Below are 141,930 nucleotides of genomic sequence, written 5' to 3' on the forward strand. Positions count from 1 at the left end.
TTGAGGAACTCTAAAAATGTAAAATTAAATCAAGTGTCATTTTAATGATCAAGTGGCAAAACATATTTATAATGAGTTCAAATAAAGTATAAAGAAAAGAAATTAGTTTAAAATCAGAAAGCAGAGTAAAACAAATTTTCAATCAAAATAAAAGCAAATAATAACAGAAGAATAAAAAAAAAATTAAAAATTTGAGTAAAAAATAGTGAAGTATATTATGCAGTGTTGTGTTTTCTTAGAAACACATATGCCTCACACATGTCTCTTTGTTGAAGAGAGACAGGACATACAAGAAAAGCTTGTAATACTTTAGGCCCAATTTAAAAATGTCACTTTGAGCTATTGTTTTTTAGAGGGAATAAAAATACAACCACAGAGTTGCAGAGTTGCCCAAAAACTACCCATTGTTTGACGTGGCAAGATGTTTTTGAGAATTTTTGTTGATTTCTTAGAGAATGATTCATGGATCTTAATGAAATTATATGAGAAAATAAGATTAATTTAGACATTCTTGAACAGTAGAATATCAATTTCGTTTTTCGTTTTTACTGGTCAAAAGGTTTACCTCTTTTCAATATGTCACATCCTGTCAAATCCCCAACTGACAGCAACAAATTCATCTGTGATTGGAAAAGAGCGTGAGAGAGAGAGAGAGAGAGAGAGAGAGAGAGAGAGAGAGAGAGAGAGAGAGAGAGAGAGAGAGAGAGAGAGAGAGAGAGAGAGAGAGAGAGAGAGAGAGAGAGAGAGAGAGAGAGAGAGAGAGAGAGAGAGAGAGAGAGAGAGAGAGAGAGAGAGAGAGAGAGAGAGAGAGAGAGAGAAACCAGCCGTATGTGTCTCTGTTGTCCAGGCAAAGGGCCTAACTCAGATTATGCAATCAGTTGTGCTGCATGTGCCAGCTGGTAGAGGTAGTCTGAAACAGAGAGGATGTTTTTTTAATCCCCAGTGAAACATCAAACGTTCTTTCTTTCAGTTCATCACATTTAAGCGTTCTGCTTTCAGACTTTGTGCCATTTTATTACTATGATGAATGATTATTACTGTTTAGCACGTGCAAATGTGTAAATGACAGGATTCATTACCTCTGCCAAGGAGGTTATATTTTCACCCAGTCCCTTTGTTTGTTTGTTTGTTAGTTTGTAAATTAGCAGGATTACACAAAAAATACTCGACAGATCCACGTAGCTTGGTGGGGGGATGCTGTATGGGTCAGGGAGGAATCCGCTACATTTTGGTGCAGATGCAAATTCCAGGGTGTATGCAGCAATTTTTGCTTTCACTTTCTTTAACATTGGCATTTTTGATTGATTTCTCAGGAAATAAATCATGGATCTTGATGAAAGCAATATATTTAGGAAATTGATATCTATGAGTGTGGGAAAATTGGTGCAGCTTGAATAACATTTACTGGGATTGTTGAAGAGTAAAAAGTGCTCTACTGAGTGTCGTTGTAGTTTACGTTTTATTCTCGTCTTTATTTTGTGATCACCTCTGCCAAGGAGGTAAAAATGTTTTAGAAATATGTTTATCTGCGCTTATTAGCAGGATTTCGCCCAAACCTGCTCAACTGATTTGTTAGAAATGTTGTGAAACGTATGACTTCAGTGTTAGACAGGTTGTCAGACAGTGAGAAAACATCACTGCTGCACCAGGCAGTTTTCATTTGTCCTGCAAACATGTTGTGACTGAACACAAGACGTGAACCTCTGCTGCAAACACTGTGGATCATATGGCTTAATCTGACAGTTCACCTGTCCACCTCTCTTTGTTTTGTTTCCCCTCCAACAGCCAAGGTTTTTGTGGTGCCACGATGAAGAACGTCTCGGGAGCAGCCCTGCTGTTGTTGCTGTTGTTCTTCACGCCGCAAGCACAGGGAACAAGTAAGTGTCTCAGTAGCTTCCTGAGTAAGGAGGTGTGTGGTTGTTGGTACAGGAATCAGAGCTGCCCAATCCAAAGATGATGAGTCGTTGTCTGATATTTTGGTGGTTTATTAAACATCTTGCACATTTCATATCACGCCTTGTTTAGAGTGTAACCTAATATTTAATTTAATTTAATTTCCTCCTCTTAAAGATTCCTTAGGCATCAGCCCTCCGGAGAAGCCTGCTCTGACCAGATGTCGTTCTCCTGAAAAAGAGACCTTCACCTGCTGGTGGGAGCCAGGATCTGACGGGGGGCTGCCCACCACCTACGCCCTGTACTATCGCAAAGAGAAGTGAGTTTCATGCAGAAGCACATTCACTGCAGAATAAGTGACACGGATGGATTGTCTGCAGTCACCTGTATGTTCATCAGGGAGGTTCATGGATGAGCAGCTGGTTCGGTTCTTATTTTAATATACATTTCAGAGGAAGATCAGAGCGGAGAACCAGTATGGCCGACACTGGTTATCTTCACATTATTTAGCTGTGTCTTAATTCAGGGGCTACATCCTTCAGAGGGCGCGGTCTACCCGGCCCACGAAGACCGCCTCCTTTATTTATGCCATGTATAGTGCAAAGGCTGATCCGTCGGTCTGGTCTACAGAGGATTTCCGGGATCAGTGTCACCAGCTTGTCCCGCTCTTGCTGCTGTTATAGCAACAGAGTCACCTTTGAAGGAGGAGCCACAGAGTTATGTGGCACCGGTTCTTCCCTTGGCTTTGAATTTGAGAACCGTGTGGGGCTCATATGGCGTTGACACAGAAGCAGAGAAGATTTCCCATTCCATCACTGTTAAGATCAAGTGTTATGTATGAAATGTCAGGATAGAGAAATCTTTGGCTTTTGATATCCAGCAGCCATAAAGAGAAGGTGCAGAAGTTTGAATCATAATTCAATTACACTGGAGCCTGCGTGAATGACAGCTAATCTGTGACCTCGCTATGGAGTGGGTATTTAAATAAACTATTATTTAGATGGATAATATTTTGTGAGTAATTCTTTTCAATTAATTCAGCCAATAATAACAGACTCTACTCTCCTGTAGAGACCACTGCTCTGAAAAGACTAACAAAGATCTTAGAGATTTTAAATCTGTCGCTTTAATGTCTAACTAAATAAATTCTGGAAAACCGATCCTAAAGAAGATCATTACTGTCCATGAAACATCCACAGTCAGAATCTCCCATTGTTTCCTTAGCTGTGGGTTTGTCTAAAATCAAATGATGAAATTGTCTTCCAAAGAGACATCATGCTGCTGCTAAAATAACAAATCATCCCTTTAAAAATGTGTCCATGAACCTCTCCCACTGTAAGCCATACAATAAATTTACTTAACATTAAAGTGCTGTTCAACAGGATAGATTACAAGAGTTAAAGTATGTGTGGGAGCTGTTATTATTCCTCCATTTTCTTTGAAATAAAGCCATTCCCAATATTTCTAGTAATGATTTTTATAATAATAATTATTTATTTGACCCCAGCCATCAGCCTAGGGAGGTTATAGCCTGTTTGCATCTCAGCAAGGGGCTTAACCTTTTGGTAAATGTATACTGCTGCTGAACAGCTCCTCCGACCAATCAGCAACAGTCGCTGCTTCTATGTCAACTGCAGGCTCCCTTCTGTTCTAGAGGCATTCATTAAAGCGCCTACTGGGATTTGAACCCAAGTGCCTGAAGCAGTGGTCAAGTGCTCATACCCCACGTCAGCAGAGATGTTTTCAGTGACTTCTCGGAAGTACATGCTCATCTGTAGCAGCAAAGCAGAAGAAGCGGAAGTGCTGTAAAGACAGTTGTGTAGAAGGCAAGAAAAAATACAATGTTAGACAAGACACAATCATAAAAGGACAGATTTTTACTAAATATACATTTTAATCTTAATATTCAAGTACAGTAGTAGCTTGGTAGCTGTCAACTCAGAACGTTTTCTTCCATTTTCGTCCTATATTGTCCTACACTCACAGACACACACACACACACACACACACACACACACACACACACACACACACTTACACACACACACACACACACACACACACACACACACACACACACACACACACACACCTACATACAAGTTTCAGGATTTGTAGCATGAGGAATACATGCTGTTCTCTGGAAATGCAGCAATGCATGTGATTACATTACATGCCATTCCCCTGCGTCTCTTGCAGCTCTGATACAGTGTACGAGTGTCCCGACTACCACACGGCCGGGGAGAACTCCTGCTTCTTCAACAAGAACGACACGTCCATCTGGGTCAACTACAACATCACTGTGGTGGCCACCAACGCGCACGGCAGTACCTTCTCCGACCCCGTGGACATAGATGTGGTCTACATCGGTGAGGGAACGTGTGCCGCTTGTTTTTCGTGTTTGTTGTCTGCGCTTTGGAGACAAAATTTCCACTTGAGGATTAAAAGCATGTTTTCTATGCCAAAGATTAAAAATGAGAAGCTTCTTTGTGAAACTGCCGTCAAATGGTTGGCTATAATGAAATGAAGTGTAAGATAAACGGGTGATTTAAAGGATAAGTATAACATGCATTGCTTTATTTTCTCCACGCCAAACCCTATCAACACGTGATATGGCCACAGCTGACTGGCGCCTTCCTTCATTACAATCAACATGGACACTGCTGTTTATTTTAAGTCAAACCCACATATGCAATCCTGCTGCCAAAAATACTCAGTAGAGCTCCAAATAGGTATTAATCCATGGCTGAAAATAGACCCCCCACAAATTACATTTTCAAAATCTACAGTGCCCATCTGTTTTGGGAAATTACTTTTCCTTTTTCGATTTCAATGTCTTTGTGTCCCATTTTCAAATTAGGTAGAAATAGGAAATGGGAATGAGAGCTCAAGACACACAGACTAAGTAAAGGTTTTAAGAATAAGAATAATCCCATTGTTTCTCTTTTATTTAGTGACTGATTAAATATAAATACTGGGTAGACCTACCGTACTTCATATTATGCAACAATATGTAAATATTGTATGAGGAATGGAATTAGTCCCATTCTGTCATGTTGTAAGGTACAAATACATGTTGTTTGGTTCATGAAATGTCAAAAAACAAACAAATATAAAGTCATATATCTAAAAGACACAGAGTTAAAGCTGCTTATCTGCAACTTCCCTTTGTTGCTCATGGTTGCTCTGTCCTGATAAGATTATCAGTCCTAAGCAAAATGCGTTAACGCTTGTCCTCACAATTTGTCAACTATGTGTCTCCAAGAAGATAAACAAGGTCAGATATTAACATTAATCTCGACCATGTCGTCCCACAAGTGTTTTTGAAAGTCTCCCCTGCAGTGACACAGTTAAGTCACTGGAGGTGTGCCTTGGTTTACTTTTACACAGAGAAAGAGACAAAGATACAAACTTGAGTCAAAGTGGTTTAACAATAAAAGATGGACGACATGACTGCTCCCCAAAAGCGAAGGTGTCTTGATCGCCATCTGGTGGCCGGTTGCAATGTATGTCATAAAGCCCATCTCCTACATGATGGTGGAGGGGACATGGACCAAACTAAAAAGTCAAAGTACATTTGAAATACATTTTTCTCCAATAGTGCTTCTGACATTTTAGGTAGATTTTATCGAGTGAGCTTTATTGAGTGTGTGGTTTTTTCCAATGAGTTTGGCTTTAATTAGTAATTTACACGTGATTGATTCCCTGACATTTTGTCTTCATTTCTGTTCAGTAGAAGGAAGTCGTTATTTCCATGGGTTTCACCTGTGGCCTTACAACGTCACTATTTTGTTTTTTGTCGAACATTATCCCTGAAAAGTCTCGTTCAAACTTTCTCTCTCCCTTTTCAGTCATGCCTAATCCTCCAGAGAAGGTAGCGGTGACTGTGTTGGAGGACAAGGGCTGGCCCTTCCTCCGGGTGTCATGGGAACCGCCACACAAGGCCGACACCCGCTCCGGCTGGATCACTCTGATCTACGAGCTCCGCATCAGGTTGGATGGAGAAGATGAGTGGGAGGTACGCAGCTTGATACTCGCCCAAATGTTTAAAATAAGGATATCTTTGGACAAGCCACCTGTTAGTGGGCACTGTACTGCAGTTAACTATGGCTTCTGACCTCTGACCTGTGTATTGACAGGGTGGAAAAATGTGCCCGTTTTTGATTAAATTCTTCATAAAATCTTATTGGGGTACCATACATTGACAATGAGAGCTTGAAGGACTGACTGGAGGTGTCATCTGTGTCGTATTGTATTTCCAGATGCACCTTGCAGGACAACAGAAGATGTTTAATATTTTCAGTCTGCGGTCAGGTGGTACGTACCACGTCCAGGTGCGCTGTAAGCCCGATCATGGTTTTTGGAGTGAATGGAGTTCCACCTTCGACGTCAAAGTTCCCGACTGTAAGACATCACATGCACTCGAACATTTACCAGTAAACTATAATGTATGTATTGAAGAATAAGTTGAACATTACAGAAAATGGGCCATGTCACTTGATGAGATCGTCGATATATTTGTTTAATCCATGTAAACCACAAAAATTTAAACATAGGATGTTTTGTTTTCACAGTGGTTGTTTTCATGTGTCAAACTGTGTCATGGTTAGAAGTAGTATTTCCTGGAGTTCACTCCTTTACTATAATGTGCCTTTTTCACATGAAAAAACTGCATTGCACTCATCTACTCTTGAACCAGTGGAGCGTACTCCACACTTCTTCCTGGCTGCACTGTTGTTGGGCAGGTTTGTCGTCCCAAGGCCCCTGAAATCCTCCAGAGAGAGCGGCAATGTGGTCAAAACAGCTGCAACTATTGGTTGTGCAGTGCGCTGGCAACAAAACATTTTTCACCAGGCATGCTCATCTCCTGTTTCCAGTCTTAACTAAGCTAATCATCAGGGGTGTGACAATGGCCTCTGGGGGCCCCGGGAAAAATAAATCAACCCATTCGAAGAAACATATTATACCAAACCATACACATCGCTAATGGTAATGTCGTATAGTTTGGGTACAAACCTCCTACAGCATCCGACACACACATTTAGATGCTCTAAGAATTAATTCCTTTAGAATTAAGAAGCTTGTCAGGGTCCTCACAAAATGATCGTTGACGTCCAAGACAATTGTCTGCTTTCCCAAGATTGTTGCAACGCCCCTGCTTCCCTTATCCGAAATCCAGCCTAATGTTAACAGACATGTTTGAGAATGGTATCAATATCCATAATACTATTCCTTCATCAAGCCATGAAAGGGACAAAAGATGCTCCTTCGGATTAAACTCCTTTAACATCCTATGATAGTAATCACCACTATGAGATTTCACAAGGTTGTATGTTATGCTGTAGCACTCATGTTATTATGTTACTTTACAGATTTCTATCGGGAGAAGTCAACGTGGATCCTCATCACGGTCTTTTCTGCCTTCATCTTCCTCATCCTCGCGTGGTTGTTACACATGAACAGCCACAGGTAATAAAAGGGATCATGAATGCCTGATGCAATATGTTTGGTGGAAGGTTGTTTACTGCAATATTAATGTATGTGTTATATGCTACAGACGACCACTACAGCTGTGGTTGAGGCTCTTTATTTTTAAGTTCACCACTACAATATTGGAATATTTGAAGTTTTTTAACAATACCATAACGTAAAGATGAAAGGTGCTCCTTTGTTATGAGCATATTACTTTTTAACCACATTATTCATATATTAATTTGTATTTACTTTATATGATGAATAACAATAATTTATTTGTAGTGATAAGCACAAAAAAAGTATTAACTTTTGTAAAAAATGTACCCATGGAGTAATAATGATATTTCTTCTGCTGCCCACAAGCCCTCACAATAATCGTGTTTATTTTTATTTTGTTTTGTTTTGTGAGAAGTCTGAAGCATTGCATTCTGCCACCTGTCCCTGGTCCTAAAATCAAAGGATTTGATAAACAACTTCTAAAGGTAAAGCATGAACACACTGATCAAAGTTTTCATGCGTGCTACAATAATGTGACCCTGATGACGATGTTTGACTAAGAAAAATGACTTCAGTGTAATCCTGCTTTGTGTGTAGAGTGGCAAGTCTGAGGGGATCTTCAGTGCGCTGGTGGTGTCCGATTTCCCCCCGACCACGTTGTCCAACTGTGAGGACTTTCTGGTGGAGTACTTAGAGGTGTACATCCCAGAGGAGCGGGAGCTGATGCTGGAGGAAAGCAAGGATCTGCACGATAACTGCCTCAAATCCGGGGGCTCCACGTACGACAACGACTCCGGCCGGGGAAGCTGTGACAGCCACACTCTGCTGATGGATAAGTGCGGAAGGTTAAAAGAGGAAGAGAGGCGAACAGATCAGGAGAAAAGTCCGATGGAGGCTCAGAGGCACCAGAAAAAATGGAACGACGGTGCGTTGACCTATTCTCCTGATGATATCGTTCGCCCCGACATGTCCAGTGGACGGGTGAAGACATGGCCGTCTGTGTTTTCGCCTCTACCTCAGTACAGCTCACTGACCCAAATGAGCTTGCTTGAGAGGGCGAAACAGCACTGCCTCTCCGACAGCCTGATCCTCCCAAGCTCCTCGTCCTCCTACCTCACCCAGCCTGGCCACGGCAACAATAAGGAGGCTCTAGGACCAAGCTACTGGGAAAAGAAACATCACTCACTCCATCCCCAGACGCAGGCCCTCTGGCAACTCCAGGCCCACAGCGAGGTCAACATCTCTAAAGTCGGCCGCAAACAAGTGCCCGTTGGTCTGCAGCCACTCGCTCTGCAGCCGCTCGCTCTCCGGCCCACCGAGTATGTCGAAGTCCAGAGGGTCAACAAGGAGTCCATGGTGCTCTTGCAGCCCGTCATGTCGGACTGTGGCGCCGGCTGCCCCCAGCCGGGCCAGGAGGAGGACTACAGCAAGGTGAAGGGGGTGAACGGTGACAACGTGCTGCTTCTCCAGAGAGAGGTGGCGGGACACGAGGCGGAGAGGTGCCCCTGTGAGGACCAGGAGATGAATGGAGCGACGGAGAGCTGCCTCCCGTCATCCATCGTTTCCCAGAAGCCTGCAGCCTGCTTTCACACTAGCACGCCAGTCCGGGATGACACTAGCCTGGCAGTGAGTGGCTATGTTGACACTGCCACCATATTTACTACTTACTAGGTGCTCAGGTCTGGAACGTTGTGAGACCTGTTTTAAGGTGGAACACAGACAAAAAGAGCAAAAACATTAACAGTTACACCGACAATATTCTTTCATTTATCATAAATCTAATTTAAGAGACAGTTGATACATGCTAAAGAACTAAAATAATTTGATTGAATGATGATGTGAATAATAATCATAATTCAACTTTAAAGTTATAAAGTAAATATTTATGATTGATTGTATAAGATGTCTGGTACTACCTGCTGTCATTATGATTAAGTTATTTGTGTAAAATCAAGAGTACAGGGACTCAAACATCAATTGCGTTTTATTTTTGTTCTTTGTCCTTTTCCCTGTGCAAATTTCTCTACGTCAAACTCAAAGCTGTTGGCTGGATACCACACAGAGACTGTATATAGAGAGAAATATTTCAAGAAGAAAACTGAGAAAGTGGTATTTTTTTTGAAAATAGTGTGATTGTGTGATTGCTCGGCATTGTGCAACACAAACCTTAAGTGACTTTGTCTCTGTTGTTTAACAGTGATAAAATGCTGTGTATGGCCATTTTTTCATTTTTGCACAAATATGTTTTTATGTATCGCTTTATAAACAGTCAATCACCTAATCACTAAATGCAATCTGAAACTTAACTCAATGGTTTTTGGAGATCCTGTCGTAAAAATCATGGTTGTAATAAATGTACAAATGTGATTTTTTTGGGGTTGTTTCTATATGGTTCTATAGTACTATATTGATATGTACATGCTTGTTATCGTTACCTGGTTGTAATAATAATAATGAGGCAAAAAGGTAATTGACAATACCCTCTGACACAGACAGCCACTGTTATTCAAGGCTAATAAACCAAAAACGGCAACTTTTTGACGTACAAAAACCATGAATGACCACAGAAAGTAAATTTAGTCACTAATGCCTAATGAAGTGAATCATTGTGAATGCATAGCGTGAATCAGTTGTGTATTATTTGTTTCTGTTTTGATAAATAAATGACAAGAGCTGAGAATTGGTCAGAAATGTTGCTTTAACCTTTAAATTGTCTGCCAACCAGTGTTAATTTCGTTGACGATAACGATAACGAAAAATATTCGTTAACGCCCCTTTTCCCATGACTAAGACGAGACGAAGACGTAACGAAATGGATCTTTGAAAATAAAAACTATGACGAGATCTATTTTAATTTTCGTTAACGAGACGAGACGAAACGAAAATGTTGGCGGTTGACTAAGTCACAACAATTTTTAAAAACATAATCGTATCAGGCCTCATGAAGTACCCGGAGCGGCGAGTGTGTGTGTCTGTGTGTGTGCGTGTGCGTGTGCGTGTGCGTGTGCGTGTGCGTGTGTGTGTGTGTGTGTGTGTGTGTGCTCCCAGATGCGCTCCGGTCCCGCGGCTCCGCCCCCTGCCGCAGAGCACTCGCTCAGAGAGCTGAGATCAGAGCTCGTTCACATGAAACAGGCCTGTCACTGACTCCCCGGCTGCTTCTTAACTATGGAAACAGTGAAAACACAGAGTTTCTCTGGTCTCAGCTGCTCTGAGATCAGCGCCGCAGCCTCTCGATCAGAGCAGAAGCTGCAGTTGGTTTATACCGAGCTGCAGTTTCCTCTTCCGGTCTGATTTGCTTTCACTTTTTGTTTTCACATTTCGCCAACTAAAATATATAGGCTGCAGCTATATGTTTTTACTTATTTAAAAATAGGGTACTTCTTATTTCATACATTTCCCACAAATATGGGGATGACTCAAATAACCCTACATAGTTCTGCGTTTAATTTATTTCAAAGTAGGCCTACACTTGCCTGTGTATTTTCTTCTCCTCTTCATAAGCATTTGGTGTTTCCCTTTGTTGTAACAGGTAAAAATAAATAAAATGTCAACAGTTTTCTTTATTGTTGTTCTATAATTTCATTAATGCAATAATCTACATATTAGTATAGTATAACTTTATATAAAATTTTATCAGCTTTGTTATCAAATATGTTTTGCGGCTCCAGACAAATTTTATTTGGGGGAAGAGGGGGCAAAATGGCTCTTTTGATAGTAAAGGTTGCCGACCCCTGCTATAGACCTATAGGAGGGACATCTAATGGACAACCTATGTACTGCAAGCTAGACTAGTATGCAGTTGTAGACACAACACAGGGGGTCCCTGGATCTGAGAAGGGAAGATAAGGAGTTTAATGTGGCTATTAAATGTGACTAAAACTAGACTAAAATGTAATTTGTTTTCGTCGACTAAAACTAGACTAAAATGTAATTCGTTTTCGTCGACTAAAATTAGACTAAAACTAAGAAGGATAAAAATGACTAAAACTAGACTAAAACTAATATGCATTTTCGTCAAAAGACTAAGACTAAGACTAAATCAAAAATAGCTGCCAAAATTAACACTGCTGCCAACGTAAACTTGTTTTTCAAAGGAGACATTGTTGCACTAATGGTGGATTAGCTATTTGGGGGTAGCATTATGATACTACATAAATACTCAAATACAGTTTGAAGTCCTGCATTCATAATTGAACTAAATCAGAAGTAGTATTTTCTTTCAGCAACAAAAGGGAAACTGTGTAGGTCATTAATAGTGTGTCCATATTTTAATATTGCAGATGGATGATGCGGAAACTACTTCATAAATACTTTCCTTTGATTTTCTATCGATTTTCTGATTTATATAATGATTATTTCTTTAACTATTATTATTGATTCTTTGGTTTGTAAACCTTAATAAAAAAAAGGGATAAATACTCCAATATTCAAATTCTTCAGAGGGACAGAAGTGAGCTCAGGGACACCATGAGATCCTTCCTCGACTCACAAGAACACACATTTACTTCTTGTATGCTTGACGATTCCACTCTCCGCCAACCTGAGACCTCCCTGCTTGCATTCTATCTGTTTTGTCAAGTCAGCTAAATGTTTGCCAAGCTATCCCCACTTATAATCATCTGTACGGGGGTGCGCACGCATCCCCTGACATGTGACGGGGGCTGGACCCGGGTTCATTGGCTGCTGGACTTTTCTCACAGAAGCTGAAGTTACAACCTGCAGAGACTTTGAGACACTGGTGACAGCGAGAGACCACTTCGGCTGTGAGTGTGTGTCAGATTGTGTCAGTCAGTGTGTGTGTGTCAGTGTGTGAGTGTGTGTTTCCTCTGCACCCGAACAACAACATGTATAAAGTTGGCTCCTGTCTTCGGGGACGCGCTCTAACGGGAGCGTCCCGCTGGCGACCACCCGGCTCGTCCACAGAATTCCACCTGCCAACTGGTGAGTTACCATGGAGACCAACCATATTCTACTGGTGTGTGGCGCTGCCTCAGAGAACCCAGATCACTGATGGGGCTTTATTCCCTTTAGAAATAAATCAGCTGGGGTTTAAAGTAAAATATCAACTTAACATTACACCCAAGTGGCTACAGTTATATAATTAATATAGACTATAGTCCCGAAATAAATCCCACCCTCATGAAGTTATAATTATATAATCGAGGGCTCTAAGATGATTATTAAATATTGATGAATCTGTTTCGATTAGTTTTTACTCCTGAAAGACGTGTATTATCTCAACCTCACGATATAAACTTTCCATTACAATGGTTTCACAGGTGCATTATTTCAGAAAACCTCCCCCAGTCACCTCCCCACAGACATCCCAGAGATGCCCCCATGCAGTTTCAAACCAGAGGAATACAAGGTAAAAGCAACATCCTCCTAACATCACCACGGTGTCTCTACCTCTTTGACAAACTCAGCATATAAAGGAAAACAAAAGATAAACCCCCTGCCTAAACCGTGACTCCTTTTCTCCTGTTTGTATTTTGTCTCTGTTCAGGGTATGTCCAAAGAGCGGATGATGGAGATCCGCAGAAAGAACTGCAACCCCATGATCATGAAGGTGACCTCCTATAAGAAGCCAGTGTTTGTCCACCAGGGACACATGCAGTGGCTGTGGGACGTGGACGGGAAGCGGTATTTGGATTTGTTTGCCGGCGTGGCAACAGTCAGCGTGGGCCACTGCCACCCGTAAGTTATTTTGTTCTTTACTGGGTCACAAACTGATAGTAGATCCATTCATCCATCCATTATCTAGACCGCATTTCCCCTTGAGCCCAGTCTGCATTCAGGATGAATTTGGAGAAGACCCACACAGACATGGGGAGAACATGCAATCTCCTCACAGAAATAAATAAGAGCGGTATTGATGTTATATGTGTCTTAATTTTGATGTCTGTATGTACAGGAGAGTAACAGCAGCTGCAGTACAACAGATGAAGAGACTGTGGCATACAACCAACATCTACGTCTACCCTCCTCTGCACGAGTACTGTGAGAAACTAGCCTCCCACCTCCCAGATCCTCTCAAGGTACCTGTGTGGATTCCTTATTTTGTTCACTTTACGTGTGGATCCAGATGTAGTGTAAAATACAAATTGTATTCCCTTTGTGTTTCCCTGTCTAGGTGGTATATCTGACCAACAGTGGCTCGGAAGCCAATGACCTGGCTATGATGATGGCTCGACTCCACACAGGCAACTTTGATATCATCACTTTCAGGTACAGGTCGTGTGTATCTTGATTGTAATAGTAATAGCTTGACACTACATACAATTTAAATAACATGACTTTTATATAAGGTTTATGATTCAAATGTATGTGCAGTGTTTTCATTGTATAATGGTTTTACATTAGTTTGTTCTTCCAAGTGATTCAAGTAGACTAGGGTTGTTTGTGGCGCAGAAGCAGCACACACTTGTTTAAACACACAGAGTAAACATTAGATTACAAGGTTGATGATTCCAGCTTCTAATCAGGAATATAAAAATATATATATATATATACGGTATAAATATTCTCACATTCATTCAATATTTTTGAATTGTTTTTCTTCTTCCAGAGGATCTTATCACGGTGGCAGCCCACAGACCATTGGTCTTACTTCCAACTCAGCATATAAATATCCCATTGCCGGCGCTTCAGGCTGCACAAATGTATGTATACAACAATGTCTTACCATGAAATAATAATAAATTTGCACTAAACTTTCCCTGTATTTTTACAATGATCCCATAGATTCATCTGAAATATATTATTTTATGATGATATCTTTGTGCTGTTTTAATGATGAGTGACTGCTGCTACTGTCAGGTTGACCCAGCTGATCAGGTTTCTTCCCTTTGAACAGACCATGTGTCCCGATGTGTTCAGAGGTCCCTGGGGAGGAAGCCACTGCAGGGACTCTCCGGTGCAGACCATCAGAGACTGTGGCTGTGCTCAAGGTACACAAACACGTGCACACATGGCTCAACACATTCGCACTGTTCTTATAAAAAGGGGGGGAAAAGTTCATGATACATTACAGTCATGTTTGCGTTAGTCCTTCAAATCATTTACGACACTTTCATATAATGTATTCATGCATGAATGTAAAAACATGTCTAGAGGTTGTGTGTATTTTTATTGAATTTGAATTTAAATGCAGCACAACATCCATAACAAAACAGAATCTTTGGTTTGACTGAATACATGACTGTTTTTTTTCCTGAAAATGAGACAAAAGAAACTCTAGAAGTTCCTGTGTAAAGTTCACTGTCTCCTTCTGTCGATCATTTACCTCTGTTACCTTTCACCTTTTGCTATTTTCAGGAATTGTAGTTATAGTTCAGCAAGCGAGTTTAACTGGAAAAGATTAGAATATAAAACAACTGTATACACAATACAAACTGCAAAATCAGCTGCAAAATATCCATATCAGTCAATAACAGCCATGTTGCTCTGCTTTATATAGTATAGTATAAAACAGCAGCAGGGTTGGTTAGGACAAAATTCAAGTTCCTCTCCTGTCATTGTCGAAACATCTAAAAACTCATCTGCCACTCGAAATTTCCTATACCATGAACAAATGAGACTTAAATGGCTTAGGTGTAACTCCACACCCATGCTCATTTACAAATATATGTAAATACGCACATTCTATCTCCACCAGTCCATCATCTGCTCGCCTACAGCTCTGACAAAACACACAACCCTGTTTATTTTGTGAGGGATTCAGGCATACATGTTTCAAACACACTCCGAAGAGAAAATGCTATTTGTATCACTCTCCACTGCATTTGAAACAACAGTAAGAGTTAGGCTTCTGCTTTACAATGTCAATGAGTATGGAGGTTTTTTTATCAGCTTTCTTCAAGAGCGCGGTTTATCAGTCTGAGCACATGACTTGTTGAATTTATGTTCAGATTGTGTATTACTTTTCATCAAAACCCTGCTCTTGCACTCAAATAGCCCGTTTGCTCTTAAATTTGCTCTGCTTCTGACGTTTTAATAGAGATGCAGTGGTTGAACACAGGTTTTTTACCATAAAGGGCTAGGACCAAGCAACAACGCTACCTCGCTTGAAAAATAGTTGAACCATTGCTTAGCTCATAGATTTTATACAAAGGTAAAGATTATTTTGGGGGATTTTCCCATTTGTCTATGCATGCTAATGTGTGTGCTCAATGATATAAAGGTCTTGTTTTTGTTCATCCCACAGGTCATTGCATGGCAAATGAACAGTACATCGGACAGCTCAAAGAGACGTTTGCCACCAGTGTCCCAAGTCGAATTGCTGCTTTCTTTGCGGAGCCAATCCAGGTACCATGTTCTGCTGTGGAGCAGAAATACAGTGTCGGAATTATAAATACTGCTCATAGCTATGTCTGTTTCACATCTGTTGCTTTGACACATTGAATATTACCATTTTTTAATGCATGTCATATACTGTTAGTAAATAAATACAAAATTGCACTAACTGAGTATATTTAATCAGTAAAGTCCGAACAGAGTCTTCTGTGAAGTGTATTTGTTGTTTAATATGGGATGTGAATGTGTTTGGTATTTACAGGGAGTTGGAGGAGCTGTGCAGTACCCTAAAAACTTCCTGAAGGAGGCGTATACACTCGTGAGAGAGAGAGGAGGGGTCTGCATCGCTGATGAGGTAAAATACAGCTATTTTATTGATTTATTGATTTTTTCTGTTTACAATTTAAAAACTCAATGGATTTATTCAAAATATACTGTACATTTGACTTGCTTAACACAGTCTTTCCCAAAGTGTGGGCAAAGTTTGGGGGGGGGGGCCTGAAACGCCTTATGTATATTTGTTTATGCCTCAAATGTGTTAATCTTCTCCCGGATATCCTTGTCATGTCGTGCTCTGTCATACAAACAGTAAGAATATATTTTTAACAATACCCCATTTGTACTTAATGTTTTTTTACACTGGTTGATTTGCAAATTGTTACGCTTAAATGTGGATGTTATTGGATTTGCATTGCATATGCCTGCGTTCATATACAATTATTTTTGCAAAAAAATTAATAATATGTATGATTCTATACCCTTTGTGTGGATCATATAGTTGTGTTTAAAGGTGTAGGTGGGCTGCACAAATTTTTCAGTTTTCAAATTGGGCCTTTTTAAGTTTGGGGTTGGCTGGTTTAAGAGATCCACATTTAGAATTTTTTTTTACATTGATAAGTAAATATTTGGGCTTGGATTATATTATCATTATATAACTTACCACTAAGTTAATATAAAAATAAAGTCGCAAAGAATTCCCTATTTCCTATCTATTGGACACAAATCAATATTTTCATTAATTTGACAACTTTTTTTTCTGGTGACCTGGCAGAGTTAAGTCCCACATGAATTTTTATTGAGGGTCTGTTTAGATTACAACAAGAAGTATCTGCTCCATTAAGTTCACCAGGGTTAGTTCTCCAGGGTTAGTTCACCAGGGTTAGTTCACCAGGGTTAGTTCACCAGGGTTAGTTCACCAGGGTTAGGGTTTTCACTCTAAATCTGCTGATGCTGCTGGAAATTAGGCTAAAAACAGCAACAAGACGAAATTGGTATATTATTCCAAGAGGAAGGGCCTAAAAGGCTAACCCCATATTGCAAGGCTTTTGAATACAAGGTGCTAATGGGCTGCTGTGGAAAGTTTGTGGTGTTGTGCTGTACACAAACTTTATAATTTCCTTTGCGTCTTCAGGTGCAGACTGGATTTGGACGAACAGGAACCCACTTCTGGGGTTTCCAAGGTCATGACGTCATTCCCGATATGGTCACGATGGCGAAAGGCATCGGTAATGGATTCCCAATGGGAGCTGTTGTTACAACACCCGGTGAGATAATCCTGTGAAACATAAAAACCCTGCTTACAACTGTATTGTGCATAGTGTGTTGACAAGATTCAATATGAGACGGTTTCTGTTTGGCTTCCCAAGTAAGGATGAATAATGTAGCTTTATTGTGTGAGCTGACGGTCAGGCCCGAATCAACAGACTCCAAACATCAGCTATTACTTCACTGCCCAACAGATTAATTAACAATAAATAAAGAATCATTGAAGAAAAACTATTTGATCTATCTGACGTTAGGCACATCAGATATTATGCTACAGTTAAAAATATATTATCATTGCATCTACGCTTCTTGTCAAATACTGCAACACTGCGACACAATAACAACCCCCACCACTTGTGAGCATTGTGCACTGCTCTCTTTCAAGGCTCGCCAATACAGGACAAAGCTAGCCTGGGACCAGCAATTACCCAATCACAAGATTCAGTGAGCCAGCTGGAGTGAACAGCTTCATGTCGTCACCTTACTAACCGATTAAGTTAGAGGCCCAGTCTGATGTCGAAGCATGGGGACATAGCAAGGGGATGACTCCAGGGATAAGCCCATTAAGCTCCAGCTGATGGCTGAGGCTGGGGTGTATGTGCAGTGGGTCTGCCAGCATGGAACTGCACAATGTATATAAGTGAGTGACTGTAAAGATCCGCATTGAATTGAAATCCCTGTCCAGTGAGCGTTGTGTTTGACTGTATCGAAATGGAAGAGAGAGGTTTCTCCCACCTGTACTTGAGAGACCTCAGCAGATGGAATGGAGGAGCCAGGGGTCGGAGCACAGACCTTCTAGTAAACCTCGGCCCTACAAAGGGTCCACCATGACCTGAGCAGGCCCCACCCTGCCCTCCCAATCCATTTGTTTTCAGTGACTGTTGAAGGCTACTAGGTATGTGGGACGAGCTGTGCGTGGTGACTGACATCAGCCTGCATGTGCTCGGGTGTGCTGTCCAGGCCTGTAAGACGTAAAGTGAAAACGTCTGCAAATAAGACAGCGACAGTTTCATTGGTCAACGACATATCTGGCATTCTATTGGTTCATTTCACAACCAGCATGAGCAGAAGCAGCCCCAGTGGGAAGGATTCAACTGCAGCACAGGACATTTGTGCAAAAATGCATGAGAGGAGGGGCTATGTGAGAGCGAGATCATCCTTTTGAGGCAAAGCTTTGTAAAATCTGAATGTGAAAGGAAGAAGAAGTGCTCTCATAATGAAATAGGAATGAATCTCAATATGACTGACACACTGATGATGCACAGCAGTTGCATATGAGCACATATGGCATCAGCATCAAAGTGCACAGGCTATAGAGAGGCTTTGTGACATTAATCCCATGAACGCAACGACCTGTGATGGTTGTATTTGGATTAATAATGAAGAAAACACCACACTGCCGACAGAATCAACTTTTTTCGCCCTCATCTGTTTTGCTTGTTTCTGGTTGCGAATGCTGATTATAGGTTGTTCCTTTTTTTATTTGTTAAGGTAGCAAAGTGATGTCCACTAGATTTGAGATGCAAAGTGAGAGCTGGTGGCTGAAAAATAAGAACATAGGAAATTAAGTGAATGTCCAAATAAGACAGGAACCAAGAGTCTTCGGAAAGGAACTTAATTGAGGAAGAGACACAAAGAAGGATGCATCAAATATGATCAAACAAAACATTAGGCTCAAAAGGAAATGAAAAGTCCATAAAGAAAAAACAAATGAGTATCTCCAGAGTTTTTAATCTGAAAGCAGCGGTGGATGAAGGTATGAGCCTGTCTGTTCATGTGTTTTCCAGAAATCGCCGCCTCATTTGCTAAGGGCGTTCACTTCAACACGTTTGGAGGGAATCCCATGGCCTGTGCAGTCGCTTCATCAGTTCTTGACGTAAGAATTCCTCTTGTCTTTCTTCATGAGTTCCTAATCACATAAGCACAAAGAATTATACCATGTTTATCTCTTTTACTTAACAGACAATCAAAGAGGACGGCACGCAGCAGATCAGCCTCAAAGTGGGCAACTATCTGATGACGGAACTGGCAAAGCTCAGGGACAAGTACGAGATTATCGGGGATGTCCGTGGGAAAGGCCTGCAGATCGGTGTGGAAATGGTCAAAGACAAGGTATTGAGATTGTTACAGCAGTGACACACTCACTCCCGCTCACATGTTTGTGTAATGTGTGCTGGGCCTCCTGGGGGTCATGGTTCAGCAGTGCCCCAGTTAACCATTAGCCGGACCAGCATCAGGAATTGTGAAAGAGCTATTCCAGTTGCAGTGACTGCACTACAGGTTTTCTAACGTGTTTCTTTTTTATTCTGTTAATTGTGTTAAAAGGAGTCTTTAAGTGGTGGAATCATTACAGAAACATCAGATAAAATAAAGTTGAGAAAGGTATAGAGGAGCGATACTGTGGATGGCCTCAAAGGTGAGGAGCAGAATAGTAAAAACAATGCTGTATTTGACCGGGAGTCAATGAAGCTGCTGGAGGAAACGAGTGATGCGGTTAATGGAGAGGGTTCTGGAAATGATGCAAGCGGCAGAGTTCTGGACTGATTGAAGTTTATGAAACCTCTGTGAGGGAGACCAAAAAGAAGGGAATTACAAGTGTCTCATATGTGTTTTTAATGACCTATATGAAACACAAGAAACTTTCAAACATCAAACGTCATGTTTTTTCTTGTCGTCCTCAGGCCAGCAGAGACCCTCTGCCTCCTGATGAAATGAACAAGATCTTCGAGGACGTCAAGGACATGGGGATCCTGATAGGGAAAGGAGGAGTATATGGACAGGTACCAGCCATCACCTTCTGTCTTACAGAGTCTGCATGTGGTCAACAACACACCCATATCAGAAAGCTAGTTAAAAACGTCTCATGTTTTTGTTGATAGCACAAAAATGCTGTCGGCTCTTATCACCAAAAGCTCTGTCGCATGTTAGAAACATCATAAACACCAGCAGCTTAGTGAGAAATATCTGTAGGAGAATAACACATTTTTCAAAACCTCTCTATTTCAACTTGAATTACAGCTTGTTCTTAAAAATGCATGTGTTCAAAATCAATGAACAAAGAAAAACACTATATTCAAGAATAATCAATTAATTACTGATTTATTTATTTATTAATTACTTCACCCTTTATCGTTCTGCCTGATGTGATGCTCTGCTGTCAGTGTGAGAAAGAACAAGGCCCCTCACCTGGTCAAACACGGTCCTGCTCATCAGTATCTCTGCTATTTATTAATCTCTTTCTTTATGCTTCACCTTTTCAGACCTTTCGTGTCAAACCCCCCATGTGCATCACGATGGAAGATGCCGATTTCTTCCTGGCAGTTTTTGAAAAGTCCGTCCACGACTACATGGAGAGAAGATGAACGCCATGCTGACCCTCTGTAGAATTGAACTTCTCTTGAACCTTCTGGAACAATGACCAGTAATTATAATTCATATTATAAAAGCTCAATACATGACACAATAACTAATTAATTAAATGAGAAAATATATCTACAGCGCATCTTCTTCAGAAGTTATTTTGTGCTTTTCTGATCCACTTAGGTGTAACAATATATTATAATTTGTGAACGCTTTTCTGTTGAATGTAATAACAATGAATATGTAGGTATTTTGTAAATGTAATGTCTATTTCTGGTATATAGAGTAAGCTAAGAACAGCTTTAATTATTTTGTTTAATCCAGGTGATCCCATATATATATAATATTCCTTATCCTGCAATAAAATTTATTTTTTCATCCTATTGCAAGAAAATAAGTTTGTTTTCTGGAGGTAACTATAGGTAAATATCTTATTTTACACACTGGCCAACTGTGGAAGGTTTACTCCGCCTCTCGCCCAATCTCAGCTGTTGTTGGCTCCTTAAGGAACATCATCCCAGCAGAAACCTCTTCATTATCATTATAGATAGGAATTATTTGTTTGCATCAGATTTTTCTGACGCACTATGACACAACTCCACAACATAACTAAACAATTTGAAGTTTGAAAACGTGTACAACCATCCAACTGTTAGTTCTTATTGTGAATGCTCAGTTTCTGGTTTGGAGGGAGCAGGTTTAACTCGGCTGCAGCAGCAGGAGTGGAGCCATGAGACAAAATAAAACGCTCCTGCAGCCCGTCCTTGATTTGGTCAATGCTGACTTTGATTCATAGCCATCAATCTACAAGTGTAGCTGGTGACGCTTATGACATCTGCTGGGTATGTCATCATCTGATTTATCCAGCAGGCCTTCCTCTATCATTAAAAACAATACGACATTTTGGGAGATTGAGGATTTTAACACTAATCTGCAAACCAACAACTATAAATATGAAGGGAATACAACAGAATATGAGGGTACAGGTGTATGTTATGTACAGGAACAGCTAATAACAGTTTATTGTTGGTCAAAAACATTTATGGAAATCAGTCCAGGATTGTTGTATAAATACCAATATGCATCATCACATTTATTTTCATAATGGAGTTCTTGACAGAAAAAGATGTTTTTTCAAACAGTAAGGTATCTGGGTATCAGTGTTTGTGTTGGGACGTCCTGTGTGGGTTTATCTGTACAGTGATTCATAAGTTACTGTGAGAGGTCGTGGTTCATTCAAACCTGGAAGACTCAATCCCTCACACATATACACAGTCCTCTCACCCAACAGGATTGAGTATTTAAAAATAAAAACTATTCTCTCCCAGTCCACTTTTTGTTTCATCTACCTCCTGAGAGACGTTTCATCGTGTTTCCAGCGTCCGTGCTGGTTAAAACTCTTTCAGTTTCATCTGCCCGGATTCAGTCACGTTATCTGTTCTTCTTCTTGTCCTTTTTGATCTTGCTCGCGGTGCTGTGTGAGCCGTTTGCAGAGAGAGCGATGGCGTGCCCGCTAGTCTTTATGTGGTCAAACAACTTGTTTCTCGTGGGGAACTCGTAGTTGCAGATCCCACAGCGAAGGTTCACTTCCTTCTGGAGGTGGAAATAGGGATAAATTATTTAGTAGTGTGGATACAGATCCACGTACTGATCATTATATGCCAGTACGGGGAGGTGATTGAATTGATAAGAAGAAAAACACAGACTGGGACACAGACTGTAAAACCCTTTGTGTTTTATTGTACTTACCTCAGGAAACTCTTCTCCTCCTGTGTTTGTCTTGACATTCTTCGTTTTGTCTTTTCCTCCTGCCTTCTTTCCTTTCGTCTTCCCAGAGCTGCAGATGCAACATTTAAACGCAAATATTAACACATTATGTAGCTGTAAAAAAATGTGTGTTTTCCTGGATGATTTAATCCAGGGATCAACTGTATAAAACGACCCCTTATTCCTGTGACAGGATCCGTCTCCCTGTCTTGTACCATGTGCTCGTGAAATGATTCAGGTTCTTGTTTTTCCAAAGAGCTTCGTTCCTAAGATTTTATTTCCGTGTTGATATAGAGATCAAATATAAATGAATGGGAATCAAAAGCTGTTACTTGTCGTGACCAATCCACAGGTGACTATCCCGAGTGTGTCAGAAAACAAAACGGACGATGTTGCAAAACCTGGACTGACCTCTTGACTTCTGTGGGGGGGGGATCGTCCGGCTCCTCAGGCTCCGTCGGGTCTGCTGACGTGTCGGGGACGTCTTCCTCGCACGTGGTCGGCGTTGGTTTCTCCTTCTCCTCCACTTCCTCCACTTCCTCCGGAGCGCTCTGCTGTGGAGGGGAGCTTGACTAGAGAAAAGAAAAAGCTCTTAGAAGAAAGGTTGACTCCACAGTCATAATGAGAACAAAAATGTACATTTTTTAATAAATAAACAAATAAGTAAATAAATAAAAGACTCACGTGTACGACTTCCTTCTGCTTCTTTTTCCTTTTTTGTTTTTTGGACAACCTGTTGCAGGTGAAAAGACAAATGTCAACAAAGATAACAATGAAAAATAAGAATTAACAACAAGCGTTTTTCTTCTACTTTCACATCGAACATTAGCAACATACTTTTGCCTTGGCTTTTCTTCCTCCTCCTCCTCTTCTTCTTCTTCCACCTCTTCCGGATCATTATCTTCATTTCCTCCTTCTCTCTCGGTTCCGTTCAAACCAAGTAAATCCTCTTCCTGCTTCAGCTGTTGCTTTAGCAACGCCACCATCTCCCGGTGCTTTTTGGATTTTTCATGGTTTTTCATTCTGGAGATGGACAAGAACAATAAAGTGAATACTTGCAGAGTCATTAAAAAGTAGAACAGACATTAATTCATTAAAAAACTAAAGCTAAAAACTAAATCTTCAACAGCTTCTGAGAAAGTTTAGAGGATTTTTTTCTTTCCATGTGGCTTTGTTAATGTCTGCATGTGGGTCTAGGTTTTTATACATATGTCTATTTTTTATTTTCAGCATCATGCTGCCAGGGACTGCAGATGAAAACTAGCGTGTGGCTAAAACGTCCGGCAACATTGACGGCCTCTGAATGTTTCTAATGCTCATCTATCATCCATCTCTCATAAGCTGCTTGTTGCACCCATTTTGCATTTAACTTTGCAGGAATCCTTCGCAATGACAGACTTCAGTTCTCTCTTTTAAGTTGTCAGTAGGACTTAGGTCAGAACTGATAACTGGCCAGTTTGAATAAGTCCATATTTCCATTTGGCCTTTAATTTGTCACAAAGTAACTAATGCACTGCATTTCCAATAAGCCGATGCACTTTAAGTCCTACATAGTTTAGTGTGCTTCTTATGGCCCCGACTGAAACCACCACTGCAGATACCTCAGCCTGAAGCTCTTTATATTTCCCGAGTGGTCTTTGTTATTTCTATCATATTGAGTTAATACTTACACTTTGACTGTGACATTTATTAACAAACTGTTGAAACAGGGATTTAAAGTTGTTTCATTCACTCAAAAAGGAACCGTCTTGTCTTTACCATTTTAAATTAAAAAAAATATAAAAAAGGTTTTGCATGGTGAGTTCAGAGGACAGGAGGTGGGTGGGTGGATGGATACTCACGCTTGATCTGATTTGAATAATTTGTCACAGGCCGGGCAGTACAGGTCGTCATAATAATCCATCGGCAGTTCGTCTCCATCAGGCTGGTCTGCATCTGTCAATCATATATATATGCATTGGTTAAAATATAAATTTCAAATCTGTGAAAATGTCTCTGAACACCAGCAGCTTGTCTGACAGTTTATGCCAAATATCACCTGCTTCCCTGAAACATAGACGTAATAGGCAAGGATCTACTGGCTCTTCCTAAACCACAGGTCAACACCAAAGGGTTGGCCACACTCCCAGCTTTTCATGTCCATTGAGAGTATCATATGCAGTGTAAATAATGTGTATTATAATTTGTATTAATAATAATAGTATTGTTACTGTGCTTTCTGTTCTTTTCTGTTTAGTTGAACAGTCAACCGTTTACAGTGTTTTAGCCGTAGAGCTGGTTTTATATTAGACACAAGAGAGTCTCCCACGTCCTGTGGGAGGCTTCTATTCGTAGTTCTGCCTCAGCTTTCTCCAGTTGAAATCATCCCACGGATCCCACATGACTACTAGAATATGCTTTCATTTAATTCCCTGCAGCAGCGTGTTTACTTTCTTTCATTTACTTTGCGATATGAGTGATGGTGTTTAAGTCCCCTTTGTTTCATTAGTGAATTACATTTTTTCCCCGCTCAGTTTTTCTTTGTGACATTTCCATCACTGTATGAAGAACTTGGGTTGCAGAGAGCCGAAGGTTTTGCCGTGCGGACGACAGCCAAGTTCTCTTCCCTCTACTGTCATCAGAAAAGCGTAGGAGAAAAGCACCAGCAGCTGATACACCCCCCTAGTAAAATTTGGTGAAAATCTGTCGGTGCCTTATTTTTTTATACACACACAAAACCTTGCTCTGTATGCTCAGCCAGCATGCAGGGGAATAGAGCTTGAATCTCACACTCACTGACCTCCTCCCTCTTCGCTGTCCTCTTCTTCACTCTCCGACACATCGCCAAACTCCTTTCCGTACTGAGCCTCCATCTGCTGCAGCTCCTTCTCCAGTTCAGACATGGCCGCCCACTTCTGCTCCTTGTACTCCTCCGCCAGCCTTCGGAGCAAACAACAAAGTGTTGTGAGCATGAACAAGAAGTAGAGGAAAATGAATGTCACACTCACTTAACTGTCCAAGCACTACTCACTTGGCGTGGTTGAGCTTCTGCTTCCGCCTCAGCTCCTCCACCTTCTTGATCTTCTCTGCGTTCTGCTCCTCCACCAGCTTCCTGTGGGCCAGCACGCGGCGGTCACGTTTGCGCACGAAAGACACCAGCTGTCGCACCAGCTCGTTGCGCTCCTTTCGAGCCTTGTCCCTGGTCTTCTTGTTGTCCTTCTCCATGGCCCGTTTCTCCCAGCGGTTGGATGCCTGTCTCGTGTCGTACTCCTCCTTCCAAGCAAAGTTTTTACGAGTGCAGAAACTCTGCCAGAAGCCGTAAAACACGTGCGTTACCTGTGATATGGAAACAGAACACGGAACAGTTGAATAAATTAGTAGTTAAGTTTTTGTATAAAATTCAATTTAAAAAAAAGGAAGAACCTTTAAGGAAAGTATTATAGGTGCGGGGTTAACTTACGGTATCATAGTCACTGTTCGAGTCTCCAAAGGGAGGAAACTCCTCGTCTTCTTCATCTTCTACCTTGACGTGCTCCATCTCCTCCTTAACAATAGACTCAAAAAGATTCCTGTAAACTGTGAAAAACCCCTACGGAGAGAGAAAGTAGACAAAAAAATGACAGAAAACTAGATAAGTACTCAGATGCAGGCAAGATTTCTGCCCCCATATTCCTGAAGGATGAAGAGTGTGCTGTTGTTAAGGTGGTGCCCTCTAGTGGTTTTCTATACATTTAGACAAAAAAGAGAGTTCTGCCTGGGTTTCATCAAATACCTCCTGTGTGTAAATAGAAAATAGAAAGATAGACTGGCTCGGTGTTATGACGTGCCACAAAGAGGCCTGGATATTTTATAAAGTTAAGTAGAATTGTTTGTGCTGATGTGAATAAGAGCTTTAATCAACCTTTTGATAGTGTCATCTCTCCTTTCTCTTATTGTTTACAAGTATTAGAAGAGGACACACAGTCTGACCTCTCATTAAGATGTGTGGTGCCACAATCCCTGGGTTACTCTGACTTTTGAAATAAGACGATGTCCAATCAAGTTGTGTCGTACTTTTTTTAGAGGTTGAGATTACATTCCAAGGTTCATATGCTTCAAACGCTTCGGTAGACAGTGAGCAGCTGGTCGAATATTTCTCTATTCTCTAGCCCACTGTGCGACCTGATCCTCACACATGCGCACACACTCACCTTGTCATCATCTCCAAAGCCAGAATAACAGGTGACTGTGAAGTACTGCAGCAGGTCAATGCTGTCGTCTTCATAGTCTCCACTCACACCTCCTTTCAGCAGAGCCTCCCTGTGATTATCATACCTGCAGGGACAAAAAAATAACCACAATGCTACCGTCTGCACATAACCCAGTCAGATCTACTGCATCAAGAAGAAAGTTAAGAGATTCTTTTCACATTCAGTGATGGAATACATTCGTACATACCAAGCTCGCTCCTGTGGATCACTCAGGACATCATAAGCCGCCTGAATCAGCTTGAACTTCTCTGCTGCGTCCTCAGAATTGTCCAAGTTTTTATCTGCAAAATTCCGAGGGAGACCAGAGTTGAAAGCATCATAATGTTAATTTGACGCAAGAATTAAAATGAGAAAGTGTAAGAGAGACACCAGCACAGGTCAGTTTCAAACATACTAAAGAGCAAGAAAGGATGAATTGTTGCAGGCAAGCAACCATATACAACTATTATTATTTTTATTATAGATCATTCTACTGATTATTTTCCGGATTAATCATTCTTCCACAAATTAAATTTCGACCAGGTCGACATCTTCTCAAATAATGAGGTACAGTGTAAATTTGATCCTGCATAAGTACAGGTTATCATCATATTCAAGAAAGACGCTACAATCTCACATTTATGAAGCTGAAACATGAAAATGAAGCTTAAAAATAGCTCCACATTCAATTCTGAGGTCAATAGCTGATTATCATCAACTTGTCAGCTTCACTTTAAGAGGCTGTGTGTGTAAACTACATTTTTCTGACAGGTACTGTCTCCTCTCTATGAGGAATGTGAAATAAGCAGCTGTATTAATATTCACAAGCACATTATGAGACTTTAAACTGACCCCCACATGTTACAATCACAATACAACATCTCTCCATCCATAGCAGAGTCTACGATCGGCTATGTGTCTTTGCCGATAATGTAAACGTCACAGATGCTGACATGTTGTCTCTAGCACTCACCTGGATGCCACTTCAGCGCCAGCTTACGATACGCCTTCTTTAAATCGTCGTCTCCCGCGTCTCGCTTCACGCTCAACACCTCGTAGTGACACTTCATCTTTCGATAAACTGTGAAAACTAAAACCTGGAAATAAAACCCTCGGTGCTCACGTTGTCCCCGACGAGGCTAGCCTTAGCATGTAGCTAGCTACGGCGTGCTAGCAGCCAGACAGCTTCTCTAGTCTGTCCCGGAAGTGACCCAGAGTTCTCAGGTGAACGTGACACTAGTGTAATATTCGCCTCTTACATATTTAAATCTCTGCGGTGTGAATATAAAAACACAACAGCTTCTACACGCTGTTGTTTCTCAGCGGCTTTTAGGGAACACAAGACCTGACAAACACGAGATCTCAGTGGTGCCGGTAAATCTCGCGAGACTACATCTTCTTCTATTTCGAATTGCGGCTGATTTGGGGGTGTAGTCGTGTTATACTGCCCTCTACCGTTCAAATGATAGAATGACCGTATCCGTTCAACTAGATTAGATTAAATTCAACTTTATATTTATTGCACGGTACAAGTACTTATACCACGAAATGCAGATTAGCATCTAACCAGGAGTGCAAAAAAAGGCAGTAAAAGTGCAGAGTATTGTGCATATTTAAAGTGAAAAATGTAAATAAATAAGATATGTAGAGTAAGAAATATATATGGAATAGTACAGCATTAAGAGGTATTGTATGATATAAGAACGATGAATACACTCTGAGCAAGATATATATATTATATATATATAAATATGAATAAACTATAGGTGGGATAATACAGTAGTAAAAAAAAGTAACAGTCTAGTGCAAATGATCTATTCCACAGTGAAAATGTTGGACTTTACTTTGAAATATCCCCAAATCTATACAGTAAAAATGTTTGATATTCAGTATGAAGGTTGTCAGAGAGGTCCTGAACACAGCATATCAGTATCTCTCTGAACTTAATGAGCAAAGTGTTTTTAAAGTACTTTGAAGTATCCTGAAATGATCACTTCCAAGTATTTTTTAACTTTACTACATATATTTGACAGCCTTACTTAAAAGTTACTTTTATATTTTTGGATTTTAGATACTGGATCATTTTACATGCTTTAGAAACCTATTGTTAGAGAATAACCCAGTAGTTTCCAGCCTTGGCTTCTGACGCCTTACAAGAATCACAGTGTGGAACACATTTAATTTAATATAATTCTGAAAATTCATGCAAAACCTTCTAGTTTATATTCGGTGATCAAATAAATGACATATTGTTCCCATCAACTAGCACAAGGAGCAAGTGTCACTCATCACTCATTAATCAAATCAAACCCCTGGCCTCCTGAACTTTTACTTTGAAGGTGAGCTTTCTCTCTGTCCCCTTCTGGATGTCCTCGTTCAAGTTTAGCTTCTCAGGTTGACTTCCACTTCATGCACAGACCAGGTGAGGTCTCACTACTGCACGAATCTACAACACCAAATCCCTGGTTTGTATCTGTTCCTTCCTCAGTCTTCCAATCTGCTGTTGCCCCACTGTTCACATCTTTGATTGGTTTCTGCACGTGTTCCAGCCAGGTTTAATAAAGGTTTTCACCTTCGACTGCAGTTAATGCAGCAGAGCAGGCATATTAATGTGCTTGATCCCCCGGAGCAGAACTTTATAACCATGCACACGCACACCTCTCGTTTCACCATGTAGGTGTCTTCCTCATCCATTACTAATCCTCCAGCGCCCTCTAGTGGTTAACCAGAGGCTTGCATCCATGGCTGTAGCTACCATTGGGGACACTTAACATATAATACAATTTCTGACTCGGTTAGCTTTAAAAAAATAATGAATTACTTAGCTATGGAATGATTAATAACCTGAATAATATTTGCATTACATTATTATTAAAATAAAGAAACCAGTTAGGTCAAAGAAACCAGCTGGGTCACATTAAAGATAATAATTACTAACATATAAACCTAGTAATAGATTACTATAACTACTCTTAAAAGGTCTATAATTACATTTTTTTTGTTCTTTAGAATGGGTCTGTATAAATATTTACACTTACATGGGTTTGTTACCTGCAGTACTACCTCCGCGCCACTAGAGGCCCCCTCGCCCTCTCCGTCCACACGTGTGTTGTGTGAGTTCCTCTGTGGCTGCACGAGCTCTGCGTCTCAAAACTCAACATGTTCAAGAGAAAACGTGGAGGAGCCGGGCAGGCGAATCAAAAAGCCAAGAAGGTTAAAATAGTCGAAGGCGGCAACGAAGACTCGAATGTAATCAACGAAATCACAATTCCTGCTCCGGTGTCGTCGGTAAGTTACAAGCCACCGAAGTTAGCTAGCGCATTAGCTCTTGTCAACACTTCTACGCGTGCCTGTTGTATTTAATGTGCTTAATATCACTCTACAATTATTCGTTTAAGCACGTAACTTTCGCTAACACCCTGTTAATAATATGGAAACATAACTTAAATGTACACGTGTGCAGTGAGAGGGTCGTTAATACACATGTTGATGAGTTGTGTAGCGAGTAATTCACTAACTGAGACCAACGTGATTTTGTTCTGCCTGACCAGAAGAAGTGACCCGTTCAAAGTACAACATGCTTTCATTAATAAAATGATTTTATTTTTGAATTTGTGGTATTTCCTGTCGTTGAACAGGGGAGATGGACCAACAAGGAGCGAGTCCTCATTTTCTCCTCAAGGGGCATCAACTACAGAACAAGACACATGATGCAGGATTTAAGGACCCTGATGCCTCATGCAAAAGCAGGTTAGTGTCACTCATGGAAAGTAAAATCTCCCCCAAATACACGTTCTGACACTTGCTGGGGTGTCACCATGTTGAGCAGAGATGTGGGTTTTGTTGTATTAAATGTTTTTTCCTCTGTTAGATACGAAAATGGACCGAAAGGACAAGTTGTTTGTGGTGAATGAGGTGAGTCTGTTGTTTACTCTTTGGCAAAACTCTCGTGTCACACAGACATTATAGCAGAGTTAAAGATTGTCTTTGTTTTTGCAGGTGTGTGAAATAAAAAACTGCAACAAATGCCTCTTCTTCGAGGCCAAGAAGAAGCAGGACCTGTACATGTGGTGAGTGTTTGATCTTTGAACCCGTTTGATCGCTCAGACCACATCTGTAGAGCCAGACAGGATGACATGTATTTGTACATAAGAGTGGGGAAGTGAGATCTGATCAAGGAGACTCATCGTGAACACGCATCTCTCAGAACAGACTGAAAAGAGCCTTGGACACATTAATTAAGCATTAACCTCAAGTTTTGTAGAACAAATTCAACTATGTTCTTGTCTCTGCAGGATTGCAAACAGCCCTCATGGACCTTCTGCAAAGTTTCTGGTTCAGAATAGTGAGTTACTTCTTTCTTACAGACCTGATATCCAGGACACAACATCTGTCTTCATGTGCCACAGGAATTTAAACTCAAATAATTTCATTATCTCCTCCACAGTTCATACACTGGCTGAACTCAAAATGACAGGAAACTGCCTTAAAGGATCCAGGCCGCTGCTGTCGTTCGATCCGGTGAGTACCAAATTCAAGAGGGAGACACTGACCGTAAACCTGTTAATTAGATATATTTCAATCGGAAATGTATAATGAGAAGCTGTGTAACAAAGACATACAAAGTAGGTTAAAAATGAGACCAGATTGTTTCACTGACAACAAGAGCTGTAATCCATTTTCCTTTAATTACAGATAGTTATGAATGGTGTCGTATTTCCCGCCTCTCTTGACAGACCATTGTCTAGTATATGTATTTTCATATAGTGATTCAGTGACTGAAAGAACCTGTGAAAGCATGAACAAGATCTGACCTTTTGTCTACATTTTCACCCACAGACGTTCGACAAGGAGCCTCAGTATGCTTTACTGAAGGAGCTCTTCATACAGGTCTGTTTACATGATGCTGGTCAGAAGTATTAATCAAATTACATTTGATGTTCTAACAAGCATTAGTTTGTTTGGAAGCTGAATAGGTTTTACATCTAACTTTGTCATGCAAGGACATACTCATTGTGTTTTTCTGTTGCAGACATTTTCCACTCCCCGCTACCATCCCAAGAGTCAGCCTTTTGTCGACCACGTCTTCACGTTCACCATCGCAGACAAGAGGATATGGTTTAGAAACTACCAGGTAATGTGTGCAAAAAACCCTAATTATCAGTAGATTAGTTAATGAGAATGTCTCTTCCAGTGTTCAAATATTTGCATTTTTCTGTTCTTTGGTAATTTCTCCGTTCACTCCTTCATGTGCAGATCATCGAGGAGGATGCCTCTCTGGTGGAGATCGGGCCTCGCTTGGTTCTCAACCTCATTAAGGTCTTTCAGGGGAGCTTCGGAGGGCCTACACTCTTTGAAAACCCAGATTTCCAGTCTCCTAACATGGTAAAGCCCCGTTTATGCCAGTTGAAACCCTACATTTTATTTTGTAAATATGCATTTTGTTGGGCAAAACTTAGAAGTCTAAAATGACATTGACATGATACAAATTGTTAGCTTTCATGCCCAGGTTGAATCTCCAAAAGTAAACTGGGCCCAGTTGCTGCAGACTTTTAATTATACCGTTTGTCATTATGCTTCCTGCTTGGGTTTATCGTTTTCTTCTCACAACTACAGCACCGGCGAGAGATCCGACTCGCAGCGGCGGCCAGAGTCCGTGAAAAGCAGATGGTGAAGGAGATGCAGAAAATGAAGAGGACTGAAGCGAAGCAGGATCTGAACACTGACGTCACAGACGAGGTCTTCTTTACGCCGGCCGAGGACAAGCCCGTTCGCATCGAAACCGAAGCGCCTGAGGGAAAAGTGTCCACTAAAAACAAACGCAAAGCTTTGAAAAGGGCGAAGAAGCGGATGGCAGAGGGCGATGGACGGACTAGACGATGAGTGGCTGACTTCCTGCTGCAATGACTCAGTCTCAAGAAAGAGAATGTGGTGATTCAAAAGTGCAGTCATGTGCATATCAAATATTATGAGACTTCATCAATGAAGAATCACCTATTTGACAGTCCTGGAAAAGATCTTAATAATGCATGTGTTCAGCGTTTGTTACCATATTGTGATTTCGTACAATACATATTTTGCTCGCTTATCAATCACAAGAAGATTTTGCAGACATAGCTGGTTACAAAATCTCAGCTTTTGCCATACTGCCAACATTTCCACAACAATGATTAAAAGTACATTATCCATCATTGTAAAAAAAAATATGTTTATTGAGTTTATCTACAGTTGTTTTCTGTGTACTAGAAATAAAACGTTTTCAAACTTAGTCTCAGTATCATCTGATGTCTACTCCAGACAATGTCATGAAAAATGTCAGCTTCAACATTATGGGCACTCAAAGGGCAAAGTAACTCATGGCCTCAGTTGGACAACAAGCCATGTAGACTTAGGAAGTTAGTGTTCACATATTGAGAGGCTTCTGACTTGAAATAGCTTGGTCTCCATAGTAACAACATCCCATACATTAACTGCATTCAATTATGAACTTCCATGTAGTGAAGTCACTACAGACAGTTGCACAACAAGAGCAGGTAGGTAACATCACCCCACACGTCCAGTAACAATGTCCAACTCAACTGTGAGGGTTTGGAAAATGATGAACCAGCAGATTTTGTTAAAACAATTTTATCCATCTTGTCGCCTGGCATTTATTTCCCCTGTGTGCAACCAGCGGCTGTAGAGTTAGTCCTCTTGTTCTTGCCCTCAGAGAAGGCAATTGGCCTATACTGATGTTTAAGTGCTTATTTAAGGCAGGGTTTAATGGACGCACTGTAATCACTCCACCTCCTCATCAGGACAGCAATAATATTCTACAAAGCAGATCTGTCCATCATCGTTCCGGACGAGGTACTGCAGAGAGAGGAAGCCCCTGCTGTCTGTCCTCACGGAGACTTTACAGGACAAAGCCAGAGCTTTGGTTGACGGCTTCATCAGGGACATCTTGTACCTGCAGCAGTTAATGGGAGGGGACAGTACAGAAGGTAGAGCTTTAATTAAAAAAGTGTTCAGTGTTTGGTAATAAAGTGTTTCCAGTTCTCCTAGTCCACCTTTAGGTCGTACCAGTGTAATTCATTCCTCTGAAGTTTTATTAATGCACTGTGATGTTCATTACTCTGTGCTCACCTGTTGGTTTGAGTCTTTGTGCAACGAAACAGCTCCATCATGTCTGAGTCCTTGGGGAAATCATAATGGGCGTTTCCAGAGTTTCCAAAAGTAGACAACCTGAAAGAGATTAAGAAATTGATGAGTCAGTATATAAAATGAAACAAAAAAGGCTTTATGCAAACTTGACAAAATGATTAATGTGTATAAAATATTTTTGGCACATTAACAATATAGCTATAAGCCAAATGTAGAAAGTATACTATGCATCATAGAGTGATGACCCATTAAGCAATAGTTTAAATAGTAATTGCAGTATTAGGGGGAGCCTTGCACATTATATGGATTCATCAAACTAACCATAGCTTTATAACTGACGTGGACAAATATATTTTTTCTTTGTTTGATCATCTTTGACAACACACCTAAAGAATGGCTGGCTCGGGGACATGGTGATCTGTAGCACCTCGCTGCTCATATCCAGTTCAGAGAATGGTTCTTTCAGACTCTCCGACTGCAGGATCACCTAAGAAAAACACCAAGACACTCAAATTAAATATATGTAAGCAACATCTATTTTCACATCAGATCCCGTCTAATCTATTCTTGATTAATCTTTGAATTTAAGTCAATAATTTCCAACTGCAGGATGTAAAGGATTGGTTAGTATTAGCTTATTACTTGTTTTACTCAATCTGACAATTTTATGTCAGGCAGGGATCTTTGGTGTTCAAGTTTCATTGCATGAAATAGTCAAAGTTCACCTTGTTTATGACATTGGAGCTGCAGAACTCAAAGTCAATTGGCTCTTCTGGTTCTTGTGTGTTGATCTTGCAAACAGTCACCACGCCACCCTCCTCCAGGAACAAGGTCAGAGGGTAACCGTAGCCTCTGTAGCACATTCGTAAGGCTGTTGATACTCCTGGTGTCCGATGAGGGAGATCATGAAGATAGTGAGTCAGATATGATAGGGGTAATAATATAATTGTACTATTTATATAAATCAGTTTTCCTTTAACTTTACCTGGTAAAGTGCTTCCTCCAAAGATACTGAGGCAGTCCAGCAGAACAGTGAGATTGACCTGAAAACCCACCACATCTTCTTTTATGGTGTACTCTTGGAAGATCTCAGCCTGCAATTAAAAAAAGTGTTTACGATTTATAATGTCACCATTAAAAGGACATACAACACAGTGTTACACTCTAGACAAACCAGGACTGGCTCCACGCACTCAATGGACATTTTGAAGGTGTATTATAAATGTAAACACACCTGGATGAACGCATTGGCTTGCAGACACTTGGAGTCCTCCACAGTGACCTTCAGTCCGTTGGGTGTAGCGTTGAAGATGGCATGGTCCTTGAAGGTGATGGCTTTCAGTATGTTGGAGAGATTGCGGGCGTTATCCAAACTCGCCACCAAAACGTATTGTTCATCGTCAGCTTGAGACTGGGTGGACAGAGGCATTGTGCCGCTGAAATGAAGACACAGGGCGGGAAGAGTAAAAACTGATAAAGCATCTTCATTAAATGTTGAAATTTAGTTAACACTCATCTCTCCTATTACAACTTAGATAAGATGATATTCAAGTATGATGCTGAATTGAATTGACTGAAGTTTGTTTACACAACGAGACCACATCAGTCAGCTCCAGATCAAAAATAACTTAACCTAGGCGTACCAAATTTGGACTGGATCAAATTTTCAAAGATCTTTATTTCCATTATACTCAGGTGCAATGAAATTCCAAACAATTGAATTATACTTAAACCAAAGATGCTAACGAAAATCTAAAACTCAGGTTCAGATTAATGATAATTTACTACATTTGTCAAAACACACAAAAATGATAATTAATTTACCAACAGACCAGATCCAGCCCAAAAAACACTATATTTACACTCAACAACTTAGGCCTGGATTTGTTTGAAACTGTTGTAAAACCTGAGTATGTAGGTGAGTCTCTCAGTTCAAGTGAATATCAGACGACTATAAGAACAACATCATGGTCAATTGTACAACAAACACAATGGAAGAGTCATTGTCCTGTATCTTATGGATCTATTTTAAGCTAGGCTACATGACAGGGGAACACGTATTTCGTGAGTCGATTCAAACAAATGGCTAACTGTCGCTAATTCTACCACTATGCTAATGCTTTGTACAAGCTGGTGTTTCCGGTGAATAAAACCTGTTAAATGTCTTATTGGCGGCGGCGTTGTGTGTGTGTGAGTCACTTACAAAGTAGTACTTCAGAAACTCACTCGGTTGTTTTGAAGGACTGCACCGCGGCGAGTTACTTCCGCTTCTCTCTTCTTCTACGGATATACGTCACAGCGCATGCGTCGTACTAACATTCCGGAGATTTCGCCTCAGCGTCAAAAACACCTGAGAAAAAGCTCGATATCGCTGATTTAACGTGACCACGCCGGTGTTTTGTGATCACACAGGTTAGTATTACTCCTTATTTAAAGTCACCGGGGTGGTTAGATGTTGTCCAGCCGGCAGGTTAGCTACAAACAGCTGTAGCTTTAGCCGCCGAGGGACCGGAAGCTAACGTTAGCTAGCAGCCTGACATGTCGACTCTGTTTGTCTAATCAGTAACGAGGTAATAACACATGAACTGTCGTCAGGAGTTGCCTCGGATTGTTTCAGACTAAGGATCTACGTTGTTAATGAGAACCACTCGCCCCCCCACCACATAAAAACACAACATACGTCTGTGGATGGAAAATGCAGAACAACATTAAATACAGTAAAAAACAGTGCAACTAGAATAGGATGTCCAGTGCTTAACAATACAATACAATTCAGTGGTAGTTATTGCTTTACGTTTGTAAAGTGCTAATGCAGGATTGAGGAACCATAGTTAATTTTTTCTTACACTCGAGTTACAGGTTGTTAACTCAGTAACAGGTCGTATTTCAACACTGTAAACCTGACCAGTGACGATTTGACCTCTGCTGCTTATCACGTCAGATGTGACAATTTGTCGAAACTGCGGTGATCGTCCTTATCTCTATCAAACATTTATACAGCCGGAAACCACACACACCATCTTAGAAATGTATCATCCTGTGGTTTAATAATCCTTCATTCAACTCAAGTTAAACATTCATCAGGCCACATCACACTTCACTGTATTTCAGAGGGTAGCATTTTACTTCCCATTCCTACGTTGAACTGCTTCTTCCACTGGTTACTTTACAAATTAAGATTTTTGAGTAACAAATATGTCAGAGCTGACATGATTAGTCATTTAACCGAAAAATTGATTGACACTATTTTGATAATTTGACAATGTTTGTGTTCTCTTAATAAAGTTTATTTAGTGTTTCCCTATTGTGATCCTGTTGCACTGTCTCCGTCCACAGTCCGGAGACAGTCTCTGACCTAATTTCCCGAAAAAATCGAACCCACAACATTTTGCAACCGTCTTGTGTGAACCTACTACCACAGATTGTTTATCTAGTTATAAGAACCTCTTTGTATGCTCACAGTTATCAATATCAGTCTGCTACTTTGATATTTACAGTGGCCTCATGGACCAATACAGAATGTAGAAAGTCATTAATCAACCAAATTTGGTTTTGCCATAGGGCTTAACAATCTATACAAGATGTTTAAGATTAAGATACATTTATTTGTCCCAAACACATGCACAGACATGCACAAGCACACTCATGCAAGGAGGGAAATTTAACCTCTGCTTTTAACCCATCTGGTGCAGGACACACAGAGCAGTGGGCAGCCAACTATTCAACTTCTCTGAGAAATGATCAATGTAACATCTGTATTTACAGTCACATTGACACAAAAGAAATGTCCCCTTCTTAATATCCTCCTTCTCTGTTTCAGGTTCCTCCTTTTGCCAGCTTGTTTTCGCCACAGTCATGGTGTGCATTCCCTGTATTGTGATTCCTGTCCTTTTGTGGGTCTACAAGAGGTTCCTGGAGCCTTACCTGTATCCCTTCATCTCACCAATCATTAACACATTCTGGACCAAAAAGGCCGTCCAAGAGACGGGCATGAGTGACCAAAAAGTTAGTGAAAACGGCAATGGGACACTTAAGGTAAGTTAATGGTTTATATCTTGGCTTTTTGCATTTGTGATACCCTTGTATACTTAATGATACAAATTGTATGTTTTACTTTTAATACTGTGGTATTGCTTTCAGCTTAATTTAAACTTTTCTGCCTGGCAGTGATTTCAGAATCTGACTTTCTACAAGAATAATTATGATTCCACTTAAACACAGCTCGTGTATTTTATCATATTAAAAATATATAAATTGAATATTGAGGGTTTAATTTGGGTTTCACATTACCACATTGTGACTAATGCTGTGTTTCCCTCTTTCATGAATTGTTTTTAAGGAATGTTCTTTTTCGTTTTAGGCTGAAAGCAATGGGGACGCCACTGCCAATGGATCAACGTTAGCAGCAGATAAGAAGACAGACTGACATCCTCAAATGTTTATAATGCATCGGAAACAATGTAAATATTCCAGTAATATAATATAGATGAAATATGAATTAACTTATCAATCTTCTTTGAATTGAGTGGATTTTATAACCTTCAAAACTTATGTCTGAATGTTTGATTTTATTTTCTCTCTTGTTACATTACAATTAGAAAATTGGTTTATGGTTGTTATATTTTCTCTGTTACTAATTAAATAATATATGCATTCACTTTATTGAATTATGGAATAATGTTCTTTTGTCAAACTTGTTAAAACCAAACTTTCAAATAAAAAAAGATGCTCATTTATTGTTGCCATACTCTGCTGTGCTTCCACACCAACCATCATTCTCACTTTATATTGGAAATTCACTAAGGTTACAATTTGTAATATTACAAATGCTATATAACAAAACATCTCTGCAAAGATGACCATACTGGAAGAAAATAAATAATTCAGACCTTATATCTATACTCCATTCTTTCTACTCCTGCTGAAGGGAGAGATGGCATTGTAAATATATATTGTAGATAAATTCCCTATCAAATTTAATAGTTACAAATGAGATATATTAAAATAAGGTAGTGTTGGTTTTTGTTGAGACTTTTACTGACTCGCCTGTTGTTCAACAGTAGCTGGCAGATGCAAACTAAAGTCAACCTGCACTGAATAAACTGACAGACAGTGAGGCCCTATTGAAATTGTAAGGATTTTATTAATCAGGCAAATTAATTGGCTTTTTGCATATTTATATTGATTATTTTCGAATATAATGAAAGTCATAGCAGCGTTTTAGTCAGATAATCCAGATGGACAATCTCTATAAACATAATGACGTTTTAAGACAGAACTTGTGAGCACAGGTAGAAATGCAACGTTTAGATCGGGCTCCTCTATCAGCCCTATTTCTATCTGCTACGTCACTGACGCAGATGGCGTCATCACGCAAGGGGTAGCGACGTGTAAAACATGGAGGACAGGAGTGTGTCGAGTCAACTCAACAGCTTCACATTCCACACTATTCCAAGTGTTTACTCTCGTTAACCGAACTCCACGGACGAACTGGACTAAACCGACAACTCGCCTGAGCAGAAACAAGCCGCTATCACCGGTGGTGAGAGGCGAGGGAGCGAGGGGGGGGAGGAGGACGAGTCTCTGACAGGTAAGATGAGCGCCCAGCTGACTGCAAACAAGCCGGGGACGTTAGCTTCTCTCCGGACACTGACTCCACTCACCACCGGTGAACAGGAGACACCGACGAGACTCACACACACACACACACACACAGCTGGTGTTTAACGCCGGGGTCGGGCTGCGGCTATTACGTGTTAACTGTCAGAACCGTGCGGAGGCGCAGACTATTCCCTGAAAACAGGATGCGCTAGCTAACGTCAGGTCAAGTTGGTCGAAGCAGCAGAAACACAGAAGAAGAGAAGCAGGAGGAGGTAGAGTAGACTCAACATGGGAACCGAAGTTTAGTCCTTACGATGTTTATTTAACATTAAGGGTATAATAAGTTAATGGCATGTTATTTCTGGCATCTTGTGGTATCTGCACTGTGTTGAGTAAATGTTGGCTCACTGGCTACACCTGTATGTCGAAGGTGTGTCATTGTACGAGAACAACACACACGTCCTGCTTCCCTGTGTGTCAGTCTGTCCTGTTGGCCTCTCCTCGGATCACTTGGAACCGGATGAGCACAAATCTATTTTGTTAATTGGGTTCACTAAAGTACATCTAATGCAACAGTCCTGTAATAAATCCTGCCTCCAAGAAGGGTGAAACATTCAGGTTGTTCTATTACTTAGCTTTCATTTACTCATATGAATAGGGTGCACACATTATGATGTGGACCTGGTGCTTATGCCTGCTAGTGCGTAGCTATCTGCTCTATCTAATTTTCTAGTTAATACTATTATAGTACACCTGTTATTATAATGTAATACACAGCACATCCTGCAAATTTATCTTATAGTTTAAACAAAACCTCTTATACGATTTCAATGAAAACTCAACTTTATAACCTTTTTTGTGATTGTTGCATTTACCTGAGATCAGATAGTGCAGACAGACATGAAATGAGAGGAGAGAGATGGAGGATTAACTTGGAACAAATAATGGTCCTAGGGCTGGGCCTTAAGACAATATCGCAAAATACATATTAGCAATAGCAATATAACTCATCTATAAATTGTCTATGCATTGTATAAGCGCAGTGAGGAGGTAAAAGTGTTTGTTACTTCACATAGGAGCACAAGTCTTTTAACTTCAAGAAATATAAATTATGTGACATTTATCATCAACTGATGAAAGTTTTTGTCTCGATAAAAATGTTTGCCATATCGTCCAGCCCTACTGGAATATATAATGCAAAACACAGTGCCACAAACTAAATCCTCCAAATTGACCATGAAGTTGAGACACCTCTGATGCTGCTGTTTCATTTTAAACTTTAAATGCGGGTATGGGTTTGATTTCTCCTTCTCTCATGATGTAGAACAAATTTAAGTCCTTTTCCAGCCAAACTTGAACTGAGGAAACTGTGATTCTTTGATCAAGCCTTTAACCCTGGGGCCATCAGGACACCTCCTATTACACATATTTGAGTGTGCAGACAGAGAGCAGTAATTGCTCTTTGTCAAATATAAGCAGATTTATAGTCTCTCATGAGACATAAATATGCAGTCTCATAAGCATAACATTCTGTAATATGATTTTAGAAATGCATAAATGTTGGTTAATGGTTGTTAATTATTTCTGAAGGCACCAAAGATTAAAAATAGTTCCTCTGCTCCAGGATTTGGCATATGCCTGGTGAAAACACTGTGAAGAGTGGTGCGTCTGGCTGAGTGGAGCCAGCAGAGATGGGAGCCAACACCAGTCAGGTCAGTGAGTTGTCCGAAAACCCAAACCTCAAGGCCCTGGTGGGCACAGAGTCCATATCGGAGAATGACCCGTTCTGGAACCAGCTCATCTCCTTCACCTTCATCAGTCCCACCAGCAGGTAAAGTGCAATGCTCTCAGACCGCCCCACTATTACACATCATCCTTTCTACAGGAAAGGGGCTGCAGTCAGGGTTCAGCTGAACAGCATTAAGCAACAAGTAGAGTCACAATCTATGCTGCTTTGCCTTTTTCAGTTGGTTTATTAATTTGGTTGAATAAGTCATTAGTTGACTGTGTGATTTGACAGAGCTGTCCCCTAGAACAGATTCCATACTGAATGTTAGTGAAAATGTATAGATGACATTAGTTTGCTTAAACATAGACACTTATTCAATAAACCAGTTAATATATGACATACAAATATGCAGTATATCCTAACATGTCTCTGTACATCTCATTCTGACTTGCACCAGGATTTTCATGACTTATCTCTGCAGACATGCAACAGTGGCAAATGACAAAAAATATGAGTGCTATTAGGACAGTAAGGACTGGGTAACATGACTTCAAATCAATATCACAATTATTTCCTACTTCTATCCCGATTACTATTAACCGACATAAGCAAGATTAAGTCGATTAGAGGTTTTAGATATCAGTTTCGATACATTTTCAGTTAATTGCCAGTAGAGGGCAGATGATACAAGCAAGTAGCTCTTCCTGATCCATTTCAATTGCATATCTTAAAAGCATGCTCTAATTTTCTCTCTCCTCTCTTCTTGTTTCATGTTAACAGTGGAGACTCTAAGTTGCTGGAGGAAGCTGTCATCCCCCTGGCAAAGCTCTTTAGTATGTTGGCTATAATATGAATCTGCCTTTTAAATGATATATTCGAGATATGTATCATATGATGTTACGTAGCTTATGTAAAGCTTGTTTGTAAGTTGTCTTCTCCTGTCTTTTTTCCAAGTTGAAAACAATCCCAGAACAGGCAACTTTGGCGCGCTCGTGAGAATCTTCCTGGGAAGAACCAAAGAGCTGAAGATCTCAACAGAATGCCAAGAGTGAGTATGGGAACCTGAGCGACGTCAGATGACTGTGTTGGTTATAATAGGCCCTTAACATGCCAGTTAATGTTTGAACACAGTCAGGCAAGGCATCACTGTTTTTATTAACCAGGGAAAAGCTGAAACGGTTGGATGTTCCCATGACAAAACTGCTGAGGTATAACCATCAACACATGTGGCATTATTCTCAGCTTGCTGCCAAACTCAATTTTCTCAGAGTTTGAGCCTGCCCATGTCACCAAATGCTTGTGGTGGGAAATCTTCATTCTCTATCAAACATCATTAGAGGTTTGGAGTTATCCCTCCCAAGCCGATCCTATCTGTTTTCCTCTATGTTTCAAAGCAGGTTTTGTCCCAGAAACAAACCTACATTTTCTGGATGTAACATAATTGCCATGTGCAAATAATCAATTTGTGAAAGTGATTACACACTCCTGTGTTGGTTGTTTGGTGGTTGTGAAACATTGTGGCTCGCACTGGATGGTTCCAATCATTTTCTTTTTCCCCTACGTTTGTTTCTCACCAACTTTTCCCCAATTTTGGATCTGTCCCATGTGAAGTATCATTAAAGCAGTATCATTAGAACTTTGGTGACTTTTAACTGTTTGCACCACTTTCTTGTTTGTCAAAGTGAAGGTTGAGTTGCAGTTATGAGAAAGACATTATTTTTTGTTTAGTTTTACGAGAACAATCTGACCTGAACTTATATATTTTGGTTATTTTGCTGAAGAAGCAGGTGCATATGATATATTGTAACTCAAGCTTTTAGTGAAGTAAAGGTAGTATCATCACTTGAGAAGCATCCCTACTTCGACTCTCATACAGTACACAGTATGGTCTGCTGGTTACATTGTTAAATCCTGATGGCTACTTAACTAGTATGAGGAAAATTACCTCCTTCCTTGTACAAAATGCCACTTTCACAGCTGTCAGAGTCCAGATTCTAGTTTCAATAGGCAAACCTCACAAGGACACAATCCCAGTCTCTTTTTACCAATTTACAGTATACTGTACAACACTAAAGCTGGGCTCTCACACTAAAGGAATTTCAGGCCAATTTTATCCTGATTGGGCCACCCCCGGAGAATCGGAGGAGAAATCTGGTCTGGAACCTTGGACGGCTGCCCCGATAATTATCAAACATTTTCGATATATTTAGGAATTTTAAATCGGCCACAACAGCCTATGAGATAAACAGAGCAACTAACGGTGCCGCCAAGAAATGGGAAACATTCCGAGGCTAACCTCAACTTGCACACTACTGTTGACAGATTTGACAGATACTGTTGACAGAAGTGCGAAATAAAATTTCAGCAGAAGAATAGATTACGAGTGTGTTGACTGCGTCTCTGACCATTTCCTCATCCACCCATTTCCCCCGTTTTTTTCATATCTGTTTCCCCATGAGGTCACATGAGAGAAATGATGTGGTGCGTGACTCCCCCTGGAGCAGTAATCTTAATAGTATCCTGTATTGTATGATGCACCATTATTTTCTAATCTGGTGTTTAAGATTCTAGAGAAGAAAATCAGAAGATCTTATGTTCGTGATGAAACTCAATTTTAAAATCAGTTTTTTTTTTTTTAACTCCTTTAGTCTGAAGTCAGCTTAAGATGACTCTATATATATAACAGTGTACATTCGAACCAACATATCCCTAAAGAACATACTCGGTCAGCCAAGATTCCATTTGCAAAGAGAGGACATATACCAATAGCACATATTCACCTCTGCAAATCCATCAGAATGCCTCTATTTCTGTCACAGTCCTATATTTGACCTTGAATGATGTGATGTTCTTGTTTTGTGTCTCTTCCGACAGTCAGCTATTTATCTGGCAGGCGCACAATGCCCTGTTCATGATCCGTTGCCTGCTCAAGGTGTTCATCAGGGAGATGAGTGAAGAAGAGCTGCACCTACAGTTCTCCTACCAGGAGAGGGCACCAGGCTCCTGTGGAGGTGAGCTTAACACACTATGGTTTGTCATAGCAAGGTGTGTCAGGCTGCATAAAGAATTCTGCTTCTCAGTGAACATCTTTCTTTTTTTTACTGATGATATGGCAAACAGGTGATGTAAAAAGAAAGTGCTTTAAATCAAGTCAGCTGAGAAATCTTCTAAAAAAGTATTTGACTCACATTAGACTCATGAGGTGTGAGTTATTAAAATGTTCTCACAAGGGTCACATGTGTAACACTTCCCTTCATACCTAAAGAGAGTTATCAAATTGACTTTTTAATTGCGCACCAGTGCCCCTGGCTACTGACCTGGATCAGCTGTCTCTGAGAGACTCTGTTAATAAAAGTCCAAATCTGAAACCACTGACTGAACATCATATTCTTTGGCTTTAAACATTAAGCCTGAGCTAAGTCCCTAATTAAACAGTCAGATTGTTTCGGATAATTTATATAAATTACGTGTAGGCAATTTGTCTGCAAAAATTACACAAGGCTAATTTCAACTTTCTGAAAGTCGAAAGTAAGATAAACAGAGTAACGGCAAGCCTCAAAAACATCTTAAAAACCTTTACTAATTTCTCTCTATGCCCTTCATCTGCACAGTTATCATGAAATTGGGACTGATAGAAAGGATAGAGAGGGATTGGTACAGTGAGAGTTGGAAGGAGCGGAGAGAGACTGTTTACTGTTAAAGCTGTTGTTAGACACAAACTGTTTTAAAACAAAACCACAAATTGGGTCCATACATTTTCTGGGTAGAGCATGAAGGAGGTAGGACATGACATATAAATTCTTCAGTGGAAAGCACCATATTTTGTTTTTGTTTACAGCACATCAACACTAGCGTCAGCCCTTATCCCCAAAAGCTCTCAAGTAAATATCCTTTCCAAGCATAGACTGTATAGGTTTCCAAGTTGACTTCTTCGTCTGTGTCTTCTGCGTATGGCATCTTTTTTTCATCCTGAGACATTTTTACTCCTTTAGCTTCTAGTCCATTGTGTGTTATTCTCACAATGGGCTCACCTGGACATTTGCTGGACATATAACTAGGAAGCAGTTCCAGAAAGTATCCCGAGCTACTTACTCTGACATTTGCCTTCTCACATACTGTCTGGAAAATTTCTGGAAAATGCCTGGACTTCAGTGCATGTCTATAATCAGATTGTGTCTCGTGTAATAATTCCCTCATCTCTTTGTGAAGAAACAGGTAGTGAGGACCTCCTTGAGGAGTTGTTGTCCAACCTTGTTCACTTGATCGTTGAAGTCCCCCTGCTGTAAGTATCCCCCCTATTTGTGTTTTTATACCTCATTTATGTCTGCTTTGCACACACATAAAATATTATATATCCACTGCCCACACAGGGATTTGATAATGCCTATGAACATAATAGCCTTATAAAAACGTATTGGTGATTTTCGTGTAGCTCCTCAGCTCATCTTCTGGTTTGGTTCCTTTGTTTTGATTAATGTTTGTTCGTTGTCTATGTATCTAGGATGTTAGTCATTGAAACCTTTAATGAAAAGCAGTTCTTGCGAAAACTGTATGGGTTGTTTTCTTTCTGTGCTCTGCCTGCTCATCCACTCCTTGGTTCCCTAACCAAGAAAAGATGAAATCCATTATGGAACATGCCCGACTAACGTGCTTAAACTCTGAGCCGGCAAATACGGTGAGCAACAGGACAAAAAAGAGGGGATAAGGCTAAATGAAATAAAAAACAAAGACAGAAAGTGTTGGGTGTGTAGCAGCAGAGATAAGGCTTGAAATGAACGCTGGATTAGGAGCATTGCCATTGAGTGGGAGTGGAGGGAACATTCAGTATTGACTGAAAAATCTGCCTTAAGTCTCATGGGTGGTGTGCACACTAACACACTCTGAGTGAATATTGCAGTGTGCTCATATCAATGGAAGAATTATTCCCATCCTGCCACTCACGCTGACACACAGAGACAAAGATGCAGTGTGTACATCTCCGTAGAGGAAACCACCTCTGCAGTGTCGAGACAAGTTCGCAGAAATATGACAATTGCTTTTTTCCTTTGCACGGCATCTTCTACTTCTCTCACTCTGTCCATATCATCCATTCATTCCTTCCCTCCCTGTTGTCTCTGCACATCAAACCCTGGCTCTTGTGTAAATGCATTCACTATTCCAACATTATTCATTGTTCCGAGCTGCAAGACTCCCCCTGTTTTTTTTCCCTCCACCACTTAGTGGCTGTCGGCCCATTTCCTCCCTACATGTTCCTGGTTTGGATGAGAATCTTTACAATTCTTGTGGTAAAGTTTACCCAAATCCCTCGCAGGCTTCCTCTTGTGGTCTCATTTTACTAGAACGATAGTAGTCAATGACTTTGTTTGTTTTTTGTTTCTTTGTTTTGAGTCACTTGAGTTAAAGGTTTTTGCGATCAATGTGTTTATGCTGCAGGATAAAGGTAAAAGTTTGATTCCCGCTCCACTCAGATATGTGTTTAACCTTTTTCCACTTTAACTTTGTGCAGAGTTTGACATTAAAAAGCTGTTTTCACATTCATATCCTGACCATAAATTTGATTTTAAGATATTTGCTTAGTGTGATTTTGTGACAACATCCCTAGTTTGGAAACTAGTTTGCCTTCCAGTTTGCAACTTGCATAAGTAGGATGTTGAAAGTTGAATCCTCCAAGGTCACACACACCAGAGTGGACTTTTCAAAGAAGTGGGAGACTTTTTGTGTCCTGCAGTTAAAACATTTTAGATTCAAAATATTTTCATACTTAAACTTACCAGAGCTTCTCAATGAAGGCATTTTTGAGAAAAATTAAGCTGTTAAATGGAATAATTTAAGAAAGACCAAAGTGTTATGCCAAGCAAACAATTTTTATAACATGTGTGAAGGGGATCTTTCACTTTAACAAAAATGCGTCACTGGAGCAACATCGTTATTAAGCTCTGCCATTTCCACTTGGCAATCACATTAACTCACATTACTTCATAAGTTGATATTGGTGCACAACAGTAAAGATGTCGCTGCTGTGATTTCACCGCTGTATCTTACCTGCTCAAAATGCAATGTATCATAAAGAGGTGTCTGTTCGGCCACAATTATCACCTGATTGTGTATATATAGCTATGAAGAAGTGATATAAGAGATATAAATGTATTTACATTATCTTAACTTGCCTCTGTCTCTTTCTTTCCCTGTAGGGACATCACCTATAGCATCCTGTTTGAAGCAGTGACCACGCTGCTGGTCTTCTTCTCCTATCAGCTCTTCCACAAAGACATCCTCCGAGATGGAATCATCTACCAGCACATCATGAAGGGGAGATGGTAAGAGACACACATGTTTGTGTATGTATATGGTAATTCTAGCTTCAGTTTTGAATCTGTCACATATTAACTGTCAAGAATGTAGCTAAACTTCTTATGTTCACCTGTACCTCAAACTCAATTTCCCTGTGTTCACTGCTATCTTGAATATGAATAAATGCAGATAGGTGTTGCTGACACAACATTCATCGTGAAGTCTATTAGTGCAGTCTCAAGATGTGGGCAGAAAGAATAGATGCTATTTTCTTTGAGGGCTTTCACAACTGTGAAGCGCTTTGAGTGGTCATCAAGACTAAAAAAGCGCTATATGATTACAGACCCTTTACAGCATACCAGCATCACGAGAGCACTTTGGATTAATTACCACTTAGCTGAAGAAAGACTTCTACATTAGCAAAATAGGGTATAATTGGCTGTGTATAACTCCAAAAACATTGATATTTCAGATATTTCAGAATTACAGGTAAGAGTCTCAGATTGACACCTTTGGATCTTCTTGATAAGTGTTGATATCTTTTCGTCCTAGCTATTGAAAATTCTTTTTCATTTTCCCCAGTTTGTCTCTAACCAGTCGACTGGTGAAGACCCTTCTCTATAACTTCATCAGGCAGGAGAAGTGTCCACCTCAATCAACCCACGTCTTTGAGCCCAAGGCTGAGGGGGGCCTGCTCTATGGCCTGGCATCCGGGGTTGCAAGTACGAGAGCGCAAAACCTCACACGACTAAAACACAACAAAACGTGAAAGATTAATGAAAATTATGCCATTTGTTTATTTTTACAACCCAGAACATATGTTTATAACCTTTTTATATTGATTCTGAGTCAACAATTTCTCACCAACTTACTTGCCGAGGTCTTGGGACACAAGTTCCTGTATAAATAGAATTGCACTCAGTGGAGCGCATACCTCCGCCCAGGGCCAAACTGTGCCCTTAAAATAAAACAAGCCTTATAGCCAAGGGCCACATGAAGTCTCTCAGCTCCACATTGGTGGTAGTTGTAGGTTTCTCGGCCAATTTGTTACCACACAGTAGCTGAAAAAGCCTACACCCTTATAAAACCACATTTAAATCAACTTGGTCCAGATTTGTATTTAGCTCTGCACAGAATTACACAAACACATACACTCAACAATATCAGTTCATATTTGAAGCAAAATGTTGCAAAGCCGTATCTCACAATGTAAAAGAAAGTGAAACAAAATTCCTGGATCTGCCTCCTGATCATCACCATAATTGAATAGGCTCTTCCCTGACCCATACCGCAGCCTTCAAAGTTTGGTGGTAATCCAGCCAGTAGTTTTAGAATAATTTTGCTGACTAGCAGTCAGACAAATGCAGACAAATAAATATCCTCCTAGGCTGACGTAGTGAGCTTTTTGTTGAGTTCTATTAATTTTAAGGCTTTAAGTTCTCTTTACTTTGATCTAGCATCAGTATTTTGTTAATTTCTCTTTGAAAACATTAATAGGCCGTTTGGAAGCAATCATCTTTGCATAAGGGCCGAGCAAATATTGTATGTCGGTTGATATTCATAATTGTCACACTATGATTCATATTACTGTTATATCTCCCATCTCCCATGACTTTGCGTTTTTCTTCCAGAGAGTTCCCAACCTTGTTCGGCTTGTGACTCCTTAAAATTAAGCAACGTCAACCAGGTTATAGCCTATTTAGTGTGAAATTATTGTTGAGCAGGTCAACAAAAAATAATTGACAAAAATCTGCCTAATATTGTGCTAGAGAAACGCATGTTCTTCTTTTGTGTCCTTTTAATTATCTAGTCGTCCTTACTGAAAAGTTGTTTTTTATTATTTGATCGCTGCTTTTGCAATATGTCCCAGTGATGTCACCACAATCCCCACAGTGAAGCTGGTGAGTTAAAAATGGTCTCATAAATGATTCTTTTGAGATCAAATTACCCAGACTGTCAAAATAGAGACTTGAAAGTGTCAGTTGTTTACGTTTTTCCTTGGAGCCAAAGGCTAAGAATTGTGTTCGAACAGAGAAAAAAAAGTGCGAGTCATGCAGACAGGCATGACAGCGTAGATGAAAGTGATGAGTTAAGTTAACAGAGTGTGTGTGTGTGTTGTGTGTGTTTATTAGACTGAACACATGTTTGTTTGAGTGTGCGAATAGGGCTGGGTTTCCCTTTGCAGATAAATGTTCTTTGTCGGTTGCTGGTGGCAGATTCCTATCAGTGAGCCATCAGCATTCAACCCAGCCTGTCTGTCTGTAGCCAGTGATCAGCTCGATGAGTTATGGTGCCCTGTCCTGTTCTGTAATCCCCTAGAGCCTGTCTGTCTGCAGCCGCCTCCCTTATACACACACACACGCAGACCAACAAAGACACAAGCTCCCTTATTCTCAGAGCTTAGAAACAACACTTGTTTTCTTTCTCTGTCTCGTACACTCGTTTGCGCTCAGTCATTTGGGATTGACAGAGTATATAAACAAGAACATCTCACCATTACACAGGGCTTTGTTCTAAAGTGACGGTACATATGAGTTTGCATGTTTGATTGGTGAACAAATATTCAGGACGTCAAAAGCAACTGCTCCATGAAGGTCAGTTGACCCATCGTGGTCAGTACGACTCAGGCTGTAGAAAACAGTTTTGTAATGTTCTTGGTGGTGAAAGAGGAGCTTTGTTAAGTCCTGAAGAAATAAACGTGGGATCCAGCATTTTTGGAGCTTAATGCAAACTAGGGAGTAAAACTTATTATATCTCATCCAACCACTGACCTCTCTCTCATTAGTTGCCCAACTGCAAATCACTGGAATATCAGTTTAAAGTTGAATGTTTTTGCTCATTTACCGCAAATCACAAGGCAACTTCAACTTATCTTCAATCATGGGGAAATAATTCAGGATCTCTAATATCCCTTCATGACAGGCAGATGTTAGATTGCATTACACCTATAGACTGTATGCCAAGTGCTTGAAACCTGAATTATTTTGAATGACCACCAGAGGGCGGCTACACTGGTTGCGAAAAGGAGTCAGTTTCTATAGAATTCTCTGAGAAAACTCTCCCATGATTTATAATGTTAGTAAACAATGTCATTGGGCAGTGTCCTTGATGGCCTAAGTCAGTCTTGCTGGTTCCAAAATCCAAGATGGATCTTGACAAAATGCCAAACTTGAGGCTTTAAAAGGGCACACAAATCATTGGGGGACATCATGGTGGGTTGATGACACCATAGTTTTGCTTTATTTACATGCAGTATAGAAATGTATTTAATCCACGGTTTCCCAGCTATGTTGGATAAATGAATAAAAAACCCTTGAACTCCACAGCAAACTTGGAATCTTTAGGACCTGAAAAATGCTATATAATTCTGTAAATCCACACACAGTTCTCTGAATAGACACAACACTGTACGCTCCCTCAATGTTTGCTTCCAAATGACAATCCTCATGTTGGTAGCATTCAAAACCACTCATGTCTGCACATCCACTTTCACAGATGGCCTGGGTTTTCCCCCGGAACCAAACACCGCTCACTGGCAAAGCAAAGCAGTGCTTGATATCTGTCGCCAGTTTAATGTCTGGGGAGATAGGATGTCTCTTCCTGTCTTGCTCTTATACACTCTGCTGTCTGAGCATCTGTGGGGGGATTATCACCTCAGTGACTCAGAACATTTTGGACCTCCTCTCTCCTCTCCTCTCCTCTCCTCTCCTCTCCTCTCCTCTCCTCTCCTCTCCTCTCCTCTCCTCTCCTCTCCTCTCCTCTCCTCTCCTCTCCCTCTACAGAAAGGATTAATTTGAGGGATAGCTGTTACGGACCTATAAGAAATGGCTCGTGAGGCCCGGAACACATCAAATAAACGAATCAGAAACAACTGTTGCCACTAAATAATAACAAATGTTTATTGGTTGAAACAAACAAATATTTAGAAAGGCAACAAACCAAAAGGGTTGGAGGTTCCCGGCCAAAACAAACAAAAGAGAGGGGAACACTGAGCCAGCCATCGGCCGTCGAAGTCAGTGTTCACCCCCGAACTAAGTCTGCCTAAATAACCCACTACCTAAATGAAAGAAAAAGGTTATCCGAAAACAGGACTACCGGGAACCCCCGAACCAACTACCAACATAACAAAAGCTCAAAAGGACTTCTGGCATGGGGGAAAACGGAGCCTCGGTCTCCTCACCCGTTCACCTGCATGGAAGAAGAGAGAGAGAAAGAAATTCACAGCCTCCTTAAGTCAGCTCCAGCTGACGAGGTGATGAGTCTCACCTGAGGACTGGCTGCGTGGAGAGAGAGAGAAAGGTGGAGAGAGACACAAACACACACACATTCTCACACAGAGCCCCACCTCCTGGCCACACGTAACACCCCCACCCAGAGCTTGTGAATAGCCGGGGGCAAACGTGAAGACCAGGGAGGAAGGAAAAAAAAACACATTCACAAGACCTAACACCGTGACAACGTGTCGGCCAGGACGTTGTCCCGCCCCTTCACATGCCGAATGATCACGTTAAAGGACTGCAGGAAGAGCGCCCAGCGCATTAACCTCTGGTTAGTGTTCCGCATCTGATTCACAAAAACTAAAGGATTGTGGTCCGTATACACAACAGTTGGCGAACTCGCGGAACCCACATAAACTTCAAAGTGGCTCAGCGCCAGGACCAAGGCCAACGCCTCCTTCTCAATAGTAGAGTACACGCGCTGGTGTTTGTTGAACTTCTTGGAGAAGTAAGAGACGGGATGTTCAACCCCGTCCCCCCCCTCCTGAAGCAGAACAGCACCAGCACCCGCATCACTGGCATCAACAGACAGTTTAAATGGACGATCAAACACAGGGGCACACAGGACTGGGGCCGTAGTCAACAAAGCCTTAATACAGTCAAAAGCACGCTGACAGCCCTCAGTCCAGCGAAAACACACCTTCGGGCTCAACAAGTCAGTGAGGGAAGCAGCTACCGCAGAAAAGTTCTTACAAAAACTACGGTAGTAGCCCGCCATCCCCAGAAACCGGCGCAATTCCCGCCGTGAACGAGGGACAGGGAAAGAAAGAATAGCCTCCACCTTGGAGTGCACCGGCCTGACTTGGCCCCGACCAACCACTTTGCCCAAATAGGTCACTGTCGCCTGGCCAAACTCGCACTTAACAAGGTTTAAAGTAAGATTGGCGTCACGCAAACGCCCAAACACAGAATACAGCTGCTGAATGTGCTCGTCCCAGGACCCAGAATACACAACAATGTCGTCCAAATATGCCTCACAACCAGAAAGACCAGACAACACAACATTCACCAGCCGCTGAAAAGTTGCTGGCGCATTACGCATGCCAAACGGCATCACAGTGTACTGAAGGAAAGCAGAAATTTCTTTCGCCCGAGGAGTCTGTGGCACCTGCCAATATCCCTTTAACAGGTCAAGTTTGGTTACATACTTGGCACCGCCAACATTATCCACACAATCCTCAACTCGGGGAAGAGGATAACAATCAGGCCTAGTGACTCCATTCACTTTCCTAAAGTCTGTACAGAACCGGTCTGAACCATCAGATTTCATAGCCAGCAGACAGGGAGAACTCCAGGGACTACAGCTGGGTTCAGCAATACCGTGGCCCAACATGTAGTCCACCTGCTTCTGCAAGCGTGCACGTTTTTCTGGATTAACTCTGTAGGCATGTTGTTTAATCGGCAACGAATCTCCTACTTCAACATCATGTTGCAGCACCTGGGTCTGAGAGGGCACATCAGAGAACAGTGACATATGTGAACCAATCAAACGGACCACATCCTCACCCTGAGACGGAGGCAGATGCGAAACACAACCATCAAGATTAACCAGCAGTTCAGAGTTCTTCAAACGCCCATGAACAACAGCACTGGACAAGGCAACGACATCACCATCAAAATCCAATTCCTCAGACTCCGGCAAATCGGCACCGGACAGCGCCACAGCCGCCTCACCCTGATCAATCACTTCAGCACCGGACAGCGCCACAACAGATTTCAATACAACAGGGGAGGGTGAAACAGACCCTCGCTCCAGATAGGGCTTCAACATGTTGACATGACAAAGCCGACTTCGCCTCCTGCGGTCCGGGGTCGCGACCACATAGTCACGAGCGCCAACCTTCTCCCGGACAACATATGGCCCACTGTAACGTGCCTGTAACGATGAGCCAGGAATGGGCAACAGCACCAACACTTTGTCCCCTGGGCTGAAGCTACGGCTCTGCGCATCTTTGTCGAACCAACGCTTCATCTTGCCCTGGGCAACAACCATGCTCTGTTTAGCCAGCTCACAAGCACGATGAAGTTTTGAACGAAAATCACACACATAGTCCAGCAGATTCTGTGGTTCTGCACTACCAACCCATTTTTCATGTAGCAACTTAAGCGGACCGCGCACCGTATGGGCAAACACAAGCTCAGCAGGACTGAAACCCAGCGACTCCTGTACCACCTCACGCACAGCAAAGAGAAGCAGGTGGACACCCTCATCCCAATCCTTACCATACTCGAGGCAGTAAGTGCGCAGCATAGATTTTAGGGTCTGGTGAAACCGCTCAAGCGCACCCTGACTCTCTGGATGGTACGCGCTGGAATGACAATGAGAAATGTCAAGCTGCTTCACCACCTGTGCAAAAACCTTAGACATAAAATTCGACCCCTGGTCCGTCTGCACCACCCGTGGCAAACCAAACAAAGAAAAAAACTTAGTCAACGCTTTAATGACTGCAGGGGCGGTGATCCTCCGCAGAGGAATAGCCTCAGGAAAACGAGTGTTAACGCACATAATGGTCAGGAGAAACTGATGACCCGCCTTTGTACGGGGAAGAGGCCCTACACAGTCTACGATAACATGTTCGAAAGGCTCCCCTACAACAGGAATCGGATAGAGTGGAAACGGGGGAATGGTTTGATTGGGCTTACCAGAGAGTTGACAGACATGGCAGGTCCTACAGTGCTGACGCACATCGGCTTTAAGACCCGGCCAAAAAAAACAACGCAACACTCTATCATATGTCTTATTTACCCCAAGATGGCCAGCCAGAGGATTATCATGGGCCAGCTTCAAAACTTCTGGTCGAAACAGCTGTGGAACTACAACTTGCTTCACAACCCCCCAATCCTCTTGAAAACCCAAACGTGGTGGCAGCCACGCACGCATCAGCACCCCGTCCTTCAAGAAATACCTGGGAGACCCACCCCCATCATCATCATTCAAACCCACAGCCGCAAAAAGAGAAACCAGCGTGGAATCACGCTGCTGTTCGATAATAAGCTGTTCACGTGACATGGACAATTTAACATCTGAACTGTCCAATATAGAAAGGGGAGATGGCGGGGGAAAAGGAACCGGGCCTGGGGAGGGAAGAGAAACCGGGTCTGGGGAAGGAAGAGAAACCGGGTCTGGGGAGGGAAGGGCTGGCAACACCGACGAACCGTCCCCAGCCATAAAACTGTCACTCAATTCTACTTCCTCATCACCGGACTCAGGCTGCAGCTGACGTTGCTTTGCTGCCATGGCACGGGTAATGGCGCAGACAGAAAACACCCCTGGGAACTTTCTCACCAACTCATCTGAACATCCAGACCGGGGAACAGCTGTTACTTCAGGATTAAGCAGGACCTTCCCCCCCGCTAAATCATTCCCCAGGATGAAAGACACCCCCCCGACAGGAAACTCATCACTGACACCGACAATAACAGGCCCCGTAACCAACTCCGAGTCCAGGTGAATGGTGTGCAAAGGAATCCCCACAAACTGCATCCCAAACCCACGGACTAACGCAGCCGAGTCGGTTGAAGATTTCTCAGACAGAGGCAACACTCCACTCAAAATGACCGACTGAGAGGCTGCACTGTCCCTCAGAATAACGACAGGGACTTTCGGGCCTCCCGCAGTCAGCGAGACCGCCCCCTTCATGACGAAAGGCAAAAACACATCATCAAGCTCCGGAGACTGCCCAGGATGAGAGCGTGAGAGAGATGAACTGGGAGCACTAGGAGACTGACTCAATGAGCTTTCGGTTTTTAACAAATTAACAGCTTTAGGAGGCTTGTCCCTTTTGTTCAAAGCAAAACAGTAATTAACTGTATGGCCACGCTTCTTGCAAAAGGAACAAACCCTGTCACTCTCCTTACCCCCTCCACTCTCCCTACGCGTCACAGGGGGCCTGGGCGCAGAGAAGCTGCGACCCAGGGAGGACTGTGGCTTATCATAACTGTCCCTATGAGTCAAAACGTATTCATCAGCAAGTACCGCAGCCCTAGAAATTTCTAGCACGTTACGGTCATTAATGTGTGTCACAATTCGTTCAGGCAAACAATTTTTAAAGTCTTCCAGCAACATCAACTCACGCAAGCCAGCGAAATCAGAAACCTTCATAGAGCGACACCAACGATCAAATAACACTCCCTTCTCATGACCAAACTCCACGTATGTCTTCTCATACGACTTCTTGAGACGACGGTACCTCTGGCGATATGCCTCGGGCACTAACTCGTAGGCCCTCAGCACCGCCTCTTTGACATGATCATAATTCAGGCTCATACCAGACTCCAAAGACGCGTAGGCATCCTGGGCCTTTCCCGTGAACACACATTGTAAAAGCAACGGCCAAAACTGCCTAGGCCACTCCAGGGTCTCAGCTACACGTTCAAACAGGGTGAAATATTTGTCAACATCTTTATCATTAAAAGACGGAACGAAACGGATGCATCTACCTATATCAAAACTACTGGCGGCAGGAGGGGGAGGAGAAGGAGGTGCATGCTGTAACTCCAGCTCCTTCAGATGCACCTGCCTCTTTGTCTCTTCCTCCAGCTTCCGCACCTCCAGTTCACCCAACAGCTCCTTCTCCCTCAGATCCAGACGGCGCAACTCAATCTGCAGCTCCAATCCCCTGAGACGAGCCGCTTCATCCACATCTGACCGTGACTCCACCCCCTTCATGACCGCTTCACTCAAAAGACCCTCTTTATACAACACAGACAGCAGCTCAGTTTTTATAGCCTGCTTCTTCATCTGCTTAGTCACCGTAACTTTAAGAAAACTGGCCAGAGAAATTAACTGCTCTTTAGTGCAAGAACAGAACTGCTCCATCGTCGGATGAGCAACAAACTCCTCAGCACTAAACGCCATGACGAGACTGGCCACACTGATCAGACCAGGGCGAGAGGAAAAAAAACAAAAAAAACAGACCGCTCACCAACCTACTCCCTCAAAAATACCACCCAAGAGGGCAAAACACAGCAGCACCAAAAAGAAAACCATGGTGCACAAACGTGCCGGCCGAAAAAACACTGGCAACCACACTATGAAGTCCAAGCCAACAAACTCTGTCAGTGACGACCAAGTCACACCACAAAATCAACTAGACACGGCCTATCACAATAGACACGGCACTCACAGTTGGAATCAACAGAAACACTGAAGACCCAACATGTGATCTCGGACGAGCCCCCAAATATGTTACGGACCTATAAGAAATGGCTCGTGAGGCCCGGAACACATCAAATAAACGAATCAGAAACAACTGTTGCCACTAAATAATAACAAATGTTTATTGGTTGAAACAAACAAATATTTAGAAAGGCAACAAACCAAAAGGGTTGGAGGTTCCCGGCCAAAACAAACAAAAGAGAGGGGAACACTGAGCCAGCCATCGGCCGTCGAAGTCAGTGTTCACCCCCGAACTAAGTCTGCCTAAATAACCCACTACCTAAATGAAAGAAAAAGGTTATCCGAAAACAGGACTACCGGGAACCCCCGAACCAACTACCAACATAACAAAAGCTCAAAAGGACTTCTGGCATGGGGGAAAACGGAGCCTCGGTCTCCTCACCCGTTCACCTGCATGGAAGAAGAGAGAGAGAAAGAAATTCACAGCCTCCTTAAGTCAGCTCCAGCTGACGAGGTGATGAGTCTCACCTGAGGACTGGCTGCGTGGAGAGAGAGAGAAAGGTGGAGAGAGACACAAACACACACACATTCTCACACAGAGCCCCACCTCCTGGCCACACGTAACAATAGCGTTTTATTATGTTTGTAGATTATTTAAAACTGTTGTTAGTCTGTGGAATGTTCTCATGTGTTGGACATGTTTATGTTACAATGGTTTTAGATTTGGTTTGGATGAAAGCACTTTGAGCATATATTTTGATTTGTGTGAGATTATCAGGAGAGTGTGTTTATTTATTGTCTGTACAGCATGTTTCCCCATGTGCATTTCTGGATAATCATCACGAGTTTGGTGTGTGTGTGTATCTGCGTGTTTGGCTAAGGCTTTGGCCTGAAGCCCTGATGTCATATTTCATTCAGTGTTATGCAAGTAAATAAGTAAATAGCACATTGTGCCTGTCTCTGTTGGCTAGAAGAGAAGTCCACATTTCTGTGTCTGCACTGAAGCATATATTCTCCGATGGAATAACCTCCCACCTCAGCTGCCTTCTCTGCTGTCTCAACAGACCACTGAAGTCTTTACATGTTCAAGCACCAAGTTGCAGGCGGAACAGGTGAAATGGAAAAGCAGATTTTAAAACAATTTAACAAAGATTTAGACTCATTTGTCATTTTTAGCAACACTGATAGTATAGAATGCTTGTCTATTGGTTCGCAGAATGAATTAACTGGATGGATGTTTTACAGATATTCATGGTCCCCAGTCAATGACTCTAATTTGGTGATTACCTTGTATCCTGAAGTAATTCTCTGGTTTGTCACGTAATTTCTTAGATGATGTTTCATAGTGACTTTGTTGGTTTTATCTCTACAGCTACTATGACTGTGACTTAAGTGAAAAATCCCATATATTTAATGGATTTACATGACATTTGGTACTGGCAATCATTAGTTGGATTGCTTTCTTGCTCACCTTTGATAGCGCCATCATCAGGTCAAAATTCACAAGATTCACTGTCAACTCTGTATCAACTGATAACATTCCCATCACTATAACCTTTACTTTGTTTTTATCGCAAAAATGTGTTATTAGTTATTATGATGTTTTTCATCCAGTTAAACTTAACCCTTGCCTATTGTCAGGGCTAAGTTGTATTTGCAATTTTATTGGCACAATTTAGTGGATCATTGGCACAGAGGAGTCATGCTTATTTTTCTGTCATTTGATTTATAACTTTCATTTAGCTTCTGCATTGAGCAGAACAGAATAACAAATGAACAATACTCAGATGTTAACTCGATTCATACTGGTCTTAATTCTGACTGAAAATAACAACTACTGCAGCCTTGAAGATAAGCAATAATTTCCCCTCAACCGGCAGTCTAATAACAATGGCGTCATTGAGAGCTGTGTGTGTTTGATAATAACCATGATGTGAAGTTACATTAGGTAATGGGGCAGGGTCTTATGAGGTAGAGATTGATTTAAAAGGGATGGATTTCCTGCCTGTGTAATATTTCACTTTGAATTTAGAAGTGACTTTGTGCCAACAGTAATTTCTGTGATCATGGGGATCATTATGTAATTACAAATAATTAATTGCTCTGTAACTTCAGTTTGGTCATGACATTCGTCTGTCTTTCCCCACTGTATTATTCCCAGATATTTTTGGAATCTTATGTCCTTGTCTACATATTGTAAGACCTGAAGGCATTCATAGGTTTTCATAGAAGAAACAATTCAGAGGCTGTTGTGATTACAGACTCATAATAAACAACAGACTTTGTTGTTGCACGTCTCAAAGTAGGATGCCTTCGCTGCCCCCAATTCCCAAAACCCAGATTCCAATTTCAGCGTGCCAGCCACTGTGGCCGTGTGTGACCTTCTCTTTTCCTCACTTTCCCCTCTTCTCTTTCCTTCTCTTCATGTCCTCCTCCTCTTTTTCCACTCGGCGTCCGGCCAGGGCCGGAGCAGCCTGAGCAGTGTAGCATTATTGGGTTTATGTGGTGGGCAGGCAGACAGGCAGAGGGAACTGAGCCAGACGGATAACAAACAGCACCCACTAAGGTAAAATAGAGCGAGAGAGAGAGAGAGAGAGAGAGAGTGTGTGTGTGTGTGTGTGTTAGAGTGCAGGAAATGTGGCTGCCAGACCAGGCTCTCTGACACTGTTGGGCTAGTCACTGTGGTGCCAGTGATGAGATGAACAGGGCTCCGTCACAACTTGGCCCTCCCTCTCTCTCTCGATCATGTTTTCTCTCCCACTCGCTTCTCTCTCTCTGGCCAGTCGAGCGAAAGAAGAGTGTCGTGCCGAGAGCAAGAGAGACAGACTGACCAGTGCAAATTACATTATTTCTCTCTTGGGGATTTCTTTTTATCATGAAGCACTTTGTTGATATTTAGCTCCAATATAAACAAATTCATTCTCCTCTTTGCTGGAATTGTGAACGCATTTCTACAAAGCGGCTCTTTACTTGTCGTCAGTGAATTTAGAGGCAAAATAACATATAAATCATAGATGCTGCTTAGATTTTCATCAGTCACAAGTTGTTGAAAAGAAGCTCTTCGTCAGAGAAAGGAGAAAAGTACATGAAAATCCTTCATTTTGTCATGCATAATGGTTTAAAACTTTTATGACTGCTCTAAACCTTTTAACCTTTTCCTCGACCAAAGCTGCAAGAGGAAGGCGACAGGATTTGACCTCCCTTTTTCTCCTTGAATTAATGATTTTTTTTATATAGTAGGAGGTCCTTGTACACGAAGCGTGTCATCCCTCTAATGTCCCAAAAGTAATCTGTCCTTGTATACTTGACTTAAATCTTATCTGGTTCAGTAACCACATAAACAGATGACGTTAGTGTGTCATAGTTGGGTGGATCAGGATGACTTTTATGACATTACTCTTACCTCACCTCTATGTGAGTGTGTAAATTCAGCCAGGAAAGTTGTTCTGCTCTTCCAGCTTTTGCCACTAGATGGCAACAAATCTACTTGGCTTCTCTTCAAATTCAGTAGCATGAATCAGTGACAACCTACCGCACACACACACTGTGTCTCACCCCAGCTTGCTCCATGTATTCTGTGTGGCTAGACGTGCTGGAGCCAGAGGCTGTCATTGTGTACCTTGGTGTTCATGCTTCTCGTGCTTCTCATGACGCCTGAAAGCACCAGCACTTCAGTTACTCTGCAGGAATTGCAGCTCTCTCTCATCTCTCCCATCAAGAAAAACCAAGTCCGCTCCAGTTGGCCAGTAGTTCCAGTTTCCCTTTGCGCTGTGGCGCGGTCTATGTTGTTTCAAATTTCAGGTTCTGCAAACCACCGTACATGATTCCTTTGTGCTTTTTTGGCCAGGACTCGATCAGTCTGACTCAAGCACTGTTTAACATTCATTTACCTATGAATGGAAAAGCAGTTGTAAGATTGAGAAACTGCAAGTAGGGACAGTACTTTGGTGCTTTCTATTAAAAAGATTGACATGCATAACTTCACAGATCTTTAGATTTTGCACCGATTACTTCTTTGTTGTATGGAAACAGAGTTGCAGCTCTCAAAACCCAGCTGAAGTTTACCTAAATGAACAACAAAGGAGGTGTGTCAGAAAAGATAGACAATTATTTTCCTGTATTGAACTAAAAGTTGAATAAATATATAAATTATTGGTAGAAAAAATACGAGTTCAATATAACTAGACTGACACTGACTACCTCCAACAAGGCTCAAGGGTCCCCATAAATTGTATCAAAATTATTTTAAAAAATTACCAAATTTAACACACTTATAGAAAAAAGGCCCTATCTCACAATGTGTTGTGCAATCTTGCTTAAGAACAAACCGGCCAGCAAGCAAAGGAACAGGGGTGATAACATAACCTCTTTGGCGGAGGTAGTTATGCAGTAGGAAGTAAATAAATGATGAAAAGGAACAAAGGAGTTGTTGAGTGTATATTTTTATCCGTGTGGGTTGACCTGCCTCTCTTTTTGATCTCCAGGTGGGCTGTGGAGTGTCTTCACATTGGGTGGAGCTGGCGGCAAATCAGGCATAGAGCAAGAACAGAACCCCTTACCTTTGTCTAATCAGAGCCTTCTGTTACTACTGGTCCTCGCCAATCTAACAGACGGGCCTGACTGGCCCAACCCTTACCGCCAGGCTATTACTTGTTTCAGAAACACACAAGGTACATATATTTAACGGAGACCCACTGATATACTTGTTAAAAACTGTCATATGTCATCTTCCTGAGTATTTTATATTTTTCCTCTGCTCATGTAGACACATCATCGCTGCCCGTGGAGCCACCTCACACTTTCCAAATCAATTTCAACAGTCTGTACACAGCGCTGTGTGAACAGCAGCGCTCTGATCAGGCCACGTTACTGCTGTACACCCTGCTTCACCAGAACGCCAACATGAGGACATACATGCTCTCCAGAACGGACATGGACAATCTGGTGGGTAGAATGGGAATGTAGACTTTAATTTTGATTGTGTTCATTTACAGAGCGTGGCGCACACAGCCATGCATATTAATTATTCCAATCTACGTCTGACTTTTCTAGCAAAGTGGAAGGAAAGAAAGAGTCCAAGCGTGATTGGTCAATCCCCAACAAAAACACATTATGCAGCTTTCCTTACACAGATGCATATGGCCATGAAAGCATTTCATCTCGGGCCAATGCTATGGCTCAGTAAACACACAGGATGTATGCAGCGGCAGCTGGTGCTTTTCTGTCCATGTGGGACTGCGCCAGTTATTCCTTATAGCAGAGCAAATGTACTGAGGCAATAAGTGAGCGAAAATCAATCTATAGCACAGCATGTCAGATGGTTTTATATATAGCAAAAGTATGGTGGATCTTTCACAAATGAAATTTATATCTGACACCGTGTAAGACCCAATAATTTGGTCTTGTTGCAGAGGAAGAGGAAGTAGCAGTTAAAATAGTGCGCACAGATACGTTTGGCCGATATTTTAGCAACAGAAAACCACAAATTTGTAATAATGGATCCACATGTGCAGGCAATGACCTTAATTAACAGTCACATTTTAAACTGTAGGTCTATTAAAATCCTTTACTTCTGATATCACTGTGACCTTTCTGTGTTATTCAATATTTATCGCTGCTATAATAAAATACCATAATTAGCTGATCTAGCTTGAGCTTATTATGTAGGGGGGCTACTAATGAGTCTTGCTACTTTCTCTGCGCTGAACAATAAAGCACTGCTGCACGACAGCATAATGAGCTAACACTCAAACTGTGTGAGCCCACAGCTAACCATGCTAACTGCTTTCACTCTGACTGTGTGCTTCTGTCTGATCTGCTTACCTCTTATATCTAGCATGTCTCCACCTATAGCATTATGACCCATAATTCAGGAGTGTCAAAAAACATGTAAGGATGTAAGTCTTGACTTCGTAACTAACGTCTGCACTGCTGCGTTTCTGTCTTATATTAGTTGGTGCTTTGTTAGCACCACAGGTTGGTTAATTCAATTTTATGCAGTACGGACCCTATGATCCGTAGAATAGGTTTTTATCATTCATATTCATCAGTTGCAAAAACAGATGTTCACATTTCCGTCCACTGTTGGTGCAGTATATCCACTCATGTTGTTTTCTTGTTTCTTTGCTCACAAATTGCCATAACATTTGCAAATTCTCATCGTAGTCACCAACATCAAATAATAAGAGAGCAGGGGTTGATTAGTAATAAATACAAATTAAAACCAAGAAAGTGAAAATGTACCCGTTGCTGTTTTCACAGGGTTCCCTCTGTTGGAACAGATGCTGTTGATTTAACGCTAACCAAAATGATTAACAAGGATTTTGATGAAACCCTATACATACAGTATGCTTTAATCTTCTTCCTCCTCTTCCTCTCAGGTGTTGCCCATCCTTGAGATCCTTTACCACGTAGAGGACAGAAACTCTCATCACGTCTATATGGCCCTCATTATTCTCCTCATTCTCACTGAAGACGATGCCTTCAATCGCTCCATCCATGAGGTGGTGGGTAGACACACACAAGTTATACACACACCGGTCAGGTTTCAGGAATTAACACAGACAACTTCCGTTACCGGCACTTGTTGGGATTATAGTACACGTTTCCTCATTCCTGTCTCAATTCTGGTTTCAGGTATTGAAGAGCGTCTCATGGTACACAGAGAGGTCATTGACGGATATCTCTCTTGGCAGTTTGCTCATCCTGGTGGTTATCCGCACCATCCAGTTTAACATGACCCGGACAAGGGTAAAATAAGCATGTATTCACGCACTCTCAGAAACATGACATGTAATCAGAAATCATTCAGCTGTAGACACATTTTGTGACTGTATATAAAGATGGACAACACTACAACTCTACAAAAGTGAAGCTAAAATATTTCCATCATGCCCTGGTGGTCATAAATACTGCCTCCTACATGTTTGCTGATGGAACATGCCAAAAAAGATCTCCATGAAGATTTTTGTCATTTTAAGTTATTCTTATAAAACTGTTGTAAGTTCAAGTGTTTGTTTTTAATTACATCTGCTTAGAAGGATATGGTTTCATCTGTGTCCATTTTTTGTTAGTTTGCAAGTTTACGCAAAAACTCCTATTCCCACGGAATTTTGTGGAGGAGTGGGACCTTATCCAAAGAAGAACATGGAGAGAATCCTTGGGATGTTTTCACTTTCTTTTACATGGCGAGATAGGGAATTAGCCTTGACAGAATGAGGCGCCCAGCTAGTTTCATCCGTTTGTTTATTGGTAGGACAGTTACGCACAAATTATTAATCTGATCTCCAGGAAATTTTGGGGAGGGGTGGGACATGAGCCAAATAACAACCCACAGAGGTATGCACTCTCCAAGCCACCTTAAAACAGGCTGAGACGTCATGATTGACAGCCAAGATTGACTCATGATTGATAAGGCGGGTGTATCGGCAGGACCATGATACTGTGGCTCCACTCTCCAATCACCACTGAGCAGACCCTGGCTCCAAATTATGTCATCCCTCCAAGATGGCATTGCTACTATCTAAAAAATTCTGACTTTTTTGTACAGTGGAAGGAAGAAGATACGTCTTGTCCCTCTTGGTATACATTGATCCGAATAGTGATATAATGCATTCATGAAATCTATAGAATGAAAACAACTTTTTTTAATTTCATCTAATAGTATCATCACTGTACCATCACTCTGTGTCTTTCCTAGGATAAATACCTCCATACCAACTGTCTGGCTGCCCTTGCCAACATGTCAGCCCAGTTTAGATGTCTGCACCAGTACGCTGCCCAGCGCATTATCAGGTGATGAACAAAAGATGATATATTAACAGTTATTCGATCCATTCGTTTCCCATACAGCCATTTAAAGCTTTTATCTGGATCTTACTATCTTATAGATCCATTATCTGTGAGAATATTAAAAGTAGCTTTACATATAGTGGCATAATGGCCAAGCTTATATTTATCAAGTGTGGCCTGTCTGTATGTTCTCTTGTGGTTTAAATTAGCGTGTGAATCTTGACCTGTAGAATTTTACAGCCTGTTATATGGATGAAACCCTTAGTATATGTACCTTTTTATCATTATAACAATACAAATGGTAATATTATACATTTAGGAATCATTAATGGTTAAAATAATTAAAAAAGAATGTCTACTCAATGCACTGAATTAAAGGCATGGCAGATTAAAATACTCTATTACGTTGATGAAAATCATGGAAATTATTTCATAATTAATGAAAAACATTGGATAGCAATGTTTGATCTGGTGTATTAATGATTTGAATACAACCACAGATTTAATAGAAATAGCTACGACTTTATAAATCACACATCAGCACTTTTTTATTGGCTCACATTAAACATTGTCTTCCCGAATATTAAATGTGCTGAGTTTGCTTCTTTTCTGGCTAAGAAAGAGAAGAGATACGAACTAAGAGACTAATTTGCATTTCAGAGAGAGAATCTGGATGCTCTCCCAAAAAAAAAACACTATACTGTCAAAGTCTGCCTAAGACCTTCCTCAGCACATGTATGTGAGTAAGGTCTGTTTAATCCACAGGACACATTGTGTTGATAATATGACATTTTAGTTTTATAGACTAAAATCAACAGCATCAGTATTTGTGTTACACTGTCAGCCAGCGTGTATTCCAACTTTATTAATTCCTGCTTTATATAAGCTGGGGCCTCGGAACAATCATCTGCACCAGATTTAAATAAAAGTGTCCATGTGAGTCAAGCAAAGACGCCAATGGAGAGACAGAAAACAAAAGGAACGGAAAGTCTAATTCACACAAACATGCTCCTTTGTTTTAGTGACTCATGTTGACTCAGCAGAAAATATTTATCATTGCAGTAACTTGAGCGTGTCTATGGCAGAGAAGACTAAGAAATGAAATATTGAGAGAGGTGTGTCTGTGTAGAAAATAACGTTATGTAACACGAAGGAACGGAGGGAAAGGGTTTGGGCCACAAGGACACGGAAGACTTGAGAAGACATACACACACCGACACCGACACACCGACACACACACACACACACACACACACACACACACACACACACACACACACACACACACACACACACACACACACACACACACACACACACACACACACAGACACACACACACACAGACATCAAGACACGCACATCAAGTCATTCGTGTCTGTTTGTTAACTCCAGTCACAGGGGGAGAGGAATGTTTCCTTCCCTGACAACGCGCACACATTTGCGCACACTCAAGGATCCTCTTATCTGCCCGCCCATGTCTCTCTCCATATCTGTGACTCTCCAGTGTTTTGAGTGGGAGAGGAACGCCGTCTGTGAACGTGTACATGTCCGTCCTGTGGTGATGTAGAGCAAACCGTCTCCATGTCTGACTATAATGATAATGATGATGATGATGATGACTATGATGGCCTGGGCTGGGTTAAACCGGCTGGCTGGCTGCTAGATAAAGGGACATTTCCTGGCAGGAATTTCCACATGGCAGCCAGACACGGCTGAACTCTTCTCCTTAATTGATTCTAAGAGAGTCATGGCTGGAGCTGTTTATTTACAAGCAGCACTGGGTTGAGCTGCCCCAGCTACTGCCAGTCATATTTCCTTGTTATTGTTTATTCATCATTTCTCTCTATCTATTCCCTTTTAGCCACAATTTGACACAAATATAAGTCTGTATTTAAAAAGAGAAGTTGTGATAAAGGAAGGTTTAAACAGATTTTATAGTATCTGCTTTTACTTGCTGCACCTCACCATCAAATGCCTCCAGTCCACCAGAAAGCCCCAAACAAATAGCTGGGGTGTTGCAAATATGCAATGTGGGTTGAGATCAGATGGGGGACCTCTTGCACAATTTACTGCCAAAGTTTCCGTTTGATAATTCTCTTAAAACTTGAGCATTGGGCTGCACAATTGATCATATTGAAAACTTGATCTCGATTCACACCTATACACAAATTAATTTGTAATTGACAACGATTCTGCTTTTAATTTGGTTTAAATAGTCAACCAGTGACATCTCAGAGTAAACCCCACGTGATTCAGATCAGCACAAGTGCAGCAGTGGAATAGAGCAAGAGAAAAGTGGAGAAACGTTTGTGCTAAGGACAAAGGTGCCCCTTAAATGCCAGCTGGAGAGCTCTTGCTCCGGCTTAAGGTTTTGTTCCAGCCTGGCCCCATTTCATTGTTACCGTCATACCAATCTCAGATGAAGGTGGTGACAACCAGATAACTAAACCCACTGTGCTCATTCTGAAAAAAGGTTCCCATTCTTTGTTGTGGAGGTTTTTTGGGATTCAGACAAGACGATGAAAGTCAAGACCACGTACATTGCAAGCTGTGTTTTGCCAGCACCACCACAGGTTAACACCACAAAGTGCTTTATGACAAAGCTGTGAAGGCCTAGAAAATGTCAGGAGAAAATCTCATCTGCCCTGACAACACAATAGACCAGGAGCGATCATATTTATTGTTTTGTGGTCAATGAGTGCAGCCAATATTAAACTATTGAATAAAAAAATCATTCTCATCAATTCTCATTTTTCCAGACTCCAGTGCAACCGTACATAATCTAATCCTTAAAATGAAAATGCAAAAATATATCATACAAATAATCCTATTTTAAAGAAGGACACTTGACCACCCAGTGTGTGTGGCCACTATTCAGAAAAACAGAATCTTTTGGACAGGTGAAGACAGACCACCTATACGTTGACCATGTCTGTCATGATCTCAGCCTTATAACTGATTTTGGGATTAGGCCGGCAGTTTGGAAATCCTCCTGGATCGCCGCTTCCTGTCCATGTCCTTCACTGCCTCGACATAAATGGGAGGATGTGACAGAGCAACTAGTCAAAGTGCGTTCTTGTGGGCAGGGATCCCAGGTGGGGCTCCCTTGGTGGTCTCTCGTTTGAATCTGACTAGATACTACAACAGGTCCTATTAAGTAGATGTGGCTCCTTTGACATGAGGTCTCTAGATAACAGGTAGACCTCCATGTCGCTGCTCAGATGCGTCCATCCACCTATCATTCGGCCAATTAGCCTGGATAAAGAACGCTGAGAGATGTCGTGCGTTTGTGTGTGCGTGTGTTTTTCAGTGCTGACAGATGGACAGGTGTTGCTCTAAGGGACTTGAGTTGAGATCTCTGTGCGTTTAGGGCTCCTTTAGCCCTTCGCTGTCATTGAATTTAATTTATTTTTCGATCTTTGTTCCTTGATTAACGCACAAATTAAACATTTAACACCCTTGGGGGCCTATAGAGGGATTATTAAAAAGTAGTAATTAAAACAGAAGGTCATTAATGAGTTTAATAACAGTTTATGATAAATAGGTTGGTCAAAAAAGCGGAAATTTTTTATACATTCAATATTTTAGAACATTTTTAAAGGTTTCGATAGAGTTAAACGATTCCAGATGATAGTCTTGACCTGTGGCTGAATAAAAGCCAGGTAAGAGAAAGAGTTGTGATTGTGAATTGGTGGTAAATTAAGCATAATCTATTTTGACACATCATTTTCATGATAATTTCGTTATTCCACTACTATTCCATTACTATTCATTATTTTAAAGGCCTCTTCTAGAGCCTCATCTCTAATAGTAATGTGCCTAAAACTAAGGGCTTCCCACTTCAGTTGAGTACAATTTAATTATTTACAGCACATTAATTAGTGGTCTGCATGAGCAGTATGATGACTATGTATTTGGTTTATTTTGGCTTCATAGATGTGTATCAACCGTAGTCAATGTCGCTCTGACTCTATTTTGCCTTCTCTCTCTTTGTCTCTCTCCTGCAGTTTATTTGCTTTGCTTTCCAAAAAGCACAACAAGGTTCTGGAGCAGGCAACACAGAGTCTTCGAGGCAGACAGGCAGACAACACAGCCTTGCCCGACTATGTGAGTAATACACACGCATACGCACCCACACACGCACACGCACACACACACACACACACACCCTGTCTGCTCTCAGTTTGTTAGTGGTTACCAAATTATGTCTACTTGGTTGAGGACCAATAATTGTTGAAAGTATTGCACATAACGTTGCATGGAATTTGATTTTGATATTGTCAAATTTAGGAATTTCATGTATCTATTACATACATGTGTATATATATATAGGAGCCAACACCTAAAGTTTGGGTTTAGCCAGCTAATATGACAGTCAAGTCAATTGTTGTTAACTGTCATCATTAAAAAGCGAATAATGTACTTCCCAAAATATTAAACTGTCCCTTAAAAATGATCCATTCAGTCTGATAAATGGTCGAACGCAAACAATTTAACTCGAACAAGGCTTTGACATACAATTAATAATGATAGCATTTAAAGTTGAAGCTGTAACCATCAAAATTATCTGTATTTTCTTTTTGTCTAACATCATATAACATTTTACCTTTCACTTGTCAGAGAAGTTATATTGACTTGTTCATCTTTCATTTGAGAATGTAGTTTTAAACCGAATGTAAGTGCTGCACATCCACTGTCTAGTGGCAGTGCAGCTTCGTCTACACTAGCCCTTTGTCTTTTTTCTCATTACTTTCACGGTTCGTACACACACACACGCACATTTAATTTGCATTGAAATAGTTTCCACTTCTAGACTAATATTTGATGAAACTATTGAGCGTTTGCAAAACCGAACGTTCAAATCCGCCATTCGCAGCGGAACCACGGTAATATAGACATTTCTCTGAAATATCTGTATTAATCTGAAATTGAAATCTTAACAGCACAGCAGCAGTTATGTGCTGGGGAAAGTGTCTGAGCTCAGACCAATACGTTATTGGTCATGTTGTTTCAATAATGACTAGATATGGATCTTAGTAACAGCCACATCAGTGGGTGCACTCTGTTGACTGTTGATCATATATAATTGTTGATATTTGTGTTCAGGCACCTCTGCCCTCAGGTTTGTCTGTCTGCGTCTCAGTCTGGCTGTCTCATTAGATTTGCATGGTTCTAGATAAGTGTGTGTGCGCGTGTGTGTTTGGGGGTTAGGAGGTCCCCACAGATGCCCTTAGGTGTTGGGCAAACAAGAGCGTATTTGAATGCTCCTTCAGCCATGTAGTGACTGTCTGATGTAGCCCTACAAACAGACATCAATGTAAACACAAACACACACACACACTCATAAAAACATATAAAATGCAGTTATCCAACTTTGTTTTTATGCTCGCTACCTTCAGGGCTTATTTGAATGTTCTGTTTTATTTAGACACGTTCATATACACATTATATATGACTATAAATGGAAGACGGGCTGCTTTACCATGATTATATCTTCTCTGTTCAAGATTTCACTTCAGCCAGCCGTTCCCATGAGAGTCCACAGTGTTTTTTACAGTAGTGACTAATATAATGAGACAAATTCATTGTGCGAGGTCAAAGTGTTTGGTCGCCTGCATAACAACGTTTTCGCTTTGGAAAATGATTCATTGTGCCGCTCAAGGGCACAAGGCACATTTCTAGTACAATTCTTTCCTGGGAATTTTATATTGAAGTTTTTTCCTATAATAGCGTCTGACATCTAGTCTGGGTCATGGACTTTAAAGACAGTGCTGGTCAACATTTTGGATACAGTTATCCTTGAGCTTAGACTATACTAACTCAATGTGACATTGGTTCCCATGTCTACAAATCTACTTCTAACAGCAGCGAGATGTCAACGTTTAGCTTCTTTGACATCGCTTGATGAAAAGGAACATGCTGTGTTGTTTGCCCTCTGAGAATGTGTGCACGCTCACCCTCCTTAGGTTGTATATTCATTTTGATTATGTCTCGGACAGGAGTTGAGTTTTGAGTGTGTTCTCACAGAAGTGCACAATTAGCTTTTCCCATGTGTTTGGTAGTAAACGTCTTGTTCTTAGTCAGAGATGTTCTTCGGTGTTTGATAAGGTCTGTTGTGTTGTGCCGTTCAGCAGGAAGAGGACCTTCAAGTCTGGCCTTGATTCTGTCTGTTAATCAATTGTTGCCAATTGTTAGTTCCTCTGATTGTGTCCAACTTGTCAGTCTGTGTGAAATCTTCCTCATTATATTATATTCTTATTATAATTATTAGCCGTAGCAGGACTGGCTTTATTGATGGCAGCAGCAGTCAGCTGGTCAACCACTCTGGTCATGACTGAAATATCCAAAGCTGCTTTCAGACATGTACTGAAGTCACAGCATTTTCCTGAACATTTCTCGAGCGGTCATATGCAAGAATGCAAATGTCAGTCCACTCTGATATTTTCCTGGAGAGCCTTTGTCGATAGGGCCGATGTCGTTATGATCCAAACAATAATACATGATTTCAGCAGCAGACTTTATACATCATGTCCTGCCTCCAGCTCTACTCAGGCACCACCCGTCTCCTCAATGTTCTGGAAATGTTCCTGTTGTTCTGAACGCATCTGAAACCCTATTAAGTCATTATTAAATGCAAATTCAGTTCATCTGGGACTAGGGAATTTTCTGCATTTTCATCCAGAAAAATAACCTAAAGATTAAAGTTTTGGTGGGGGGGGATTATATTACAAAATTTACAAAAATAGTCTTTTCTCTCTATCATTTCTTAAAAAGTCTGACAGACACAACAGAACTGAGCAGTAGCCTAAACAGAACCATACATCTGTATGGATGGTAATGCTGTGTGACTATGAGATGAACTCCATTTGCATATAGACTAAATTTTAAGCAAATATCTGGCTCATTTCAGTTGAGTAAAACATTTAATGCAGGATGGAACGTGAAATGTTATCAAGGAGCTGGTCATTATTCTACACTCCTTGCCATCAGTATTAATCTTAAAGTCAAATTAACATAAAAAAGTTTGCATACCATATCTTATCTAACCAGTTTTAATGACCTCACACGGTGGCTAAGGTGTGTCAAGCTCTACTGTCTCATTTTGCCAACTCCCTTTTTTCATCGTCTGTCTCTGGCCCTCCTTTCCTCCCCCTGTAGCTGTGAATGAGGCTGTGTAATCGTAAACCACTTGCTCTGGTATTATTCACAAACCCGCATATTTACTTCGGAAGTTTTAAGGATCTATAGGGAGAGATGAAGAGTAGCCAAACGTGAGGAGAAAAAAGAGGAACAATAGAAAGAGGAGAAACTGGCAGTTGAGAGAGTGGGTGTAAGTGTGTTTTTTGTGACGGGGGCATCTGGAAACAATGTAATTTGGCTGCGTCTGGCTCTGGAGAGAGAACTAATGTTTGTTTAATGTGGGATTGTCCCGGACATGTAATTGCTCTCTTTACCAGGGAGAGACTGAGAGGAGGATATGAGAAAAGTCGTCCAGTGCTCGAAGCTGTGGGTCCATTCTGCTTATGTCTCCCTCTTTCTCTCTTTCTTTGTCTGCCTCTTTCTCTCTCTCTCTATCTCTCTCTCTCTCTCCCTCTCTCCCTCTCTCTCTCTCTCATATGTACACCACCCCCCTACTCCTGCATGTGTTTGTGCTGCTGTGTCTGGTTAGTGTCAGGGAGGAAAGAGCGAAGGGTTAGGGCCTCTTGAGCCCCCAGGGGACTGCCAGAGGCTTCCAGTCCAAGCAGGGCAGCTCTCAGGGGGCCTCACAGTTGCTCTCTGCAGCCTCTGCACCTTTGATTGCAGATGTTTCTTCTTTTTTTTCTTTGTTTTTTGCCCTTTGAGATATGTGCAGTGACATGCGCTATGTGCCTATACACACTAACAAACATACGAGGGAAGTTTGTGCAGTGTTGCCTTGCTTTGCATTGTTTGTCACTGTTTATGCTCCCAGCCAGTGGTAGTGGTGATGTTACTTCTCTGCCTCTTAGTCTGTTTACTCTTGCACATTTCTGGGAAGAGACTACAAGCACGCACACACACTTACATGCACGCACACAAACACACACACACAGAGCCAGAAGCATGTTGGACCACCCTGTCTATGTGTTTATGTGTGCTGGTTGAGTCACAATCTGTGATCTCTTTTTAAGAGCCAGAGTAGACACATGCATTAACTTTGTAGCACCATTCGTCTTGTTTAGGGGAAAAGCAGAGCCCGAGGATGTATCAACAGATAATAAACATTATGCCTTCTGTTTATTATCTGGGCTTTCAGGAATTAGCCACTTTGTTATTAGGCTACAAAATTGTTTTGCAAAATCTTCAGTTTTCCATTTATGCAACTATAGCTCATAGATGTCAGGACGTAGTGTTTCTGAACTCCATTACTGAACAGTTTTTATATGCCTGGCTGAACAGAAAATATCAACACACGGCGGTGACATCACATGCTTTTGAGATTCGTCATGTGGCATCCACATGCCACATTGCTGAAAGTGATCAGTTAGTTAACTCGAAGTAGCCTGCATCAAATAATAAATTAATTCAATTGGTTGCAATTTTCCATGGCTTTGTGTATCATACATATTAATAGATTCATCTAGTTTCACATAGAGAGTAAGGCTAGACTGAGGCCAGTAAATTGGTTAATCATATTACCTTATTGCTGGAAAGTAATGACAAAGTAGGTTTGTGGCATGTAAAAACCAAATACTGTATAGAAAGATGAACGATAATGTCTTCACTTCCTCTTGTACAAAAATGAAGCAAAAATATCCTAGCACTGATATTGAGTTTTAATGTCATCTGAAGTGTAAAGTAATAAAAATAGCTGAATCACAAATGGGAACCTCATGTATTTTCAACTTATACATCTTATTATTACTTCCGCTGACTTCTCTTTGTTCATTTCATTTAATTCCACAGTGCTGATGGTGCCTCTGGGAAAACACCATGTGCCAGGACAGAGGTCTCCCTTCATACTTGATTTACCTGAAAGTAGGAGGTTGATGTAGATTATAATACTGCCTTGCACAGTGACCTTCTGTCATTTTATGTGAAAATACCCAGAGGGGAGAGATGCAGAGAAAAATGAAATTAAAGGGCCCCTATACATTTTACGTATAACAATTTCATGCCATCTTAGGCCTTCAATGAATTTTCCCCCGGTTGAAAGAATTCAGTTGTAAAACATGAGGATTATAACAAGGTTATTATATCAGGCTTCTGTAACACAATCTTGTTTGTTGATATAGTGAGCAGAAGTTGCGACATGGCGAACACGTATCTTGCACACGTTTCAATTATTTGCACACTGGAACCAAAGATGTCAAACAAATTATTCCAAAGTTTTTTACACATCAAATATACCTTGATGTTACTATGGTCAGAGACGCATTAGCCCAGCATGAAAAACTACAGCTTCCACATCATTTGAATGGGAGAACACCATCCCCGCAGTGGGGGATGCAGACGCAAGGACTCCACTTGGTCTTTGATCCATCCAACTGTAAAAGCTTTGTGGATGCGCACGCTCCACATGCTGTTTGGCTATATAATTGGTCGATATGTGCAAGAGCATAATCATGGAAGATTATTTCAAAACACATTTGTCATTTTCCTCACAATATCCACAACAGCAGATACAATTATTTACCAACCATGGTGGGTTTCAAGAGTATAGCAGAATACTTAAGTCTGAGTAATTCCTGAGTAGTAATTCATCCTGGATTTCTTGAAACATATCATCACCTTACCTTGCTTTTTATTTTAATACAGGACTGTTATTGGTCTGATCTTCCTTTAAGATGTTGTCAGTAACAAGCTCTTATAACTGAGGTTCAGGCTACATCCATACTGCTACGATTATGTGGTCAAACCAAGACGATCTCTGTCCACACAAGTGTTTTGCTCCATATCAGTTTAATCCCCATCCATACCAACACATCTGAAAAGGTAAATCACGTGACGGCTCACTGGGCATGCACGTGCTGGTGTACACAGGAATGGTCAGAACATTCACTCGTCTCTTACACATTTGGGCAACTGTATCAATGTAGAATGCAGAATATAACTGCACAACAGCTGTTAGCAAAGACAACAGGGTCAGCAGCGATTGTAATTGTTATCCATGTTGGGCTCTACACTGGTACCGGGGGATAATCCCTGTTGCTTTCCAATTGAAAGGGGTCATGTGATACGAACCTGATGATCAGCGAAGGCTATATTATGACCGATAAAGACCCAATCAGCAAGCGGTTGTGAGTGTTTACATCATCTTTTTCCAAGCATCGCAGATTCTTCCTATCCAGTATAAAAAGCTTCCCAGGAGTTTTAACACTAAAATGGTGCCAGCAGTATTTCCAGACGTCTCCATTGTGGCAGCTCTAAAACGAGTAGTCCATATCAGAGTTGATGCGTTTTCAAGCGAAATGTAGTATCGTGGTTGTAGCCTTGGTAAACAATAGCTTACACTAAATAAATCAAACTGAATGTTTAAATAGAGTTAAAAGTCTTTGGTGGCCTGTATAACGGTCATTAACAGTGAATAGAATGATATATAATGAGGTGTAGCTTTACAAATTATACTAACCTTCGCTTTCGGCTCATGACACTTTTTATGTTGCTCATTATGTCATCCTGTCAGTCTCAACTAAATTCTGTGTCCTTTGGGTTCTTCTCATTAAGGCAGTAACCTACTGAGAGCCGAGAGCTGCCTTACCTATTGACCCCCCCCCCTCCCCACACAGACACAAACCGCTTCCTGTTGTTCCTCCATCATTTGTCAATATTTTTTCCCTCACCTGCCCAAACAGATAGCGCACGACACTGTTGTTAGTCTACTATTTTTTTTGTATATCTGTCATCCTCTCCTCTGTCTCTGCGACTCTTTCTGTGTTTATTCTCGGGCAGTAGGAGTGCCACCCCTGCAGGCAGCAGGTGCTCTGGGGTCCTAATGATTGTGTGCTTCCAAATGGTAATCAGGGCCTCCCCGCTGTGCCGTGGTCTTTTCCAGATCGAGGCGCGGCAAGACAGAGCACAGCAGATCAATTAGCACTGCCCACCTTTTTTTTCTACCGGAGTGCTGTTGCAGCTGCTGGCATCATCTTTTTTTTAGTTATCGTTATCACTCCGCGACATCGCTGCTGTTTGGCCCTCCGGCTTCCCGCTGTTAGAAAAGTGGAGTGCTTATGTAAACTGATAATAAGTTGTCTGTCTGCAAATATGCTGGACTTCCCCTCGACACAGACAGTGATACAGCGATTGTCCAACACAGTCTTTCCGAAACAGATTCTAGACGCAGACTGGCAGACTGTGCTGATGTGTTGCTGCTGTTGTTCTGGGGTGCAAATGCTGTCTTTTGCCTCATTCTTTATGTGTATACGTGTACTAACAAAGGATGTGTTGTGAATGTGTGAGTCTATAGGGGAATAAGGCTGACCTGGGTACAATGCTCTACAAAATGGTGTGATTATGACATGGCCATGGTACCATAATGCAGGTCAGACAATGACCTATTTAAAAAATTCCCAAAAGACAGGGCAGGCGGCTGCTGCTCAGCCAGTCTGACTCTCTCTGTCTGTCCATGTGTTTTTTCTTCCTCTTTTTGGGATTTTTACTTTAATTAAACTTTATTCCTCTTTAAAATTATGCTTTAATTTGTTTCTACCTAAGCTGCTCCTCAATACTTCTCCGTTGTTTTGCTCTTGACGACATGTTTAGGTGTGGCTTCCTACTCTGTTTTTGTTTATGAATCTGTCTGTGTTTATCTCCATGCCCTTGTCTTAATATGTCTGGTTTGTCTGCCCTGCAACAGCCCTCACTGAGCAGCGGGGCCGGCCAGGGAATCACTAAGCTATTGGTTTAATGATGCCAGCTCCTACTTTACAGGGATTTACATGTCTGTGTCTCTAAACACCCAGTCCACACACACAAATACTTGCACAACAACATGCATGGGTATGATAGGATGGCTAGACCAACACTTAGACACGGATAGCGTAGTGCTGTCGCTGGCCTTCCCTTCTGCTGATTGCATCTGAAAGCTCTATAATTTCCCTTGTCAGACAGATAACAAGGGTCAACCATACCTGCAGACATAACACATTTGTGCCCAGCATGCTGAAGAATTAGCCGCAGAATCAGACAGATGGAAAAGCTTACAAACACAGACTCACAGCTTCCTGCGAGGTTTGAGTAAATGGTGAAACAAGTAAAATGGGCCAGGATCATTGAGACTAATGACACAGCTCACGTCTGAGGCCTGTGTTTCCTTGGGTGGAGAGAGGACATTAAACAGCGGCGTGAGTGGTTGTGACTGCGACAATGCTGGAGGCTTGAATATAGCTCATGACTGGAGGAGAAGGCGCAGAAGAGAGGAGGGAAGGAACAAATTAGGAAGGGGAGAGAGAGAGAGAGAGAGACAGAAGGAAAAGGCCCTAATGATCTCATACACACGCCTGTCAGGTGTTTTCTGGTCGTTTAGCGGATCCACTTATGGGGGAAAACAAGTGTAAAGAACCGAGTGGGAAGTAAAAGAGGAGGAGCCAAGATATTTAAATCCCGTCTGGGTTTCAAGTAGACCATGGGCCTTTTAATCTCATCCACTTTTCAAACATACCAGGCAGACGTCTAGCTAGCCTATTTTCATGTGACCTGAATTCCCCAGTGTGGCATTTTTTTTCCCCTGCCAGGCTAATCTCATTAAGTTGGGTGCAGAGCTAGAGAACAAACACACAAGCCATCCCTCACTCCTACTCTGCCCTCTTCTCCTCCTCCTTTTGTCTCCTCTTCATCGCCTTCACTTTTTCCATCAACCCCCCCTCCTACCCATTGTCTTCTTCCTTACTTCCATTTTTGCTCTTGTCGTCCTTCCTCTACATCCTCTGCCGCCTCTTCCTCCCACTCACTTGTCTCCCATATCTGTCTCCTGCTTTCTGTCTAATTATGGCCTGCCACAGCAGAGGAGAATAGAGCAGGTCTAGCAAGGCGATGGAGTCGAACCTCTGGAGCCACCTCTGCTCCCAGACGCACAATCAATCCTCATTATTGCCAGCTCACTCGCCTTCTACTTCGCTTCTATGCGTCTGCCAGCTTAAGCTCTGCACACCTTCATACGCCTGCCTGTGGAAATCAGCATAGTGCATTATTGCATATGTGACAAGCCCGATTCTTGGTCGACACACAACAGATTACAGTTATTTACAACGGTCCCCATCTTGCAGCCTACTTTCAGGGGTTTTGATTGTGTGTGTTCACACGCTTGAGATTGTGCATATGGTTATTGTGTAGGTGCAGCACACGCACAAAAAAGGCCACACAGCGAGCAAAGTTATTTATAAGATAAGCGCCTTGTATCTGAAGCAGGGCACAGAAGATGGAATATAAAATGCTGCCACGTGCAGTTCTGTTACAGATGGTTCACCCAGATTGGCGGTGTAATCTCAGCTCTCACCAGGTGGCTGTTGTGAATCTAGTCCTAGCTGCTATAAGCAAATTCTTGGGCAAAACGGGTCATCGCTAGAACAATAATTCTTGTCAGGAAAATAAATCATAAAAGAATACTCTGGCTGTAGAAATCATAAAGGCCTTTATTATCTCTAATGGAGGTTCCTAATAGTTAGTTTTTCCATAAGGCCAAAAAGATGTATGAATGATCTTTGTTTTACTTTCTAAGGTTTGAAATGTGATTCACAGAGCAGAGGGGAATTTTTTTAATGAAACTTTACTGATTTATAGATCTATACATTGAAGAGTAAACTGGCTGACTCGGCACCTGAATCTTAAGTTTTTCTTTTTCACAGGATTTAGACTTACAATACTTCCAGGGAATACACTTTCCTCCTTTCAAGACTAAAATGTAGCAGGATGTAACCCCAGAGGAAGTTACTGATCAGTAGTGTCTAAGGCTTCCTGTTTAGCACAGATAAGGATTAAACCTTCCGGACCAACTCTCTCATATTCATGTCTTTATTTTCGGAGAATTTCATTCTTGAAAAAGTTCCCTTACCTGCCCAAACAAAGATGGCGCACGACCCTGTTGTTAGTCTACTTTTTACTCTGTCTAGCCTTACAGACACTTGAATGACACCACAAGAGCAGTATGGAGGCATGTTATGTTTATTTCTGCTGTTTCTTTACGTTTGAAGAGTGTTTTGTGAACTCAAACCACAAAAACCTTTCTGTCAGGGTGATTTGAGCCCAGCCCACTATTAACTTGAACAGAACCATCAGAGACTCCAAAAAGTTACTATCCACTATCCAAAAAATACCATGTAAAATGACATGTTTTTATTTTTAAAAACAATGCTAAGCTAACCAGCTGCATCATGCTCAACTTATAGACTAGGTCAAAAGTGTTGAACTATTACCTTATAGGACCTTTGAGATGCGATCCTGAGATCTCATAACTGTCACACTCAGGCACTCAAGTTCCTGCCTTTCGCTTTGCAATATATTGGGTTATTTTCTCAATAGCTGTATTCATGGATCTCATTGCTTTGTGTTTTGAATTGTGGCAACCCCTCTTTGTAAGAACTTTGTAAATAACTCATCATGTCATCCACTCAACCCCTGCGTCTTATTCTCCATCCTTCCTACACCTGTCTCTTCCCATTCTGTCACTTGTCACAAGTGACACTTGTCTTTGCCCCCGAGACGAAACGTGCTGTGACATGTCCCGATCAGTGACTTAAGAGGTCACCTCTCTCTCCTCGCTAAGACCTTTGCTGAAAACTTCGTAACACTATTCCTTCCTCCCTCTCTCCTCCCCATCTTCGCCTCCTCTCGGTTACCCCCCGCTGATCAATCTATCAGGAGGCAATCACTTAAAAACAGCATTATAAGTGAAACCACTGTTGTGGGAAACCAATTAACCTTTTCATCCTCCCTCTCCCCCAGGCCCAGGACCTGAATGTGATTGAGGAGGTGATCCGCATGATGCTGGAAATCATCAACTCTTGCCTGTGCAACTCTCTCCACCACAACCCGAACCTGGTGTATGCGCTGCTCTACAAGAGGGAGCTCTTTGAGCAGTTTAGGATGCACCCCTCCTTCCAAGACATCATGCAGAACCTGGACACGGTCAGTCCGCTTCTTTTTCCTGGTACTTAACCCAAATGTCCGTCAAGAAGTGAATTGAGAGGCGTTGGATACCGGGAGAGCTTTGCATCAAGGCACTGGCTGATTAGTGGTAATTATTCAGCACATCAAGGTTATAGAGATCTCTTCCCCTGAATGTCCTCTCCATCTGCAGAAAGTTTCAAAAAGCCAGGCAGCCATGGAACACATGCAAACTGCATCATTAACATAGAGTGTAGTTGGACTGTACAGCAATGCGAAGCTCCATGAGCTTAACTGGTATTGATGAATTAATCAGTCCCCTTGTGTCGAGAGGCTCTGTGTCAAATATTCATTGAGAGTGTTTGGTGTATGGGGGAGGAAGGGACGGAGCAAGAGAAAGCTGTCATTCATAGCTGTATTAGTCATGTTGAGGAGGAAAGGAAGCTTTGGTGTGTATGTATGAAGGATGGGGGTTGCTGTGTGCGCTGCCATGGGCTTTGCTGTTATCCATAAGTATGAGGGAAGCATGCTAGCTAGAATCCCTCAGTTAAGTCAGTCTCCCTAAGGCTATTCTCCAAAGCCTTCCCCATGCTTGCAAATACGTGTGTGTGAGCATGAGATTCAAGATGAGGGCCTGCTTTTTTGCTCCTCTAAATTAACCCCATATGGAAGGTCTTCAGAGTTAATGAAGAGATTAGTATTAGATAGATGTAGACACACACGCACACAATGTTCTTGCATGCTCTGGTGTATTTGAATTTTCTGGAGCAGACCGCAGAGCCCGGGCAGAGAAAACATTGACTGCATTTTTCCACTGTTGGTTTGACAAAAAAAAAAAGAGCATTAAAAAGAATCAGTAATACCTTTTATTAATGATCAAATATCTAACATTTCTCCAGGGAAGAACCTAGCACAAGAACTGCAAAATACAGTTTCCTTGATCTCTTGGTAAGCTTAAACCCAGAAGGCATCAGATAATTTGAGCTCCAGTGAAGAACTTATTATAATAGGGAAGAAACATGCTCGAACCCTATGGTGAATTTGTCTTCTGAAATACTGCATGTGTGTCTTTGCTGAGTACCTAGCCTACAGCCATATTAGCCAAGCCAAGTATGTTCATAGAACTCACACAGTTTTATAACCATCTCTCCAATTTCATTCACTTTCTTTCAAATATTCTCATCCAATATTGTGATATAGTTGACATGACAACCAATGGATGCCTCTTATTAGCTGTTGATGCAATTACAAAAACAAGTCTTAATTCAAGGGGATCAAAACGAGCTTGCTGCATAGATTTAACAGAGATTTATGTGACTTGATGTTGTTAACATGGTGGAACACTAACATCAGTGTTACTACTTTCACAATTAAACCCTCTATATGTAGCCTGATGCCACTGTTTTTTCTAGCTGAGATATTGCTCCTGGTGTCATCATATTATAGGGTGTGGCTGCATCAGTGTGATAGCTCAAAACAGTGGGATTAAACAAGTCAAAGGGCCTCATGAACTGGGTCTTGATGTTAAACCTCAATGAAATCAAGATGACATGAAATACTGTGTATTTAGAAACAGGAACTGGATTTAATATTGAAAGATTTAAACTAGAACCTGCCCAAATCTGGATTATTGAGGCCAGTACTGATAACTGATGATTTATAATATATCAATATATTCCTGAAGTTCTTTTTTTGAAAGCTAAACACGTTTTTTTAACCTAGAAGGGAGCCCAGTAGAGTGCATACATCCACCATGACCCAACGGTCCCCCTATGAAACCACATTTAAATTCACTAGATCCGGTTTTGCATTTGGATCTGCAACAAATTGCACACATTCATAAATATTAATCCCCTAAACATGCCAGATTTGTGTTCATCATTTTCCCATAATGATTTCCCAAAAGATTATTTACTTTGATCTTATCTTATGTATCGGTCAATTGTATTGGTTGTAGAAACTACAAGGTCTGAGACATTGTGGTTTGAATGGTCTATGTACAGAACGTTTTAGTGACCGGCAACAGTCACCTCCTTAAGTGTGTAATTTATAATTTATGTTAATTAACGGACTTGAGAGGTGCTGATAGGTGCATTTGTTGCTTTTGGACAGAACCAGACCAGAGTTTACTTCTGTGTTTTGATTGGCTTTTCCTCTCATCTGACCATTAGGTGATTGGCTTCTTCAGTCAACGTCTGGAGCTGGCAGGAAGTGACCTGTCAGTTGAGAGGGTTCAGGAGGTCATCATGAAAGGAGCCCAGGCCCTGCCCAGTGACAGACTGAAGGTAAATCACTCACACTCACAGACCTGCTTACAGTTCGACATCACAGTATGCTGGTACCTTTTGTCTGGTCTATGCGGACGAGCGTCTATCCTGAAAGAGAAGAAGAGTTTGGCCAATCATCGTTCCAGAGCGAGTGTTGGGTGAACCAGTTGAGTGATATTTTTGACAACACAAATATGACACTAAAGCCTTTTGCAGACATGACCTGCGGGTAAAGTCCGGATAAATGGGTCCAGAGTTTCACACATGAACAAAGCAGCGGGAGGTTCTCTGCACAAACGTGTTCACAACAGCACCTTGTACATTTGCATTCACACATGCACCTCTTCCGGAAAAATACGGAGGATCTGCTGAGTTCAGTGCATGTCTGAAAGCAGCTTAATAATAATATAGTTAAATAATACCCCCACCCACCCAAGTTGTACTCCAAGACTTTCCTGGTTACTGGTCTGCACACACACTCACGCACTCACACAAAGCAAAAGGACAGATTGCATTGCAGAGCATGGAGACGAGGAATCTTGAAAGATAGCCGGCTGAGGAAGAACTGGGACATATTGGCTATCAGGATTCATTCAGAACCGAACAATGTGTTGTTAACAGCTGCGAGGTACAGTGGATCGGTGCTGGGTAGGTATAAAAAAAAAAGGCGAATTAGTTTAGTCTGGGCAGGTGAGCGAGCGAGCAGGAGAGGTATGTTATAGGTATATGGACTGAGGCGAGGGAAAGATGGAAAGAACCATTGGGACGTGAGACAAAAGGCCATAGCCCAATTCTCATTAGCATTAATACCCATCTTCATTCCATCTCTGCTGGCCGGCTATACGCCAACATGTAATGACATTTCAAGGAGATGGGATAGGGGGCTATGGGGCACTTTGTCATGGGCACATAAGATCAGGAGGAGGGGGTGAGGAGACATAAATCTGCCACAGCGCCTCGTTACCCAACACCCAACTCTCCTGGCGGGGTCGCCAACCCCCCGCCCCTCCCAGTGCTCCACCATTAATCAGTGAGGAAATATGTAACCAGTGGTCTCCCCACTCTGCTCCTCACCAGCACTGAAGCTCTTAATTGCATGTTTTATCATGTGTTTCATGTTCTATACTTGGCGGCTGGCTACGAGGCATTTGTCTCGCTAGCCGATATGCAAGAGGGATGGTGCATGGTCACGTGGGCTCTCCTCACTCTCCGTCAGCGCCTCGGAGCGATAATGTAGCGATCGACCATAAAGCTGTAGAATTACACACGGAGCCGTGTGGATAACCCTGCCATGTCCTTCAGCGAGGCTGCCATACCTGTAGCACACACTGACACCAATGTGTAGCATGCATGAGTCATCCTCTCTGTACGTGTGCGTTGGCAGATGATGGTTATTCTTGACAAGTAGCCAAGCGTGCTGGTTTTTGTTTCTGTGCAAAAAGTGCTATGTAGAGTCACACTGACTCTCCACCATCTGAGTGTTTTCCAGCTCCACAGGGTGACATGAAGCAAAGAGAATATCTGGACGATGTTTCCTTAGGAGAGGTCCCATGCACTTGATGGTGCCATCGCTCAAACAAACAGCTGTCCCTCTACCTCTCTTTTATCTTATGAGCTCCTTCCGCTATTCAGCCTGCAAAGCGAAAATCCATAGGCTGGATTAATGTTGTGCGGACTTATCGATACGTTGTTAATTAAGCAGTAAAAGCTCCTAGAAGGAGTATTGGTGTCTCAGTCAGTTGTAGACAGAAGAGGCCGGACAAGAAAGAGATGTAAGGGTGATTGTCCTCTCTGAAACAATCAGACACATTGAATCCAAATTTGTGATTCAAATTTATTTTTCATTTATCAGTGAGTCACCCTATCCTTTGGTAATTAATACACTTAACAGAAATACATTGCAGGTCATTTTCCCACCACCTATACCTGATGCTACAGGCATTGACAGTTAAATAATGTAAGCATCATTTACATGTTTATCTTCCTTCTTGTCTCAAAAAACGATTGTTTGGAGGAACTGACAGTTGACAGTTGTAAAGTAAATAGTTTTGTTTATATTGTACCGGCAAAAAAATGTGTTTTTCCTGGGGAGGGGGACAATGTACACACCAGACTACAAAGGCCATTGATGTAAAGCACCTAAAAACATTTACACCAAATGCAGACATGTAAATTAGGTCCCAACTAAAAGAAAGGGTTAAAAAGAAGGTGGTAAATATCCAAGGGACAACCCTCAGTGCCTTGTCACTCAAGCTCCCTTCTCTCTTATTCGTGTGTGTGTGTGTGTGTGTGTGTGTGCGTGCGTGCGTGCGTGCGTGTGTTGTTTCAGGGTGTTTGAGACTGAGAGGCTCTCATGGGCAGTGCCTGTGGAATGTGTTGTTTCGCCTGACCAGCTGAAATCTGCCTTATTGAGCAGCGATAGCCCACAGACTCTCTGGCTCCTCAGGACAGGATGGAGCTGATGGGGGGTGGGCATGGAATGGTGGGGGGTTGGGAGCTTACCAGCTGTTACTCAGTACCTGGTCTATCATATGTCTGATGGCTTGTACAAACGACACAGCTTCACTCTGAAGCCTCTTTTTAAAAAACTCAAAATTCTGAAATCCCTTTGTCTGAGATTGTATCATGTGACTTACGACCCATTTTAACATCAGATTGTTTCCATGGATTCGACCAAAAATCTGCAAAGTCATTTGGAGACATCATCTGTGAACGATACATGTCTGTACAAAATATTTGCACCAAATCATTTCGTATTGTATTTGAGTGAATCTGTCTTATCTCTCATTCAGCTTGGGAAAAAAACATTATGTATAAATCATTTTTATAAAAATGCACTTGACATGGTCGAAAAACGGGAATAAAAGGAATACCTCTTTAAGGAAAAGAGGCATTAGCATGTCCACTGTGTGTCATGTCAGAGCCAGAGACATTTTCACAGGAATGGACCCATGTGCACTATCATGAACGCATGTTCGTCCAAAGAACAGAGAAGCTTGTATCACAATGCAAACAGATGGAGTGTGACTTCATTCACTGGACAGGACGCCATTAAATTACTATATCTTTGATACAGCTTATCCTTCAGGTCATGGCGGGAGCTGTAGCCAATCGCTGACATTGGGAATGAGGCAATGCACACTGGACAATCGGCAGTCTATCACAGGGATGACATACAGAGACAAACTCGCATTCACAGACCTACAGGCAATTTAGAGTTTCCAATTACCCTTTAGACTCTCCGATTAACCTAACCGGCGTGTTTGGAGAAGGACTTTCAGAAAACTCATGGAGGCACAAGGAGAACAGGAAAGCTCCAGAAGTTCGACACCAGAGTTTTCTTGCTGTGAGGCAACAGTGCAATCCACTGTAGGACCGTGCCCGAATCTTTATTGACCTTCTCAAGTGAATGATTATTGTAAACCCTTTGTTTACAATGACACAATATTAAATTACAGCATTTTTATTTACGGACCATTAATTTTATCAAACCAGTAGAACATTGTTATACAACCTTCCAATGCTTATGTGCGTACCTACTTGCGTATGTGTGCGTGTGTTGAGTTCATAGTTGCTCCCTAGCCGCATTCTTCTCTGTCTGGCCGAGCTCTGACAGCACAGCAGCGTGCAGAGGAGGAAGGGAACACGGCGTCCTGAGTGAAGATATGAGGCCAGCCAGTCAGTCTGTGTTCAGGGGCGAGGGCCTGACCCGCCAGGACCCATAACTAACTGATATGAGCTCGGGCCAATTGGGCTCAGACAGCTGCCAGACTGAGAACAAAACAGAGGAGGGCAGGAGGCGAGAAGACAACAGAGTGCCACAGAAAGGAAGCCACAGTACAGACAGACTGAGGCGACAGAGATAATATTAGGGTGTTAGATGCTCCGATTTCCCCCAGAAAGTACTGGAGCATGGAAGATACTTTTTTTCTGTGACGCATACTCTATGTAGTGATATCCAAGACTTTCCAAAGCACCAAATCCCCCGGTGGCTCCTGTCCAATATAACAGTAGGAGGAAAAAACGAAGGCCATTGTGATTCAGACATCATTTTTCTTTTTTTCATTTTGTGTTCAGTCTCAAGTGAATGTGGTTGAATGTGCACAGGATTCTTTATAGTCATGCAGTATAGGTTCATAATTTCTTCTTCAGTAGGCACTTGTCTTGTGAAGCACCCGTTCTGATAAAGGAGTCTGTTTTAATGGCGCAAGATGCATCATTTTCACGTACTTCTCAGTCTCGAGGCAAGTTGTGAGACCGCCTGTTTTACTGATGTGAAACCACAATAACAGCCTTTGATCATTTAAGGAGTAGTTTGATATTGTGGGGAATATGCTTTCTTGCTTTCCTGTAGAGAGCTGGATAAGAAGATCAATATTACTGTCGCATCTTAGAGATGAAGCTTGAGTCTGGAGATGGTTAGCTTAGTTTAGCGTAAAGACTGGAAACAGTGGGAAATAGAACATTTAGGTTTAAAAATTAATGCAGGAGCCAAGAAATAGACCAACAAATAAACTGCAAATATGTAAAAATATATCCATCCATCCATTGTCTTTCAACAATGCCTACTTGTCTCAATATGGGGTTAGGGTTAGCATGTTGAGTAATTCAGGAGTAAAAACTCATTCTGTCTCAATCATACCGACATTGACAAGGGCACAAATGATTCAAATATATATGACATCAGTTGAGTGAAGACCATTTGCAAGGTTAAAGTAGAGCTCTGTTCGGTTTCACCTGTTCCCCAGTACTGTGCGACCTGTGTTCAGCGGTCATGATGATGAATGAGCTCCTCATATTCACAGTCTTGGTTTGAAAGAGCATATAAACTGCCATATTATTCCCTGAATGCCCCGCCTCTATGTTAGCTTATAATGTGCTCCATTACTGTTTACTACCACAGTGACTCATGTCTGTCTTTAGACGTGTTCTTATGAAAACAATAACTTAGACCTTGCACCACCATCCTCATATAGAAGATGAGTTGTTTGTAACATGGATACATACATTTGCACATTAATGAGGGAGAAATTTGAGATAGCGATATTAATACCGCACGTGTTGTTTCAAAATACATGGACATCACAGTATTTGTTGATTAATGCTTTAATTATCCTAATTACCTCATTAGCATAACTGGTTTATGTTTCATATATCATGGTGATTATAGCAGAACGAGCCTTCTGTTTTGTTTTGTTTGTACAAGTAAATCACTTTGCACCTTAAAAACGAGACACTTTAAAAAACTTAAATTACATGACGTCCTCTGTGCTCACAAGTAAAAGTGAGTCTGGTTTGAGTAACCGCCACCGTCGGTGTCATATGAACATTTGACGAGTAAGTGAGCTTGTCCAGGAGAGAGTCACCTACACACAAACACCAGCCCGATAATATCACTCCTGCATTGTGTCTCGCTGTCACAATGGCGGTGGTGTGTGTGGTCTAGCCTCAGTTGCCTGGCATATGGCCTGTGACCCCGTAGCCCCTCCGTCTGTGTCAATATGATACCGATAATGTGGCGGTGAATAGAGGAGGCGCGGACTCAATAGAGCCGACTGGGAGCATCTCATACAAGGGCCTCAGCGTCTGTCTTTCACCGCAGACTGATTACTGGCTGCATGTGTGCATATACATGCATGTGTAGACAGGAGGGTATAATAAGGCAGCGTTGTATTATTGATGCTCTTCAGCTACCTGCCTGCTGGTGGGCTGGCTAAGGCTGTGTCTGGCCTGGTCTGGTCAGTGGGCTTGTGTTTACAGGCTTGAATAAATACCTTATCAACCACTATTTCCACTGGAGAGTGGTTAGAAAGGAACTAAAACGATTCTGACCATCATTAATTGTTTAAGTTAGTTTTCCTACAAATTGATACATATTTCTTCCATGTAGCTCTTAAAATGTATTTATTTGGAACAAGATAAATGATAATGTGCAGGATTTTTTACAATTTATTTTAAAACTACTTATTTTTTTCGATTTGACTGTATTAGATGTCACATGTTACTCTGTTTTATTGACTTCATTCTTTCAGCTTAAAAAAACACTACACTACAAGGCCCCTTAAACCAAGATCAAGATTATTTTGTGAAAATGTTTAGAAAATCCCAAAATATAAACCACTCTATCTTGCAATGTGAAAGGAGGGGAAAATTCTTGGATGTATTTGTCCAGACCAAGTAATCCGGTTACACAGCACTTGTAAGCTATAAGGTCATAATGTCTGACACACTACTCTATGTTTGACACACACTCTCTGGAACTGATGTCTATGTCCTCATTCAGTGTCTGAACCGGCTTTTCTCGGACAGCAGCACTTGTCGATATCCAGTCGCCTCCTGGGGTGAAGAGGTGACATTAGCACATTAGCCAGCCTTTTAAAAGGTCAGTGGTTCAGACCACAGAGTGATACCTGTCTGCAGGAAGCTGTAACTGAATTTACCTCACAGTCAGACTGGATTACATCCGCCGGCAAACTACTGTACCTGACGAAGAGTGAATACAGATAGAGAGGCCTGACCTGCCTACATGCTGCGCAGAGCCTCCACCCATCAGACAGAGATGTCGCTCCGCTGGTCACATGAAATGTGGTTGGAGGCAGTTTCATGGTGGCGTTGGGGTCGGAGCTCCAACAATAGTCCTCTGTGAAAAAACGCTGCCCTCTCATGAACTCTGAATCCCTTTTTTGAACAGCCATGCAATGTCATGAGGCATTATACACATTACACTGTGACAGACGTGACAGTATAGCTGCTATTCAATACATTGACATTCTCCAGAGAGACAGAATATTTTTTGAATTACCTCTTAAAACATCCATTGAAATAAAAGTAATAAATATATTGTAAATTATTGATTTGAATGGGGTTGAACTTCAATTTCTGCTCAAACATCTATGACCTTAGCACCTCTACAACTAAAAAGCTGCTTTCAGACATGCACCAATGTGTTGATGACTTTTCTAATACTTGAAGGACATGAAAAAAACTAATATAATAAAAAAATGTGGGGATGAAAAAGAAGAGCCAAACACTTACAAGACGCAGATGACCATGTCAACTTGGAAAGACCACGATGGCCAAGAGCTTTTGGCGATACGGCTGTAAACAAAAATGTATGATTTCCACCACAATGTATACGTTATGTCCCCCTACAGGTACCACCCCTCATCTGAAAGTTGTGGACATTGATCTATTGATCGCATCTGACCCAGACAATCTCCTGCTTTGCTCTTTGTATTTGAGAGGCAAACATTGGAACATTTGTCCCAAAGCAATTTTTTGGACATTTTCTGGGTTCATGTCTGAAAATGGCTTGTATTACATTAAAGAAACAACTGCTATGTCTGCATGGAAACTGTCATATATAACTGAGACATCAGAACACGAAGAATCCATTGTTGTTAATAATAACCCATTTTTCTTACTATCGAACCCCAAACATTTAGCTGTGCGAAACACAGTGATACCTTTGAATCTGCTTTTGATCACCTCTTTTCAACTTTCTCCTTTTCTCTGTTTGTGTGAACAGAAGTTTCCTGAGCTGAAGTTTAAGTACGTGGAGGAAGACCAACCCGAGGACTTCTTCATCCCCTACGTTTGGTCCCTGGTCTTTAACTCTGGAGTCGGCGTCCACTGGAGCCCACACGGCATCGAGCTGTTCAGCATGGACTCCGGCTGAAACACCCGCTGCTGCAGACAGTGTGTCCATCTCCATCCCTGTTCAGTGACTGGCAGCGTGTGTGTGTGTTTATGCGTGTGTGCGTGTGTTTGGGTGGGTTTATGCACATTACCCTTTATAAGTATGTGCATGCTGCTTTGAAAGTGCCTCAACCTTGTACAGAATGGTTTTTCTTTTTGCGCAGCACCACCCATTTTTTTTCCCCCTCCACATGTACCAATAATTCCTCTGATTCTTCACGGCGAAGCTTCCCCTGTGTACAGTCAGTCCTGTAGAGAATACATATTTAACATCTGCTTCGCCTGCTTCCACAGCACACGCTGACGCACATCTCTTCTGTTGTGACGAGCTCAGGACGCCGGCTAAGGATAATCCCACATTTTTTAGTTTTCTTGCTTACAAAGAAAAAGGTCAAATTAAAGAGATCCACTTAATGCTACATCCACACTACAAAGTTTTTGTTTAAAAACGCATCAACTCCGCTTTGGACACATCTGTCCTCCACACTCCTCCAGGGTTTTGGAGCAACTAAACGAAAGGATTGGCCCCGTTTTTGTTCGGAAACTGGGGCTACGTTTAAGTCTGGACGGGCAGAAACGGAGATGTTTGGAAACGATGACGTAGACACACAACCGCTTGCAGATTGGGTCTTTTGGGGCACAAAGTAGCCTTCATGTATTCGTAAAACTTCTGTCACATCTAGATCTACTATCCCGATCCAGATGAAAACCCACTGCATTAGCCTTGGCTACCAATGTAGAACACAACATGAATAATCAATTACAAGGGTTGATGACCCAGTTGTCTTTGCTACCAATTGTTGTTCAGTTAAATTCAGCATTTTACAATAATGAAACTACCTACCTGTGTTGGTTGGGAGCTGTTATTCATGCAATCTGGAACTGTTACCGTATCAAGCGGGACACGCATGCCCAATATATGTGAGTGGTCACGTGATATGCATTTTCAGGTGTTTTAGTATCGACAAGGATTAAAAATGATACAGAACCAAAACACTCATGTGGACAGAGATAGTTTTAGTTGGAAAATGCTGTTTTCAAAAGAAAACAGTGTAGTATGGATGTAGCCTAACTTACTGTGCTTTGATGAACGTTTATTTACTGCTGCACTGAACGCTAAAAAAATAAGGTAATATTCAAGACAGGCCAAGTGTCTTTCACATTTTATTAAATGTGCTCTATAATACAGAATTTTAAGTATGATTATCTCATCAATTTGTATTTTATTTTGCTCAGTTCTCTGAATACAGTGGTTTTGTATTAAAAATAGACTTGTGTTTGTGAAATTAAGGTGAAAAAAGGTCACAGAAAGACAAATATAGTCTTTAGCAAAAAAAAACCAAACAGAACTTGTCCGTTGTGTTGCTACATGCAGGGTTTTCAGATTTTGAGTCCACCACTGTCGATTGGTGGCCCGAACTGAATTACCAGTTAATTAATGCTTAATTTCAGTCCGTTGAGAATATTAGCACAGTGCATCACTCTGATTCACGTGGTTTCATTGTCACCATCGGCCTTTTATCTGACTTTACCCCGTCTTTGTTGTCGTCATTCCTTTTTCCCACATAGTAACCTGAGGCAGATGCTTAAACTGGGGAGAGTCATTAAACCCTCTTGTGCATAATTACACTTGTCTCTTTAATTTGTCACTTTATTTGCATGTTTATCACGTTTAGAGACTTTGTATAAAATTATTTATTTTCATGTAATTTTTTTTTTTTACTTTCAGCCCCCACCCCCTCACAGAAAAGTAGCAGTACTGAAATGGCTACTACGTATAAAAGAAAAACAGTGGTATTTTACTTTGGTTGTTCCCAGGTGGGAAACTGGCTTTATATTATTACATACTATGACTACAGCTGTCATTTTGTGGCAACTATTACTTTGAAAAAAGGAGTTTGAATAAAAATATAAATGGAAGCAGCAAAAGTGTCACGTGGTTATTGTCAAAATGAAACGGCAAATTCTGCAACAGAGCTCCCATGTTTTAGTTTATGGCAAATCAACACCGGCGTCTGTCCTTGTTGCGAAAAGCTCTCGAATCTCATAGACTTTCCAAGTTGCATCTTTGACGTGTTAGAAACGTCAGAAACTTGCTCGCTGGGAATTTTACGGACATTTCCTTGCTGCCTTCTCACATACAGCCCCTACGGAACATTTTAGGAAAACATCTGGAGTTCAGTGTATGTCTGAAAGCAGGTTAACTTTCGGCAAGAAATCATATAAGCACATTTCTCAAAATGTCAAGCTTACTTTAAAGCGAAGCAAAATTCTCTAAGTAGCAAGCACTTAGTCATACGGATGTATCAATCGTATATTATTTCATTTGAAATGTTTTCAGAGGCCTGAAGAAGTGGAACTATATACAATAAAAAAGGAACATTAAGAAATACCTGAAATTATTATTTTTTTCTCTACCATATTTAGGGTTAGACACAGTAATTGCAACAGACTAAGTATAGTGCAGCTTAGAATTTATTTCTCTTGAGACGTCATCAGTGCTTTTGTAGCTCTGTACAGCAAACAGCACAAAGGAAAAATCTGACTAAAAACTTGACTGTCGCCCACAGTTTATATCATCGCAGAATATTGATACACTTCAACAGTCAGTGCGTCTCTCGTGTCTCATTGTTGCCTGTTGTGGTCATGTCTGCAGAGGCAGCAGAAACCGAGGCATAAAACCGCTTCGAGGGGGGAAAAGTTTAACAGCACAATGGCACCCACTGTATCGCATGAGCTCCCACTTCCCCGGGAGAATTTCATGCGTTTCGTCTCTTTTGTGTCAGATTCTCATGCCTGAAATTCTCTTATTCTCAAGGACAATGTAATGGATGCAATTCGATGTAAAGAATGGCCCATTTTCGCTCTGGGGGTCACGGGTAGGTTACGGCCGGACTGTACGCTCGAGGAGGAGACTGAAGCGCTCTGTCTTTCTGCTCTGACTCTCACCTGCTTCCAGCTCCATTATCGCGGTGGCAGATGGTTGAGCCGAGGTTTTCACAAAGTGACATGGCTCGCCTTGTTCCTGAGCGGCGCAGGAGGTCACCTTACCATGGGCTCCCGTTTCAGGCGGCAGCAGGAAGATGGATGGAGCAGGGGATTCTGGGATGGGTAGTTTATTTATTATTCTTTTTCAGAGGCCAGTGTGTTGTCCTCAAGGTCTAGGCGAGATTATATTGCAGCGTGGCTCAGACGCAGAGGTCACACCCAGATCAGCGTCTGTCGAGCGCTGTAGAAAGTAGGGCGCTGGAGACCAGTTTGTTGAAGTGGCTTCGCTCTAAGTGCTCGTTGCCCCTAGTGACACCGAACTCATTAATATGACAGATCACCATGGTAACGATGGAAGGTCGTTAGGCTCAGGGGTTTTGGGATGAGGTCACAGAAGCTGGCTTGCAACATGAAAACAGTTTGGTATAGGAATAAATAGATGGAAATGTTGTGAGGTTGCAAATGATCTCAAGTGGATTGAACAGAGTTTCAATGAGCTCGATCATCGATGGAAAAACACAATGACGGATGGAAAAGATCTCGATGTCTGATTTACACGTAAACAGTGGTGCGTTGAACATTAGTGAGACACGCAATTGTTGCAGCGGAAAAGGTTATTCATGACATGGGTTTAAATATTAAGTAAACCTTTATTGTTACTCCGGAATACATTGAGGTAGAGACCTCATCTACAATACACCAGAGTACAGAAAGTACACAAACCTCTGACACACCCATCAAACAAGACACACCATTTCGGGCAAACATGATCTTCAACCTGGAAACGAAAGCGAAACCAGAGCAATAAAATGGTGCAAAACATTTTGTTAAGTTAACAGTTAACCGCTGTTCAGTCCTCACTAAACAGGATGCAAACAATTTGTGGTAAACTCAAATCTTTTTACTCTGCTCAGATTCTATAGTCATTAACAGAGGCTGTGTGAGACACTTCAGAAATGGGCCTCAGTTTAGTCCAGACTGAAATCTCTCAGCATCTGCAAGATGGATTTCTTTTCATCTACAGTCATGGTCCCCACATGATGAATCCTGACCACTCTGGTGAACATCTGACTTTTCCTCTCATGCCACTCGCAGGATAAATGTCGCAATTTGGTGGAAAATGTTTCGATTGGCGTGAAATTTGAAAACTACAGATGCTAACCCAGAGAAGACATCGTTGTTGATCCCTTGAGTTATGAAGCTCCACGAGCAAAATCTCAAGATCTACTCCATGGATTGTACGAAAATCTTGCAGATGAACTGTTCGTTCAGACCATGAGTGTGAAATCACATTGTTGATCTTCTGACAACCTCTGAATTATAACCTCTGTGATTCCCTGACTTTTTATCTTTTGAAATTTCGACTTACTCATGACAAAATGTTGGATGGACAAAGAGACGGAGCTCTCACCATTTGGCCTTGTCGCTCCTGCATGTGGAGCAATTATACATAAGCAGATCTTCTAAACTGTTTCACTCTAACGGCCTATAAAGGGAACTGGGTCACCGAGTCCTCCAGCTACTTCAATAAAATGTCACAAATTGAATCCCTGAACAAAGCCAGACTGAAGGAATGTGAACATAAAGTGACCTTCGCTGAAACTTTCATCACACAGCAGCTTTTGGACGTGAGACCCACACTGAACAAAAAACCCTTTAAACAAGAGAAACCCCCACGCTCCAACAAAAGCACATATTCTGCGGACTTTCTAACTTGTATGTGATGCTCGGCTACATATGAAATTTTAAAAAGCAGAAATTATATCCTACAAATATTCTTTACCCTAGAATGGGATCCTTTATATTCAAATATTTTATATTTTCATTGGCAGTGGGTCCTCTCTACGGAGGCTGCCATTTGTTTAACAGTTGTCCAGACTGAATAAACTAAACACCTTTTGAGTTTTTATAACAACTGAAGGCTGTTCAGTTGTCTCTCTCATCTTTGGATGGGGACGTTGAGGGGAATTCAGCTGCAACAAACAACTTCACTACTAGATGTCACTAAATTCTACACACTGAACCTTTAGCCTGAAACATTAAGTTGAAAGTTCCATTAATTGATGGACAGAATTATAGAACAACAATTAAAAGATGTTTTCCATCCATCCAATATCCATACAGCTCATCTTGTGAAGCTCACCACAGAACTAGAGCCATTCCTAGGTGAGGTCGAGAGGGGGTGTACACCCTAGACTGGTTCCTATAATACCACAGGACATACAGAGACTAACAAACATTCATAATTACTCATTAACATCTAAATGCAATCAACCTAACTCCAATCTACATGTGTTTTGACTGTGGGAGGAATCTTGAGCAAACCAGGACTTGAACCAAGAACCCTCTTGATGTGAGGTGACAGTGCTAAAATACCAAATATTTCCTGTATAGTTTGAGCTTCTATTTTATTACATTTATATGTAATAAAACTGAATATATCTGAGCTGTGAGTGTTGGTTGGGTATAAAGTTCAGATGGCATATTACATAACTTCCCAGGCTGCATTAAATCAACTTAAATTGTATCCCATCTCTTTGCCCCCTCAGCTTATTAAGCTTTTAGACTCTCTACTGAGGTCAGAAGACAATATTCTTATATTTACTTTCAGGGGAAACTACACACAGAGATAACCCTTGACTAAATATTCTGATTTGGAAATAAAACTCCTCATACTTTGACCTGTAACAGTCCACTGAGAGGCCAGTTGACTTAACAAGCATTCAGCGACTAAAACTAGAACTTAATGTAGCCGAGCTTCTCACTTTACACCCAAGGAATTTTTATTCTTTAATTATGCTGTGACATTTACCAATGTGGGTGTATTTGCACTTTCCTGACAAGAAATCAGATGAAAAAAAGTCTTGCCTATCGTTTAAATTAAAGATATCTTATGTTTATTGTTCTTATCGTATGGATGATGAGCTCTCAGTGTGTAAGCTCTTCCCTGTTCGTAGCATTGTGACTTGCACAGAAAAAGGCCCTTTAATTGCATGTGCATGGCCCATTGTCTGGAAGCAGTCACTGTGTCAATAAATTATAGTAAAGGCCAGGATTGCTATCTGGAATATTAATCATCCGGCTGTATCTATAAGGCTCTTTTACCCACATTGTATGATCTGCTTTTGAATTAGCTGGTGGACCATGTGACTAAATCAGGGTCTTCTTACTCAACTTTATAACATTTAAGTTTATCATGTCACACACCTAACCTATGTCATTTTGAGATAAACCATAACATAGTACACCTTCTGAGGGAAGAACACATCGGCTGAATGAATCACATAAACCAGTAGAATTTCATTTTTTGGGTCAAATTCAGGAAACTAACCATCTGAAAAATCGATGTACCACATCTCATCCGTGCAAAAATTATACGAAAAGTCATCCAAGTCAAGTCGCTGTTCCGACTGTTCTGTACTTTTATTGGTTTGTTGTTTGTTGATTTGTGAACGAAAAAGACCCAATCACCAAGCTGTGTGAATGTCTGCGTCATCGTTTCCGAACATTTCCGTTTCTGCCCGTCCAGACTAAAACGCAGCCCTGGACTTTTCAAAATAAAACTGGGCCATCAACGTTTCAAAACTGCTCTGGAGTATTGCGGATGCCGGACGTAGCCTCAGCAGAGTTGATGTACGTAGTAATGTGAATTTAGCGTGATGGGCTGAGACGGGTTCGGACAGAAAAATGCAGCCTGCTGATGCAGACATTAGGCCACAGTATAAACTGAGGTTATATAAATAAGACATATACATGAAAGTTAACCATGTTACTTGATGGGTAAAGGTTGTTGCAGCGTTTCTACAAAGGTCAAGATGTGAGTCGAAAGAAAACCGTCGAAACACAGCAGATGACCTTCACCATAAGGTACAACTGTCCTCACCATCACAGTTACTTTCAGGACCGTGCTGGTTTCACCCTCACAGGCTCCACAACAATGTGCAGCTGAATTATAGTTCATGCAGGTTTGGGTTTGAAATGAGTAAAAGACAAGGGAAGGAATGGAAACGTTGATAAATATGACTACTTCCTGGAGTCTGGAGAAGAGTCTCTCACACAGACACACTCACAAGGGGAGGTAGAAAGGCACAGAGAGGGGAGGGGGCAGTGTGTGTGTAAGTGTGTGTGTGTGTGTGTGTGTGTGTCTGTGTGTGCAGTCACTTCAGTCCCTGTGACAGACCTTTTCCCCTGACTGACTGATTACTTCCAGACTGCCTCTTAAAAAAAAAAGCGACGCAGTCCCATCCATGCGCCGTTTGGGCTCGGTGCGCTGCGCTTCTGCTCGGCGCCAGTGGGGGATCCTGAGACAATGCGGGGATGAGCTATTCACACACACACACACACACACACACGCACACACGCACACACGCACACGCACACACATCTCCCCTATCATCATTATCAGCCATCCATCCCCCCTGCCCTGCAGCGACACTGGCTCACTGGCACATTAACATACTGCTGCCTGCACCTCCTCCCCCTAGAAAGGCTACTGTCTGTCTGTCTGGGGAGCAGCAAACACACACACATGCACTAACACACACAAACACACGCACACAAATGCACAAGCACACAGACGTATTAGGAAAATGTTTATTTACCCAGTGGTTGACTGAGGGAGGATATTTTTTCAACAGAATTTGGTGTCTTTTACATACTAAACGGTTCTAAGTTGAGTCTCACAATCCAACATCACTGCTAATAAACTGAACTTGTCAAAAAAAACCGGTTTTATAGCTGGCTATATTTGCCCTTAGATGCAAAATATCTAGGGTTTGGTCTTAAACGTTTTTATCTACTTAAGTTTAGTATCTTTGCTATGATAATTGAGAGTTGTGGACTATTTGCATTGTCTCCAACACATTTTTACCTGCGCACATTGTGTTTTGTGTTGTTTTCATTGTATCTATCTTGTTTTATATATGTATTTGGAAATTGATCCTCAGCTGATGGAAAGTTCTCTGGACAAATACAGGTGGAAACTGTTGTGTGGATAATTAAGAGAGTGCGTGTTTGTCTGTGCGTGCGTGTGTGTGTGTGTGCGTGTGCGTGCGTGTGTGCGTGTGTGTGTGTGTGTGTGTGTGTGTGTGTGTGTGTGTGTGTGTGTGTGTGTGTGTGTGTGTGTCCAGAGGGGGGCAGCAGCGCGCTCCCCTCTGCGTTTCGGACATGCAGGCGGTTTGTTCTTCTGTGTGTATTCCCTACAATTAGTCTAGCAGGTACAACTTCTCTAGCCGGGCTACTTCACATGTAGATATAAACCTTATACACAATCCAAAACTCCCATCGTGTACATGTGAAGTCAAGGACTAAACATTTGTGTGGTTTATAGTGGGGAAAAGGAGTGCAAGTGCATCCTGAGAGTCCGTACGCAGGGTAGAATTGTACATTGTTAAAACCATAGAACTGTAAAACAAGCTAAACTGAATGATTAACATGACAACATCAGAAAGGTTTCATTTGCTGCAGAAAACTCTGAGAAATATTTGTGAGTTTGGATTAAATTGACTACTACACAACATGTGCTCCATTAATTTGGCTGATTCACATTTTTTAAAAACATATAAATGAAAATGAAAATGAAAATGAAACAGGATCCAGGAGGGAAACGCTCTAAATTGTCATAACTTGCATATATGTAGATTTTTATCACCTTTTCTTTAATTATCCACTTATCAAAAGTAGTTAAATAAGAGCCAACTGGAAGAATAGATGCTTTAATAAGATATCATATATATATACTATATATATATGCTGTACTATTCTTATATACTGTCTAACAATACCATTACCATCATATCATCAGTACTTTTACCATCATCTTGCCACTGCACTTTATCTGCCTATTTTATTGTATTTTATCTTGTGCTTCTGTTTTTTTATTCTTTCTACCTCAATATTTTTAATTTTATTCTATTTTATTCTATTTTATTGTATTCAAATATACCGGCTGCTATGACAACTTAATATCCCTTCAGGGATGAATAAAGTACTCTATCTATCTATCTATCTATCTATCTATCTATCTATCTATCTATCTATCTATCTATCTATCTATCTATCTATCTATCTATCTATCTATCTATCTATCTATCTATCTATCTATCTATCTATCTATCTATCTATCTATCTATCTATCTATCTATATCACAGATTTAAAATAGTTTCATAAGCCTTATATTTGGTGTGTATTCAACATTTTTAACTTTAACACGACGAGTAACTTCAATGTGGGAGTTCGTCTCTTTGGGCCTAACTCACACTCCTGTGACTCTACTCTCGTACTTTTCCTATTTATTTTAATTCCTCTATTCCTTTATGTGTGCGTATGTCTGTGTGTGTGTGTGCGTGTGTGTGTGCTATGCGCGTGCCCGTGAGCGTGCGCCGTGGGCTCCACTTGATCTGTTGTTTGCGCAACACAATCACATTTCTTCTAAGCGACAGTGTGTCTAGACGCACACGTGACCGGGCGCGTCAATGCGCACTGGAGCCTGGAGACGGAGCAAGGGCACCCGAGCCGTCCGCCTCACTCCCCGCCAGCCAGCAGCCCGGTGCACACCCCCCCACCTCGGCTCCCAGCACGGAAACTTCGTGTGAGATTACACCAGTGTTGGATTATATTTTTTTATTTTTCTATTTCACACGGATTCGTCTGAGCGCCTGAATCTCGGGTGTTTTTTCCAGCCCGAGGGGTCTCTCTCTCTCGCGTTTTTCTCTCCTCCTCCTCCTCGATCGCACAGGGTCAGAAGGAGATCCAGTCCCCGGATCGGATTCGAGTCCCCCCGGCTCTCCGGCGGACCACAGACCCGCTTGCACACCCGCACCGTGACGGATCGAGCCCCGGTGGAGGAAGGGAAGAGGAAGCCCTTCTCTCTGCGCAGGCGGATCAAGGATTCTGTGGATTAATGTTCGTGAGGACGAGCCTCGCTTTCCGTGGGAGAGTCGTGCGTTCGTTTCCAAGCGGGGCCCACAGTCTGGTACAGTTCCCACCGCGATGTGTGTAGGACCCGGGTCGTGTTGTAACGGGGTCAGATCGCGGTGCTAAGGCTGCACATCACCCCGCAAACCCCGACGCGTCCGCGGCTCCATGCGTCCGCGTCCCCCCCGGTGCCACGGAGGTGCCTAGGCTGCGGATTCCGGTTTACAGCTCCGCTCTTAAACGCCCCCGGGGGTTATGGTTATTTATCCCCCAGAGGAGACGCTGACTGTCCCGTGAACTGCTGCTTGTCTCTCTCCCCCCCACCCCAACCCCCCCACCACCACCACCTCGGTGATCTGGTCTGCAGGAGGCAGAGACTGGCGCATGCTACGGATCTCCTCCGCTCATCCAGCTCATCCCGGTTCCTCCGCCGTCTCCTCTCAGGCTGCTTGTCACCGCCTGGACTCGGATCCCGGAATCTTCATGATTTGCGGACACCATGCTCGTTTTTTAGCCGGGGAACCCTCTTTTCGTCCCGCATGTTCAGGACCAAACGATCGGGGCTCGTCCGGCGACTCTGGAGGAGCCGCGCGCCCGTGGAGGGCGACGGGGAGGCGGATCGAGGGACCACGCATGGCTCCGGGGGCTGCTGCATGGGCAAAGCGACAAAGGTGGCCAAGTCCGGCGCCGGGTCCGAGGCCGAACTCAAGGCGTTGACCCACTCCGTACTGAAGAAGCTTAAAGAGAAACAATTAGAGGTGCTCTTGCAGGCGGTGGAGTCCAAGGGGGGCGCACGGAGCCCCTGCTTGCTCCTGCCCGGCAGAGTGGACGCCAAAGTGGGTCAACAGTCTTACTCTCTCCCCATGCTGCTCTACAAAGTGTTCCGGTGGCCGGACCTCAGGCATTCCTCGGAGCTCAAGAGGCTGTCTTGCTGTGAATCCTACGGGAAAATCAACCCGGAGCTCGTCTGCTGCAACCCGCACCACATGAGCAGGCTTTGTGAACTCGGTGAGCCGGATTATTCTTTTTCCCCCATCCCCATCCCTCCATCCATCCATCCATCTGCACATCCTCACAACAATATTCATTCCTGCTGGTGCTGTGGGGCCTGGTTCAGAATCCAAACCCAGTGTGTGAATCCAAACCCAGTGTGTGAAATAGAATTGCCAGGCTTTTAAAGCACCAATTAGCCTAATTCAAATGACATCACCTCCTTTGGCACACTTGTCTTGAGTTTCCATCAGGTCAAACTGGGCCCAGGTGGGACCCGGGCCAAGTGGTCCTCCTCCTCCATGTTGTCATTGCATTTCAATTTGACATCTCCCCCTCCCAGCAATCAACTCTCGCGTTTGTGTGTTTGTGTTTTCAAACTATTAAATGTGTTGAATCCCCAGTAAAGATCCATTTGTTAGGCTGCCCCCCCCCCAACATGTTTTTCTTATACGAGCCGTCTTATTCCAAACTCAAAACAGGGATATTTCCAACTTCATCAAACAAACAGCCCTGTCTGGCATTTCAGCATTTCACAATTGGCATTTCCAAAGTGCAAAAGCGACTCAGCCAGGGCTTTACAGTCTTTCCACGCTGAAGTTTCCAGCCCCTGTGTGTGTGTGTGTGTGTGTGTGTGTGTGTGTGTGCGTGTGCTTGCTTGGCGTCCCGGGCCAAAAGAGGCCCGTATCTCAGTTTGTCCTAGACGCTGATAGTGGCCCTCCTGGCGCCAGGCGGCCCCCTGTTTATCAGCCTGCCAATGAAAGGCAATAGCCGCCCGGCCCCGGCCCTCTCTGCTTTCCTCTGCAGGCTGAGGCTGACACACTCAAACCCTCCCTTTTCCCCCTGAAGAATGAAACTACTCTTATCATAAAGTTGAGATCTCTCCCTTCTCTTCCTATGCTCATGCGTCTTCTTCTTTTTTCCTCCCTCCACATGCAGAGTCTCCTCCTCCTCCATATTCTCGCTATCCCATGGACTATCTTAAACCACCAGGTGAGCCCAGTCTATACACAAACACAAACATGTAGGTTTCTACACAACATGCACACTGAACAGGCTTCTTCTTGTGTTCATAACTGATTATAGGTTGTGTGACAGTACATATAGTCTTACACACTTCCCCCTGCAGTGCATTTATGAGCGTGTGTGTGTGTGTGCGTGCATGTGTGTGTGTGTTTGTAGGAAATGGCTCCATGTTATGTTGTGATTTATGATAGCAGAGTGGCACGCCTGGCTGGCTGGCTGGCCGGGCAGTTCTTGTGTGGCTGTCTGCCAGGGCAAAGCAGCACAAAGTTGAGATACCAGCCACAGACTGACTGAGGACGTCACCAGGGGCATATTGTGTGTGTGTGCGTTTGTGTGTCTGTATTGTATGGGTGCTTGTTTGTGTGGGTCCATTTTTCTATTGTGAATCGCAGTGAGTGAGAGAGAGAGAGAGAGAAACAGGCAGACAGCGTTGTGTCTGGAGCCAGACAGCCATTATCAACTGGATTGATTGAATTATTAAGGCTGAGGGCTTGTGTCTGTGTGTGTGTGTGGGTGTGTGTGTCGCAGTCCCACATCTCATGTTAGTTTTTGGGTTTTGGGGGAGAGCATTTCCATATGATCTTACAACAGTTTCCCCCACCACTTTACAAGCTTTACTCTTGTTTAACTGTTATCTGCCTGCACCTGTGCCGGATTCCACACGCTGCTATTCCCCGGTGCCGGAAAAGTGGCATCAAGTTATGTCATCACCTATTAAAGTATGTTAATTTCAGGATATAACCAGAACAATGTCATAATGGTGGGAGGGTGAAGGAGGTGAGTTTCTCTACATGTCACAGAAACAGTGACAAAGTATGGGACTTGCTGAGGCCACAGTTGGTAATTTTCTGATTCTCTCCCTCGCTCATTTGCTCATTTATACCCCCAGTGTGTGGCTGTGGTGTCAGTGCAGGAAGAGCTCCGGGTCGAACAATGACCAGTCGGCCGTGCAGCCGTCCAGTTAGTCAGGAGAAGGAGAAAGTGGCTTTCAGTGAGTGGAAACAATAGGAAGTCATAGCAGCTGCAGCTGTGTGTTCTTCAAAAGCTCCCCTTCGCTCCGTCTTTGTCGTATTAACCCACCGGGCTTCCGTCGTATTGTTTTGACTTGAAAAGCATTTCCAAGATGGAGCAGAAATTGGTCCAAAGATATTGAGAGAGAAATCCTATTTTTAATTATTAAGTACCCAAACCGTCTCGCTGGTGTGACGTGAGTCTCGGGGCAGGAGTTCATTTAGGAGTCTTTCCTGCGATGAAAGGAAACAAGAAGGTAAATAGGAAATGCAAGCTGGATGCAGAGAGGGGAAATGATTATATAACTCATGTTACCAACCCGTTTCCCCGTACAGAGCAAAGTGGAAAGAAAGAAAGAAAAAAAATTGGTGTGACTGTGTGGGAACTGCCAACAAGAACAGAACAAGACGGGGAAAATATCACCAGGCAGTTTTGGACTCTTAGAAATATAAGTGCGAAGTGGAACCATAAAGGGTTCTTTGGCCTGTCTTCAGGTGAACCCTTTTTGGACCCCGGTAGAACTTACTATAAAACACACTTATTTACTGTTGACTATGACAAAACACAAGTGGGATTAAATTAATAAAGATTCCAGATGCATACAAATTTAAAACTTCTGAAATATGTGTAAACCTTACATTTTCAAGATTGAGAATCTAACAACTCCTATAATTCTTTGACCCAGAAGTGAAACCAAAGCCTTTCAGAAAGTTAGCTTTTGGAACCCTTGTTTCTAAGAGTGTCTCAAGTAGATGTTTTTATAATACTTTCTATGAATATGGACATCTCTTAAAGAAACCTATTTGCATACTTTAAGTGTGCAGCTCACCTGTCTTGTTATTTCCTTGTTTGGTTGTGTTCAGCGAGTGCAGCTGCAGTTCTGATTAATCAAAGGAGACAGTGTCTGCCTGTCTGTGTTGGTGAAGCCGGGTGAAAGACAACATATATTAATAGGACAATGGAGCAGGCTGGAGGGTACATGCACACACACACACACACACGGCTGTACACACATGCACGGAGGACAGACAAGCTTATCATGTAGAAAGACGGGTTTTTCCCCAGCGCCTCGGTGAGCTGTCACTCATCGGCTCCTTCCCATCACTGCAGGCTACCACCATTTTCTGCACTATTCTTTGCATTTGCTCGATACGCGGCCGTGTTGAAACATCGTGACATTCGGAAACTCTCAACAGTCAATTTTTAGAAAGCAATTCGATGTAGAACAAACAAAAAGAGCAAAGAGGAATGTGTTTTTTTTTTTTTTTTTTTTACGATGATGGTTTTATGCTTCCAGTGAGCAGGAAGTGGGGGTTATATGTGTCAGGGCGGCTGTCTGCTCCAGCAGCAGCGGCGGTCAATATGAAAGCAGCCCCAGACGTAAAATGCTACCTTGTCTCGGCTCTGGGGAATATAAATCACACACTGTTTAGCTCTTTCTCTCCGGTAGCCCACCCCCCCCACTCTTTAGGCCCTGTGGTCAGCTGTGAACTGTTGCCCGGGGAGACCAGGGCAATGCAGCTGGAAGCCCATGAAAGCCCGGCAGTGCCCGTGCAACTATTGCGACCGCAGCAGCATGGGCAGCATTTTTTTTAAAATTAAGATTAAGATACAATTTATTATTCCACACAAATGCACAGACATGCACAGGCACACTCATGCAAGGGGAAATTTAACCTCTGCTTTTAACCCATCTGGTGCAGGACACACAGAGCAGTGGGCAGCCATGTACGGCGCCCGGGGAGCAGACGTTAGGGGAGTAAGGTGCCTTGCTCAGGGGCACTAGACAGGGTAGGGAGAATCTTCTTGGATTTTTGGACAGATCAATCCAGGTTTGTCTTTTTGTTGTTTCTCCGTGGAGTCGAACCAGAGACCTTTTCTGCCCATAGTCCAAGTGTCTGCCACTAGTCCACCGCCTCTCCCAAAGGCGGCGAGGAATACTTCTGAGATACTTCCCAGCTCCTGCGGCTCCGCTCGGCTGCACAGGAGGCCGGCAAGACAATCTGTTAGACAGAGAGTGGAAGTATTCAACAGAAACGCCGTCCTCCTCCTCGCCATATGTGGATGAGATGCTCACCGAGCCCCCCCACACGCTGTATGGCGAGAACCCGGTTTTCTTCACTCTGCATTTTGTTGTTTTAGCCTCTGTGGGATCGAGCTGAATGCAGCAGGCCGCGTACACGGGCCTTACAGAAAATACACCCATCAGGGAAGAACTGCACTTTTAGAGTCACAATCCAGTAAGAGCCGAGGTGACCACTGCTGCACACCGGGGTCGGACGGATGGAAGGTGCAGAGCAGCGTTGACGTGCAGCGAAAGGAATGTATCATTAGTGGATTCCAAGCTACCAGCAGCAGCAGCAGCTCTGCGGCAGAGCTAGCCCCTCTCCCAGCGGCGTGTGTGTGTGTGTGTGTGTGTGTGTGTGTGTGTGTGTGTGTGTGTGTGTGTGTGTGTGTGTGTGTGTGTGCGTGTGTGCGTGCGTGCGTGCGTGCGTGCGTGCGTGCGTGCGTGCGTGCGTGCGTGCGTGCGTGCGTGCGTGCGTGTACTGCTCTGTCTGACACACACAGCAATTTTGTTAAAGCCCCATTCAGGTGTCATGTCGAAACTAGTCGACGTAACAAGCCTTGATGGGAGTTCAGCATTCAGATGCTAAGAGGAGGGCGAGAGGAGAATGTCGAGCTTTCATTCTCGTCTGCTCGCTGTTGTGCCGGTCGGCTGTCGAGGCCTTTCTGAGGCTCTGCTTGCCTCATTCATTTATTTTTTGTATTTTCCTGGAATGTATTGTGTCCTGGCAGCGACACGCACATATACAAGTTATTTTGAGGCACATAGATTTCTGATTCTCTTAAATGCATAAAATTCACAAAATGAGAATGTTATCAGACATTTATCGGAGGGTTTTGGACGACGTTCACAGAACAGCAAGTGTTTCACTCCAGTCTTCTAGTGTTTGATCTGTATTTGGTTATTGAGCTGGGATGAGAGTCTGGGGGCCAAACTCTAGCCTCAATCATTAGCAGAGAGAAGGCAGCCCCCTTTCCAGACCCGGCAGCTCGTCTGTGCAGAGATACAGGGCTCACGTTTCTCCTGAAGCAGTGGATTATGGGGGATTATCAGGGGTGTAAGAAACTCTGCTGTGAGGAGTCTTCTGCATGTGTGTGAGAGTGTGAGCTTCGTCGTCAGCGTCTTCATTAGGCATTGATTTCACCAGAGTGATTGACGGCCTCGCAGCTGCTGCTCCTCAGACACACACACACACACACACACACACACACACACACACACACACACACACACACACACACACACACACACCGAGCACTAATTCAAAGTCTGTCTCTCTCTCCATTAGATTCTCCAGACTCTGGACCCTCATCTAGTGAAACTGGGGGAACAACATACTCGGCCCCTGTGGGGCTTTCAGGTAAACATCCCTTCAAAGAAATTGTTTTCTTCGTCATATTCTTCTCCTCTTCTGCTCTGTTTTTTCCTTTTCCTTTGCATTCCTCCCATCTCCCCTCCATTACTTGTGACGTCGAGGCAGTGATTGTGGGGGCCCCTGCTTCCCCTCTGTAATAAAAAAAAAAAAGAAGCAGTGGAGGAGGAGGGTGGTGAATTTCTCCCACATCCACATAAATTCCTCCCTCCTGGCTCTTTGAACAACGCTCCTCTCTTCTCCTCTTCCTCTCTCATTCCCTCTCATCCCTTCCCTGTGTTGCGTTGTAATGGAAGACAAACACGCTCAGCCATTGTTTGAAGAAGAATATGCTCCGTGCGTGTGTGTAGTATTGTGTGCGTGTTTGTCTGGGTGTGTTTGTGTGTGTATACACTGGGGGGGATGACCTTGTAGACTCTTCTCCGAGCTCCCTGTGTGGATAAAAGGAGAGACACGCGGGCACCTTTCCTCTCTTCCATCTGTCCTGCACGACGTGTTTCGGGCCTCCTTAGCTTCACTTCCCATAATCCCCCTTTGGCAGCGGTTGCCTTCCTTACCCAGCAGCACCCTGTCCATAGGCTGCAGAATGAGCGAGAGAAGGAGTTTGCTTTCCGCTGCCTGGAGATCGCTCTATTGCTGTTGCTCTGCTTTCCTTGGCCTCAGATGGTTCTCATTACCGGGCCTTTAAAGCCTGTTTTATGTCAGTTGGTGTTCACTGCCCATTCCCCCCCCCCCCTCCTTTGTTTGGTGGTAGGGGGATGGAGGGGTTAGACTGCCTGCCTGCATATATATGTGTGGTTGTGTGTGTGTGTGTGTGTGTGTGTGTTCTTAGATGGGAGAGGAGATAGGAGCCTTACTTAAAAGAACAGAGGGACCAAAAAATCCACCTCCTCCTCCTCCACACCCCCGATGGACACTAAAGTCCTCCCTGTGTGTATTAAGCAAAGACACATTTTAGACCCGGTTGAAAACTGTGAAACCCAAGAAGTGGTGTCTTAACAGGCACCCCCCACGCTCCCTCCCATACTCCGTCCCTCCCCCAGCAAGGCGTACATGCAACCCCTCCTCCTCCTCCTCCTCCTCCTCCTCCTCCTCCTCCTCCTCCTCCTCCTCCTCCTCCTCCTCCTCCTCCTCCTCCTCCTCCTCCTCCTCCTCCTCCTCGCCTGTTTTCCTTCCTGGCGAGGATGACATGGCAGCGTCGGGCCGGCGCGCCAGTGAATGGGCCCCCTCTGTACAAGCAGCCGAGGTAGAAGAAGGCCGCGATGGCCAAAGCGCTCTGCCCTCATGATGTCTCTGGCAGGGCTGAGGGAGAAAAAAAAAACAAACCCATTCCTCCTTCCCCCTCCCTCCCTCCCCTGCCTCTCTCCTCTCGCTCCCTCCCTCTGGGGCCCTGACAAAAGAAACATGGCTCTCGCGGAGGCCTGCTGCTGACCTTCTGATTCACTCGCTCTGCCCTTTTTATGTTCTTCACCAGACACGTTTGCAGGGAGGAAGAGAGAGGAGGGCGGCTGTGAGAGTAGCAAAAAGACTTCAGCAAGAAGTCAGCGTTGCAGGAGAACAATTAAGTGCTTGTCGTCTTTTAGCTGCTGTTGACTTGCTCTGGAGTGGCATGATTTTGAAAAAGTACCCCTCTGGAAAGCACAGCTACGTCAGAGCCGATGAGATGAGGTTAGAGGAAACATCCTTCCTTCTCTCCATCTCGGAGCGCCAAGGGCCTCCGGGCGGGAAGGAGTTAAAGCGAGCCGCGACAGCGACAAGCGCAAATGCAAACTGGGCTGCCTGCCAGGCTACCAGCTCCAAAGCTCCTCTCGCTGGCTCACGTCATCGGCTCGGAACAGAGTGGAGAGGAGAGGAGAGCAGGGGCTGGTGGCTGTCAGAGGCCTGGATCTGGGTGTCGGGGGTGCTGCTGATCTCATATTGGGAGCTGGAAGATGGGGCGGGTATGGTTAACCCAGGTTGGAGCAGTTTTGGTAACTCACATAGCTGCGTGTCCATTTAGTAAAGATTAAAAAGTCCTTTTTTCTAATTAGATGAAAGACCTGACAATGTGTCTTTGCTGTGGATGTGTGTGAAATCAACTCTTCTATGCTTGTGCTGCAATAACCGCTGTTTAGGTCCTGATGCAGAAACATTAGTTTGACAGATTTAGACGTGTTTTTAACTTTATTTGATATAAATGAATCCGAATGTTCTCAAATGTTAAATATTGTCTCAACACAGGCAGATGTGAAAGATCTTTCTGTCTAAAATTAGACACCAATGGAGTTTGGAATCATCTTGTCAAACAGCTCCAGCTTTCTGCTCTTCATAGTTTTGATACTTGGTAATTAGGACGCGTATATTTCAAAGAAGATCAATAGCTTTAGTTTGTATGTGTTGTGTGTGTGTGTGTGTGTGTGTGTGTGTGTGTGTGTGTGTGTGTGTGTGTGTGTGTGTGTGTGTGTGTGTGTGTGTGTGTGTGTGTGTGTGTGTGTGTGTGTGTGTGTGTGTGTGTGTGTGTGTGTGTGTGTGTGTGTGTGGGGGGGGTGTGTGTGTGTCAGTGGCATGCCTGCTGGTGCCGTCGGGGACTGACCCGGAGTGCCTGTGTGTAAGAGGATCCAGTCGGGCCCACTGACATGTACGCACACACTCGCATTCTCACACACACACACACACACACACACACACACACACGATACATCCACACAGACAGGCAGATAGAGTGACCTGGTGCGAGCCCTGGCGCACGGCCGACTGTCACACAGGCGCTTCCTCCCACTGCAGGTTAAATTTAGGCCCAGTTGTATTCTTACACCCCCGGCCAGTCACCTCGCTCGACAGACTGTCGTCCGGCCCTTCAGTCAGTCAATTAGTCATCCGGTGAATCGGCAGGAGGTCTAACCTTCATCAGGGGGCTCTGACAGAGATTAAATTTAGTCTTAGCACCTCAGGTCGTTAAATCATACTCGTTCTGCTGTCACACGGACGGCCCCGGGAGAAACGGCCCATTTTTTGATCCAGGCCCAGTGCGAGAAGGCCCGTTGTTTGTGTTGTTTTGAATTTGTTTATCGCAGTATGTAATAACCAAGACACTATCTGAGGATTCTTTTTGGGAAACTAACTAAGCAATAAACAGCTCAGAAACAGAGAAGCCTCAGTCTCTCGCACTCCCTCTCTGTCTCTCTATGTCTCTCTCTCTCTCTCTCTCTCTGCATTCCTGCCTTGTTTGGGTTAGTAGGGAAAGGAAAGGGCTGCGCAGGATATGACCTCATGTCTTTGAGGAAAAGGCGAGCGGACAGGGAGGCAGCCGAGGCCGCGTCTTGACGCAAAACAAACACTGGGGTGGACCGACCAGAAAGCAAGGAGGCAGGAGAAAGAGAGAAAGAAACTGAGCCTTCTCCTTCACTTACTTATTTATGTTGAGATTAAGATGTACATGTCAACTGTTACATCCAGGTGAAGTGACATTGTTGTGAGAAAACAAACCCTGTCTTTACCGTGAAACTGTTTCTGTTTCAAATCCCGATTTTCTTTTCGTCGCTTATTTTTCTTCCTCCATTGCTCGAACAGTTAGAGGAAGGAATGAAGTGGTAGAGAAGATGGCGGCTTTGGGTGGAGGGAGAGATGGCCGGCAGCTCTGCTCTGTTCTCTGTAATTTGGAGGCCGTGTGTTCGGCAGCGACTCGAGCAGAGCGGAGCCGGGCCGCTCCGCGCCGGGCCAGGATCTCTCATTACTTCCCACTTCCTCTCCTTGCGCGGCAGCCAAGCCGCCTCTTGGCAAGGGACTCAAGTTTGGTTTTGGCCGTCCTCTTGTTCCCCACCCTGTGTCATTATGCTGCGCAAATCGAAAAAACAGCAGAGCGGAGACGGCGGAAGATGGAGAGAGAGAGAGAGGGGAAGGGAAGAAGAGAGGCGAGGATAGGGCCGAGCGTGCACAAGCTTTTCAGAGGATTTTCTCTCGGATTTCGTGTTGTCTTTTCTCCTTAGCGTAGCATCGAGATAGCATTCATAGTTGAAGACATTTGCCTACCTTAGCACAGCCTGCTGACTGGAAGGTGGGCTATGCTGATTTGGCACCGAGCCCGAGCTGGAGGGAAGCCCAGAACAAGATGAACATTGTTTTGGTTTGCAGTCACTTTGTGGAAGTGGATTTTTTTGTTAAATATATATTACCCACAGTGTATGAAGAAACGAAGCGAGAGAATGTGTGTGAAGGAGAAAGAGGAAGCGACGAAGGACACCGTCCTCGTCCCCCTTCAGCAGAATGAAAATGGTATTAAGTGGAGACACATTTCTGCAGACGTGTGTGTGTGTGTGTGAGAGGTTTCTGGTGTGACACACATGGCGGCCGTCTCCACCCGCCTGCCTGCTCATTCATGTAGTCACTTTGTCTTTTGTTTACTCAGACTGGAGGGGTGTGCTTGTGTCTTTATCTCAGGGACAGACTCAGCCACATCTCGATCACAGACCACAGTGCTTGCATACCACACACACACACACGCACACGCACACGCACACGCACACGCACACTCACAGAAATACAGTGCAGAGGTACATAATTATTAGTAAGTGAGTAACAACACCGTAGAAGCTGCGACCGCACACAACTGGCTCTGTTGGTTTGGTTACGGCGCGTCTATTATTTTAGTTCCCACGGTGTTTCGGCGCCACAACAATGCAGCTGATTGTCGGGCTTGTCTGTCCATCGGCCCGTTGCAGTGGGTGATCTCCTGACGTGTGTTTGCAAAAGTGAGCTGATGACATCATTACGGCCCGCCTGGCACCCGGGCATCCAACTAGCCAGTGTTTATTTGTCCTGTCACCCTGGGAAAATGGGGCCTGCCCGGGGGTGGTGGAGCGAGTGTGTGTGTGTGTGAGGGTCACAACATGATGAAGTGTTTGAATAATAACTCCGGACGGACGTGTAACAGGGGCACAAAACGTCCACATCGTCCTATAATGTGGCTGCAAATGGAAGAGTCCCCCAAGTTTGTTATGAAAGCGTCAAAGAGTTTTATCTCAGAGGAAGAAAAACACAATTCCCAGAGCGACATCAAGACGTTTGGATCGAGTCATTACAGCAGAAAAAAAACTTCCACTCAGAGTAAATTATGCCATAGATGGAGGCATTAGGAAAACCTGCTCCATTTCTCCATCCTTATCTTCCTCTTCTCCCCCGGTCGGTGGTGGCCGGATGGTTCATGTTAGAGATGGCGTGTGTGCGAGTCGTTCTCTCTCTCTCTGTGTTTCTGCGAGGAGTCAGATCGGCAGATAGCAGAACGCTGCCACTCCCCTGTGCGGTTTTCCTGCCATCAGGGCGTATTTACGCTTCTTGAAATGGGCACTTCCTCTGTCACCTACTTAACCCACCGCCAGATAGTCTTCTTTAAAGTCGGATACATCAGTCTGTTTTTTAGTAATGCATAATGTTGCAATGGTGGAAACCTTTTTGTGTTCCTACATCGATCTGCGGCAGCGTTTTCAGACTCCTCCGTGTAGTTCGGGTGCCGGGAGTGTAGAAACACAGTAATGTGGATGTAGCCCCAGTGTGAGACTACACTTGCTGCTACAAGCACAAACCTGGCTCACATTTATGCGGCTGTGTTGTATTGATGTGAGACAAGGACTATTCCTCTGTTTTCACTGCACAAATTGGATTGGTAAAGTGTTCTCTTTCTGAAGGGGTCGCCTGACATTGGATTTCTCTCCGCACAGGAGAGCGCAGCGTAGGAGGACTCAACCTTCTAGAAGACCAAATCGTTTTTTTGTGAACGCAGACAGGAAATGCTGCGGCTTTCAGTGCAGACGGAAACACGCTCATGCTCACACGGTTGAGCATATACGGCGTGGCAGGGGGAACGAGAGGAATGCCTCCAGGGTGACCCTCGACCTTTGGAATAGACTTTCCCCCGGCTCGGGAGAGGGTGTTGACTTAGAAAATAAGGCGCTGTGAAGAAGTCCTTCCTAGCCCCTTGAGCTGTTTCCTTCATGTCTTCCTCATTCTTCTCCTCAGCCGCCTTGTGTGTGTCTGATGACGACAGTGTCATTACGGTCTGGGCTGAGTAAGGCGTGCACGCGCAAACACACACACACACACTCACACTCACACACACATAAATACACACACACAGAGCTCTCAGGGATCGATACGCGACGGTTCTCAGGAGCCTCCTCACTATTTACTGATGTTGATAGTGTTGTGTCCAGAACTGAAGGTTGAAAATCGTGTGTGTGTGTGTGTGTACGTGCATGCATGTGTCTGCATGAGGGTGTAGGCGTGTTACTGTGACTGTGTTGACTTCTAAGAATAGTAGCGACCTGGTGTGTGTGTGTGTGTGTGTGTGTGTGGGTGTGGGTGTGCAGAGTCAGACAGAGGTAATGATTAACCTTTCCAGACTGTGTTCCTGGCCCTGAGAGAAGCACCCAGTCTGTCATCGCCCACCCCCCCCCCCCCTCCCTTCCAGCCGTCCCGTCCTCCCCCTCCTCTCCCTCTCCCCCCTCCCCCCCCAGACCAAGTGCAATTGTCTCAGCTAGCGTGGCGTCCGCTCCTAAAGGCCGTAGGACCATTAAAATCCATGGGGGAGCCGGCAGTGTGTGTGTGTGTGTGTGTGTGTGTTTCTGTTTGCCAAATAGTCCCTGATTGTGGTATGGTTTCATTTACATTTATGTAGTGCTTTGAAGAGCAACCCCCCCTCCCCCTCCTCCCCAAAATACCATACGCTTATCTCTCATTAAATACCTAAAAAGATATGGCTGCAGGGTGCTGTTTGTGTTTGCACAGTTTTGATAAAGGCTAATAGCTCTCATTAGGAGGCTTCAATTACAATGAAATGCTTTTTTTTTTTTTACAAGACCTGGTATCATTATGATCAAGGTCACATGAAGCTCTCCAACACCAGTGTCTTTCTGCAATCATGGAAGTGGAGAGGGGGGGGGGGGTTGGGTGTGGACCCCATGGGACAAACCAGACTGGGGAAGCAGACAACTGACACAGGCAGGACAGAGCAGGAAAAGGGGGCCGGCCTTGTGACAGATGGCCCCGGGGCCGCCGGCGAGCCAGCTTATCTTCAGCGAGGAGGAGAGAAGCCTGAGACGCACACTGGGCTGAAAGGCTGCAGAGCAGACGAGCAGGTGGGGGGGCGGCAGACAGATAGACGGACTAATGCTCCGGTAGGCAGACACCCAGACACATGCACAGACAGGGGGGGCAGGCGAAGAGACTCTGACGACAGCGTCTGACGCAGGCGCTCACCTCCAGGAGAAGCACCTGAAATAGTGTCAGAGTGAAACCCGAGGCGCTCGGAGCAGCAGACACACAACACGTCGACACGCGCACACACAAACGCCATGTGTTAATATTTAAAATGCAGTTAAATGAGCCGAGCACTTGGAGTAAGGTGTGTTGGTACGGGGTCACTCACATTGTAGTGTGTGTGTGTTCAGCAGCATTACTCATGAGGTGTAAGCTCATCTGCTGTCAGGACAAGCTGTGAACATGCTCTTCACAAGGCTGCGCCCCACAGATGGAGGAGTCTGCCGGTGTCTCTCTCTCTCTCTCTCTCTCTCTCCCCCCCCCACCCTCTCTCTGCTGACGTCCCAAAAAGAAAAATCTGGACCAAATTCTGAAGCTATATTTAATTTTGAATCGGAAATCTCTGATTAGTTTTCGGGTCAGTACTTCTTGTTCGACTGTGGAGAATGCGAAGAAAAAAGATCCCAGAAGAAGCTCCTGCACTCAATCCAAGTGATTATTTGCTTGGTATTACAATATACTCAAGTATTTTACATTACATTTCAGAGGGGAATATAGTGTGCTTTTTAATCTTTCTTCATCCGCTTACTTAGATAGCAGCATTGCACAAAAACGACTTGTCAGGTCGCTACGAAACTTTGTGGAAGGAAGTGGAATGAGTCAGGTAGAAACCCATTAACTACTGGTGTGGATTCAGATCCGGAGGCGGATGCATTAACGAGAACAATGCGAGACGGGACATTTTGCCACATCTTTGTGGATTTCCTACTAAAATAAATAGATGGATCTTGAAAACAGAAAATCAGGCTAGTTTATATGAGCTTGTGCAGCTTTATTATTATTATTATTATAGACTTTGGTATAATGTCCTCTGTGGCTGTAGAGGAAGTCTTAAGAAAATAGTGTCATCGTGATGTCATCAGATATTTACTTCCTGTAACACAGACGCTGTTTTACAAACTGGATTTTGCAGATTCAAGGCACCAGTGTTTTCACCAGGCACTGAAGACATCACAGCGTTACTTCCCTCTCTCTGTTCCCCCATCATATTTCCCTCTGTTGTTTTTCTGTCTCTCCTTCCAACTGTTTTGCTTTCATCCTTCCCCCTCTCTCTCTCCCTCTCCCTCTCCCTCTCTTCTCTCCTCTGTGGTTCTCACCGCCAGTCGGGAGTTTCTGAGAGGAGAGGCGACGAGGGAGGGGAAGCCGGGCAGTTAGTGTAGTCCTGAATAGCAGGGTGTTTTCAGGCTGCAATGACAGGCTCAGACAAGCAGCCGCTCTAATGACCTCTGACGCCAGGGCCTCTCTCTCTCAGCAATAACAAACACACACACACACACACACACACACACACACACACACACACACTTAGACAAGCACACACACACACACACACAGGGCCCCACAGGTGAGCTCTGCCAGCAGGCCCTGTGTCAGCTGTTAAGAAAGTCCAGCGTGTCCTTCGTCTCGGTTGCTTCCTGTACGGACACGCAGAGCAGACGGGTCAGAGACTCTGTTTGACATCATGGTCCTGAGACGTGGGAGAGACTTCTCTGTCTCTTATCTCCAAGATAAATGCTTTTCTTCCTTCCATTTAGTCTAAGGTAGATAACCGGGTACTTAGTTTCCCCCCCCCAGCGCCCCGTAGGGACGGATTTACGATAAACTCCCCGAGGCTTGGCTCCGACCAACTTCAAAAGAACACAGCCCCTCTTGTTTTACGGAAGGCATGCTTTCAGTTTTTCACCCCCCCCCCTCTCCCTCTATCCCCCTCTGTTTCTGTGTCTCTACTCCCAGCGTTGTCTTGTTCTTCCCTTTTTTTTTTCTCTCCCTCCCTTGCGTCTAATGAAGGGGCTAATGACAGGCCGCGGCTGGTCCGCCCGGGCCGACAGAGATCCTGCCGCATTAATGTTGCAGTTTGTCTCAGACGGGACCTTCCAAATTGCCGGTTGCGTTCACAGCCACCGCAGGATGAAACGAGGGAGTAAGGGGGGGGGGGGGGGGGGGGGCGGGCGTGCGGTGGTAGGCGCTGGGGTCGGATGGGAAGGATCGGGGCCGACTGGAACTGCTCTGAGGGAGGCTCTGTTCAGTTTCTCCCCCCCTCCTCTCTTTGAGCTTTCTTAACCCTTGAATGTGTCTTTCATCCAGGGCTGCATTTGAGTGTGTATGTGAGAGAGAGGGAGAGAGGGAGAGAGAGAGAAAGAGAGAGAGAGACAGGATGTACAAATTGATTGCCGGGCAGTTGATAGAAGCAGTAGGTGATGAGGTGAGGTGGGGAGAGGAAGCAAAGTTGCAAAAGTAACAGTCAAAATATGTGAAAAAAGCATTCCTTCTCTCCCCTCACCCCGCCCCCTCTTTTTCTTTTCCTTCTCTCTCTCTCTCTCCCTCTCTCTCTCTCTCTCTCTCTCTCCGTCTCCCTCTATTTCCCTCGCGCCTGACTGGCTCCCACTTCTCTAGCTGGGAGCCAGATTTCTGCGGAATAGAGATATGAAGAGGGAAGAGGGACGGCCCAGGAGGCACACGAGAAGGGAGACAGGGGAGGGAGGGAGGGAGGAGGTGGCGGCGACGGTGGTGGTGGTGGTGGTGGTGGTGGGGGGGGGGGTGGGGGTTGGAAACTGGAGCACGGCCAATGCTACACTTCTTTTACGCTCAGGGGGAAACTTTAGACTGGAGAGGCCTGGCTTGTCAACAATTCAGACACCAGGGCTGGAGAGTTAACGGCCTGCCTCTCTCGGGCGGCAAAACGCCATGTGCTTTCGCCGTAGATGGAGGGGGGGGTGGGGGGGGTTGGGGGAATGGTTTACGCGCTCGTGTGAGAGCTCCCTTCTTCGTCTCTTTCGCCGTTGCTCAGTTACCGCGGCCTTCGTCTTTCTCTCCGCAAATCCAGGACAGAACGTTTCTGATTTCCTCCAGCAGGGTGAAGCACGTTGCCGTAGGGAGGCGATCGGGCCGAGGCCGGCTGACGTCAGCACATCGTTGGCCACGCCGCTACAAAAATCCAGCCAGACACACGATAAGCGTTTAATGCCTGGACAAATATTGTACTGCGTGTGGACACTTGCCTGCCAATGTCTCCGAGTTGCTTCTGCTGTCTGAAGTCCAGGAATTCCGACATGGTTTTTCCTGTATGGCAGAAATTGAGGATGACAGTTGCACTTTGGCTCTCGAACGAAAGCACATTCTCCATTTCCCAAAACGGGGATAAGGAAGAGGTTGTGCAGAAACACAAATGTTAACAAGGATATTTCTCATCATCCCTCATCCCAGCCTCATGCACTCATCTTTTCCCCCCTCTCTCTTCTTGTCTTTGCTTCTCGATGTGTGTTTTCATGTGTCAGTGCCATCATGTTGTTACTGCGCCCCCTTTTTCCACACGTCTAACCATCTCCTTCCTCTGTTTCCTCCCTCAGATTCCCTGGCAATGCAGGAGTCTGGCGAGCGGTCCCATTGGTGCGTGGTGGCGTACTGGGAGGAGAAGACCCGCGTCGGGCGCCTCTACTCGGTCCAGGAGCCCTCCCTGGACATCTTCTACGATCTACCTCAGGGGAACGGCTTCTGTCTGGGTCAGCTCTGCTCCGATAACAAGTCCCAGCTGGTGCAGATGGTGCGGGCCAAGATCGGCTACGGCATCCAGCTGACGCGTGAGGCGGACGGGGTGTGGGTCTACAACCGCAGCTGCTACCCCATCTTCATAAAGTCGGCCACACTGGACAACCCGGACTCGCGCACGCTGCTGGTGCACAAGGTGTTCCCCGGGTTCTCCATCAAAGCGTTTGACTATGACAAGGCCGGCAGCCTGCAGCGGCCCAACGACCACGAGTTCACGCAGCAGCCGCGCACAGGCTTCACCGTGCAGATCAGCTTTGTGAAGGGCTGGGGACAGTGCTACACCAGACAGTTCATCAGCAGCTGCCCGTGCTGGTTGGAAGTCATCTTCAACACCCGATAGCAGCAGCAGCCTTCCTCACCTCCTTCTGCCCCCTTCACAAACAGACTACACCTTCTTTCCCTTTTTTTTTGTTTTTTTTTTGTTCCAGGGGTTCAAAGAGAGGAAAAAAGGTTTTAAAAGAAGACGAAAGTATACGATTCTGACGGACTTTGTTTAATACACACGACAAAGATTTAATTAAATGAAAAATAAGAAGCGAAAAATGTATTTTATGTTATATATAAATATATTATTAATTGTAAATATGAAGACGTTTTATATGCATCATTATTTATGTATTGTGCAATGTGTTGATGAAAAAGAAAATAAGATGCACTTTGCTTAATATAAATGCAAAACAAAGAAATGCCAAAATAAAAAAAAAATGTACAAATAACACGTTTACCTTTTGGGTTTGTGGTGGTTTCATTCAGGTTTTTTCAGGGGTTGGTTTGTTTTGTGCATCATCCAAATTGGATTATTCCAATGGACCTGCTTGAAAATTCTCTAAAACCCTTTTAACAAAGGTTTCATTATGACCCAAGTGAACATTGGCTCTACTTTGCGTCGCTGAAGGATGTCGCCAAAGCGTTTCCCCCGTGAGACGTGAGTCACAGTTTGACAGCGCCGTAGCTCATTGTCCCCTCTCTCACAGGCTCATTATGCCTTTTTTTTTCTTTTTAATTGGGCTGTTCAGGAGTTATTTCGGGATGAATGTCCCTCTTCCTCCTGTGTCATTAATCGACCGGTGACATCAGAGCCAGGAAGCGGTACTGCGAAATTTCAGGAACCAATAAAGTCAACAGACGACCCAGCTTCCTCGAGGAGCCGTCTCGTTTGAATTGGCCTGCGGAGGAAAGAGCGTGTCACACATATCAAACAATCACATTGAGGATTTTCGGTGCCACACCGGAGGGAACACACACGTACTGGAAGATTCCAAACTTTTCCTAGACAGCTTAGATTTCAGAGAGACTGGAGCAAGAATGCGTTTAGAGACAAAGGCCTATTTATGACCCATTGTATTTCTAAAAACAAGACAAAACAGATTTCCTTCTATCAAACCCGAACAGTGTGTGCGTGCATGAGTGTGTGTCTGTCTGGGCCTCATCCTATTGCTAGTCAGATGGGTGTCTGTGAAGAGGATTACTACTGTAAGCCTGCTTTACCCACACACACTGTCTCAAAGACCTACATTCACAAGACCCACTTTCCGCACCATCCATCCCCCATCCGCTGCTTTGTTCGACAACACTGTGGAAAAAAGAAAAAACTGAGAATTTAGGCGAAGGAACAACATACTTAGTGGTACAAGCAGGATTTAAATGGAGCATGTTTGTGTGTGTGTGTGTGTGTGTGTGTGTGTGTGTGTGTGTGTGTGCCTCTTTTCCTGTCTATCAATTATTACAAAAGACCTGAGTGAAGAAATTTTCGTAAAAGGCAGGAATTTTCTTGTCCCAGAAACGGATATCGTCAAACACAATTCAAATGTATCTCGATTTCTTATCTATTATAGTTATAACATTAAAAAAAAAGAAATAATTGACACAAAACATATGCATCAAGGATAAATACCTATGTCAGTATTAGTGTTATTTGACTGTATAAAGTTTCCTCTGTGTTCACACGTGTTTAGAATCCTTCCCTCCTGTTTTAATAATGAAGGTGCCCAGATCATAAATTACTTCTGCCTTTTTATATTTAGCACAGACTCCAGAAACAAAGCTTCCTCGACAAGGAATATTACATATCCCACCAGGGTGGCAGGACCACATGGTGAGACCCTGTTCCTTGACATCATGCACTTTAAACTCATGGCCATCACTGCGCCCGCCCCATCAGTAATCCCTAACCCTGCTAATACAACTAAAGCGGCTCTGAGCTATGTGTGTATGTTCGTGTATGCTGTGTGAGTGTGTGTGTGTGTGTGTGTGTGTGTGTGTGTGTGTGTGTGTGTGTGTGTGTGAGAGAGAGAGGAATGGCCTCATATCCATGACTTCCCTCAGACAGGGTGACCCTGATTCTGCACAGCAATAATTCCATTAAAACTAATACAGATTTCAGCAGTGTCTCTAGTGGGCATGAAGATCTGCAGAATATTACACTTGTAAGCTGTTTGTGTGAGAGCAGCTTTGAAGAGAAAAACACTTGAGAGACTGGTTCCAGTTTTATTAGTCTGAGTGTGCTTCAATTTGACTACTGATGCTGTGAGAATGACTAATGAATAAAGGCTCTATATATCCATGGCTGCGGGAAGATTGCTGTAAAAGTTTCACACATTTTACATATAATTTACATAAAAAAAATATCAATGAAACTATATAAGTATAATAGGAAAAATGTATGTATTGAAGAAAAAAAAATACTATATAGTACTTTAATGATCCCTGGGGGAACTTGGGTGTTTATTTCTGATAAGTCTAAATTGCACTTTCACTGACCTAAGCTTTTAATTAAAATGGAATAATTTTCTTGACAAAAACATCCCTCTACTTCTTCCTCCATTACATTCTGTAGTGTACTTTCTTCTTCTTTTAGCGAAACAGCGCCCCTCTGGAGTCTAACGGCGGGTAGATACAAATCATCGAGTGTGGTGAAAGGTGGTATAACACTTTTATAGTCCAGGTGACACAGGTGTGCGCAGGGAGATCCAGGTGTTTGCATCGTTTAATTAAAGATGGCGGTTAACAAGCAGAGAAGGATTAGAGTTAAAGTTACTATGAAGACAAACGAACTGGACTTTAACAATACATTCACTACAGTTGGACTAACTAGTTGGACTAACTAGTTCTCCAGGGGTGGTTATTTATATCCGGTGCTGTGGTTTTGTAAGCCTGAAGAAAAGGTCGAGTGCAACGGGACGTGTCTATCACCTGGATCATTACCACTTCCCCTTTATCAAACATGAGATCGGCCAAACGTGAGTCAAAGTCTCTTTACTGACGCGTACATGTGCTGCTGTGGTTTGTCTGTGGCTAACATGGAGGCTGCCCTGGGTGAATGTAGATCTATAGATCGAGCAGTGACTGTGCTGCCAGGAACAAAGTTAGCAAGGACTAGATGTTCCCTCACCGGTCCTCAGGTTGGTGTTGCATGTAGGTCAAGCACTGGAGTTTATGGCCTGGATTTAAAAAGAAAAGTCCTATCAAAGACAGACTTGAGTAAACCCAGAGCTATCTACATTACATTACATTACATTACATTACATTTCATTTAGCTGACGCTTTTATCCAAAGCGACTTACAATAAGTGCATTCAACCCTGAGGGTACAAACCAAGAACAACAAGAATCAAGACAGTACAATTTCTGTCAGTAAAGCAAAACTACAAAGTGCTATAAGTAAGTGCCATTTTAGTGCTACCAAAGTGTTAGTTTCAAAAGTGGTTAGTTTTTTTTATTTATTTATTTTATTAAAGGTACAGTCGGAAGAGGTGTGTTTTTAGTTTTCGGCGGAAGATGTGTAAACTTTCAGATGTCCGGATGTCGAGTGGGAGCTCATTCCACCATTTAGGAGCGCAGGTGCAATGATTAATAATGAAATTAATGTAATAGTGGATGACTGACTATTAATCAACCGCTAGTTTGGCAATTGAATAATCATAACTCCTTTTTGTTTTTTAAAGCGTACATGTAAAACATCTTCTCAAATGTGCAGGGGAGGCTTTTCTTTGTTGCACATGATTGGCTGTTGTTGAGGGTTGAACCTTCGATCAGATTTAATTTGTGAAGCACTTTTCATGCAAACAATTGAATACTAAACGCTCTACAGAATTAAAGCAATAAAAATAATCAAAAGAATCTGCACATGTGGAAACGTACACACACATGCATTTAGCACAGTGGCACGTGTGGTCCACATGCTCACATGTTTTGTCCCGTCCACAGATGTTCACAACACATTTGTGACAACCACGGCAGATGCAGGTAGATCATGACAAAATTCAAACGGATGCTTCGGTCCATCAATCTACATGAGGCACACACAAGCACACACACATACACCTCCACACCGATGTTGCCTTCCTGTCGTTTATATAGACGCATAAATAAGTGATGTGCTAATTAATTCATTTACATCACCTATATATAATGTACAATACATTACAATTGACTATTTACCCAAGAACAAGGATATGTTAACTATATCCATTCATCCATTTAATATACCACTTATCCTTAAGGGTGCTGGAGCCAAGCTGGCATTGGGTGAAAGGCTGGGCACACCGTAGACAAATATTGAAATATGATAACATATTAAGGATAACTGAAATACCATGTCTGATTTACAGTCTGTACAATGTTTTAAATATGAAATGTAGTGCTGAAAAGACAATTTGGAAGATACCTCCTTGATTCTATGCTAACTCAAGACTTAAAGCCTCATATTTATATTATTAAAGGAGTGGATATTAGGTCGATCTCTTATATTCCAGTTGTCTGTTTTAAAAATAGACCTGAATATGTTCCATCCTTTCCTTTTTAGTGTAAAATATTTTGACCAAATCATGTTTAAAGAATTAAATGCCTTTTCTACCATCTTTATTGAATTCACTGGGCTTTATTTCACAGTATAATCCACTACTGTTAGCCTACGTGTTGAACAGCAGCTTCTAGGAATCAAACCAGCATGAGGTTTCTCTGTGAGGAAAACACCCATGCAGCCTATAGCAGGTCATCCACTTCCTATGCATGTGTGTTAACGTATATAGGGTTTTGTGTGTGCGGGTGTGTATAAAGACCTGGGGGGTTGGGAGGGTTGTTGTGTGTAGGTGGGGCCTTACACGCCTGTGTGTGTGTGAGGTTAGCGGGGTTTGTGTGGCCTTTTCTTTGTGTGTGTGTGAGTGTTTCCTGACCTTTTCAACTCAGGAATACAGTTTTTTTCCTAATTAGAATCTCAAGCAACATCGTATCTGACATCCTCTTGGCTGTCATAACTAAATAGCATGTTGTGGATTTGTCTGTAATGTGATTCATCTTAAACGGCATAATTGTCTGAGATTTCCTATATGTGCGCTGTGTGTATATAGATCAAAAGAGCCGGCATGCTTTGTCTTTGCATTTGCGTGCCTTGCCATATACATTATATGCTGTGTGTGTGTCTGTGTGTGTGTGTGTGTGTTGGCTCATGTATGTCCATGTATTCCTGCACACGTGCCTGCATGCATATAGGGATGCAGCAACAAAGTCCTGTGCCGGTAGACACAAAGCCGCCCCCCCATCCCCCTCTTCCTTCTCCCTGGGGGGGGTGTAAGTCTGTCTATGTGCCTGCTCCCAGCAGGAGGGGGGCTGGAGCCCAGGATGGGAGGTTATGGGGGTGGCGGGGCGGGGGCAGTCTAGCCATGTTTACAGCCTGGGATGTGCCGTCGGGGGTTAAAAGAAGGGGACAGTCACTCCTGGCATTCTAATGCTTATTTAGCTGCAGCACGGCCTGCAGTCATTTGTTCCCTGACCTCAGCAAAACACCGAAAATATCACAGACAAGCACAATTTATAATGGCTGAAATGAACTCTATTTCCAGACATGAACAAAATGGGTTTATTAGTTTGTGGTTGATCTCTGCTACAAATAACACACCCTCTTAATTCAGTCGCTGTGCTCAATTAAAAGATTTTGATATAATAATTAATAATTCAAATCAGCTCCAAGTGGCACGTCGTGGATTTTCATGTAGAGAAATGTTTTCAGTGAAGCACTTTCTGTGTTGGATTTCAAGTCATTATTGATCGGTTGCTGGGCAGTGTCACACACAGGCCTGCTTTTCTGTGCACGTTGTAATCAAAGTTTGTGAGTTCAGTTCAGAGCCAGTACTTATTCATCTCCTTGACAACTGCTAATGTGACACCATGTTTTTTGAGTATAAAAACATGGACATTGCATCTGTAAGACGTTTTTAAAGACATGTCTTACATTAGTTTTGTTGCTTTCAATCATCTTTCTCAAGCTGCTTTCAGATACGCATTGTCATTTACCCCGGGGGGCTGTGTGTGAGAATGCAAATGTGTGTATGCCAGGTCTGTGTATGGCTCTGCGTAGGGTACATGTGTATGCGTCGGCTGCAGAAGCATGATTTGGGCTTTGGAAACGTTTTTCAACATTTTCCTGCAGATTTTCACATAGGCTCACTCAGCCATTTTCAGGATATTTTACCAGGCGGCTGGCAAGAAAAGTTCTGGAAAATGTCTGGACCAACTTAGTCAAACATTTGTGTTCTCAGATACAGCCCCTCCAGAAAATTGAGTATTCAGTGCATGTCTGAGAGCAGCTTTTGAGGTGTGGAAGTGCTAAAATCAGACGTGTTTTAGCACCCCTAAAATGGTTTATATAATCAGTCTAGGTTTTTTATTTTTTTTCAAAGCTGCCATTATCTTTTATAGATGAAAGAGAGTGAATATTTTATTTGATTAGGTGTTTTGTTAAGTGGTACTCCAAAAAAAAGTATTCTTGAGTAGGAAATATTTTCCCTCTGTAGGCTTTACAGAATCGAATCTTCCTACAAAGCTGAATATAGATGTAAAGATGATGATGTGGATGTCTATATGTCCTCGTACAGATACCCTTTTTTTATATATTATACCCCCACTCCCCCACGCAAACATCACATCCTGTTAAATCATAGCATGCAGCCCACTCTTCCCTCTCTATGTATTTATACACACAGCATGTGCGTATTATTACTCTGATCAATCAAGAGAAATGTCAGTGAACACACAGAACATACCCAATGAAATATGATTGATAGGTGCAATATCAGCATGAGACCAGCTAGAGATGACTACAATATCCTCTCCCTTTTCCTTTTCAATTACCTTACTCAAGAAGAGCCATCCTCTCGCCTGCCTTTGGATTATGAATTGCTCTGTCCTCTGTCCTATTGGGCTTTTGGTCCCAGAGGCCCCCGAAAAATCCCACAGAAGAACATTGTCAATGTCAGTTGCTGACAGAGAGCTGACTTTAATAAAGCAATGGGAAATTAATTTTGCAAAGGAAGGCACGGTATCATGCGTGCTCCTATTCATATACATGAGAAAATATGTGTACAAACACTGGTGTCGTAAAGTAGGCAGTCATTGAAAGTACATATCGTCCTGCTCCAGTATCACAGATGAACTGTGCCGTATCATATGAGCAGCCGGGCGTCTAGTCAGCCGTCTGAAACGGCATTCCTCCCAGCAGGAGGATAACCGAGGTTGAGGGCTAGATCACCACATCGCTATCGCTCCTCTCACAGTTTGGTGTGAGGTGACAAACGCCTCCATGTGGATTACAACATTTCTGGCATTTTACAACTTGGTTAACACTACAGCGGCAACACAAACCTCTACGGGAGTCGAAGTTGTCTAAAGTTGTGTTGCTTCTTTTCCGGATTGATGCAGAGTTTGTGTTGGGGAGAGAACAGAGAAAGGGAAGGGGTAATTTGAAGAATTGGTCGCAACCAATGTGGTAATCTCAGACGGATGTCTTCAGTCAAAAGTTGGTTCAATGGCTTGAGTTCTGTTGGGGTTGTTTGGTCCCTGTGTTACTGTGTGTCTGTGTGTATGTTTGTGTATTTGTCCTGTCTGTAATGCTGAGTTTGTCAGATTCCTGTGTGGATTGGACTAAATGAGGGCTGTGGAATGTGAGTGGAGGGCAATCATGGCAGACCGGCAGGAGTAACCAGATACCGGCTGCCATACTTCAGAGGAGTGGGAATCCCTCTGTGCCGACACACCACCTCCTGCAGGAGACACTTTGGCTGGGACCCTTAAAACCCTCCCCCTTCCTTTAATTCAGACCTGGCCCTTAGTGGCCTGCCTCCCCCCCTCCCACCCTCGCGGCAAAAACCTGACTTTTGTCTACATGTCCTAATGCAGTGTCTGTATACAGTCTCTATACAAATAATATTGTATTTCTAAAAATCAGAAATAGTTAATTAATCAATTTGTTGATTGAAAGTGAATTAATCTGCACATTTTTTGAAAATCAGTTGATTAGATCAATCACTAGTCCCAGACACGCATCTGAGATGATAGAGGCACTTTTATTTTTCCATTAAGATAAATTAAAAAACATCATTGTATCATGGTATTATTTATTAATTGCTTACATGTTCTTGGTCATTGGGTTAATTGATTATTGACCGGCAGCAGTTTTTTTAATGTTTTTTGCATCCCGACATTTTATTTTTCTCAGACAGGAGTTAAAAAATGCCTATGCACCAACTCATAACACTTATTATAAATTACATCATGCGATAGGAAACCTTTATTTTTTTGTGACCTGAAGAAAGTTATAGTGAAATTACTTTCTAATAGGAAGTTTGTTTCAAATATTCTCTTTCAAGAAAAACTGTTACAGTATGATTGAGGAAGGTACACACTATGGAAAACTTGAATTACACATTTTGAAATTAAATGAATAGGTTAGACTGAATGAATAATCATATCAATGACTGATGCCAAAGTGTACTATGAACAAGCATTTTACTTCTTTCCCTTATGGCAAACACACCAAAGACTTGCATGTTACAAACAAGAGTTTTCACTTTAATACGAACAAACACACCCACATACGGTCACACGCACACACACGAATGGAGGAATTGGTTGATCTTTATCACACTTTCTGGATCAGACCGTGACCCTGCTGTCTTCCTCAAAACATCCTGTCTGAGAGGGGGGGGGGGGGGGCTGCACACATAGAGGATGGGATAGATGATGTTATCAGAGAAGAACACAAAATCGGACAAAATACCAGATATGGTAGGAGCTGTAATTGCTGGAGGACGTGCTCCTTCCGCTTTTCTGTGCATCTCCTCTCTAGACATGTTTATTTATTCATCTTTTCCCAACTTTAAATGTTTCCCCTGATATGGGTCCTCATTTTGCATTGACCAAATAAAATATGGCATCCAAGTTCCCAAAAAAACCCTAGTACTGACTTGTACCTGCTATCTATTATGCCCCGAGGCTTAATCTATACGACGGCTTTCATTTAAAAACATTTTCTAAAAGAAGACAATCTGTTACTTATGACACCTCTGAAGATGCATTTCACCTGACCACTGGCTATTTTTCTATAGTTGATATAAGCAAACATAATCTTATTAAATTTATCATATCCTTAAGTGGCAATTTAGACTATCCTGCTTCCATGCCAATTATGCAATCGTAAGAACTGAAGTGGAAAAAAAAGAATCAATCAAGCAGCATCACTAAAAGACTGTGATATACTCATGTATTAAAAGTGTTAGTGGAGCATTTAAAGAAAAAAAAAAAACATATGAAGAACTAATCCCTGAGGAAAAATTTGTCTGACAGAGGCAAGGAGATAGGCAACACATACTTCAAGCATGTATACACATACCAATGTGTGTGGACGCTTGCACAGACACACACTTTAGTTTGGACTTTCTTGCACAGTCGACCCTGGGGCCTCGTTATATGAAGAGCCCGATCAAAGCAATAGTGCTGATACAGGGAGGAGAAAAAGATAAAGAGAAGGGATACAAAGAGGGAGAAAGAATGAACATCCAGTGACGACTGTAACTTTGTTCTTGAATACTGAAGTTAGAGTCGTCTCTGCATTCATCAAATGTAAGTTCTTCTTTTACTTTAATGATCTCCTCCCTCAATGCCTGGATAACACGAGTAGCAGAGAAGCTGCCGTCTATTCATCTTTAACACACTCGACTGAGAGCCTGGTAAAGATCCAGGTTCTCCTGTGCTACTGACTCATTCATCATATACATCGGCCTCGCAGTAACAATACCTACAATACAGACTTACGTCTGTATGTTTTCGAGGCGTAAAGACCATTTTTGTTTCTAGCTTTGTGCCTCCATCCCACTGCTGAGTTTATTCCCTTTTGTGACTCTCACAGCATTGAGAGTTGACATTAAAAAAAAAATTCAAAAGCAACATTTCTTCCCAGAAACTGCGTCCTTGAGACTCTTGACAATCCTCAGACCTTGGTATGAACTGTTTCCTTTCAAAGTACTTTTAAACTTATTTTATCTTTAGAAAACTGCAAGAGATTTCTGTAGATTATTCAGAACAACAAGAACTCGGGGCTTACAAATATAGTCGTGCTTTTGAATTGTTTAAGGTTTAAAGCTTTTAGTATTTCGACCACTGACAAATTCACCGTTCAAATCCACCCTTTTGTGTAGGTGCAGAAACTTCAGAGATTGTTTTCTCAAAACCTGAGAAATTAAACTCACCCCTGATATCTATTGGCCTGAATAGAGATACTTCTTTCTTTATTTGTCTGTAATCTTCACATGAAAAAATTTGAGCCATATCGTTATAAAGTACTAGTAATAAATGCATTTGAAACCTCAGACAGTCTTTTCAAATGGAGAGAGTCCCTGTGTTGCATTATTGTATATGGTGAATCGACTATTTATTGACACTTTTCCAGTCTTATTGAGCACTTAAAAAGCTTTACAGCACAAGTCTTGTTCACCCGTACAATCACACCTGACTTCTCAACACTTTTGCTTTTGTAATGTTCTGAAGGAGCAAACCATTGAACTTCTGTTTAGTGGATGACCCTCTCTACCTCCTGAGCCACAGTCAACACTTATTTTCTGATGCTTGTGCAACATATTTTTCATCCACAGAGAAAATTAATTTCTTACAATCAAAAACAACTCCCGCCCTTTCTTGCAGGAGGGTACCAGCGACCAAATGATCTGCCACACGTCACCACGTCATAATGAGGTGGACAGAAGGACAAAAGGACTGAAGAGTGAAGGAAAGTGCAAACACCCAGAGATCTTCACTCTGCATACTTTTGAGACAAGGTTAGTAAAACTGAGCGAGTCAAACTACACAAACGTCCATTTCAAATTTCTCGTTTTTATAAGAGAGTAGTAGGTGGTGGTATTGTATTAACTTGCTAATTGTCTCTAAAGAATCTAAGACCTTAAAAGCCTTGAAGACGTTAATATGTAACATGCTTGGTTTTTAATATGTTTAAGGAGGGTCTGAATTATTTTAATGCTATTCTGCAGCTACTTCTGTCTTACTGTAAAATGACTTCTATTTTTGAAGATACATTTTTTGGTGGCATGTCTAGTTTGTAATTTTACCGTTGTTTGGTGTAGTTCTTTCTCAATGATTCAGATATTTGCGCACTGAAAAAAACTACAAACAAGACCAACATGGAAGTGATATCTGGTCTACATACAACTCGTCAGAATTAATCGTAGTTCACTTGTGGGAAAGACGATGGATAACTACTGTTTCTGTAGTTTGCAAGATACTGTGGTGTTTTGAGTTACTCACTACAAGGCTACTCCAACTTATCTTCAACCATAGGGAAGTGTAAGTAATTTTGGGACTCAGATGTTCCTTCATATCTGTCGTACTTAACGTAGGTATAAAATTGTATTCATTATGGTCGTAATGGTCTTAAATTTCCTAATTAACCTTCCATTACATTTAGTCACCAATAACCACTGTTTCTGTTGTTTATAAAATAATTTCAATCAATGAGTCTGATGAAGAGGCGCTTCAAGGAGCACTCAGAAAATCTTTGAGTCATCGCCATCCTCCACTGGAGATCTCCTCGCCATTCTCTCCTCCGTCCTTTGACTTTTCCTCCACTCCAACTTCACCCCTCTCTCCTTCACCTCCCCTCCTGTCTCCTTTCTCCCTGAGTGGTCTCTTCCTGTTGCCCTTTTCCAAGCATGAGCCAACAATGCTGACGTACTTCCATGTCGTACTGGGCGAGCTGTACTCTCCAAACAAACATACTTAGGCTGATAGAGACACAGTGGCAGAAAGAAAAGATCAAGATAACGAGAGAAAAAAAGACCACCAGGAAAGACTGTTTGTTAAAATGTGAGAGCAGAGTAAGAACAAGTCCTGGGACAGTTTGATTTATTAGCTGAGTGCACCATGCTGCACTGACTGTAGATTGAGATATTGTGGTAGATATAAGGCTACGTTATCAGCTGAATAGATAGATATTTTCCTCCAAAGTTTTGTATATGAAATCACAGAAGAATAACTATATTTCCATTCCTGAGAATCTCATAAAGGATTGTTCTTCTGTGTAACTGTACTCAGTAGGCGATTTGTTTATTTTTACCAGGGGCAATGGCCCCGTTGCCCAAATAATGAACAGCGAACATAGACAGAAACCTTCTCTAAATAGTCAGTTTAAGTTAGTTGTCATAGTTTTATCCGTTGTAATGAGGCTTCTGTTGTGTATTGAGCGTTTTTGAAACGGGGAGAATCGTTTGTTGATTCTAAACAGTTTTATTCGTGCTTCACTACCCTGCTGTTTTCACCACCAAACTGGATGTGAATATATTACTTGGGCAGGTATCTCCAGATGATTCATTTTTACAACTGATCAGTGGGAGTGTGGAGTAGAAAAAGAGAAATGTATGCTTGTTGCAGTATCTACTGAGTTTATGCTAAATCCTTTCCTTTCTGCTGAATACGGTAAAATTTGAAAGGCTGTTTTAACGCAGTCTCTCTGTCAGGGGATGGTTGAATAAGGATGGCAGAATTGACGTTTTTTCAAGGGGGTGCTTTTTGGATCATTTTGTTATTTAAGGGAAAGGCATCGCCCCTTATTCCCCTAAAAGTCACGTACTGACTTTAACATAGCCTCATGTTGTATTATTATCATCAGTGTTTTACCTTTGTTTTGCATTGATAGTGTAACAAGACAAATTGTCTGCAGTAGATTAAAACGTGAGAATTGACATTCTTTTGATAACTGATAAACAATAAGTGGGGCTGAAACTTTGAAGGTTGTGCTTACTTTTTTAAAAAGTTTTCATGCTGCTTTTGAACATCACATTGACAAACACCTCACTCTAGATTGCCGGGGCCACGCTCGATGGAGCTAATCATACGCAAGCAATCGGGCACTCTTTCATCTTAAACCATTTTCTCTCTTTATTACACATCACTCTCTGGTTTGAGCAGCGATGCCTGATATTGAATGGTACTGAGTGAAACAGTGGAGAGAGACTTCTAGCCAAAGTGAAGCCGACGCTGGCTTTCATCCAGTACCTGCCATAGTTTATCTGGGCAACAAGGGTTATTGAGAACAGTCAGAGACGGAGAGAGAAGTGTGCTGACAACCTTTATACTCGCGATGATGTGTAGGCATCTGTCGGCAAAGAGCCTGAGAAAATGTTTTTCATTTCAGCCTTCTGCCACTGTCACTTACTGTAAACCCTTGCATTACAGCAAAGTAGACATTTTTTATAGCAAAGCCAAACAAGATGAATACACACAGTATGTCTTCTGTAAAAAGCAAAACCTTAACGCAATCATATAGTGTTTTCCCATAAATGAGTTACTAGAGTATTTTCCTCCCAGAGACAGGACATAGAGTGATCCAAGCCCTGGACTGCCTCAATCGTGTTTGTTTTATAGAAACATCCTATTGTAAAGCTTCATGTAGGGATACTTTTGTTATATCTGAGTAAAAGAAGACCCTGCATTTGATGTAAATCTCTTGTGTTGAGTAGAAAAGCCATAGAGATAATCAACTGAGCTTTGGAGTTGTTAGACCCAGCTTCAACTGCTTCCACTCTTTTAGCTAAGCTAGGCTAAACACGCTTCAGATCTGTCTCTGAATGCACAGCTGAAATCGATATTGATTCGCTCTTCTGACTCCCAGTAAGACGTAAACAAGCAGAGCGGTGTCAGAATATAAACCTGATATCTCACGAGACAACGAAGTGAAACTAGTGAGTCTCATTAATACTATCATCTTATAATTGTCAACAAAAGACCTAATGAAAATTCTTTGTTATAAGAAATGTCTGCCAGCAGTTGACCTTGATGCAGGTTGTTTGCTTTATTCAAGTGCAGAGCCTTATTTATTGTGATGAGTAACATCTTTATTTACCTAAACTATTTCATGTTTAATTTAGTTCAGGGTATTTTAAGCATTTTTCTAAGATAAAATAAAATTCATTTGTCGAAAAAAAATCACAAAATTCAATAATATAAATTAACATTGACTGACAGTTCATTTTCTGTCTGAAAAAGAGTTGGAAGAAGCAACATGCATGTCTTGTCCTCCCCTACGTCAAAATGATTAGGCTACATTTATCTTAGATGGAATGTTTTTCTTGACAATTAATGAGTTGGTCTATAATTGAGCTATAATATCACACAACAGAAAGACCCATGTAGGTTAGATGTATTCATAATGGAGACAGAAGAACTGAGATCGTCAGAGTGTGTAGTGTGTGTAGTTTGCAACTATAGTCATATGTCTGAAATTGATGACATTGAGATTACTGAACAGTCATGATGAGTATAAGCTGAATTTTACTGGACCACAGACGCAGAAACACACACGCACACTTACACGCACACACAGTGTACACACAGAAAATCCTGTTCATGTAATGAAATCCCCTTTGTCCGCCGAGGAATTCGTCCACAGGTCCAGGGTCAGTCTGGGCAGTTTGAAGACTTATCAAATATTTGGCGACACATCAGACGGGGCTTCTTTGATTCCTGTGACCGTGATGAAGATGAAGGGAAGAAAAAAATGGTTGGACTTGCAGGGACCTCCAACCAAAAAAAAAATGACAACAGAAAATAACGAGACCGACACAGTCCCACCGTTGTCAATCCAACTGCCACCACCAACACCACCTACGTATACTAGTCCCTCAGGGACTGTGATGCAGAAGTTATTATAGATATTTGAGTAGGAGACACCACACGCACACACACACACGCACACACACACACACACACACACACACACACACACACACACACACACACACACACACACACACACACACAACCCCCATTCAGACATGCAATCAAAACATGCAGTGACTTACATCAGAGCAGAATCACATTTTCCTCATGACACAAACCAACATTATATAATAAATAATAATCACGACTTGTGCAATGATCAGAGATGTCCCAAACAGTGTAAACGTGAGTGTGTGTGTGTGAAATATGATTTGGCCCAAAGCGATCAGTGACTTTGATACTGCGGGGGAATTCCATGGTACATCAACAGAGTCTAGAATAGATTGACACATGATATTAAAAGTTAAAGTCTAATGTTTTGAGCTATTTTAATAACTCAATATTGTAAGTTGGGGTTGTTTAAACTTCATACTATTTAATGTCCATGTTCTCCATTGGTAATATAAATAAAACCGTGACAAATCATAACTATAAATTCTTTAATTCATAGTCGTTTGTTTGTTACATCTTTTAAAATGCTTCTGAAGTGTATTTATATGAACTAGAATTATTTCAGATTAACTTAGGTCTGAGTCAAAGCTGGAATATGCAGAAAGTAAACCAAAATGGATATCAGAGAGGGAGATACAGCTCTGCTGTTGCTAAGCAACTGCATGCCTCAAAGTCTGTGGAATTTAAACAGTGAACAGGATCCAATTTTCCCGGGGACTGATTTCAATGTTGCGCCTATTTTAGAGGTGCCCTGGACGTAATAGCAGAAGTCTGCCCGAACTGTGTGTGTGTGTTTGTGTGTTTTCAGTGTGAGGAGGTTGGTGTTTGTGTCCATTTATGTGTATGTTTTTGCACATCCAGGTTGTTTGTGAGAGGAAAGAAAATCCCATTGCAGACTTGAAAGGTGAGGGAGAGCAAGCCGAATGCACCGAGGTTATGTGTTTGAGTCGATGTGTGTGCATACATGTGTGTACTTCTGTATGAGCTGTAGAAAGACCAGGGCCTCGTTACCAGTTGGCTTAGAGATGAATGAAGAACAGAAAGACTCACTGTTACACCAATTTCGCAAGCTGACAGGCACAGAAAGACACAGTTTAGATCTCTCTCCCACTGGTTTGGCTTTTGCACCAATCGTATGAAGATTGGAGAGAAATGAGCAAACAAAAAATACTCTTTGACTTTCATTTGGTGCTTTTGTTGCCTCCTACATCTTTTACAACAAAATAAGAGGGTGTATGAAGGTTTTTCAAAAATTGGTGAACACGCTAAAAAGGAAATTGACTCCTTTCCCATTGCCAGTAGAAAAAAAACAAGTCATGTTTGATGTCACAAACACACTGCAAAACCAGAACCTCTTTCTCTTCCTGCTAGAGTTGCATTTACTACGATATTTGAAGAAAATAGTGCTGTTGCAGGTGGTTCCCAAGATATAAGAAACAATAAGAACATAAACATTTATTGCTTGCGCATCATAACATCAGAGACTATCTTCTGTCTAGGCTGCTAAAATAAATAATAAGAAATTAGTGTGTTTAAAGTGCATAGAAACCTGTCTTCATTTGACCCGAGTGTAAATGCCTATTGTATCTTTTCTCGTTGTAGACAAAAGGCAGATGTTTGTGGGTATGAATGGTATTTTTGATCAGTGGAACTGGGGCATTAGACGTCTTTATAGGAATGAATGAACAGCTCTTTACCACTGAATTCCCAGGTTCTGCTGAGCATGTAAAATCATTAGTGCGATGGACTGAATCGAATTCTCCTTTTAATTTAAATCTCTTAAACATTTTAAGTTACTTTCTCATAAAAAAGCTTTCTGAAAGATGGCTTGTTGCTTAGCTGTCAACTGTATAGACAGTTATTAAAATGGTAAGCAGCCCTAATTTTGGTCTAAACTATAGGAACAGACTTTGTTATGTTTGGAAATATTTATATTTATTCATTTTCTTGTAGAGAGTTAGATGGAAGGAAACTCATTTCTATCTGTTAAATATGATGCTACAGACAGGAGATGATTAGCTTAGCTTAGCATTGAGGCTGGAAGCAAGAGGAAACCGCCTCCTGTCAAAGGTTAAAGAATCATGATGAAAAGACGAGCTTCTATGTGTGTATCTCTGTTCTTTCATATTTTCATTATACTCCACATGTCTTTCTTTTAAATGTTTTCTTTGCACTTTATATATATTTTTTATCAGAACTATTTATTGTATATATGTTTATTTTTATAAAGTTAAAATAGAAGAGACTTATCTATTTCTTTCACCCACATAAGAAATAGTCCAACATACAACCCCACAAAATATGTCAGTGTGAACTTTATACATTTTTTTAAATATTAATTAAGTGGTATTAAAAAGGTATCACAGTGATAATATCCAGATTATTTAAACTTTATAAGCCATAATACTAAATAACCAGGTAACTTAAAATACACACCTCATCTTTTACTAATGACATATCAGTAAAGCGACCTCGCCAGTGGATTCATGGTAGTGCCTGGGATTCTGTGTCCTACCAGCTGAGCCACAACACAAATCCCCCAGACCATTAAGCGTGGCACGCTGAACTCTTACTGAACCAGTGTGCTGCCAGTGGAGCTGAAAAGCACATTCAGCTCACAACATTGATTTCACTCACCCAGTCAATTAGCCAGTAAGTCAGTCATCCAGCCATCCAGGCGGCCAATCCGCCTCTTTTTCTTTTTTTGGGGGAACATTTCAGATGGGTGTTTGGGTGTGAGTGAGCATTAGGGATGAGATTTGAAGAAGATTACCAAGGAACCGAAAGCTGCCTTGGGGCTTCATGTGCTTTTCAGCGGAAATGCCGCCGTCCCTGCTGCATTAGTGTCGGAAAGATGTGGTGCGTGTCGCTTTCTTTCGCTTTCTGTCTCTCTCGCATTCGCTAAGTGGTTGAGAGATTAATAAATATTACTGGAGGGGACTGCATTGAAAATTAGGTCTCTCTTCTCATTTGTGGTTTGTGCAGTCGTGATAATTTCACAAATGCACAGTGCACACCTCTCTTCCTCTGACCGTCCTATGCTCCCCTCTCTCGAGGACTCCCTGTGTGTCTGCACTGAGCTCACTGCTGGCCCAGAACAGGACATCTGGCCTAATTATTCATGTTGCTAATACCCTCATCCGGCCGGGGAGAGCAGAGTACAGTAGATAAGAGTGGCAAGGCCCGGGGTGACGAGCGTGTTTCACTTCAAAGGCTCCCGTGTGTCTATTCTGGTTAGTTATGTTGTGGTTAATAAAGGTGTGGCGTTATAAAGCATGTCATTAGTGGCACTGTTGTTTGTGATCATAGGGTTGTGCATATGGGTGTGTGTGGCGTCTATCATGAGAAATGGAGCAGCTATTATTGGTCTGTGCATTTCCTATCTTGTGTGTGTCTGTTTACATGTGCTGCGGGTTTGGCACACCTCAGGGCAACTGTATCTGCTATACACTGTAAATACATGTTAGCAGCTGTTTCAAGTGGTGAAGAGTTGTCGTGGCAGCAAAATGGTATTAAAGAATTTTATGAAAAGCAGATACTTACATTTATTGTAAATAGGGCAGGATAAATTGATAAGATAATCTGAAAATCACAATTTTTCTTTTAGAATGATCCAACATCGATTATCACAATCCCAACATAGATGTTTGCATTTCTGCAAATCTGCACTAATTGTAATCTATATAGCAGCTACTTATTGTCAGTGGTGTAGTGGGTTGTTCACCAACTAGAAGTCTGTGGTTCGAGTCCTGCCTCTTTCAGTCTGTATTCTGAAGTGTCCTTGGGTAAGATACTGAACCCCAAATTGCCCCGGACAGCTGTGCCGACAGATGTGCGATAGAAAAAGCACAGGGCATAGAAGGGCGTTGTGAATGTGTGCAGGAAGGAACGAATGGCTGGTGAATGGGACTTGTACTGTAAAGTGCTTTGAATGATTGATAAGACTGGAAGAGCTCTAAATACAGTCCATTTAAAATGTCTACATCCAAGTTACTACAATATGCAAAATTTATTCTAGGCTAAAAATAATCTTGACGACAGCTGGCTATATGAGCAGCCTTGAGTCACAACAGTCCTGTAAACTGTGACATGTTACAGTCTATGACCCACTGTAGTTAGTCGACTCTGGCTGGCTCATAGCAGATGTTGCAACGAAGAGCGAGACCAAAGATATTATCCGGCTGCGAGATGTAAATTTGTGGTCGTCAAGTCAACCATGTGTGAACTACCCTGTCAGGAAGCTAACACGGTCTGCACATATCCAGCTGATTTATTATCAAAACAAACAGTACAAAGGATTTGGTGAGCAGATTTTCATTTCCTGTCTCTGCTCAAAGTTTTCACAATGATGACCCTCTTGTGATTTTCTTTTTTCACATGTAGACCTAAAAGGTATAGATTTATCATTTTTTTTGTCACTTTGCATCAAGTAGAACAAATTTGTTGTCCAGTTTTATAACCAGTAATTGTGTTTGCATTTAAGGCTGTGATGTGCACTTTACACAATTTTATATTCAAGGCAACAACAGTGTGGCCCGCTGGTTAAATGTAAAAGAAATTTTAAAGTTCCGAAGATGAATTCTGAAAAGGCAACTAGGAAGTCAGTGTAGCAGTTGGTGAAATATTGAAGTGGGTTAAGTGTACTTTGTGGAACGACACATATGTGTACATTAGTGCCCAAGAAATCATGTGTGTAGGTTGGGACCGACCCACACTCCATATGGCTTCAGTGTGGATTTGTGTGTCTCTTGAAAATGATTGTGCACCCCTGACAATTTCTATAAATCAAAATGTGAGCACAACCGAGACACCCAGTTGAGTGTGGACAGAGGCGGAGAAGTTAAGTCTGTTTCTGATTATGCAAGATCGAATGGAGACGCCCACACAGGAAGTGGTGTATGTAATTGGACTGGCTTTTTGAAAATGTGCAGCACATCCTTCAAATTAACGGTTTCCAGTGGAGCGCACTTACCTGTCCTGCTGCCTCCAGATAAGATGACTGTGGGGATTTAATCAACGGAAAGTGATGGGTCTCACACGGCACACACACATCTGTGGACTGAAGATGCCCCGTCTGCCACAGCACAGCCTCACCAGCACTGTGGCTTTTATCACACACTGAGGTAGAGTCTGGTGGTTGAAGAATCTTTATCGAACTGACAATAGGAGGCACTGATGTGATTTTGGAGAGCTCCTCGTTGGAGGATCTTTGTTAAGTGAAGCTGCTCTTACAGCTTTGGTGAGTGGGTCTTACTGACTACTTGTACATGGACACCAATATTTAGATATTAACCTGATTTAGACAGTAGCCTGAATAAGAAACAGCCTTTTAAACAGTATGTTCTGATTACCTCATAATGGTCATACTCTAAAACCTGAATATCACAAAGGCCTCCAAAGTTGAACTCGACACGAAACCACTCTATGATTTGTTTTTGCCACAGGAAGCAAACGTTTTATTTGCCCCCTTGAATGAAGTAGACATGTATACGTCTTAATTGCATTAAAACGTCCAACAAGATGGTAAAATTAAAAGGAGATGTAGCAAATTGCAAAATTAGAAAGACAACAAAGTGCATACGAGAGCATTGTACATAAAAGTATTTCAGGTTGGGGTTTTCAAACTGGTGGAATTACGTCGGATGTAATGGCATCATAGTCAGACTCTGCTCTGTAACATATACGGAAATATGAATGCAATATTCTATAAGCAACTCATGTAATCACCACGATCAAATAAATCAAATGAGGTTAATAGTCAGAATATTGGTGTCCATGTAAAAGAAATCAGTGTTTGAGAGTGTGATGCTGATTGGTGCCTTCATCATCTGCAGCGTCCTCCCTGTTAATTCGGACATGAGAGATGTCGAGAGGAGCCGGGAAATTACCAAACGGCTGCAGATGAGGAATCATCACCACTTCAGCGGTGCAAGGTCTTTATGCTTGATGTGAAAATATAAAGACATGGCATTTATTGCAGTCTCATTGGTATCTGATGAGTTTTTAAAAAATCACATGGTGTTTGCCTCCTACAAACACTTGACTAATAAAAATATTCCAACAATGATGAAAATAAACGAAGAAATCTGACTGATAGGCAACATGAAATCCAATATGTAGCAACTGTGCCAGCTAACCCACCACTGAACTCTGAGTGTGACACAGAGAGTGAGAGACGAGGAGGAGGAGGAGGTGTGAGGAGGACCGAAAAAGCCTGGTGAGAAATGAAGTGGTGTGTGTCTGTGGGTGTCTGTGTGTGTGAGTCTGTGCGTGCGGGTGTGTCCATGTCACCTCCTCTCGCTACAACGCAACTTGTGAGGGCGACAGCCTGTGAGAGAACAGGAAGCAGAGAAGACTGTGGAGGTGTCAGTGTGCATGTGTGAGTGACTGTGTGTGTGTGTGCGTGCATAGTGTGTGCATGTGAGGTTAAAGATGAGTGGGAAGTCTGGCAGCTAGCAGAGCATGGCTAGCACTTTGTTCTATTATTAGATGTATACTTTCAGGGAATAAACTTAAATGCATTTAACTTCAAAAGAAAGCCACTACGTGCAAAAGATATAATATGTAACCATTACTTATAAATCGTTATCTAAAAACAACTAGACCTAAAATAATGTGTTGATTTGTGTACTTAAATTATCCAAAGTGCTTCCAACAATGTTTAAACTCAATTTCATTCAAGGTAAGGATAGATTTTCATCTGTAATGATGGTGAAGACAGTAACTGATCCCATGCTGCTCTAAGACATTTAAATATATAATTTTAAGTGTTTTTTTTAAGGTTAAATTGTTGAAATAAAGATGGCTCTTAAGAAACTGTCTTTCCTCTTTGGTTCATGACTGACACGTACATGATGCAATTTGAAATGTAATATTTGTTCCCTTTAGCACCTGGTTTCCAGTAAACCAAACAAATGCCTTTCAAAGAAGAGACCCACTGAACAACTGTTATGTTTCTTTTTCATCAAAATACAAAGCACTTTTATTTGATGTCTTGCAGAACAAGAGGAATTTAATTAGCTTCAAAGTTTGTGTACTTCACTGAGAATACTACACATAATCAGTTTTGTTAAGTGTAAGACAAAAAACAACGATATGAAACTTTGATACAAAAAGCATACCTAATCAAAAAGAAATCCTTATCAAAAGGGAACTTAAATATTGATTCCTCTTGCCTATAGAATACACCCTATGCCCAGCATATGTGAACAGCATGTGAACAAGGCTTCAAGGGAATTCTAAATTCAGTTTTTTTTTTGACGTGAGGTGGCACGATGGTGGTGTTGATGCAGCGACATTAACTGCGGCTGAGTCTCCTATAATTGGAGTCCTCTCAGCCAGCTGCTTCCCTGTCTAATAAAGATGAACTGCAGCCATCAGGGCTGAGTTAACGCAACGTTTAGAGCCTCAACACAAACATAAATACGTTTCAGCAATTTCAGCGCGCACCGCAGAGGACGCCTGTGTGTTTCTGACTCTCTGCTCTGCAGCTGGTACGACACAATGGAGCCATGGTGACTAAAAAGCTGATGTGAGCTGCTGGTCTTGCCTTTAAGGCCTTTAATGTAATATACTGTTTTACTATCATACAATGAATGACCAGTACCAAGAAAGTACCAAGAAGGAAATATTTATAGTAATGTCACACTTTAATTACCTTTACAGCAGTCTGTAACAATAACTCATGACATAATTTCCTTTGCCAAGGAGTTTATTCTCACCCCTGTCCTTTTGTTTGTTGGGTGTTTTCTTTGGCAGCAAGATTACACAAACACTACTGGATTGATTATAACCATGGTTTGTGGAAGGATAGAGTAGGGGTCAGGGAAGCGCCCATAACATTCTGATGCTGCTCCAGGAATTTATATTATGATACAGGGAGGTTTTTTTTGTACATTTTCACAGTTTTCCCAAAGAATATTTGCATCTTGATGGAAATAATCAGGCATATTTAGAGGATGGATTTCTACTGTTGGGCAGTGGTGGAGGTATGTGGTGTACTTAGCACCATTCAAGTCAATTCAATTAATGTAACCTGGACCTTGATGGGGAATACAAAAATATATAAAATAGTTAAATCAGTTAAAAGTTAATCATTCTCTTAAGTTCTTAGCTAACGTAATTACTAGTAGTGTGATATGGTTGGAACAGTCTCCCATTGAAACAATTTGCGGTCACTGTCCCACCTTTAGAGATATGGCACTCAGAAGAACACATACCTCAGCCAAGGCTTCAACCTAGCCGTACCAGACAAACAAACAGACAGCTATGAAAACAAAACCTCCTTGGCGAAGATGATTAATGGGTGTATAATGACAACGTACAATCAGGTACAAAGACATTTTATAACTAACATTACTGCCAATAATAGGAACGATGTTTATTTTATTTAACTCTGCTATGATGTAACAATACCGACAGGATAGTTGAGAAATAATCTTTTCTTTGCCTATTATACTTAAGACAATGTTAATTTAAACTCGCTTTATTTGTACTACTTCTTTTATGAACTTTAATAAAACAAAAGTATTTGTCACTTTTTTATGCACTGATCCTTATTAGGCTACTGGCCAATTTATCCTATCCTTAAATTTTCTTTTGGTTTTATTTATGCTAGAATCCCTTATGATGATACACACAATGGTTAAGAAATAATGTAATATAGTTTCCGAGCCTTCGAATAAAAAACGAGAAGGTAAAATCCGCCATGAACCAGAGTGTGGTACACGGAGAACCACGATTCTGTATTCATGACCGGCCCCCAACCAGCAGACAGGATCCCGAGCGCAGCTGGCAGCCAAGTGTGGATGTCGGTGTGTGTCTGTGTGTGCGCACATGGTGGCTGCATCTAAAGTAGCCCCTGTTGTACACTCATGGCACCATGATTCAATTATATAGAGCCAGTGCTTTGCCTGAATATTAATCTGGGGGCCCAAACTTAATTTGTCTGGCGATGGGGGACACAAGCCCATCTGGTTGTATGGTAAGTGTGACTCTGTGTGTGTGCGCGTGTGTTTGTGTGCATGAGACTGTGTGTGTGGGTGCGTGTGCATGAGAGGGGGTTGTCTGTCTATTGTGAGACACAGAGGGACCTGTCACCCTGCTCTGACTAAGACAGATCAGTTTATAGGAGACAGACAATCACTGGACACGCGCACACACACACACACACATTCCCCAGAGACCAGAGGAAATAAAGAAGGGGAGAAAATGTTAATAAGTCAAAACATTTGTGATGAAGTTAAGTAGCGATGAATTTCTTTGTTTCTGAAAAGTATAAAAGTCTTGAGACGCTGCTTTGAAATATGAAACCCTTGTAAGAAATGTTTCCTCCCTATGTACAGGAAAAGACTGTTAGTATTTTTGTTGGGGTTTAAATGTGATGAATCACAATAGTCAGCACATCCGTGCTAAATGTGAATTTGAAGCTTTATTTTCTGCAGTTTTTGCCTTTTTTAAATGAACAAAAATTCAAATGTCTCTCCAGGAACTGAAGTATCTTGTAAAAATGGACCTCCGTATTCAGCATTATGACAATATAAAACTCCACATATATACGCATACAGCTGTGTATGTATCCACAACCCCCCTCCCTAAGGTCAAGAGGAACCCCACCCACCCCTAGGCCTCGTCCTTGTCACATTGCCTACAGTCCTTTGGGACTGAGGCAGTGCTCCGGGGCAGGGACGAAACCTCTCCTTGACCTCCCAGTGTGCGGGTGACCTTCCCGTGACGTGCGAGAGTTAGCTTTTATACACGGTGCCGGGGTCAAAGGCAACGACTGAGAGGAAAGAGGCTGAAAGGAGGAAGGCAATGAGAGGGGGGAGGGAGGAGGTAAGGGTTGGAGTAGAGAAAGAGAGAGGGCGAGAGAGATGGGACAAAGAGCCGAGAGCAGCAGTTTGTGTACGTGTGTGTGTTTGTGTGCGCGTGATCGTGAGAGATAGATGGGGGTGGGATGAGGAAGTTAACAGTTCATCAAAAATGTCTCTCACATTCTGCATCACAGTAATTTTTTTCTTGCTTTTCTTACTTTCTTTGTCAACAGGAAGGCTGCAGGGTACAATAGGGGTGATAATGCAACACAAACTCCGTCTCACACACACACACACACACACACACACACACACACACACACACACACACACACACACACACACACACACACACACACACACACGCTTGATAGCACATATTGCAGG

General features: G+C 42.4%; 8 protein-coding genes across 10 annotated transcripts; 6 read left to right on the plus strand and 2 right to left on the minus strand.

The window, feature by feature from the left end:
- Positions 1–1,807: 1,807 nt before the first annotated feature.
- On the plus strand, positions 1,808–9,036 carry prlra (prolactin receptor a). The gene is made up of 8 exons (XM_061075940.1): positions 1,808–1,877; positions 2,080–2,212; positions 4,093–4,262; positions 5,745–5,911; positions 6,156–6,297; positions 7,266–7,362; positions 7,781–7,850; positions 7,963–9,036. The coding sequence occupies exons 1-8, from the start codon at positions 1,808–1,810 to the stop codon at positions 9,034–9,036; spliced, it is 1,923 nt and encodes a 640-aa protein (XP_060931923.1).
- Positions 9,037–12,035: 2,999 nt separating this feature from the next.
- Positions 12,036–20,948, plus strand: agxt2 (alanine--glyoxylate aminotransferase 2). Its single transcript, XM_061095398.1, has 14 exons — positions 12,036–12,306; positions 12,645–12,733; positions 12,872–13,062; positions 13,280–13,403; positions 13,499–13,593; positions 13,934–14,027; positions 14,222–14,315; positions 15,572–15,672; positions 15,923–16,015; positions 17,072–17,204; positions 18,993–19,081; positions 19,168–19,317; positions 19,887–19,985; positions 20,466–20,948. Exons 1-14 carry the CDS (start codon positions 12,210–12,212, stop codon positions 20,565–20,567), a joined length of 1,551 nt encoding a protein of 516 aa, XP_060951381.1. The 5' UTR covers positions 12,036–12,209; the 3' UTR covers positions 20,568–20,948.
- A 689-nt stretch (positions 20,949–21,637) lies between these two features.
- On the minus strand, positions 21,638–27,891 carry dnajc21 (DnaJ heat shock protein family (Hsp40) member C21). Of its 2 annotated transcripts, none has more exons than XM_061095296.1 (12): positions 27,514–27,891; positions 26,749–26,842; positions 26,502–26,625; positions 25,772–25,900; positions 25,343–25,647; positions 25,112–25,251; positions 24,174–24,267; positions 23,170–23,355; positions 23,017–23,065; positions 22,744–22,904; positions 22,315–22,402; positions 21,638–22,155 (listed from the first exon to the last, which is right to left on the minus strand). In XM_061095296.1, the coding sequence occupies exons 1-12, from the start codon at positions 27,608–27,610 to the stop codon at positions 21,997–21,999; spliced, it is 1,626 nt and encodes a 541-aa protein (XP_060951279.1). In that variant the 5' UTR covers positions 27,611–27,891; the 3' UTR covers positions 21,638–21,996. The 2 variants fall into 2 exon arrangements, with proteins under 2 accessions (XP_060951279.1, XP_060951203.1); XM_061095220.1 differs by having other exon boundaries at positions 21,638–22,158.
- A 1,765-nt stretch (positions 27,892–29,656) lies between these two features.
- Positions 29,657–32,795, plus strand: bxdc2 (brix domain containing 2). Its single transcript, XM_061072584.1, has 10 exons — positions 29,657–29,828; positions 30,179–30,290; positions 30,412–30,455; positions 30,540–30,610; positions 30,836–30,885; positions 30,988–31,061; positions 31,380–31,430; positions 31,573–31,674; positions 31,797–31,925; positions 32,157–32,795. The coding sequence occupies exons 1-10, from the start codon at positions 29,700–29,702 to the stop codon at positions 32,421–32,423; spliced, it is 1,029 nt and encodes a 342-aa protein (XP_060928567.1). The 5' UTR covers positions 29,657–29,699; the 3' UTR covers positions 32,424–32,795.
- Positions 32,732–35,956, minus strand: rad1 (RAD1 homolog (S. pombe)). Its single transcript, XM_061072594.1, has 7 exons — positions 35,887–35,956; positions 34,918–35,119; positions 34,669–34,777; positions 34,409–34,566; positions 34,070–34,170; positions 33,666–33,764; positions 32,732–33,489 (listed from the first exon to the last, which is right to left on the minus strand). The coding sequence occupies exons 2-7, from the start codon at positions 35,110–35,112 to the stop codon at positions 33,318–33,320; spliced, it is 834 nt and encodes a 277-aa protein (XP_060928577.1). The 5' UTR covers positions 35,113–35,119; positions 35,887–35,956; the 3' UTR covers positions 32,732–33,317.
- Positions 35,957–35,979: 23 nt separating this feature from the next.
- Positions 35,980–38,419, plus strand: LOC133003015 (UPF0729 protein C18orf32 homolog). The gene is made up of 3 exons (XM_061072606.1): positions 35,980–36,095; positions 37,504–37,718; positions 38,044–38,419. Exons 2-3 carry the CDS (start codon positions 37,539–37,541, stop codon positions 38,107–38,109), a joined length of 246 nt encoding a protein of 81 aa, XP_060928589.1. The 5' UTR covers positions 35,980–36,095; positions 37,504–37,538; the 3' UTR covers positions 38,110–38,419.
- A 654-nt stretch (positions 38,420–39,073) lies between these two features.
- On the plus strand, positions 39,074–91,439 carry dym (dymeclin). 2 transcript variants are annotated; one of them, XM_061067747.1, is made up of 17 exons: positions 39,074–39,273; positions 40,909–41,115; positions 41,794–41,846; positions 41,968–42,061; positions 43,888–44,024; positions 45,223–45,295; positions 47,205–47,330; positions 47,887–48,026; positions 61,185–61,370; positions 61,466–61,644; positions 63,081–63,206; positions 63,337–63,450; positions 64,400–64,494; positions 68,502–68,601; positions 79,393–79,575; positions 81,726–81,839; positions 89,350–91,439. In XM_061067747.1, the coding sequence occupies exons 2-17, from the start codon at positions 40,976–40,978 to the stop codon at positions 89,497–89,499; spliced, it is 2,010 nt and encodes a 669-aa protein (XP_060923730.1). In that variant the 5' UTR covers positions 39,074–39,273; positions 40,909–40,975; the 3' UTR covers positions 89,500–91,439. The 2 variants fall into 2 exon arrangements, with proteins under 2 accessions (XP_060923730.1, XP_060923740.1); XM_061067757.1 differs by having other exon boundaries at positions 45,229–45,295.
- Positions 91,440–99,753: 8,314 nt separating this feature from the next.
- smad7 (SMAD family member 7) lies at positions 99,754–117,406 on the plus strand. Its single transcript, XM_061076575.1, has 4 exons — positions 99,754–100,431; positions 101,353–101,406; positions 105,804–105,875; positions 116,525–117,406. The coding sequence occupies exons 1-4, from the start codon at positions 99,963–99,965 to the stop codon at positions 117,061–117,063; spliced, it is 1,134 nt and encodes a 377-aa protein (XP_060932558.1). The 5' UTR covers positions 99,754–99,962; the 3' UTR covers positions 117,064–117,406.
- Positions 117,407–141,930: the final 24,524 nt, after the last annotated feature.

The sequence above is a fragment of the Limanda limanda genome, chromosome 1 (genome assembly GCF_963576545.1).
Source record: "Limanda limanda chromosome 1, fLimLim1.1, whole genome shotgun sequence".
In the NCBI taxonomy this organism is placed as follows: domain Eukaryota; kingdom Metazoa; phylum Chordata; class Actinopteri; order Pleuronectiformes; family Pleuronectidae; genus Limanda; species Limanda limanda.

Bases quoted from the DNA above. Each gene is read 5' to 3' on its own strand.
- dnajc21 (XM_061095220.1), bottom strand. From the start codon at position 27,610: ATGAAGTGTCACTACGAGGTGTTGAGCGTGAAGCGAGACGCGGGAGAC. The intron at 26,626-26,748 runs GTATGTACGAAT...TTGTCCCTGCAG, and splicing joins GATCCACAGGAGCGAGCTTG to GTATGATAATCACAGGGAGG. The intron at 22,159-22,314 runs GTAAGTACAATA...TTCCACCTCCAG, and splicing joins GAGGAGAAGAGTTTCCTGAG to AAGGAAGTGAACCTTCGCTG.
- smad7 (XM_061076575.1), top strand. From the start codon at position 99,963: ATGTTCAGGACCAAACGATCGGGGCTCGTCCGGCGACTCTGGAGGAGC. The intron at 100,432-101,352 runs GTGAGCCGGATT...CTCCACATGCAG, and splicing joins GAGCAGGCTTTGTGAACTCG to AGTCTCCTCCTCCTCCATAT. The intron at 101,407-105,803 runs GTGAGCCCAGTC...TCTCTCCATTAG, and splicing joins GGACTATCTTAAACCACCAG to ATTCTCCAGACTCTGGACCC.
- LOC133003015 (XM_061072606.1), top strand. From the start codon at position 37,539: ATGGTGTGCATTCCCTGTATTGTGATTCCTGTCCTTTTGTGGGTCTAC. The intron at 37,719-38,043 runs GTAAGTTAATGG...TTTTCGTTTTAG, and splicing joins ACGGCAATGGGACACTTAAG to GCTGAAAGCAATGGGGACGC.
- agxt2 (XM_061095398.1), top strand. From the start codon at position 12,210: ATGTATAAAGTTGGCTCCTGTCTTCGGGGACGCGCTCTAACGGGAGCG. The intron at 13,404-13,498 runs GTACCTGTGTGG...TTCCCTGTCTAG, and splicing joins ACCTCCCAGATCCTCTCAAG to GTGGTATATCTGACCAACAG. The intron at 14,316-15,571 runs GTACACAAACAC...TTCATCCCACAG, and splicing joins AGACTGTGGCTGTGCTCAAG to GTCATTGCATGGCAAATGAA.
- prlra (XM_061075940.1), top strand. From the start codon at position 1,808: ATGAAGAACGTCTCGGGAGCAGCCCTGCTGTTGTTGCTGTTGTTCTTC. The intron at 4,263-5,744 runs GTGAGGGAACGT...CTCCCTTTTCAG, and splicing joins CATAGATGTGGTCTACATCG to TCATGCCTAATCCTCCAGAG. The intron at 5,912-6,155 runs GTACGCAGCTTG...TTGTATTTCCAG, and splicing joins ATGGAGAAGATGAGTGGGAG to ATGCACCTTGCAGGACAACA.
- dym (XM_061067747.1), top strand. From the start codon at position 40,976: ATGGGAGCCAACACCAGTCAGGTCAGTGAGTTGTCCGAAAACCCAAAC. The intron at 41,847-41,967 runs GTATGTTGGCTA...CTTTTTTCCAAG, and splicing joins CCCCCTGGCAAAGCTCTTTA to TTGAAAACAATCCCAGAACA. The intron at 44,025-45,222 runs GTGAGCTTAACA...CTCTTTGTGAAG, and splicing joins GGCACCAGGCTCCTGTGGAG to AAACAGGTAGTGAGGACCTC.
- bxdc2 (XM_061072584.1), top strand. From the start codon at position 29,700: ATGTTCAAGAGAAAACGTGGAGGAGCCGGGCAGGCGAATCAAAAAGCC. The intron at 31,675-31,796 runs GTAATGTGTGCA...CTTCATGTGCAG, and splicing joins TATGGTTTAGAAACTACCAG to ATCATCGAGGAGGATGCCTC. The intron at 31,926-32,156 runs GTAAAGCCCCGT...TCACAACTACAG, and splicing joins ATTTCCAGTCTCCTAACATG to CACCGGCGAGAGATCCGACT.
- rad1 (XM_061072594.1), bottom strand. From the start codon at position 35,112: ATGCCTCTGTCCACCCAGTCTCAAGCTGACGATGAACAATACGTTTTG. The intron at 34,171-34,408 runs GTGAACTTTGAC...TGTTTTTCTTAG, and splicing joins GCTCCAATGTCATAAACAAG to GTGATCCTGCAGTCGGAGAG. The intron at 33,765-34,069 runs GTGTGTTGTCAA...AATCTCTTTCAG, and splicing joins CCGAGCCAGCCATTCTTTAG to GTTGTCTACTTTTGGAAACT.